Source organism: Sarcophilus harrisii, chromosome 1 (assembly GCF_902635505.1).
Source record: "Sarcophilus harrisii chromosome 1, mSarHar1.11, whole genome shotgun sequence".
NCBI classification, from domain to species: domain Eukaryota; kingdom Metazoa; phylum Chordata; class Mammalia; order Dasyuromorphia; family Dasyuridae; genus Sarcophilus; species Sarcophilus harrisii.
Window position 1 is genome coordinate 360592125 of NC_045426.1, and position 144179 is coordinate 360736303.

Consider the following 144179-nt stretch of genomic DNA (forward strand, 5'->3'; position numbering starts at 1 on the left):
ATCATATAGTATTGTTGTTGAAGTATGTAATGATCTCCTGGCCCTGCTCATTTCACTCAGCATCAGTTCGTGTAAGTCTCTCCAGGCCTTTCTGAAATCATTCTGTTGGTCATTTCTTACAGAACAGTAATATTCCATAATATTCATATACCACAATTTATTCAGCCATTCTCCAACTGATGGACATCCATTCAGTTTCCAGTTTCTAGCCACTACAAAAAGGGCTGCCACAAACATTCGTGCACATCCAGGTCTCTTTCCCTTCTTTATTATCTCTTTGGGATATAAGCCCAGTAGTAACACTGTTGGATCAAAGGGTATGCACAGTTTGATAACTTTTTGAGCATAGTTCCAAACTACTGTCCAGAATGGTTGGATTCGTTCACAGCTCCACCAACAATGCATCAATGTCCCAGTTTTCCCGCATCCCCTCCAACAATCATCATTATTTTTTCCTGTCATTTTAGCCAATCTGACAGGTGTGTAGTGGTATCTTAGAGTTGTCTTAATTTGCATTTCTCCATCAGAAATAATAGTAAAGTAATCATAGGATCATGTGAACACAGAACCAAAATTAAAAGAGATCTATGAGACTATCTAGTTCATTCTCCACATTTTCCAGATAAGGAAGCTGAGATCCAAGGAGAAGGTCATCCATAACCTTAAAAAGAATAGTTTGACAGTTTGGACATGTATACTTATTTTGTATTTAATTTATACTGTAATATATTTAACATGTGTTGGTCATCCTGCCATCTAGGGAAGGGGGTGGGGAGAAGGAGGGGAAAATTGGAACAAAAGGTTGGCAATTGTCAATGTTGTAAAATTACCCATGCATATAACTTGTAAATAAAAAGCTATTAAAAATTTTAAAAAAAAGAATAGTTTGAGTAGGGCTATAGAGTCAGAAACCAGATTACAAAGGGTGGAGAAGTGAGTAGGAAGCAAAAAAGTGAAAGCATCAAACAAATGGTTTTAGGAATTTGGCAGTAAAAGGGAAAAGAAATATAGAACTATAGTTTGAGAGGATGGCAGTATCACATGATTGTTTTCTGAGAATGTTTCTGTGAAGCAAAAAAAGAACCATTCAGGTAAGGGGGGAGGAGGGTAGAGAGTCAATCAAGAAGAAAAAACATTTTTACCACATGTCAGTGAAGGACCAATTGAGATAAAAGAATGTGAATTTTAAGTGAATCTAGTTGGCATGATAGTATCATTCATTGCCTATAACAGCCAGAGTTCAGCAATTGGGGATTTTAATTCAAGAAAGCAGATTTGGGGGATGGGGGAAGAAGACCCAGAGCCGAGTATTGGTGGGGCAGAAATTGTCAGGATAAGGGGCAAAGGGAAAAAAGAATAAAAGACAATGAAAAATTAAACTATAGGATCAAGGTTGTAAATAGAGAAAAATGGAACTAAAGTAGGAATGGTAGCCTGGAAGAACTGGGAAGAATGGAGGGACTGAAGACTAAAAGCAGGTTTAAATGGAATGAGGAAGAGGCAAATTTGTATTTTTATCTTGCAGGCTCTGGGGAATTAGTAAAAGCTTTTTATGAAAGGAGTGGCATTAGGAAATGATTTCAGCCATTATGTGAAGGATGGATTGAAAGAGGTGAGACTGAAAGAAGGGATATGTTAGGCAGCTAATATAATAGTCCAGGTGAGAGGTGGTGAGGGAGATTGAATTTGTATCAGTGAGATAATGGGAGATTGCAGAAAAAAAATAAGCAAGACTTAGCAACTGATTGATCCTAAGGTATCAAGGAATAGGAAATGAAAGATGACTCTGATATCTCACCCTTTACAATATTACCTTCTAGAATGACATGCATTATTCAGTCTTTTCAAGAAAGAGAATTCACACACTACCTCCCAAGACATCCCAATCTAGGTATGAACAGCTCTAATTAATAGAAAAGGAGAAGGAAATGGCAAACCACTCTAACATCTTTGCCAAAAAAATCCAAAATAGGACCCAAAAAGTTGAACACAAATGAAAAATGGTTGAACAACAACAAAAATTGATAGAAAACTTTACGTTATATTATGCTTTTAAAAAAAAGTACCTGACCTAGTTCAGTCCTCTGAAACAACACAGTCTGGCTCCAGAGGGCAAAAATAGAACAGATGAAAATTACTGCTGGGGTTGGGACAGACTTGCCTAAGATGTCTCTCTACATGAAACATGGTATCTTTCCCTGGAAGTGTTCTTGGACAGCTTGGATGCTCCTGTCAAGGATATTGTAGAAAGGATTCCTGCCCTTCAGGAAAGGCTGAATTGAGTGTCTCATGAGATTCTTTCCAATCCCTAAATCTGAAAAAAGGGTGTCAGAAGACAGCTAGTTCAACCTCTATTAGGTGATAGATCCATTATAGATCCTATGAGAGGCAACTTGGGATTCTGGCTTAAAAATTATAGAAGCTGTCAACAACAATACTATATGATGACCAGTTCTGATGGACCTGGCCATCCTCAGCAATGAGATCAACCAAATCATTTCCAATGCGGCAGTAATGAACTGAACCAGCTACGCCCAGAGAAAGAACTCTGGGAGATGACTAAGAACCATTACATAGAATTCCCAATCCCCATATTTTTGCCCACCTGCATTTTGGATTTCCTTCACAAGCTAATTGTACAATACTTCAGAGTCTGATTCTTTTTGTACAGCAAAATAACGGTTTGGTCATGTATACTTATTATGTATCTAATTTATATTTTAATATATTTAACATCTACTGGTCATCCTGCCATCTGGGGGAGGGAGTGGGAAGTAAGAGGTGAAAAACTGGAACAAGAGGTTTGGCAATTGTTAATGCTGGAAAGTTACCCATACATATAACCTGTAAATAAAAGGCTATTAAAAAAAAAAAAAAAAAAAAAAACTAACTGGACCTCAGGAAAAGAGACAAGACTTTGGAAAGAGACAATAAAGGATTTGGACTTTAAAAAAAAAAAATTATAGAAGCTGGATTCAAATTGACTCTGCTACTTTCTACCTGTAAGATCTTTGGCAATTTATTAGTTAAGTTGATTACACAATTGCAGATATGGATGTCCTATAGATAGGACATCCTGGAATCAGGGGGTTAGATTAGCTTACTCTGAGACCCAATCAGCTCTAGATCTGTTTTTAGAAGGTTGTAAAGGAACCACAAGCAACATTCAGTTGAGCCTCTCACCAGCATCCTTGATATCCTGAACTATTCCAAAGAAATTTTAACTCTATATGAGAAAATGCTTTTTATACATTAGATTTTATGCAGTAGATGCAAAGATGCAAGATTTATGCAATTAGATGGATAGGCATACTTTGAGTGAGTTTCCTGTCATGGAAGGCATTCAAACAAAGAAGCCATGTTATGTCTTCTTCAAAATAAAAAGTTGAGACTAGATGGCCCTTTCTTTCTTTCTGCAGCTGGAAGGAAAAATCAGAAGTATTCTAGTCTGGTTCTTTCATTTTACAGAAAAGGAAACAGGTCCCAGAGAAATGACCAATTTATTCAAGGTCACACAGGTGATAATAAATGGAAGAGCCAGGATTTAAACCTAGTCTTTTAATTTCAAATACAGTCGATCAACATTTTAATTTTTTTTGAAGGGCAACCAGAGTTGCCCAGAGTCTCACAGCTAGTAAGTGTCTGGGGTCATATTTGAACTCTGGTCTTCCTGCTTCCAGGGCTGGTGTTCAAATGAGTACACCATCTAGCTCCTCCCCTCACCCCAATCAACATTTATCAATTGCCTGCCTTCAAGGAGCTTATGAATCAACGGGAAACTATATACAAACAAATATATACAGTATGTTACCCTACACTACTTGAGAGGAACGAGCTCTGGGATTTGCCCAATGCACAGAGCAAATTCATGGTCTGGGTAGCAGGTGAGTGTAATAATAATGGCTAACACTGATATGAAACACTTATCTACACCATTTAATTTGAGTCTCACAACAGCCCTATGAAGTAGGTAGTAAGGAATTATCTCCATTTTACAGATGAGGATACTGAAACATGGTGAATTCAATTAATTTCAAAAGTCATACTAAAGAGGGCACAGCTTTGAAGTTCAACCATACTGATAATAAATTGCAGAGTCAAGAATTAAACTCGGTCTTTTGACTCTTGCTGGGGCAGAAGCTTCCGCTGAGGGCTTGGAGGTAAAGGACAGGCTGGGGATGAAGATAGGAAAACCAGTCAGAGCAGACTTCTCTTTGCAGAGATAGAAGAGACGTTGACATTGGCAGATAGAAACTGGCAGAGACACAGCCAAGAAGCCGAACTGAAACCAGAGAACTAACTGGAGGGGCGGGGGAAGGCAGTGCCCCGGCCAAGGTTAGAGGCAACAGCTGGGATTTCTCCCAGAAGGAGAAGGCAGTTTTGGACTCTTTCTACGAAGTACACCTTTCCATGGGGGCGTGGCTTAGGACTTTCTGGGTATTCCTGCCCCGGCAAGGACTGGAGACAGTTTGTATCCAAACTGTATCTTCTTATACACGAAAAGACAAAAGGCAGTCCCTGCATACCATGCAAATAAATATATACAACGCAAAGTAGGTACAGGATAAATAGGAAATGGCTTAAAAAGGAAAAAGATGAATTAAGAGAGATTAGGAAAGGCTTTCTGTAAAAGGTAGGATTTTAGTTGAGACTTAAAAGAAAGCCAGAAAGGTCAATAGTTGTGTGAGAAATAACTCCATTGGATTTGGGAGGGGTGAAGTTAAAAGTCTTTAATTTTTAATTACAAAACTGCAGGTGTGGGTTTATAGAATAGGACCTCCTGGAATCAATTTTTGTCCTCCTTTTTTATAACTAAAATGCAAGTCTCTCCCTTGATGCACCATAAACTGAGTACCAGAGGTCAGAACTTATCAGGAATGTATAACCTACCCTGCCCCCTCCCACTATGAGTGTGAATCTCTACCTCTGATTACATCATTACTCCTTCCCTGGCATTCATCTTATTTGGAAGTAGTTCAGTTCTTCTCCTAATTCCCCACAGGCTGAGTACTATTTTATCTGAAGAGTCTAATTCCCCCATGTGAGTCACCTCTGATCGTGTCATTACATTACTCACACACACACACACATACATACACAGTGGTTCTTCCAAATCTCCCATCCCTGATTACATTTTCCCCTTTCTTTTAGTTTTATTTCCTTATTCGGCATCCTAGCTTCCCATTTCTTAGGCTTCAATTTTCTAATTTAAATTTCATTTCTCTAATTCAATTTTTATAAGGTGTGAAAACTGCCCAGTTCTCACAGTTAGAACCAAGGAGGGAAAGGATTCCAGGCATAGGGGCGCGAGAGAAACAACTAGAGAGAATGCTTGGAATCAAGAAATGGAGAATCTCATTTGTTGAACTGCCAAAAGGCCACTGGATCACAGATTATCAAAGGGTAAAGTATAAGAAGATTGGAATCCACAGGCTAGCTAATGAAAGGCTTTGAATTCCAAATAGAGCATTTGGTATTTGCTCCTAGAGAGTATAGGGAGCCACAGGAGTTTAAGGGGTGTGTGTGTGAGAGAGAGACAGAGACAGAGACAGAGAGACAGAGACATAGAGGCAGAGAGACAGACAGACAGATAGAGAGAGACAAAGAGGCACAGAGAAAGAGAGAGTGAAAGACATGGGGGGAGGGCGAATGATGACGACTATGATATAATAAATAAATAAATAAATAATGGTAACTTTTCTGTACCTATTTATTTGCTAGATAAATAACTCCCCCTTTAGACTGTACTCCTCAAGGGCAGGGCCCAGGCATTTTCTATTCTTTGTATCCCCAGGTTAGGGTTGTGCTTACTAAATGCTTATTGAATAATTGACTAAGGCAATCCTTACCTTCAAGGAGTTTACCTTGGAACTGGAGAAAGAACTTGTCAGAAACAGGAGCACAATAAATACAGGGCACATTTCTAGGCTTTAAAAAATGCTTTCTTTTTTATAAAATAGATATGTTAAGTGTGGAGAGAACAATTCTTAGTTTAAAAAACAAAGTGTATGTGATGAAATCACAATGATTTTCTTTGCCAAAAGGTACCTTTATTCCTGAGAAAAGGTCACAAACAAAATCCAAAGATGATTTCACAACATGCTTTTAGGGGAAAACTACTTTTAAAGCTCAGAAGGAGGAAAGGGAAATAAAAGTGGAATCTTGGGAGGGACAAGGATGTGTATTGAAATATTGGGGCTATCTTAATGATGCTAACAAGACAGTCTGGGAAAGCCTGGGTTCCCATCATAGTTCTCTTAAAAATGGTAACAAGGCAGTCTGGAAGAATTAGCTTCTCTTTTGTGTGTAATTATAGTTGATGGAGTTCACATTGTGACTGCCTTAACTATGGCAATAAGATGGTCTGGGAAAGCTGACCCTTTTGTGGGTCAGCTTGATGGGTTTCTTTTAGCATTTCCTGCTGTGGGAAAAGAATAAGCTGTGAATCTTCACCCCCAATCACATCATTATTTTTCTTGGCATTCACCTTATTAGGAAATAATTCAGTTCTTTCCCTAATTCCCTATTGACTGAGTACTATCTTATCTGAAAATTCTAATTCTCCCACATGAGTCTATCACCTCCTCTGAATACTCTGCTGCCTACTCCCACCTCCATAGATAAGTGATTTTCCATCCCTAATTGCATCTTACAAATATCTCCTATTCTACTTCTCCACTTTTGATTACATCTTTTTATTTCCTTTTCAAATCTAAAACCCTTATCCTTAATTATATTCTTTTATTTCCATTTCTTGGGTTTCAGTTTTATTTTTCTAGTTTGTTTTATTTCTCTGTATTTCTCTAATTCAATTTTCATAACTCTATCCAATTCTCACAAATCATTCAATGCTGGTCATACTTTTTGTATCTAGAATTGGAATTTTAGGCTTTCTGACAAGTGCATCACTCTTTCCAATCTGTGTTAATGGCTTAATGTTTCCCATTTAGAAGCAGAGATAGTTTTTCTAAGAAAACTCCTTTGGGACTACTCTGAAGGACTGATGATGAAAAAATGCTATCCATACCCAAAGAAAGAACTGTTTATGTCTGAATACAGATTATAGCATACTTTATTTTTAATTTTATTTTTCTTGAAGGGCAGAGTCAAGATGGGAGAGTTGACAGCACATTGTCTGAGGTCTCCCTATCTTCCCTCCGAATCAATACTAGATCAAACATCTAAATGGATTTTGGAATTGTGTGGGATGGTTGCTAGACCTACATCTCCAGGTGCAAAGAGAAAGCATTTATTTAGTCCCTGCAGGGAGAGGTCCAAGCATACCCAGGAGCCATCCCAGCTCCCACCAAGTACTGGACCCAACCAGCAGGAAGTAGAACATCGGGTTAAATAGGAAAAGACGCAAGCCTTTTCACTGGATAGTGTCTGCTTCCTGTGGGTCACATCACTTCCTGTAACTTCATTGACTGGGTCTGATCTTTAGGCTTTGGGAATAGAGATCATGTGACTTGGGTCTACGGCTCAGGCTTCTTGAGAAAACTTCATCTAATCAGTCCTTTTAGAGTGACAGAATCTACAAATATTCAGAGTGTAATTATCTTCCAGCTTAAGATATCTTCGAAGGCCTTTAGGAGAGGTTTGTCTCAACTGGGCAGGAAGGAACTGGGCCCAGCACAGACAAAGAGGAAGGAGACCCAGTTCAGTTAGACCCAGCACAACTTCTTAAAAAATTGGATTGATGAAAAATGGAAAAAAAAAAATCCATTGAACAAAATAACTCCTTTAAAATTATGATGGGCCAAATGCAAAAGGCGGTTTAAAAAAAAAAAAGTTAACCAAAGAAAATAATTCACTAAAAATTAGAATTGGACAAATGGACGTGAATATCTCAATAAGACATCAAGAATCAGTCAAACAAAATCCAAAAAAATGAAAAAATAGAAGAAAAAATAAAATACCTCATTAGAAAAACAACTGACCTGGAAAACAAATTCAGGAGAGACAATTTATTGGACTCCTTGAAACCTATGATGAAAGAAGAGCCTAGACAACATGTTTCAATCAATCATGAAGGAAAACTTCCTTGATATCCTAGAACCAGAGGGTAAAATAGCTATTGAAAGAATCCACCAACACCTCCTAAAAGAGGCCCCAAAATGAAAACTCCAAAGAATATTGTAGCTAAATTCCAAAATCAAGGAGAAAACACTTCAAGCAGCCAGAAAGAAACAATTCAAATGTCAAGGAGCCACAGTCAGGATTTCCCAGGACCTAGCAGCTTCCACTTTAAAGGATCAGAAGGCCTGGAATATGATATTCCAGAAGGCAAAGGAGTTTGGACTACAAGTAAGAAGCAAGCAAAATCAAGAATTATCTTACAGGGAAAAAGAAACAAAATAGGGAATTTTTTATCATTTCTGATGAAAAGACCAGAGCTGAACAGAAAATTTGATCTTTAAATACAAAATTAAAAAGAAGCATAAAAAGGTTAACATGGAAGGGGGGAAAAAGGGACCATGTCTTTTAAAGATTATAATGTTTACATCTCTACATGGGAAGATGATATTTGTATAACTGTTGGTACTGTATCTTTGTGGGGGCAGTTAGAAGGGGTTTACATAAACAGAGGGTGTAGGTATAAGTTAAGACATCAGAAGTAGACAAAGGATTGTACCAGGAGAAGAGGAAATGGGAAGAAAATGGGGTAAATTACATCACATGAAGAGGCACAAAAGATCTATTGGAGTAGAAGAAAGAAGAGAGAGGGGGTGAGCATGTTTGACCCTTATTGTATTTGCTTATAGAGGGAATATTATACATACTTAATTTGGTATAGAAATTTGTCTCACCATATAGGGAAATAAAAGTGGAAAGGAAAGGGGGAGGCTAATCGAAGGGAAGGCAGAAGTAGAAGGGAAAAAGGATAAGAAAGGATGGGGCTGAAAAAGGCAGGGCAGATTGAGGGAATGGTGGTCAGAAGCAAAACACTAATGAGGATGGATAGGGTAAAAGGAGAGAGAAAAGTATAATCTGGGGAAAATAAGATGGCAGGAAATATAAAATTAGTCATCTTAACCATGAATGTGAATGGGACGAACTCTACCATAAAACAGAATTGGATAGCAGAATGTATTAAAAGCCTGAATCCTACAATATATTGACCAATACATGTTAAATATGTTAAAGTATAAATTAAATACAAAATAAGTATACATGTCCAAACTGTTATTTTGCTGTACAAAAAGAATCAGACTCTGAAATATTGTACAATTAGCCTGTAAAGAAATCAAAGATGCAGGTGGGCAAAAATATAGGGATTGGGAATTCTATGTAATGGTTCTTAGTCATCTCCCAGAATTCTTTCACTGGGTTTAGCTGGTTCAGTTCATTACTGCTCCATTGGAAGTGATTTGGTTCATCTCATTGCTGAAGATGGCCAGGTCCATCAGAATTGATCATCATATAGTATTGTTGTTGAAGTATATAATGATCTCCTGGCCCTGCTCGTTTCACTCAGCATCAGTTCGTGTAAGTCTCTCCAGGCCTTTCTGAAATCATTCTGTTGGTCATTTCTTACAGAACAATAATATTCCATAATATTCGTATACTACAATTTATTCAGCCATTCTCCAATTGATGGGCATCTACTCAGTTTCCAGTATACTACAAGATAATGATACATTTTGGAGGGGATATGGGAAAAATGAAACACTACTATGTTGTTGGTAGAGTTGTGAAATGATCCAACCATTCTGGAGTGAAATTTGGAACTATGCCCAAAAGGCTATCAAACTGTGCACACTCTTTAATCCAACAATGTCTTTACTGGGTCTGTATTTCAAAGCGATCATAAAAGAGGGAAACAGATACACTTGTGCAAAGATGTTTGTAGCAGCTTTTTTGTAGTGGCAAGCAACTGGAAATTGAATGGATGCCACTCAATAGGAGAAAAGCTGAATAAGTTATGGTATATGAATATAATGGAATATTATTGTTCTTTAAGAAATGATGAGAAGGCTGATTTCAAAAAAGCTGGAAAGACTTACATGAACTGATGCTGAGTGAAGTAAGCAGGACCAGGAGAATATTGTACCTAGTAACAACAAGATTATGTGATGATCAATTGTGATGGATTTGGCTCTTTTCACCAATGAGATGATTCAAGGCAATTCCAATTGATATGGGATGGAAAGTGCTATCTGCATCTAAAGGGAACTTTGGAGATTAATATGAATCAAAACATAGTATTTTCACCTTTTTGTTGTTGTTTGCTTGTGTTTTTTTTTTTCTTTTCTCTTTTTTTTCCCTTTTGATATGATTTTTCTTGCATGGCATAATGAATATGAAAATATCCTTAGAAGAATTGCATATGTTTAACCTATATCAGATTGCTTGCTGTTTTGAGGGAGGAGGAAGGAGAGAAAAGAAAAAATTGGAATTTTTGCAAAGGTAAATGTTGAAAACTATCTTTACATGTATTTGAGAAAATAAAAAACTATTGAAAAAAATTATTTTTCTTTAAAAAAATTTGGGGTGGGAAGTTGTTTTCTTTTGCAACATGGTTTTTATGGAAATGTTTTGCAAAACTTCTTATGTGTCTTCTCAATATGGGGAGAGATTGGAGGAGGATGGGAGAGAATCTGGAACTCAAAGTTTTAAAATAAATATAAAAAATTTGTTTTGCATGTAACTAGAAAAATAATATGTTATGTAAATATGTTATTTATGTGTATACATATATATAAGTACTCACACATATACACAAAGAAAATACATGACTTATGTCACATTTTTCTTCTAAGAGTATTTTCAGTTTAAAAGAGAATTCCTAAATGCTATAACATTCTCCCCCCAAAAAGTAACTTTGGCAGAAAGAATTTCAGCAAGGGAGATAATTTTTTTCTTTTTTTGGAGAAGGAAGAAGGTAAAACAACCCAAATTACACACCTGTTGTTGCTGTTCAGTTGTGTCTAACTCTTTGTGACCTTACTTATTTTCTTAGCAGAGATACTAGAGCTGTTCAGCATTTTCTTTTCCTGATGAGGAAACCGAGGCAAACAGGATTAAATGGCTTGCCCAGAGTCACACAACTAGTAAGTGTCTGAGGTCACATTTGAACTCAGGAAGATGAGACTTGCTGACTCCAGGCCTAGCACTCTGTGCTCTATGGCTCCACCTAGTTGCCCATAAACCTTGACAAAAGGCCTATTCTATTATGCATAAGGCTAGAGCTGCAGAACATTAAAATAAAATAAAATGATAAAATGGGTGAATAAAATGGGATGATAGAAGTAGCAATACATGGGGAGTCAGGAGATAAGGCTCGTGTGGTTTCATTCCAGTGATTCCCCTTCCCAGGTCCTCAGTTTCTTCATCTGTAAAACAAGGATGCTGAATTTGATAACCTTTCACCTTAGCCTGCTGGCGCATACTGGAATTTGATCAGCCTCTGAATATGTGTGTGAGAGGGGAGAGAGAGATAAGATTAGAATCACTGAACTTGAGGGCTGGAAGGAACTCAGCTATCATCTAGTCCAACCCTCTTTTTTAAAAACAATATTTTATTTTTTCCAAAAACATGTAAAGATAGTTTTCAACATTAATTTTTAAAGCTTTTTATTTTCAAAACATATGCATAGTTTTCAACATTCACCACTGCAAAATCTTGTGTTCCAAATTGTTTTCTCCATCCCTTTCTCCTTCCCCCTCCCCTAGATAGCAAGCAATCTAATATATCAACATTCATTTTTTTATTGAAAATTTTTATTTTCAAAACATATGCAAGAATAATTTTTCAACACTGACCCTTGAAAAACCTTGTGTTCTAATTTCCTCCCCTCTCCCCCTACTCCCTTCCCTAGATGGTATGTAATCCAATATACAACATTAATTTTTGTAAAATCTTGTGCTCAGAATTTTTCTTTCTCACATTCTTACCTACCTCTACTCTCCCCAAGACAGCAAGCAATGTGATATAGGCTAGAAAGGGAGGGAGAGAAAGAAAAAAAATACAGACAGATAGATTGATTAATTGATTCCAGGCATGGGGGACAATCAGGGACAATGCCCAGAGTCCAGAGGTGAAGTATCTTGTTCCTGGAAGAGCAGGGAAGAGTACATGTCAAGAGATGAGATGTCAGAAGGCTGAAAAGAAAGGAGGGAGTAGGTTTGGGGGGCTTTAAATGCCAAACAGAGAATTTTGTATTTGCTCTTAGAGACAATAGGAGTTCCTTGAATAGGGGGTGACATGGGCAGACCTGCACTTTAGGAAAAACCACTTTAGTGGCTGAATATAGGATGGATTGGGATGGAGTAAGACTTGAGACAAGCCAATCGTTCAGGAAGGTATTATAATAGTCAAAGCATGAGATGATGAGGGCCTTCACCAGCCACCAGGTGACAATGTCAGAGGAAAGAAGAAGAGCATATTTGAGATATGTTACAAAGGTAACAACTTGGCAACAACTTGGATCTGAGAGAATGAGAGATTGCAAGGAATCCAGGCTGACTCCTAGATTATGAATCTGAGGGACCAGGAGGATGGTATTGTCCTCTATGGTAATAGGAAATGTAAGAGGCCGAGAAGGTTTAGGGGGAAAGATAATGAATTTCATTTTAGACATATTGAATTTAAAATATCTAGTAGACATAAAAATACACAATCAAATTTTGACACACATGATAAATGTCTACTTAATGTTTCCTTAATCATTTAAAAATCATTGGTCAGCAGCAGAATGAATACAGAGAGGTTTGGAGAGACTTACATGAATTGATGCTGAGTGAAATGAGCAGGACCAGGAGATCATTATATACTTCAACAACAATACTGTATGATGATGTATTCTGATGGAAGTGGATTTCTTCGGCAATGAGAAGATCCAATTCAGTTCCAATTGATCAATGAAGCAGCTACACCCAAAGAAAGAACACTGGGAAATGAATGTAAACTGTTTGCATTTTTGTTTTTCTTCCAGGGTTAGTTTTGCCTTCTGAACCCAATTCTTCCTGTGCAACAAGAGAACTGTTTGGTTCTGCACACATATATTTATCTAGGATATACTGTGAAATATTTAGCATGTATAGGACTGCTTGCTATATGGGGGAGGGGGTGGAGGGAAGGAGGGGAAAAGTCGGAACAGAAGTGAGTGCAAGGGATAATGTTGTAAAAAATTACCCTGGCATGGGTTGTCAATAAAAAGTTATAATTATGAAAAAAAATCATTGGTCAGTCAATTAAATATATTTCTATATATACTCTGTGTGTGTGTGTGTGTGTGTGTGTGTGTGTTAGAAATCTCTAACAAGCTAGATAGTGCATTGGGCATGGAATCAGAAAGATTCATCTTTCTGATTTCAAATCTGACCTCACACACTAGCTGTGTGACCCTGGGCAAATCATTTGACTCTGATTGCCTCCCCCCAACAACAACAACAAAAAAATTCCCACTATTTCATAAGTAATCCCAGTCCACAGTCAACCTGGATAAGCCTCTACAATTTGAAAGACTACCCTTGAAAACTAAATCTGGTTCCAGTATTCTTCTTTAGGAAAGTTTCCCAGTAGTATGTTCAATAGTCAATTTTGCAAATCATTGTCCAACCCCCTACCAGTACAATACTCTGTATTTGTAGAATAGAAAACAATAAAAGCAATCAATCAAGGTTCTATAGCAATGTGTATGATGATCCAATCAATGCACAATCCTTCTCTGTGCTAGTCACAAATGGGTACAATGTTCTATACCTCCCAAGATGGCAGAAGAGGAAGAAGCTTCCTGGGGAAAATTTAGAGAGGTAAACTGTAATTCAAGGATGTGGGCAAAGAACATTTGTTCACCTACATTCTTGCAGCATATTCTCAGGGCAGCCTGTATGGAGATCTCCAGTGGCCCCTGGGGGATTTATTTACCTCAGTTTCAGCCGTGGGCTGTCACCTCCTGCTTGACAGGCAGTGTATCTCCTGGGTTCCCAGCAGTCTCCAGAACCCAAATATACTGACTGTAGAGGGAACATGGAAAGATCCTGATGCCATGCCCATAACATCAGATACTTCAGTTCACTCTCTGCCTGCTACAATTTAAGAATACACCAGGATTCCCCTATGTCTTATTATTGAGAGACAACATAGTAGAGAGGGGAAAATATGAATTCTGAGTCAGGGGACCTGGATTCTGCCACTTACTACTAAACATGTCACTTTACCACTTGGGGTCTCGGCTTGCTCATCTGTTAAATGAGGGGTCTTCCATCTCCAAAGCTATGATCCCATGATCTCATTCACTGGTGTCAGGGATTCTTAATTTGGAGCCTGTAAATGGGTTGGTTATAATGAAAGAACCACCTCATGGTGTCATTGCCAGGGACAGGACATTGGGCAGAATGGAGCAGAGACGCAGCTTTCCATCTGTCCTCATGCTCAGGCACTGTGAATACCAGCTCCTGGGCACTTTGCAGGGAGGGAGTGCCAGGGAAGTGATACAGGAGAGGATGCCAGGTCCCCTGTGAGACTGGACTTGGCTTGTTGCCTTGGCAAAAAGCAGTTGAGGAGTGCCCAGGAGGTGCTAAAAGGCCTGGAATGAGGCTCAAGACTGGAAAACAGCCATGGGGCCAAGTCAAAATGGCTCATTAAACTGGAATCCAACATCAGCTTGCAAACACATCAAGTCAAGACAGTGTCTAGGTACTGGGACAAGAGTACCCATCAAGCCAGGAAGCTCAAGGCTTTCACATTGTAAAGGGGGCCAAATTTCTCATCATTAGCTCCCACAGAGTCAATGTAAGGAAGGGTCTGGGGCACACTCTGTACTTCCACCCCCAACATTTCTAACCAGGTATAATGAGATTAAAAGGAACACTTAAGGGTCTTTCAGAGAAAAGCAGTCCTGTGTGTGTGTGTGTGTGTGTGTGTGTGTGTGTGTGTCTGTGTCTGTGTGTTGTGAAGGAGGAAGCAAGGACAGGTGCTACCATAGTTGAGGGATTATTATATGCACAAGAAATTCACATTATTTTTTTCTATCACCAGTTAGTGCACTTCCTTCTCACCTGCAGCCTGCCACCATGAACCTTTGTCCAATTAGTATACTTACTACTAGGTGAAGGGGTCTCAGAAAACACAGGGCTAGGCTGAACACTCTGTTGAAATGGTTCTGGACCCCCAAGGCCCTTTCCAACAATCTCTTCTACATTTTTAATAGTCCTACAATGTAAACTCAGATCTTCCCCACTGATGGATTCTGCCAATTTCATAATGCCCAAGGAGTAAGGATTACAGTGATTACAGACTGTGACTGGTCTCTTCCTGATTTCTCAAATAAGATATGACTCAGAGTCATCATTATGAACATCTATTATTGTATTTGGCTGAAATACAGGGCTACCCATAGAGCCTATTGAATGAATGAACAGAAAAAAAAAGCACTTATTAAATGCCTGCTATGCACCAAACACTATTGCTAGAGCTAGGGATACAAATTCAAACAGAAAGAAGTTCCTGTCGTCGTCATCTTCTTCTCCTTCTTCTTCTCCTTCTTCTTCTCCTTCTTCTTCTCCTTCTTCTTCTCCTTCTTCTTCTTCTTCTTCTTCTTCTTCTTCTTCTTCTTCTTCTTCTTCTTCTTCTTCTTCTTCTTCTTCTTCTTCTTCTTCTTCTTCTTCTTCTTCTTCTTCTTCTTCTTCTTCTTCTTCTTCTTCATTGAAATCCTTTCTTCTACATTGCTTAGATTTGCCCATCTCTTGGAGAGAGCCATTGGCACCCATAGAGAGAAGTTTGATTGTGGATCACAACATAGTATTTTCACTTTTTTGTTATTGTTTGCTTGCATTTTGTTTTCTTTCTCATTTTTTTTTTCCTTTTTGATCTGATTTTTCTTATGCAACATGATAATTGTGGACATATATGTGGAAGAGTTGCACAAAGTTATCACTTGCTATTTAAGGAAGTAAGTGGGAAAGGGAGGGAGAAAAAATTTGGAATACAGGCTTTTGCAAGGGTGAATATTGAAAACTATGCGTATGTTTTGAAAATAAAAAGCTTTAAAAAGAAAAAAGATTTGCCCATTTCTGCCCTTTCACCCTTCCCACTTCAGATTCATTCTTTAATAAGAAAATTTTTTTAAAAAGGAAAAAATAAGCAAAACTGATAGATACATTGAAAAAATATGATATACAATATTCCACATCCAAGGACCCAGACATCGATACAAAGGACTAGGTAGGAGGCAAAGGGACATAGGTGGCTTCTCTTATCTCTTCTTTGGGACCAAGCTTGTTCTTTTTAATTTCACAGACTTCACTTTTGATTGTCTTATAGTAATTATTTTATTTACATTGTTGTCATCCCCCTTTATTTCACTTTCAGTTCATTTACAACTTTCCATTCTTCTCAGTATTCATTACACTCATTGTTTCTTAGTCCATTATATTCAAGTACCCTATCTATAGGTATTTATGTTGTTTCTCATTCTTGGCTACTGCCAGAACAATGCTGCTTTCTGGTTTTTCTGGTTTTCTGGTATATATAGAATCTTGCTTTTTATCAACAATTTCCTCCTAGGGTATAAACCTAGAAATGAAAACTCTGATCAAAGGGTGTGGCCATTTGATATCTTTATTTACATAATTCCAAATTACTTTCCAGAATAGTTTTACTAGTTTATAGTTCTGTCAACAGATAATTGGTGTCTATCTTTCGAAAATAGCACAAAAACTGACAATTCTCACACACATACACCCCTCTCTCTGTTTCTCTATGTCTCTGTGTCTGTGTCTCTGTGTGTTTGTCTCTCTCATCTTTGCAAATTTCCTGAGTGTGGGCTGAAATCTCAGGTTGTTTTGATTTGCATTTCTCTAAATATTAGTGTTTTAGAGCCTTCTTTCATATGAGGTTTAAACCCCTCTTACAATTATTCTTTTGAGAGCTATTTGTTCATGTCTTTTGACTCATTATCTTTCCCCTTAAATCACCCCCTTCCCACTAAGGGACAATACCATCCTCCCAGTCCATCAGGCAAAATAAAGAGTTATCCTGGTCTCCTCACTATTTTTCATCACCCTTATCTCATATCGAAGCTGTTGCCAACACCTGTGGATTTCATCTTTTCAATATCTTTCCAATATGTCCCATTCTCTCCTCCCATAAGCCACTATTCTAGTGAAGGGTCCTATTACTTCATGCAGTGATTATTCAAATAGTCTGTTGGTATTTTTCTTTTTCTTTTTTTTAACTGAAGCTTTTTATTTTCAAAATATATACATAGATAATTTTCAACATTCATCCCTATAAAACCCTGTATTCTATTTTCCCCTCCTTTGCCCCTCTCTCCCTTCCTCCCTCCCCCAAGTCAGAAAGCGATCCAATATGTATTAAACATGTATTCCATGTTTATCTATATCTGTATAGATATGGAAATATCTATACATATTTCCATAATTATCTTGCTGCAAAGAAAAATCAGATCAAAATGGAAAAAATGAGAAAGAAAAAATGCAAGCAAACAACAACAAAGAGTAAGAATGTTATGTTGTGATCCACACTCAGTTCCCACAGTCCTCTCTTTGGGTATAGATGGCTCTCTTCACAAGATCATTAGGTGGCCTGAATACTCTCATTGTTGGAAAGCCACGACCATCAGAATTGATCATCTTGCTATTGCCATGTACAATAATCTGGTTCTGCTCATTTCTAAAGAGATTTTTCTAAATTGCAGATCTGACCATGTCACCCTCTAATCTGTAAACTCCAAAGATTCCCTACAGCTTCACAGGGGTCCTCAAACTACGGTGGCGGGTGCACCAGATGCAGCAGCTGAGGACGTTTATCCCCCTCACCCAGGGCTATGAAGTTTCTTTATTTAAAGGCCCACAAAACAAAGGTTTTGGTTTTACTATAGTCTGGCCCTCCAACAGTCTGACAGTGAACTGGCCCCCTATTTAAAAAGTTTGAGGACCCCTGTTCTAGGAGGAAGCCAAAAATCCTGTTTTGCATTTAAAGCCCTAATAATTCATCCTTTCCTACCTTTCCAGTCTTCTTACATCTTACTCTCTGGCATATGCTCTTTAATCCACTGTCACTGTCCTCCTGGCTGCTCCATGTAAAAAAAGTTTCATCTCTTCATTCAAAGGCATTTTCTCTGGCTGTCCCTCCATTCCTGGAATAGTCTCTCTCCTTATCTCTGCCTACTGGCATTCCTAAATTCCTATAAGTTCCAACCAAAATCCCATCTTCTACAGGAAGCCTTTCCCAACTTCTCTTAATTCTAGTGTCTTCTCTTTATTATTTCCTATTTTCCTGTAGAAATTTTATAAATATCCTGTAGCTTTTCCTGTACATTGTATATAATTGTTTATATGTTGTCTTCCCCATTAGCTTGGGAGCTCCTTGAGAACAGGAACTGCTTCCTCTTGTAGTCTCTAATTTTATGTCATGCTAACACTTAGTAGGCACTTAATAAATGTTTAGAGATTGATGAATTTTGACCACATCTTTTTGGGAGAATCTCTTTTGACTGTATTTATGTTTAATAGCTTGTATATCAAATTCTTATTAACAAGATTTGATACAAAGAATTTTTTCCCATTTGACTGCTTTCCTTCTTTTCTATATATATTAATATATCTAAGATGTTGATCCAAAACTTTTCACTTTCATGTAATCAGAATTATTTATTTTATCATTGGTTTAGCTAAGAATAACACATTCTTACCCATAGTTGTGAAAGGTATATTATCTACTTCTCTTCTAATTATTTTATGGCATGATCTTTAATATTCAGATCACTTGTACAATTAGAAATTGTTTTCATATACAGTATAATTTGTTGGTTTAAGCTTAATTTTTATTATTCTTTTTTCCAAATTTTCTAGAAAGTATTATCAATAAGGACCTTTTTCCCCTGGGCAGTTTATGTTCCTAATCTTTTCTAACATTGGGTTATTGAGTTCTGATTCTCCCTTGAGTTGTCTGTTTCTTTGATCTACTTTTCTGTTTTTTAACTAGTAGCAAAAAGTTTGTATGATTGCTCTTTTATAATGTAATTTGATATCTGGAAGTACTATTTCCCTTTAATTCCTACCTTTTTTCCCCCCTTGCTATTCTATATATCTTTGGTTCCTTCAAATGAATTTGGTTATTATTCCTTTAAGCTATGTGAAAGATCCCTTTGGTAGTTTTATTATCATAGCATTAAAATGTAAATTGACTTTAGTAGTATTGTCATTTTCTTATATTGGCATAGTTCAGCCATAAACTTTGAATATTCCTCCAGATATTTAAGATGTTCGTTATTTTTAGGAGTGTTTTATAAATGAATCTGTATAAGTATTAAGGATGCTTTGGTAAGCTGACTCTCAGATAGTTTATGCATTTTGAAAAAGATTTCTCAATTATTTGTCCTCCTCTCCCATCATCAATTTTTTATTCTAAAGGAATATAATCCAAGTCCCAAAGACCATTGATTTAAGACTCTTTCCTCATTAGTAGGTATCAATGTCCTGTACTTGTATAAAGGATGGGTCAGAATTAGTGAGAGTGAGATAGAAAACTATTCATTATCTTACAAGTCTATTCAGTTTATTGGGGGGGGAGTTTTTTGGGGGGAGTTCAATCATTTTAAGTACTTGAGGATTCCAGTTTTGATGAAGACAATGGAAGATGCCCAAAACCCACTTTATATTGCTGAGGGAAAAGATTCTGGGAAGAAGCCAACATAAAAATAACTAGCAGTCCTCCATCATGTCTCTGTCCCTAGCTTGCTCTGTCCCAGAGAACTTAGAACTGAGACTCTTTCTTGGTTAAACTGTGTTACTTTGATCTCAATAGGAGAGTTCCTCTACACTGTATTGTATAACATATATTCTCATATGAATACTTTCTATGATTTCTGTTTTGTTATCAACTTGGATATTTTTTTTAAAAAAACTTGTTATGTATGCTTATTGTGGAATTGGGGCGTCTGGTGGGAAGGAAATCAGTCTTGGATATAAAGCTAGGTGCACTTCTCCCCAAATTAATTAAATAGTAACTGGAAATTAGCTGAAGGGGTTGTTGATCGCTAGACTAATAATACTGAAGGGAACAAATCAATATAATTCTAGTTTGATACCTCCTCTTCTAAAGAGAACTACTGGACTCAATGTCCTGCTTCCTATTCTGGCAGAAAATGGAATCTCCCTTGGAGAAAAGAAGGAGCGAGGGTAGAAAAAGCTAGAAATATCTATTCTACCTCTCTTCAAAATGTACAACAATATTCTATTGCCACAAGAAGTAATGCCTTCCTTACATAAAAATGTGATTAGTTTTTAGGGGCTTATATTCTAATGAGTGTGAGGAGTGTGTGAAGAAGCAACATACAATGGGGATAAGGTGAGTAGAGGTATTGGGATTGATAGGCTACTTTCAGAAATTATACCAGAACTGATGTGATCATATTTACATAACTGAAAGCTTAGACAACTGGTTATCTTTAAACAAAAATTAGAGTAAATGGGCTCTGCATGAGGACCTGAGCAACTCTCCTAAAGTAAAATTTGTCATCTAATTTAGCTGCTCATAGATCCCTTTTGAATCTTTTTTAGGCCCATACCATATTGTAGAAAGTTGAGATTATAGGATATCTCTTCTAGTTAAGTGAGTGGCACCCTTTCCCCAGTTTAAATTTCTCTGATTCCTGCACTGGTAAAAGATATTGGGATTCCTGGCGCACTCCTTAGTTCTAGAGGACAAATGACCTTTCATATCTTCTGTATGATTCTTTTTTGTCTTTTAAAGCCCATTGCAACCTGCCTCCAACCTTCCAGACTCATTATATATTAATCTCTTTCTTATATTTTGCAGCCTGGCCAGAATAGTCTTCCCTAAAACTCACACAATATTTCATTTCCTCTCTCTAAACCTTTGCACTTCTGGACTCTATGCCTGGAATGCACTCCCTCCTCAACCCTGACCTTTGGAATCCTCCTCTTTTTTCATGAACTTCTACATAAACCCTTCCCAAAACTTCTATTTAACTGCTAGTGCCCCCTCAAACTTTCTTTTATTTATCTATTGTATATTTATTCTCTTTATAGTTATTGTCCATATAAATGCATATACATTTATATATGTGATTGTTGTCTACCCCAATAGAATATGCATAATAATTGTTTCTTCCTTTTTTTTTTTTTAAATCTTTGTGCCCTCAGGACCTAATACAGTGCCAGTCTATAAGTGTTTAATAAATGTTTGCTAATTGATTCTTTTTCACATCTCTCCATAAATGTTCCATAAAAAATTGAACCAAGTCTGGAAATTTTATTCTGACTCATTTAATATTTTTATAGGTCTCAACATAACCCTGGGATTTTTGCTCTACTGCTCCCGCTCTTTCCAGATAATCAGCCCATCTCCCTTTCTGGTCATGAGTATCTTTGATAACGTTGTTTTGTGTTATTTTTCAAATAAATTTCTTGAAATAACAAGCCACAAGCCCTTACATCCATTCTAGGTCTTTCCATTGCCCTTAGGACACCCTAAAGTTTTCTCACAGTCATTCTGAGGTCTGTAGTCTCACTCACTTCCCATTTTTGCAGTCTCATCATTTCTCTACTCACATCTCTTAACAATGCCCCCTCCTCTCCACTCATACAATCATCCTCCTCCTTCAAGGCCCTCATGGCCTCTCATCTGGACTACTACAATAGCCAATCTCCTTAACCTCAATCTCTCTGCATGCCTAGGTCAGTCCTTCATCCAGTAGCCAAAGTGCTTTTCCTCTCCCATTAGAATGAGTTCCTGGAGGACAGGAAATAGAGTTGGGTTTTTTGTTTGGGGTTTTTTTTTGCCTTTTGTATTTCCATTGCTTAGCATAAAGCCTGGCACACTGTGGGTGAGCAGTTAATAAATGGTGGTCTCCTGATTGTCAACCAACCAGTATCCCAAGAGCCTGTTTTAAGTCAATATTCTCAAATGTTTACAAATAATTTTTTTAAACAACTGTTCCCCCAGGAAAACCACAGGTCTCTACTTTCAGAAACCTCAGGGTGTAGTCTACCACTTCATTTTACAGAGTAGGAAATAGAAGCCTAAACAAGTTAAGTAACTTGGCCAGGAATAACCAAGTTATTAACTGGCAGAATCCTAATCTGAACCCAGATCTGCTGACTCCAAATTCCATGATCTTTCCATTCAAGACCTATTATTAATATTCCAGCTTAAATTTCTCTGACTCCTGCCTTCTTCTCTCCTAGACTGGTGAAAGGTAAGGGGATTCCTGGCCCCCCTCCCTAGTTCTGGAGGGCAGCAGCTTTCCCAGACGTGGCTCTGATGGGGCCAGGGTGCTCCGTGCACTGGCAGGCTTAAGACAAGACCAAGAGAAAGGGACTTAGACCCCTGGAGTCCTGGGGTAGATCGTCTTTGCTTTCAGAGGCAGGGCGCTCATGTAGCCAAAGCAGAGCAGGCTCCAGTCCCCAAAGAGAGAATCGCCCCCAAATCTGAGCGACAAGATCAAAAAGCATTTCCCTGAGAAATTGAAGTTGGTAAGAAATTACGCAAAACGCGTGAGAGCCGTCTCTTGCTGAAGTCAAGCGAGCTCCCAAAAGTGGAAGGACTTTGGGAGGCCCGGGGCAGGGGCCAGCGGTTAGGACCGCTCTGGTGTGGGGGCTCCCCAGAGGCCCCGGAATCCCAAGGTTCCCTCACTCAGGGCGGCGCCCACCTAGCCATTAGCAGGTACCTCTCTTCTTAGAAGTCCCCGGAGGGCTTCTGCTCCGACAGGGGACGCCTGGTCCTGGATAAGGTCACAAGTCCCGGTCCCAGCGGTTATTTCCCACCTCTCTCCCGAACCCCCCCTCAGTGCGGCCGGCACACAGACACTCCCTACCCTTCCCACCAGCTGTCAGTGTCGGGTGACAACATTTCCCTGGAGCCCACAGGGCGTCTAGATACTTGATCCCCGCGCGTCGGTGCCAGCCTGGTCCGGTGCTCCCAATCCGACTGATTAGGGCTATTTTTCCTGCGATCACCTTTGGGGCCCTTTGATTTTTCCCCTCTTGCCCCGCTCAGTGATCTGCTCAGCAGGTGCTTCCTTGTCTCCTTTTTATTTTAGATTGATGGATGTTCTGAGTTTCTACAGCCCGATCAGTTCCTAGGAGACCTCCAAACAAAACTTGCCAGCGGAGTGCGTTCCCAGGAACGTTAACAGAAGGGGGGATGCGCCTCCTAATGGTAGTAGCGCTGTGCTAACCCTCATTGTCTCAGGGTTTTATTTCTTCTCCCCATTGGCTTCGTACTTACTAGCTGTGTGACCTTGGTCATTTCACCTCTGTTTGTCCCCCTTTCTTTGACTGTAAAATGAGTCTAATAAAAGCGTCTACCTCCCAGGGTTATTTTGAGCATCAAAATGAAAGCATAATCCAATGAGATAATAGCCGGTACTTGGCACATAATAAATGCTACAAAATACTAGTTCTCCTCCTCCTCCTCGTGTTTCTCTGAATTCTTCGGGTTCCCCATCCGAGGTATGTATCTAATTATTTCCATGTTGTTTCCTCCATTAGAATAAGAACCCCTTAAGGGCACATGAGTCCCCAGGTCAGCACAGTGCCTGTTACATTGTTGTTCAGTTGTGTATGACTCCTCATGATCCTGCGGACCATACTTTCCATGGATTTTTCTTGGCAAAGATGCTGAAGTGGTTTGTGATTTTCTTCTTCAATGGATGGAGGCAAACAGATAGCAAGTGGTTTGCCCAAAGTCACAAAGATAATAAGTGTCTGATGTTGGATTCAGGTCTTCCTGACTTCAGGCTTAGCACTCTCCACTGAGACATCTAGCTTCCATCCTGGGAAACAGTAAGTGCTTAATATGTGCTTTTTAATTGATTGATTGCTCACTTCCAGCTGGGGATAATTGTGGAGTTTTTGATGGAAGAAGTCACATTTTAGCTGGGTCTTAAAGGACAAACAATATTTTTGGAGGGGAGGAGGAATCAAGTGATGACATCTTAAGTATTTGGAGCAAGAAAGGGAAGGGAGAAATTTTTAAATGTTATTAAAGATCCTTGGGTGACTTATTAAAGATCCCTGAAATAATTTTTTTTTAAAGGCTAGAAAACTAGAGTAGTGCCAAATTGCAAAGGGCTAAGGAGTCTGCCATTGATTGGATCTGATTCCTCATGATTCTTTTATTGTGGCTTATCAGGGCTTCAGCCTGCCTTACCCAGAGCCTGCCCCTCAGGAAGCTTACAATCGAAAATAAGCAATGGATTCAGGAAGATAGACAGACTGGTGAACTGATGAGCTCAACCCTTCTGGAAAACAACTGGAATTACATGAGAAAAGTCATTTAGCCCTCAGACCTAGCAGTCCTAATACTAAGAACATGCCCAACAGAGTTTAAAAAAAAAAAAAAAGAAGAAAGAAAGAAAGAAAAGAAAAGAAAGAAGTGTATATAACATTCATAGCATAATATTCCCAGCATCTAGAAATACCTTACTCATAGTGGGCACCAAAATGTTGTTGATAGCACTTTTCAGCAGCAAAACAACAAACTTTGATAGCTGTCCATTCACTGGTGAATAGCTTAAAAAAAAAATGTGGTATATGAATGAAATAGAATATCATTATGTAATAATAAATAATGGGGAAGACTTGCATGAAGTGATGTGGAGTGAAGTAAGCACAACTAGGAGAAAATATACACAATTTCTACAAAAATATAAAGGCAAAAAAAATTCTAAAAGACAACTGAAGCCAGAACAATTGTAATGGCCAATCTGGATCCTGGAAATCATCCCTCCTCTGGTTAAAGAATTGGGCAAATAAAGGGGCAGAATGTTTCATGAGATATCTGATAAGATATGGTTTATTTGTTGGTTGGTTTGGCCTTAAACTGCTTTTGTTATAAGTAAAGGCTAAATTGGAGAGATTGAAATTGTTGGGAAAGGATTGTAGTCTAAAAACCAAAGGGCACCGACAGCATTTGTATTGCTTGCCTTCTTAATGAGGGAGGAAAAGAGGGAAGAAGGGAAAGAAAGGGAAGAAGGGAATTTCGAATCATATGGCCCATTGAAGATATTTCTGGTCCTTCCATTCTACTATTTATTTTATTTTATTTTATTTTTTTGGTGACCTAAGGTATGTAGTGAATTCCTGAAGCATGATTTTAGTTGAAGGATTTTCTTCTCTCTTTCAATCACACCTCAAGCTTCTGTCGACTCATCCAGGGAGTAACCTTGCTCACTGACCCTGCCTGCCGGTTACATAATTGAGGAGCAGGGGTGCTGAGAATATGCAGATCTTGAAGCATTTTTCATTGTTTGTAGTTTTAGTAAAAAACTTACCTATGGATTTTTCACTAAAGGTGAAAAAGTAAATTATTCACCTTATTAGTTCAAATGTACCTTCTATTTACTGTGCATGCCCTTTGATCTAGCTATACCGCTTCTAGATCTGTATCTCAAAGAGATCATTATAAAGGGAAAGGGACAGTTATATACAAAAAATATTTATAGCAGCTCTTTTTGTGATGGCAAAAATTGGAAACTGATGGGATTTCCATCAGTTGGGGAATGGGTGAACAAATTGTATATGAATGGAATGGAATGCTATTAAGCTATAAAGATGAACAGGTAGATTTCAGAAAAACCTGAAAAGACTTACATGAACTGACTGAAGTAAGAAGTTTCATGACTGAAGTGAGTAGAACCAGAACATTATACACAGTACCAGCAACATTGTGGGATCAACTGTGATAGACTTAAATATCCTCAGCAATACAATGATCTAAGACAATTTCAAAAAACTCCTGATGGAAAATGCTTTCTACATCCAGAAAAAAAAAAAAAACAAAAAAAACAAAAAACTATAGTGCCTGAATGCAAATCAAAGCATATTAATCTCATCTTTTTTCTTTGTTTTTTGTTTTTCATGACTTTTGCCTTTTGCTCTATTTCTTCTTTCACAACATGAATAATGTGGACATATGTTTAACATGATTGTATATGTATGACATATCAGATTCCTTACTAAAGCAGGATGTGAAGGAGAAAGGGAGAAAAATTTAAAATCAAAATCTTATTAAAAATGATGTTGAAAACTATCTTTACATGTAATTGAAAAATAAAAAAACAGTTTACTAAAATAAAATCTCATGGTTCCCTGGACACTCATAATTATGGTATTGTGGAAAGAGATACTTCCAAGGAAAATGGCTTCTTGTTGTGGCATTGCGAATACAGAATTGTCATTTGACAATGACAAATTATTTCAGTTCTCTCCAGGTCCTGTTTTCTTTTTTATTATATAAGGGAGTTAGTTGAACTAGATAATGTCCCAAGTACTTCAGGGTCTAAATTCTGTGATTTCCTATTGATTCTGCATATATTCTTTTTGGTGAGAGGACATATTCAAGGCTCCCAAAATCCTGAAGAATGAATTATTTTCCTACTTAAAATCCATAGAGGTGAGACCTGTTCAGGACATAAGAGTCACTAGCTTCTCATTTTAGTGTCTCTACTGAGTGGAGTAGGAAGGGCCCTTCTATCCAGACTGATGCCCACTGATCCTCGAATTTATTTTTCTCAATCTCCTTATCCCTCCCTAAGTACAACCTTCTATCCTTTCTTTTTTCCCTCCTTCCCTTTCTTTCCTCATTTCCTTCTTATCCTTCCTTCACATCTCCAGATCCATAACCTTCCTCATCCTCTCTTTGTCCAGGAATATCCTGTCTCCCTCAACTATCTAAGAATTCCAGAGTCATCAGAGGGCTGGAGCTTCAAAGACTGGTCACTGCTGATGACACCATATCTCTTTTCACCTGAGACATTTCATTAAGATTTGCTTGCCAATCGGAGAGAAACCTGAATTGGGAACAAGGATATAAGCAAGACCATCCTGGTTTCCAAAAGAATACAGACTATAATTGTGTCCACCTTCAAAAGACTTATAGTCATTATACTTCATGTCTACACAAAGGTAAGATTTACTCCCAAACTTTGGAGTTTTCCAACTTATTCTAATTACAATACCTAAAATCATTAAAAAAAAAAAAAACTTACAAAATCCATTTCTCCATTAGACAAAGTATTTACAAGGTGTTTTTTTTAAGTTTGCTCCTTAGTTTGTGAAGTTGTCCCATTTTTGTCCTAAATTTGTCAGTTTCAAACTAAAAGGAAGTACCCCTTCTAGTAAGCTAACATGAATTGTGAATTATGCTTACCCTTCTACCCCAACCATCACCCCCCCCCCCCCCCCCCCTTTAAAGCCTTCTCCAATTTTATAGACTTTCATACTATTGCAATAGTGTTCTAGCCTTTATGGATTGGAGGATCAACATCATTTTAGCCTGAATTCAGGACTCAGACTGAAATTCCTGTGAGTCCCATAAGCAAAGGGACCACCCCAAACCCAAGAAACACACAGAGACAGACACCATCAAGCACTCTGACTACCCCAAGCATAACTGTCTCCTGCCTCTTACAGGGCAAAGGAGCCACCTGAAGCTGAGTTCAGCCCTCATGGATTCTTTTGGAACCCAAGGAAAACAAGAAGAAGGGAAGGGGAAGGGAAATTCCAGGACAATGTGTTTATTTTAGGCCCCCTAACTGTGTTCCACTTAGCTCTGCTGCCTGACTTCCTAGAGGCTCATCCATAAACTATTAAGATCTAGAAAGTTGATGGACACAGTTGCCATCTTCAGTCATTAACCTACACATATCCATGTCCCTGTGCAAGAGTTTGTCTCATTTTATTATAAAGTGAATTCCCAGCTGGCTGCAAGGGAGGACCACTGAATGGGAACCTTTTCAGTGAAAACCGAAACCTTTACAAGGTTCCATGTATCATTGAAAGTGTTCAGTGAAATTCTCTTGGGTTTATATACGTCTTTTTCCTCTTTATTGAAGTCAAATCAAGTCAACAAAAATTTTTTAAGGCTTACTATGTGCTATGTCCGATTAAAAACATCAATAATCCTTGCCTGCTAGGAGCTTACATTCTAATGGGGAAAAAATAACACATAAAGAAGCCAAAAAAGAGAGAAGGCAAAGGTACCCCTGTTGGGGAATGAAAAAAGTCTGGACTGTAGGAACAGACTTGGAGAAGAATGAATACATGGCTTCCCTGGGCATTCTCATTTAAATAGTCAAAGAAAACAGAGGAATAAAGATCTCCTCTCTGGACTCTGGGAAAGTCCAGAGGAAGGAGTTTCAGGACCATTGGCTTTTGGGATCATTTTAATAGCTCCAAGTTTCCCATCATCCCCATATTAAATATAATAATTGAATATTACCTTGGAGCACAGGCAACCTCTGCTGCCAACCAAAAACAAGAAACATTTCCTAGTGTTTAAAAAAAAATCAAATTAAACTTGGCCTTGAAGACCTTCCAACCTGTTTTCCCCACTTTAGCTCAGGACCCTTTTCTCCCCACTCCCAACATATTATTTATTTTTGCATTTATACAGGATGACTTGCCATCCCCTGCAAACACATCCTGTACATTACTGCCTCCTAGACTTTGCTCCAAAACTGTTTTTTCTGCCTGGAATAATTTCTCCCTATCCCATCTACTTGTCAAAACCCTATTCATCTTTCAAGGTTCCCCATAAAAGCCAACTTTTCCCAAAGCCTTTCCTGATCACTATCCTAGATCTCCCTGCGACCTCTGCAAATTTATGATATATTGTCTCTTTCTAGGGCATGTATCACAGAATGCTCTACTACTGCCCTTATTTTGCTCATATTCCCCCATTTGACAGAAATGTTTTCCTTCCTCTCCAGGTTTTGCCTCGACTCTCCACACTTTCTCCATCATGCTAAGACATTCTTTTCACTCAGGAAGTTTACTCTAATTGTGGCCTTCTCCCAAGCCCTTGTGCCCCCTTCCTCTGGTTGATCTGTACCTCCCAGAATCTCCATTTTGAGGAAAGTGCCTGAACCAGCCCCCCCCTTTTTTTTAAGCTTTTTATTTTCAAAACATGCACAGATAATTTTTCAACAATAACCCTTGCATAGCCTTGTGATTCATATTTTCCCCTCCTTCCCCCCACACCTCCCCTAGATGGCAAGCAATCCAATATATGTTATACATGTTAAAATATATGTTAAATCCAATATGTGTAAACATATTTATGCAATTCTCTTGTTGCACAAGAAAAATCAAATCAAAAAGGAAAGAAAATGAATAAGAAAACAAAATGCAAGAGAACAACAACAAAAAGAATGAAAATGCTATGTTGTGATCCATGCTCAGTTCCCACAATCTTCTCTCTGCATGTAGATGGCTCTTTTCATCACAAGATCATCAAAACTGGCCTCAATCATCTTGTTAGAAAGAGTCACGACCATCAGTATTGATGATGCCATATATAATGATCTCCTGGTTCTGCTCACTTCACTCAGCATCAGTTCATGTAAGTCTCTCCAGGTCTCTCTAAAATCATCCTGTTGGTCATTTTTTACAGAACAATAATATTCTATAACATTCATATGCCACAATTTATTCAGCCATTCTCCAACTGATGGGCATCCACTCAGTTTCCAGTTTCTGGCCACTACAAAAAGGGTTGCCACAAACATTTTTACACACACAGGTCCCTTTCCCTCTTTTAGGATCTCTTTGGGATATAAGCCCAGTAGAAACACTGCTGGATCAAAGGGTATGCACAGTTTGATAATACTTTAGGTATAATTCCAGATTGCTCTCCAGAATAGCTGGATGCATTCACAGTTCCACCAACAATGTATCAGTGTCCCTGTTTTCCCACATCCCCTCCAACATTTGTCATTATCTTTCCCTGTCATCTTAGCCAACCTGACAGGTGTGTAGTGGTATCTCAGAAGTGTCTTAATTTGCATTTCTTTGATTAATAGTGATGACAAGCACTTTCTCATATGATTAGAAATGGTTTTCATTTCTTCATCTGAAAATTGTCTATTCATGTCCTCTGACCATTTATCACTTGGAGAATGTGAGCCAGCCTTTTTTGCCCCACACTTTTTTCAGCTTCCTATTGCATGTTGTCTTCCCCCATTAAACTGGTTCCTTGTGAGCAGGAACTACATTTCTTTTCTGCTTGTGTTTGTATTCTCAGTGCTTATTATAGAGCCTGGCACTTAATAAGTGCTTAATAAATAGTTGTTGACTTGACTTAACCTTGATTCCACAATGGCAGGGACAATTTCTTTTTACTCTTTATGGTTGGAGGGCATGATACAGGGTCATATTGGTAGCCCGATAATTTTTTTCCCAGAATTTAATTTCATAGCCAGTCCTAACCCTCAAGGAGTTACATTCTAATTGAGCAAACAAGATATACACATGGCTATGAAACAATTATGTGACCAGACCATATATAATCAAATGTTGCTTAGCATGATACAGAACCAGAATCTTGAAATAGTCTTAAAAGTGGAGACCCCGGGCCTTTTGTTGCAAAGACAATTAAGGTTAAATTTGCAAAACAAGACACATTTTTGGACAAGGTCAGTATGGGGATTTGTTTTGCTTGTCCATGCATACTCATTCCAAGAGTGGTTTTATTTTTTTTTTTTCCCAATAAGAGCAGAGTGGGGGTAGGGTAGTGGAAGAGAGAGAGAAAAATGTTTGCTAATTAAAAAAAAAAAACTTTTAAAAGACAGTTTAGAGGGAAAGAAGCCATCTGTAAGAAGGAAAGAAAACAAGTCACCCTCTCAAATCCTCTCAAGTTAGCAAGTCTCAGAGGAACTATTGAATGTCCCTTCCCTGGCTTAATGACTCTCTCTCTGCCCAATAGTTGACAAGCTGGGTGAACAGTTAAAAGCCTCACTGACACATTTGCCCTTTGTTTCAGAATCAAAGCTGACGTGGAATTGTAGTAAATTGTTGTCAGCTTCTGGGGGAAAGCTTGACTTAACCACTGAACAGCAAGGTTGTGACTTGGGAAATACAGTGAGGGTATGCATTTCCATTATTCAGGGTCAGTCACTGGGCAGAAAATCACTCTCCGGGTGTGTCCAATCATGGCAATTAGCCTGGCATGGAACCAGCACAGGGTGGGGAGGGTAAGTGGCTCCCTGAGAGGCAAGGAAGTCATGTACATGAAATGAGATGTAATGGAGACCCAGGAATACCCCAGGTAGTGCCTTTTCATGCAGAAGAGACTTAGGAGCTTGTGTTCCCCAGGGTCAAAATGAGGTGGAATAAAAGCACTTTGGAGAGATGATAGGTCAGTCATTCCTGTGCAGCCTGTAACGGGCTCTGCTGGCTAACTCCACGGTGAAGAGGGGCTTCTTTGGCTGGCTGCAGGAGCATTTAAAAAGATTTATCAATTTCTTCTACTTTCTCTTGTCCTCATTTGTTCCAAAAACAGCATTTATCCTTCCCTCATGGCATCCAGTAAACAACAAATAAACAAGAAAACACAGAAAGGCTACAGGGCTTGCTCCCCTCGGAGGCTGTGGGCCTCAGGCCTTGACCCCTGTGTTTGTGCTTCTCCTGTTCAGATGGAGGGAAAAGACTGAGGAACCTTTTTAGTTCCAAAAGATCCAGAGAACACCCCAGCATCCAGCACTCCAGAGTGAGGGGGGCCCTTTCATGCCCTGGCATTCCAGGTGAATCAGCCTAGCACCAATGCCCCAGGGAGCAAGGAGTGACCATCAGGACCTCTTCTGCCCATCGGTGGTTAAGCAGAGATGTCACCTTTGAACACGAGCTTGAAGGAACCAGTTTTTGTGGATCCTGAACTGAAACATAAGCCTTCTCCCCAGAGACTGAAGTGGATTAAAGGGAGTCCCTCCTTCCCTCCCTCCCCAAAGTTTTGGAGAAAAGGTATGTTCTTGCTGTTTCTGAAATAAATATCCTTTTGTAAAAGCCATTTGATGTTAGATAGTTAAATAGAAACTGGAGGCTAGTTACTGATGGCTAATAATGGGGAGAACACAGCTAATGGAGGCTCACAATAATATCATTAGAGAAAAGAAAATCCCACAAATCATGCATGGAACCCTGAGGGGCAGATGTAGGAGCTGGACTCTGACAGAGAGACACACAACCTATTCTCCTCAGAGGGAACACAAATTCACAATTTGAGGATCTAAAGTTTTCTCTTTTAATGAGTATTTATTGAATCCTTGCCATGTGCCTAGCACTAGACTAGGTGACCAGGGGAGACAAATGGTGTCCGCTTCCTAGGATTTTATGCTCCAATTCTAACACCCATGAAAATGTGCTGCTCAAATCCTGAAAGTGAAATATTAACCTAGGTTTAAAACTAAACTAGGAAGTAGAGAATGTGGGTGCTCTATGAATTTAGAGACATAAAGACAGAGAGACAGAGAAAAAGGAAGAGAGAGAGAGAGTTGAGAGGTCCGTGGACTAAAAGAGCAGGAGAGACTACATTCAAGACTAAGGACCAAACTGGGCTTAAAGAAGCACAGCATTAATATTTCCATATCAGTGGAACATTATAAAAATACACGAAGAAAAAAAGGAAGTTCAGAAAGGGACACAAGCAAGGCAGAGTTGGAACGACAGTGATGAAATTAATATAGACTTAAAACAAGCTGCACTTAACAGATTCTTTTATGCTTTTTTGTATAAGGAAATGTTCGTGATTATTAATACTATCAAGTTCATAACAATAAAAAAAGAAAAATAATTTTTAATTGCTCTGATTGTATTTCCCGGTAGAATTAAGCTCCTTGAAGGCAAGAGATTTTGCCTTAGTTTCTTCATCTGTAAATGAGAAGTTGTACTAGGTAATGCCTGCAGACCCTTACCCCCTTCTAAATCCTATGGTTCACTAGCCTCACTTTACAGAATTTGAGGCTCAGAAAGGTTGTGACTGACCCAAGATCACAGGGCTAATGAGTGTTGGAGCTGAGGACCAGATCCTCAGGATCTCTGAGAATCTCACAGAGCCATTTGCAGTAGATTTTTTAGGTAATATAAAGTTAATTCGGTTCTTGAGTAAGGGAATGAAATAGTGAAATCGGATGAAGATGGAATAGACTGTTCCAAAAACATTTATTAAACACCTGCTGTGTGCTAGGCTCCATACTGGGCACTGAGGATATGAAAGTGAAATAGCTTTTACAAGGAGCTTATGGATAAACTTGGATTTAATGATGGCCAAAGAGGAGCCCAATTTTACTTATTAGTGAATTTCATCAGTTAGGAAGTGTCCAGGATGTGGAGTAATACTGTTCTTCTTAGCTTCCAGCACCCCAAAACCCCTTGTCATCCCAGAGAAGCTGGAGTCCCCAGGGGCAAGGCTGTGGGGCAGGAGATGGGGGAGCAGGGAAGGAGGGGGACTAGCTTCAGATCCTTTAGTTCCTCTCGTCCTCTTCGTTATCTTCCTCCCCCCCAACTCCCATCCCATCCAAAAGACAAGGTTAGTGACTATAGCAAGAGTGGGGAGGTAGGCAAATAAACCAAAGAAAAACCCTTCGTTGGGAGACAAGGACAAGGTATTTGTGCATCCAAAGCATAGGATTTAGTGGGAAAGAGACAGACTCAGGATTCTCTGAGGATAAAACTGGGTCAGGATAGACAGATGACCTAGATATTAATCCTCCTTCTGTTCTTGTCTGCATGACCTTGGGTAAGTCACTTTAATGAAATCCCACTTTCCACAGGAAGCCTTTCCCCATGGTGCCTTCCCTTTGTTGTATTCCCATTGGTCCTATATGTGGCTCATTTGTAGGTGGTTATTTGCAAGTTGTCTCCTCCTTCAGTCTGTGAACTCCTCAAGGACAGTGACTGTCTTTTATCCTTCTCTGTATCTCCAGCACTTAGCACTTAAGACAGTAGCTACTTTAATTAATGTTTATTGATTGACTAGATCCCTCTGGACCTCAGAGTTCCTAATTTGTAAAATGAAAAGGTTAGCCTGTTCTAGCATTTCCAACGGCCCTTCCTGTTCTAAACCTATGATCTCACAATCCCATCATCAGCATAAGTCAGGCATCCAAGAGCAAAGCACTTGAACACTTTCTGCCTCAATATTCCCAACTGTAAAATGGGGGTGATACTTGCAGTAGAACTGCTTCACGATGCTGGGAGGCCTTAAATGAGATAAAATACGTACTTTACAAAACCTTGTAGTGTTAAAGAAATAGTAGCTACCATTATTATTGCTATCCAGTGTTCAATAGGAGGTCACGGACTGCACAAACATATTCACACTACGAAAGGCCTGGCTAGGACCTGTTTAGTCCAAAGAAGAAGAGGCAGAAGATAGTTTTGGTCACAGAGTTTAGCCAGAGGAGTTTTAGGTCTAGGGCTAACCTTTGAAGTTGATGCTAGGTCTTCAGGGAGGGGAAAGAGCAATGGAACACAGATCTCTTGACTATTTATTATATTTTTATTAACATCTTTTTAATATCACCTTCTTCTTCCTATAAAGAAAAAAGATTTAAGAAAAAGATCAAAAGCGAGAAGGAAAAAAGCAGTTAGGCAAAACAGACCTAACACATTTGCTGAGGCCAGAAGTATATTTAATGATTCACCCCATAGTCCTCCATCTCTGCAAGGAAAGGGAAGGGGACTAAGTTTTCCTGCTCCCTTATCAAGTATCCCTTTTAGCACATCTGCCCCCCTTTCCTATAATCACAGGATCTAGTCCAATTCCTTCATCTTACAGAGGCAACTGAGGCCCATAGAGATCAAGTGAACATAGGGAGTAAATAGCAGGGCTAGGACAACATGGTACACAGTCTCTGTCCTCAAACAAGAGCTTAATCCTGATCTTCTTTCCCAAATGTTATAGATTTAAAAGCAGGATTAAATTTTTACTTCTAGTTTCCTGATCACAAAAAGAATATGCGATTTAATAAAGCAAAAGGCTGCCTCTGAGATTTAAAGGCTTCTCCCTTTGGTCAAGCGTGCTGCCTAGACCTTCAACATCCATCTACTTAGGGAAATAATGAGAGCATGAATAAAACAGACTCGATTACAAGATATTCAAGAAAGATTCTACTGTATCTCTCAGCAAAAAAAAAAAAAAAAATCCAACTATATAAAATCACAGATAGCAAGAAAGGTACAACTGAAAGACTTTTTAGATTCATTGCTCAAAAGGCCAAAATAATAGAGATGATTTTCAACATTTTAGGTACAGGCCTTTAACATTTACTTCTTATGACCCAAGGCCCAACCACCAATTTAGCCTTCTGACCAAACTCTTACCCTTATCAGGCTTCTTTCAGTAAGTGTTACTCATCCCTCCAGGTTCCATATTATGGAGCAGTTATAAGAACCCAGAATCTAGAAGTTTAGATGTTACCTAAACTTTATTCTTGCTCAACTCAAATTCTCTCTCTCTCTCTCTCTCTCTCTTTTTATTTAATAGCCTTTTATTTACAGGATATATGTATGGGTAACTTTACAGCATTGACAATTGCTAAACCTCTTGTTCCAATTTTTCCCCTCCTTCCCCCTACCCCCTCCCCCAGATGGCAGGATAACCAGTAGATGTTAAATATATTAAAATATAAATTTTAACTCAAATTCTCAAGTTTCTCTTGTCCAATGTAAGCTGTATCAAGCACTTTAAAATGTCTCATTTGATCCTCGCAATAACTCTGTAAGGTAAATGCTATTATTATCCCCATCTTACAACTGGGGAAACAAAGGTAAAGAGAGATTGAATGTGTTGCCAAGGGTCACATAGCTAGTGTTAGGTATTCTTGACCCTAGGCCCAGAGCTTTATCCACTAGGTGCCTCTATTACCTCATATAAGATTATGAGTTTTACTTCTGCTTTTTTTTAGTTCACCTGAAGCATAATAAAATATGTTCAACTCATATTTTAATTGTGTGAATCATTTTTCAAATACATTTCATATATTGGATTCTGCTATTCTCTTCCATTTTACAGGTGAGCTCATCCATATACTCTTCCACTTAAGAGTGGGTTCATCCATTTCATGTCCCCAGTTATGATTGTGTATACCCCTCCCTGCTATCATCTAGAACTTTTCTCTTTTTGCTGCCTTCCCTCTGTTTACAAAAAAGGTAGTAAAAGACTTTTGATCCATTATTGATCCATAAATCAAAACAATGTTTCTGCTCTAATGCTCCTCTTTCTCCCTTGCCTGGCTCCCAATCACAGATTTTGTTTTTCTTTGCTTTTAATTCCCCCTTCCTGTTCAACTCTCTAACATTAGCCTTTGTTTGCTTATAGTTAATCCCTCACTTTTAAACCTGTCTTCCCCATCTCATTCTCTGCCTATTTCCCAGTTGAACTGAATATATTTCAATACTAGATGTGATTTCAACCCTTCTTTGATTCAGATAAAAATGATTCATGTGATGAATATTCCCCTATCCCTTCTTCTAGGTTTGCATAGTCTCCACCTCATTTTGTGAGAATACATTCCCTCTCCTTTCTCTTACCTCTTTTTTCTTTCGTTCTAAAAATTATAGATTTAAACAGGCCAAGACTGTTTATTTCATTTATGAAGAAACTGAGGCAGAGGGTCACATAGCCATTGTCGGAGGAAGGTCCTGAACCAAGTGTCCTGACTCAAAAATTAGCTCAAAATCTACTCCATCAAGCTGTATTTCAAAACACAGCAAAAACGTTACTACCAGCAGCATTACATCCTGTCTCTCTGAACTCACTCTTTGACCCCTGAATATATAAAGGTTCTGAGAGGATATTTATTCTTCCCATTTTAAAATATAAGCACTTCATCACTGTGCAGCCCCTTCCCTTCTAAAATGCTCAAATGCATTTATTCTAAATACCCAAATTTATTTTTGTTTTCTTCTGAATCCTGTAATTGCATTTCAAAGATTCTATTAGATTGCAATCTCTTCTTCGGAAATGTTTACACGTTTTCCATTTTTCCCCCCTGTAGAATTATACTTACTTTTTCTAGATAAGTTATATTTGATTTGTAAGCCTTTATATTTTGTCTTTGGGAATGTTATTCCAGTATCTCCTCCTTCAAATTGGTAGCTGCTAAGTCTTGCATCATATTAACTGGTTTTTTACTGTTTTAATTTTTTCCCTCCATCCTGGGAATATTATTTTCTTTAACCTGAAAGTTCCTGACTTTGGTTATGATGTTACTAGGAATTTTAATTTTAGGATTTCTTTCAGGATGATCACTTTGCCATCTAGTTCTCAGGGATCTGGGCAGTTTTCACTTATGATTTCCTAAAATAAGGTATATAGAATTTTTTTGGTTATGACTTTCAGGTAAACATTATTCTTCGACTGTTTTCTAAGTCAGTTTTTTTTTCAGATTATTTTTATGCCTTTTCATATTGATCTTGTTTTAATATTTCTTAACTCATAAAACCATTGCTTACATTTGGTCTATTCTAATTTTCAGGATGTCTATTTCTTCATTTAGAACTATTCTAATATTTAAAAAAATCTTTTGACCTTTATCTTTCAGATACTCTTGTGGTCATGTGTTCAGGTCATTTTTTCCTTTGACATTCTAATTGGATTTGTGGAGTTGTTTTGGCTTTTTCCCTTGGACTTTTCTCAATCTATATTGCCTTGAGCATTTTGTTTTCTCTTATCTTCAGACTATTTCCTGAGTTAGATGCTGGTCTTTCCTAAATCTTTGAATCGTTTGGGCTGGCTCACCTAAATGGCCCTGACCTCTGAAGGAATTCTTGGCTTTTGACAGTTTCCTGATAGTTTAGGGTAAGTTATGGTTTCAGCCTTTTTCTCTATAACTCCCTTGTACAAAACCTGTCATCCAGAATTGGCCCCAGCCCTTTCTATGATCTTGATAAGCTCCAAACAGATGTTACCAATTACATTGATAACAGGGTTCCTGAAAACAATCAACCAAAAACACTGAAGTGCTTTACTTCCCAGGTACTGACAGTTCCCTTCTCCAGGTGTGGCTGGGACACGGACTTTGAAATGGCCCCGTTTCCTGCTACCCCTTGGGCAGGATGCTTTGGCACTGATCTAATCTCGTGTCTAATGGTAGGACTGAGCTGCTTTGTGTTCTCTGCCTGTCATCCATCTTGACTTGTCTCTGCTCAGATCCTCTCCAGGTTTTCTTGCTCAGTTGTGGATTCAATGGGGATTATAATTGCTTCTTTGCCTTCCTTTCTTTGTTCCTTCTGGTGCATTTTCAGAATTTTATTGGTCTCTGTGGGGGATGAGAGAGAAGGATCTGAGCTCCTCTAGTCATCTTAGAAACTGCCCTCAGCATATCTAGCTGGATTTCACTAATATTAAAAGTGTCAAAGCATAATGAATTTTAATTTAATTTGTTAAAAATACTTGTTACTGATCTATTGGGGAATCATAAAATCGACAAAAGACAGTATGTAGTACCTTCAAAAAAAGGATTTAGGATTGCTTATTTCCTTCAGATGATGGAAAAATCACAGTATAAAAATTTAAAGATCCAGTGGGAGCCTTTTCTTGGTGTTATTTCTTATAAGTACATGTACCCATTCCCTGAACTGTTAGGCATGTAGTTGAAGAACTAAAGACAGATATTGCAAATCCTTTTCTTTCCATTAGACATGAACTCCAGGGTGAGGACTGTCTTTGGCCTGTCTGTATTCCCAGCACCTAACATGGTGCCTCACATATACAGGCACTTAATGCTTATTGAATGCCAGGTGAAGAAATGGCAAGGCTAATAACATCCGAATGCTACTGCAAGAACCAAGCAGCGGGGGAAGAATGGGGACTTTAGCTAATGAGCCTAAGCCCCACCACAGGGAAACTGAGGGCCAAAGAGAGAAAACCATTTGCCCTCGTCTCACAGTTACTGACGGAACCCATCCCCGAACTTGTATTTACTGACTCCTCTCCACCTCCATTCCCAATTGACACTAAATCCCAAAACCAGATCTGAATGAAGGAGAGCGGCTTCCTTAAGTCAACAGTTTAACGTGCCAGAATTTCATCAGCTGGTCTTACATCTCAACACAGGAACTCAGTCTGCCTTGGCACATCCTAATATCTCCCTCCAATAACACATTATCATTGGTCTTTTCCTGGAAGGGCCAATGTCAATGTTTGGGGGAGGGAGGAAGGGGGAGGAAAGACGGGTTTTGCACACACTGGAAAGGGACAAACCTCTGCTTCTTAGACGCTGAGCTGAGGATGAGGCTTGATGTCTCAGACACCAATACCTACATACCCTGCCCCCTCCCATTTAAAACCATAGTGGTTTCTCTGGCTGGTTAGTGCTCATTTTTTCATGTCTTTAGCAGGTTTAGCAGCATCACCTTGACATAGAAGGAGCAGGTTCTTCAAAACACTTTTCTGTATTTCAGTGGATTAGTGATTTCACTAATATGGTCACTCCCTTCCTATAGTTCAGATTATAAGATCTTCTTTTATCTTATGCAATTCTTATCCATATTTTCAGGTAAGTCCTATAAGGGGATCTACCCAACATGCTGAAATCCTTCCCCTAGATCCTGACATCATTGGAGCATTCAGATGATCCATCAGATGAACAGCCATCCTTTTGCAGTCATACTTGTCCCCAATAACACTGTCCTTTTTCCTGCATTGTCTTCCCTGTCAATGTAACTGCATGTCACTCATGCCTATCAAGACCCTCTCAATTTAGATTTTTGGAAACTGGCATTTCATAATTCCGAGTCACAAAACGTCACTGGAAGAATACTGATGCAAAAAAAAAAAAAAAAAAAAAAAAAGTCGTTTCAGGAAGATCATTAAAACCAAGGCACAATTTCTCAAATCCAATTAGTACCTACGATGTCCAAGGCTCAGTGGTAGGCACAAGGGATATAAAGACATGGTATTCTCTCTCTCTCTCTCTCCCCCTTCCTCCTGCAAAACATCACACTGACAAAAAAAAACTTAACATACAATACCATTGCATTTCTCAAGAAATCACTGCATGACAAGCTAGGTGATACAGAGAGAATTGACAGCTAGGCTTAGAGGGCCCCAGACACACACTAGTTGTGGGACACTGAGCCCCTGCAGCTGTTAACATGTGTGCCTCAGTTTCCACAACTGTCAAGTGGGGATAATAATAGCAGCTACCTCCTATGGTTCTTCTGAGGATTAAATAAGGTAATATTTGTATAAAGTGCTTTGAATAATAGCTAGCACAAAATTATAAATGCCTGTTTCCTTCCTTCCTACTTAGAACACAAGTGAGAACCTGCAAGAATAACAAAATGGACCCAATATCACAAATTCTATGCACTTTGTTTAAAAAAAAATCTTTCAAGGCATTCAAGCCTATTTACTCTGTATGTTGCATGCAGGCAGGTTTTTTTTTTTTTTTGTGATTTCTGAGTCCACAGCAAATCTGGAACTAGAAACATACTGAAAGCCAGAGAGAAAAATTACAAAACAGACTTAAGATCTCAAAATCCTACCATATTTTGGTATAGGAAGAAACAGCTTCACCTACCCATGACAATACCATTCTATTGCAGCCCTATGTAATAATTCATATTTATAATATTGAACCAGAGCCATTAAAAAAAGATTAAATTATGTTTTACACTTTACATTTAGTGAGCCAAGAAATGTTTAACATATTTCCATTTTCCTTGGCTAAAAAATATTTTTAAATGTAGTGTTTATAAAAAAAAGTCGTAGAATCTTCCATTAAATCGTCTGAGTCTAATACCTCATCATGGAATGGAGTTAACCCTGAATTCTTTAGGGCTATGTCAACAGAGCACAAGCTCTGGCAGGATGGCTTTACCTCGGGACCTAATGTTCCAACTGAAAAACACAGAACTGAAATTCAGGGGTCTTAGCACCACTTGGTTTTCTACCAGGTCATGAATTTTTTCATCGACAAAAATTCATCACTAAAGCACTGAAGGGTTACAAACTGCTTAAGGGCAAGTATGCCCTTAAGGACACTGATGAAAACAGATCTTTAAATATTGACTTATGAATACACCAGCAACAAATTTGTAGATCAGTGATTACTGTTAAATGACACAATCTGTGGCTATAGTTGATTTTTTTTTGTTTTTTGTTTTTTTTATCAATACCATTTTGGAAAAATTATATAACTTGTCAGGAAACAATGAATAAAGACAGAAGAAAATAGCCTACTCACTATAATTTTTCAAACTACAATTTAAGAAGTTATAGGCTATATGTAGCAAGTTCAAAATCTTTAGCAAAAGGAGAAGAAAAAAGAAAAATACTGGTTTTCTCAGCCCTGTGTATTATCCAGTATATTTTAGACCACCCAAAAAAGTTCCTTAACCACAAAAGGAGCTGTAATTGATGTTTCTTTTTATTACTTCCGATATAATTTGCTGCAATTCAGTAAATTCATTATTATCCAAACTCCCTGTGGTATTTAAGAAAAAAAAAAAGCTGGAAATAAATCTATCACCTGAAGTTGACAAACATTTAGCAGGTAAACGGATAAGTTAATTTTGGCCCCTGGGGAAAGGGTACAATTGGGTTAGCTAAGCTCAGCAAGTATTTATTAAATACCTACCCATGTGCTGGGGATATGCTAAGCACTGGGGATAATGATAAAGGAAAAAACAGTCCCTGCTTTTAAGGAGTCTATAGTCTATCAATGAACGAATGAGAAGTTCCAATGATCATCAATGATAAGTTCCCCATAACAGGGACATTACAAGTCTGGAAGACTTGTTCTACCTCCACTATCTACCCCATTTCTCAAAATAATTATGAAGGCCCACGAAGTACAAAATAAGGCAATGGATATAACAGCCACACAAAAAGGCCTTAAGCAAGACTATCTATTTCCCAAAACTATTTGAAAAATCATTTTTTCTATATTCTTAAAACTACAGTAGGAGGGGATCTAGAGTCTTTATTTTGATAGATTAATAATAGGCACTAAATTCTTCTTAGGCATAAAGTAGAACCTAAAAGTAGTCCCCTCCTTTATAAAAAAGGATTTGAAAGCACTCAGAGACAGAATCTCAATGCTGCATGAGTTTTGTTTTGTTTTTTTAAAAATACTTTGTACACAGAAGGTGCTTATTATTATCATGCTGTATGTCTATTACACTTTTTAAGTTACATAGCTCACAGGCTTACGTTAAAATTCACAAGATTACTAATATGTTGTTTAATAAGGAGATTAAATGAACAAGAAGTTCAGAGAAGAGAAATATGGCTAAAGTAAGAGATGTTGACATTTAAAGAGGTTTCTACAGACTGTGATACTCTATACCATTCTTGATTTGTAAGACAATATCAAACAATCTGTTTATAGCCTTCTTGTTTGTTAAGTTTATAGGGGCTGCTTAAACAAAAAAGTAAAACAAAAGGACCTAATGAAATCTGTGAGTGATACTATATTTTATTTCACATTATTTATCTTGTAGACAACCAGGCCTATTCCTGCTACTGCAAAAAGTTCACAGAAGATCTTGAACTTCTACACAATAGACATAATGAACAGTGAAGAAGTCTTGTATAAAGTATTAACAACCACGGTTGCTTGTTTACTACTGTATTTTTGCCTGTCATTTAGTAGAAAAATGATTTACCATTGAATTAATGGACTTGAGTGCAAAAAAAATTTTTTTTAAAGCAAACCTAGATTCCAATTTTGTATACTGAGATTTTCAGAGTTTTATTTATACTACTAGCTAGATAAAAAGCATACATATTGTGTCTGTTGTACAGTCAATACAATTGCAACTTTTTCTACTTAAATTCTCTATACAAATTCATTGCCAATTGATATGGTCATTGATGGCATAGGGCTTAGAATAACCAAAAGGTATAAAAAACAAGTTTGCAGTCTTGCCCCAAGATACAAAAACTGAATTTCAAACAATGTCATAACATACATGATTTAAACTGTATACGAAAAATCACACATCAAATCAAGTACAAAAATAGTTAAACTACCCATTATGAACAATTGTAATGTTTCCATTATTCTGCACAGTATTTAACACAGATTTTAGCAGTTTCCAAAATACTAGTTATTCATTATTTAGTTTAAGCATCATCAGCTTTGCAGAACAGTGTGACATTTAAGTGGAGTGATAATACTCCTTTTAGTGTTTTAAAAATACAAAAGTTTTCCCTATGAATTAATGAAGGAAAGCAATTCCTGTCCCAGGCTTTTTAGTAACCAGACCCAATGCCCAGAAATTTAAAAAGAACATAGCTACTATCTTCAAAAGGGCAGAGAAATACCTCTTGTTAATCACAGTTATCAGACAAAGAGCAAAATGTAATTTAAAACAAGTTTTTGTTTAGCAATAAGGAATTTTCAAATATGTACATACATATTTGCCTTGGCAAATGTAAAATTGAAGCTGCAATCTAAAATGTGAATTAAAATTTTGTCTTCACTTGTTCAAGTTTCCAAGAAATTATTTTGGGAAGAGGTTACTGTGAAATTTTTGTGACCAAACTTCCTTAAATGCAGAGTCAAGTTGCTCTTAATATTATCAACTCACCCACATGGCACAGTATATTTGATTAAGATATATGCTTAACAGTAACCACTCACATACAGAATGAAATAGAGGTGAATTACCTTTAAAAACTTTCTCTGCATTTAAACATTAGCAATGATGAATTTATTCTGTAGAATAACATCTATAGATTATGTATATAGGTTTTGCACACAAAAGGCTCTAAGTATGTGCTAAAGGTTACATTTTCCAGCACTGGAATGATTCCTTCATATATAGCTAGTGAGGACTTCATCTGGATATGTTTTTCCCCTAACTTCAAGCTCCAAGTCATATCTCATACCTGAACAAGTTTCTAAATGAGGGAAATTTTAAAAATCCAGTTTCTGTCTGCTAGGAGCAAGGCAGCAAACATATTTTCCAACCTTTTATGAAAAGATTAAGCAGAACAAAAGTAAAATATATCTTCAGGTTATAAACAAGAGTATTTTACAGTCCACCATGCTGACACTTGGCCACAGCACAAAGATCTCAATCTAATGGCTGTGGGTCTGCAATAGGCATGGTATGAAGTACTTCATCTAGGAGTTGGAGGGCACGGTGTAAATGAATCTCAATCCAGCAAGGTGTTTCTTTGATGCTCTGCCTTGGATAGTCAGGGCCCCAGCCTTTTACAAAGCTCATCCTGAGTATGCATAAGCGGCGCAGGTCATCCACGCCAATCCCAGCAGCTGCCGACAGACCTGACAGGAGAGAATGCAATGTGTCAGATAGACAGGTTGATTTCCCCCCTCCTCCCCACATTCCAAGTTAAGTAAAATGACCAGTTTTTCTTCAGTATCTGCTCAGCATACAATCTCTTTGCCAAAGTGCCAAAAAACAACTGGAGACTTTCACTTGACAAAAAGGGTCTGAAAACACTTTGGGCTGAGGTGGCTTGATGCTCACAAGTGCTTCTAGTATCTACCTATATAAAATATCAAATGACCACAATCTAGAAACACTCCCCCTAGCTTTGTCTTTAGAAGTGGAGGTAAAAGTGGAGACAACTCAAGTTTAGGCCACAGTAGTAAGTACACAAATAATGGACTGGTTACAAGAACCTTAGTGTCTACATCTATCATTAACACAGCCTAGTTGGAAATAAAATATAGGGAGTAAAGAGATTGTTTCTATTTCTGGTTCTACTAGGATTTCTTTGACCCGAGATAAAATTCTCTGTGCCTCAATTTCCCAGTAAATAAAGTGGACAAAGTGTTACTATGTTATTTAATGGGGGTGTTGGAATGAGAATGAGGATGTTGGTAACACTTCTGAGATCTCTGGTGAAAATATTTTATGTCATCAACAATTACATTGATGGTTTTGATGCCTAAGGAATTAAAAAAGCCAAACTGTCATAATTCAAAATTAAACGCTAGCTAGCACTAAATTCTAAACTGAAACTACAATGGAGATTATTTTACATCTCATTTTCAAGTCAGAACATATATAGTCAATCAGAACCCATCAATATAACAATGAAACTAATGGGAAGAATTTGCATGTACTGTAGAGAAACCTGCAGGGCCACTGCAGTTTTCTTAGCCAGTGTGATTTGCTTACCACACTGAAGAGGTTAAGAACAGGGGTTGAATGAATCACTAGTTATGCCTTCAGACGTGGAAGATGGTGCCACGTGTTTCCATCATAAAAGTCTATAGTCAGCAGTTTAACTCTGCAGTAAAAAATTCCCCATCAGTGTGAAACCTGGCACACAGTTCAATTTTACCCTAAAATTAAAAAAAAGTTCTACACGTTATCAAATACCACCCTCACTCAGTTTTATCTCCATGCTTAGAATAACTTAACAATGAAAAAACTCTAAGAGGTGCCTGATTCTGAAATCAGGTTTCACTTTCCTGCTAAAATTAAAAAAAAAAAAAATTGCAGCCCACCCTGATAGAGCCTCTGGCCTGGTTTAATAGGAAGGAGGGAGCACAAAAGGGTCAATGTGATAGTGCAGTAATTTTTATCATTTTGACCCCACTCTCCTCTTGAAATTAAGAAAAAATCAGTTACCATATAAGAAATTTGTAAACAAATTCATGTTACTTTCCTTAAGTATTATAATCCCAATAAGAAAGGTACTCATCACTTAAAGTAGTTTACAAGGACAGAATGCTAAGCATTAGCCTTTTTTTTTTTTTTTTTTTTTTTAAAGGGCAAATCAAAAGGCCACTTACTGATGGCAGGGGCTATTCCACCTACTGATCCTGGTCCGGGGATATTTCCTGCTACTGCTGCGGCTTGAGCAGCTGCTGCAGCTTGTGCAGTGGCAGCTTGTTGTTGCATCTGACGATGGCACTGACGTAAATCAAATACCTTTTGAAAAAAGTACAAATTTTGTATTATTGAAAATAGCAAGAAAAGGTATTTTAAATCAAAGCTAGTACATCTTTACACCATCTTAAATTTATAGCCCTAATTGTTTGGAACATAATATGTAAAGAATATATTTGGTCTTTTATCTTGAAAAACTGGTATAAATTTACTTAGGAGAGGTGGTGGCCCATAATTCTTGTGTGTATGTTCCCACCTTTAAGTTAAGCTCTAATCTCTGGATATATATTTTTATACTAAGAAGAATAGAGGGAGAAGGGAAAGGTATTCTCTCCCCTTTTGTTCTTCATTTCTCTTGGCAGCATTAAAAAACATACTCAAGAAAACCAATAAAAATGGGTTAAAGATAAAACCAGTTCAAGTAAGTCATAACAAAGAAACTAAAGGAGAAACCACAATGGGTCATTTTTCCAGCCTAAGATCATAAAGGCAGGTGGCCAGAGGAAAAATTGTAGAATAGGCCTGTAACTCTGTCACTCAAACCTAGGATATAAGATTGGAGTATATTTTTTAAATCCCCCAAATAGTTATTATATAGTTCCAGGGACATCCAAAACACAGACTAAGAAGAAGAAGAAGAAAAAAAAAAAAAAAACAAAAAACAAAAAAAAAAAAACAAAAACCCAGCACGGCCAAAAGGGAAATGCAAAATCCTAGAAGTGAATCATGTTTTTTTGGATTTTTTTATTTTTAAAGACATAAATATAATAGGTGTGCTAGAATAAATAGTAGAAAAGAAATTAAAACAATGGAGTAAAGGCTCACAAGACTTAAGGAGACTTGTACTAACAAGAAGCAGCATGTGCCAGGCAAACCAAACTAGTACCAGCACCCTGACCACCATCTCCCCTCAGATAAACACAACCCAAGACCCTGAACCCAAGAGCTCTGAGAACAGCAATGCTTCCAGCTCATTGGCCTCCACCATCTCCCTAGGAAGTAATCCCCATGGAACTGCCTGGCAATTGCTCCTGCATAGGCTGTAGCTACTGAAATCATAAAGTAAATTCTTGCCACCAAAGTTCTTGGTAGTATCAAATAATTGAACATCAGTAACTAATATGATTTTATCAGTCTAAATGATTTGAAAGATGATGATGAGTTGCCATCTGTTTTGCTGCCATATGCTGATGACCATGGGATTTTTCTATCCGACTTGCAAATGAAACCAAACACTCATGTGCTGTCTCTCCCATCAGCATGTGAGCCCTTTAAGACCAGGGGACTATCGTAATTTTTTTTATTTGTACCTCCACTGCTTAGTACAGTGTTTTGTACATACTTTTTGATTTATATTTTGTTCATTCATTTAATCAAGAAGTATAAAATCTTACCTAAGTAAACAGATGCTTTGAAATTTAGAACAAACCAAATAGAACACAAAGGCTCAAAAGGAAATATTAAAATAAAAAGTTTGAAAAAAGAAGGAATAACAAGACATTTCATTAAAAATAACTGGCCTATGGAGAGACTTACACGAACTGATGCTGAGTGAAATGAGCAGGACCAGGAGATCATTATATACTTCAACAACAATACTAGATGATGACCAGTTCTGGTGGATCAGGCCATCCCCAGCAACGAGATCAACCAAATCATTTCTAATGGAGCAGTAATGAACTGAACTAGCTATACCCAGAAAAAGAACTCTGGGAGATGACTAAAAACCATTACATTGAATTCCCAATCCCTATATTTATGCACACCTGCATTTTTGACTTCCTTCACAAGCTAATTGTACAATAATTCAGAGTCTGATTCTTTCTGTACAGCAAAATAATGTTTTGGTCATGTATACTTATTGTGTATCTAAGTTATATTTTAATATATTTAACATCTACTGGTCATCCTGCCATTTAGGGGAGGGGGTGGGGGGGAGAGGTGAAAAATTGGAACAAGAGGTTTGGCAATTGTTAATGCTGTAAAGTTACCCATGTATATATCCTGTAAATAAAAGGCTATTAAATAAAAAAAATAATAATAATAATTGGCCTAGAAACCAGATCAAGAAGAGGGTGTTAAAAAGCACTTGATTTATTCAAGTTACACACCTGAGTTAAAGCCATGACTAAAAAAGCAAAACAAACAGAAAAAGAATATTTCAAGAAATTATGGACAAAACTGATGTAAAGTGACTATATTCCCGTCAGGAAGAAGCCCAACCAGCTATTATCAAATATAATCAAATTCCAAGACTATCCTATTTTGTATAGCGTTATTGCTGAAATGGAACTCTTGTCTATCCCTCAAACCTTGGTGCATCTTTAAACAACTTCTGAGATAACTTTAGACAGGTCTAGGACCTGGTCTGCTAGATTCACTCAATATGGCTCCTTGATTCCCCTATCTTTGAGCTCCCTAGGACTTCTTTGACCCTCCCTCTGAGTTCCTGCCTTTACATCTCTGGTCTCCCTGACAAACTCCCAAGGCTATATTTTCTCTATACAGTGTCTTCTTATGATGAAGACCTTTGCTAAATTCTTTCTAGGACTAAGCCTACTATGAGGTTACTCTCTCTCTCTCCTTTCTTATAATACCTTCCTTTAATGGCATCTTTATCCTTACTCTAGCTAACTTTGGTTAAGTCTACTAAACTCCTCTATGGATCTAACTTGCCAGTCAATGGCCTACACAAGCCTCATGGCAATATTTCTTTAATGGATTCTTTCAAATTCCTTTCCTTTGTAACTCTATTGCTTTCCCAACTCTATTTCATATTTGCCATTTCTGGTGCCTATTTCATCTCTTATTTTGTCTGTAAATTCTTCTCCTAAATAAACCTTTCTTTTTGGCAAAGAAAATGGCCTTTGTGAATTTTTCACATGTTTATTTTGAACTAGATAAGGCGATCTCAATCTCATCAAAATTATCCAGACTTATTAGAAACAAGAGGATAAAGTAAAACTAGAAAGAATTCAACAATCAAAACAGAAATCAAACATTATTCTCAAATCTGATGATAAAGAATGCTACCTACATGTTGACAGAAAGAAGGTAGAGAAAATATGCAGAATAAGACACATTTCTGGATATAGGCAATAATGGATTTTTTTTACTTGATTCTGTATATTTGTTACAAGGATTTTTTTTTTCTTTTTTTCTCCTTGCCATGGGGAAAGAAAATAAATGTTTGATAAAATTATAGAAATTGGAAAAAAATTTTAATCCACTGATAACTTTCTAAAAAACAAAAACAAACACACCAAAAAAAATCCAAAATAAAAACTCCTAGGAATATTAGAGCTAAAATCTAGAGCTTCTAGGTCTAAGAAAATATACTACAATATACTACATTCAAAAAGATCAATAAGTCAAATTAACAAGCATTTATCAAACACTTCCTATGAACTTGGCACTAAGAAAGCACTGGGAATACAAATACAAGCAAAAAGCCAGTCCCAGAGCTTTTTCATTAGAACGCAAAAAAGACAAAACATAAAAGGAAGTTAAAGAGGAAGAGGACAGAAGGTTCAAAGAGTCAGGAATAAAGCCTAAAAAGGAATTAAGAAATAAATATATCTTGTTGGGAGCAATCAGAAGAAAGCACAACAGGGGTGAGAGATCTTTCAGACAGGCAGTTGGGAGAAAGAAATAAGGATCAAAACCCAATGAGGAATGTGAATATTCTGATATACAATCAGAAGAGTATATAAAACACTTGAGAACCGAAGTAGCAAGATACATATAGGAACTATATGAGTACAAATACCAAGCACCATTTACAAAACTATAGATCAGAATGATTGGAGAAATATTAACTGCTTGTTTATTGACCAAAGAAGGGTGAAGAGAAATTTACACAGTGCCTGCTACTTCTAAGAACTATTCTAAGTGCTCTCCGGATTTTATTTCATTTAGTTAATAGACCATGTAAATATAATTTTAAAAAATCAAAATTATATAAATTAATTTACTTATCCAGCACCATGCCAAAACATAGGATTACTTTACAGAACTAGGAAAAAATAATAATGAAATTCATCTGAACAAAAGGGTCAAGAATCTCTAAAGAAATAATGGGAAAAATTGGGATAGAAGTAACCCTGGATGTACCAGATTTCAAACTATATTACAAAGCAGTAATCACTAAATAATTTGAAACTGCTTAAAATATAAAGAGGATCATCAAAAAAATAGATTAAATATATAACATATCAAAACAAACAAGCCAGATAAAATTCAGACCCCAACTACTATTCCACCAAACTCACTATTCCACCAAAATTGCTGGAATGGCTAGACAGAAGTCTTGTAGAAATCAGGTTCAGACTAACTTCTATCACCATACACAAACATAAGCACCCACATGACCTGAATACAAAAGGTAATAAATATCATAACCAATTTAGAGGTACAGAGAAGAAATTATCTGAGATCTATGGATAGAGGACTAGTTTATGACCAAACAAGGGACAGAAAGAATCAAAGGAGTTAAAATGCATGTTTTGGATTACATAAAATTTTAAAATTTCTACACAAAGTCAATTCATCTAAGAGTAGAAGGCAAATAATTAACTGATAAAAAATATTTTTGTAACAAATTTATCTGCTCAGTGTGTCATTTCTAAGATATAAGGAACTGATTCAAATGTTTAAGAGCCATTTCCCAAATGATAAGATCAAAGAATAGGCACAGGCAATTTTCAAGGGAAGAAATCAATAACTACATGAAAAAATGTCCCAAATTATTAAAATTCTAGAAATGCAAATTAAAGAAATTCTCAAATCCCACCTCATGTTCATCAGATCAGCAAAGTCAACAACCCCTAAAAAAAAGAAAATGGAATGTTGCAGGTATTAAGGAAAATAGACACAATGATACACTGCTAGAGCTGTGAATTTGATAAAGCCATTCTGGAATGTCATTTGGAACTATCTGAAGAAAGTTTGCTAAACTGTGCTTAATTGACCTAATGATGCCATGCATTTACTCTAAAAACATTTTTTAAAAGAGGAAAAAGATATAGTATAAAAATATAACAGCTATTTTACAGTACCAAAGACCAAAAAGTTAAGGGAATAGGGACACTTACCAAATGCCGAAAGAATTATGCCATAAGACTATAATGGAATATTGTATCATGAGAAATCACAAAAGGGGTGGTTATCAATGAAACCTAAGAACACTTGTCTGAAATTATGCAGAATTGAAGTGAGCAAAACTAGGAGAATAATGTATACAATAACAATAATAAATACCTCCCCAATTGATAATTGGTCAAAGAATATGAATAGACAATTTTCAGATGAAATTAAAGCCATCTACGTCATATAAAAAATATTCTAAATCCCCACTGATCAGAGAAATGCAAATTAAAACAACTCTGAGGTACCACCTCCCCTATTTTAGATTGGCTAGATGATAGGAAAAATAATGACAAATGTTGGGAGGAAATGTGGGAAAACAGGAACACTAATGCATTGTTGGTGGAGTTGTGAACTGATCAAACCATTTTAGAGAGCAATTTGGAACTATGCCCAAAGGGATATCAAACTGTGACCTTTGATCCATCCAGCAGTGTTTCTACTGGGCTTGTATCCCAAAAGGATCTCAAAGGAGAGAAAAGGATACACATGTGTGGTGAATTAGAAAATGAGTAGATGCCTGTCAACAAAGGAACAGCTGAATAAGTTATGGTATGTGAAAGTAATGGATTATTATTGTTCTATTAAAAAATGATAAACCAGCTGATTTTAGAAAGGCCTGGAAAGATTTATATGAATTGATGCTGAACAAAAAAAAGCAGAAGTGGGAATATATTGTACAAAGCAAGATTGTGCAAAACTCAATTATGATAAGACTTGGTTTTTCTCAGTGGTTCAGTGACCCAAGGCAATCTCAATAAACTTTGGATAGAAAATGCCACCCACAGCTAGAGAGAGAATTATGGAGGCTGAATGTAAATCAACAAATGCTATGTTTACTTTTTTTTTTCTTTTTCCTCTTGGTTTTCCCTTTTTGTTTTGTTTTTTCTACTTCAACATGATTCATAAGTAAATAAATTAAATATGAATGTACATGTATAATAAAAATGGCTTTTTTTACATATAACTAGAAAAAAAATTAACAAAACAAACAAACCTAACACTACTGAAAGGCTAAGAATTTTGATCAAAATGCTGATCAACCATGATTCCAGAAGAATGATGATGAAGCAAGCCACCTACCTCCTGAACAAGATGATGGATTCACTGGCAGAATAAGACATACTTTGGAGATGGCCAATGCAGTAATTTGTTTGGTCAATTATGCATTTTTTTTTTTTTTTTGACAAACATTCTAACAGTCGGGGAGAGTGGGTAAGGAGAGGAAGAGAAAAGTGATTTACAGTTAACTAAGACCAAAATAACATCTGATTTTTAAATCCCCCCCAAAAAAGTTATTTTGGTGTTTCTCCCCCACTCCCACAATAAGGAATGATTTATGGTGAGCCTTCAAAATTGTCCTGCCTAGACTCCTTTATAATAAATAACATACATTTACTAGGTATAAGGTTATAGATTAGACTAGGAGTCATGGAACAAGGCAAAAGTCATAGGTCCACTGAACACTTAATTCCATTACTTACCTACTTACTAATAAATCACCAACTAATGTTCATTAAAAATTCTCAACTCAGGGGCAGCTAGTTGGTGCAGTGGGTAGAGCACCAGCCCTGAAATCAGGAGGACCTGAGTTCAAAAATCAGATCTCAGACACTTAACACTTCCCTAGCTATGTGATGTAATGACCCCGTTAGCACCCAGGGTACTTTTCAATCACCCGGAGTCAGGATTAGCAAAAGTCCCTGATCTTTATTCTTTGTGGAAGTGAACAGGAATATGAATATGAGAGCAATTGCGACACGAATTGGGCCAGCAGTCTGGCTCTCTCACTCCACCCCCTAAAATCTCCACCCAATCTCTTATACTGTTGTATAAACTTGCACAGAGAGTGGTCGGGGCCATTCTTTCTCCAAGCATATATTAATAGAGTATTGTCCAATTGGTAATTAGCCTTAAGTGCTCCAGCCTCAGTGCATCTGCTCAGCTTCAGCCCATTACAATGTGACCCTGGGCAAGTGACTGAACCCCAATTGCCTCAGCAAAAAAAAAAAAAAAAATCCCAACTCAACAGGATAAACTTCCTTCTCCTTACCCCAATACATACCCACAGTAACATCATTTTGATATGCTAGATCATAATTAAAAGGGAAGTGGCAGAGGCAGAAATTAACCTTGAAAACAAAAGATAGCATATTTTTTCCAGACTTATATTGAGTTAAGAACCGAAGTGTTAAAATATAAATAGAAACTTCTTCATTCTATATCCATAATGGATATGTACTTAGTTTGGATTTTTTTTTGTTGTTGTTTGTTTTTTGGTATGTTCTTAGTTGACTAACTTCAGTTACAGTATCACATATACAAAACCCATCCACTTCATAGTTGCTACATTATTAGGAATGAACCAAAGTAAACTAAATAAAATCTCCCTTCCCCACCTGAGTTTCCAATTCAAGTCATTCATATATATACAAAAAATAGTCTTCATCTTCCCAAATGTGCAAAATCACAAATCCTCCCACTGTGTAACATCTCTCTTCAAGACATGCCTTTTTCTAGAAAACGTTCATTGATAAACCAGTGAAATAAAAGACACAAACTTTTATTATATATTCATATGTTAGGTTGCTATATAATGTTCACTCTAATTCCATTTTTGTCTGCTTCATAATGAGGTTGAATTCATGTTCATTATAATTTCATTTAATTTCAAATACATAGTTAGTTGGCAGACCCTCTGCAGTGATAGAATGAAGCATCCAAGACATTAAGTGACACCTGCTAATGTACCTGTCAACGGCCTTAATAACATTAGCTTCTTGTTTTTCAAACAAGAATTTACAAAATGAAAAGCAGCAAAACTTAGTAAATTCCAAAAACTAAAAGAACCTGATCTAAAACCTTTGGTAGAGACAATAAAAATAACATAGGTGACTTTATCAGGTTGCTTGGTTTCACAAGTTGTAAACAATTTTAGTGTTTTAGCCTAAATCTACCATGATATCAATAATGTACAAAGTAATTACAATGATAAAAGTTGGTGACTGAAGTACTGATAATCAAATGCAAGAATATCAGTAATGCTTTTTCTCCGACAAAATTATTTCTGAAGTTAAAGACATCAAATCCAAAAGCCTGACAATTCTTCCCAACTACATTGATGGGGAAAAAGTTGCTCTCTTCTGTCAAATTTTAATTCATCCATTATATCATAATGGATTCCATCTGCAAATATTACAACATATTATTAAAGACATCATTAAAATGCTACATCCCATTACTGACAATTTTTAGTTATAATTTAGAATAACTAATAAGTAATAAATAGATTTTGCCCTGGGACCAAAAATACTTCTGAATAGTTTTGAGTTAATAGGCAAACTCCATTTGAACTTCCTTTGTTTGGAAAGTTTCTAGCTAGCTCTGAGATATAGATAAAAGTAATCATCTCTGTCACAATTAAGTGCTTCATAAATATCACCAATGACTAATATTGGTTGATTTCTCCCCAGTGTTGTTTGAATTTAAGTATTTCCTTACAAAAACAATCTAGTGATAAACTTTTATACCAATGCTTTCATAAATCACAATGTAAACATTAAGGCATTAAAAACCTGAACTCTAAATTTAAAAAATGAATTTGAAATTAAAAAATTTTTACTGGGAAGTGTAAAGGCACTCTATTGAAAATATGAACATATGATCCAAATGCCTACTATGCCCAAGACACTGGGACAGTAGATATGGAAATTCAATACTAAAAAGATGACGACCCCTTGTCCTTAAGGAAGTTATATTCTGCTCATATAGACAAGTAATATACATAAACAAGTACAATACAAGGAAAGGTGTGATGCCAGAAAAAGAAGAATTCAAAGTATTTTAGGATAGGAAAAAAAGAACACTTTCTTTTGAGAAAGAGAGGTTGGAGAAAGTGTGGGAGAGTCAAAGCCAAATCATTACAAAGTGGTATTCTGTTGCCTGTTTTGCAACACTAATTTCTTTTTTTCTTTTTAAATTTAATAAGCATTTATTAAGTGCTTTTTATGCCATATTTAGTCATTGGGCTAAACTCCAAGAATACAAATGCAATCTAAAAGTGCCTGCCCTCAAGGAGCTTACATATTGAGGGAAGGCAATGCAAAAAGCAAAGGTGAAAAAGAAGATGAGGGAAAGATGAAAGGTATCATCAAGCACAGCTACATGATAGGGAAAATCCAGTCAGGATCACAACCTAGAGAAGAATGAAAATATGGTGAGTTGGGTGTCCTGTGAAACAGGTTCTAGGAGGAATCAGCCAATGCGAAGGAGCAGTAGGCCATATTCTAGTCCCATGTTCAACTTTTCCAAAGGCCTCAAATAATGCACTGATAATTCTATTTCTGCAGAATTCCAGTAACCAGTCTTAATTAGCAGTCGTGTTAGATTGCTAGTGCTTATTAAATATACATTTCCATCCTCCTTCCTCCCAATTCCAGCTATATGATTTCCTGCAGATGTTCCAGCTTGGTATATCTAGTCATTATGCTATGGAGAAGTATAAGTGTCTCGCACCTAGTACTCTTTCACTATTGACATTCAGCACTAAAGTGGTTTGATGAAATCCAAAGGAATACAGAGAATTTCAGTCAGCTCTCAGGATGAATTTTCAGACAGTAAAGACTGGTCTGTTTTCAAATGATTTACAAAAGAAGTTCTGAGGTCATAATTTATGTTAGGTAGCAATGGAATGGTGGCTAGAATATTACAACTAGGAAGCAAGCAAGCATTAGCCCTCCAATTTAGTTGAGGTACAGGTTGATTTGGCATTAAAGAAAATGTCCCAAATGATTCTTCTCTTTTATAATCCTGTTTCAGAATTCCATGATAAAGTCCTCAAAATGGGTCTCCCCTGGTAAGAGATTTATATAGATGCATCTCTCTCTCTTTTTTAAAAAAATTATAGCTTTTTATTGACAAAATACATGCATGGCATGGTATGGCACTGACCAGTTCAAAAACTTCTGTTCCAACTTTTCCCCTCCTTCCTTCCATCCCCTCCCCTAGATGGCAGGCAGTCACATACATGTTAAATATGTTAAAGTATATGTTAAATACAATATGTGTATAAATATTTATACAACTGTCTTGCTACACAAGAAAAACCAGATTTAGAAAGAAGGTAAAAATAACCTGGGAAAAAAAACAAAAATGTAAGCAAACAATAACAGAAAGAGTGTAAATGCTATGTTTGTAACACTAATTTCAAGTCTGATATTCTTTTTACCACATTATATTACTTCCCAAAAAAGTTCCCAAATATCCAGAGAATTAGTTATGAAAAGAAAGGAATTTGAGGGTAGAAAGAAAATTATGACTTCCTGGTGGTAGATTCTAGTTAGTATGATATGCAGTCTTAATTCACTATTGAAGGGATTATACATAATACTTGCTGATTTATTTGGTCTAAAAGATTAAATAACAACATTGGTACTAATAATTTTAAATGAATCAAAGGAGAGGGATCAAGAAAAGACCTGTGATTTCACCACTATAGAGAAATTTCCATCTAAGTTACCAATCAATGCACATTATCATGTACCTTGGAATCTACAGTCTACAGTCTTAGAGTTTCTACAGAACCAAGTGGTTAGGTAACCTGCTCATGATCACAGTCAATGTGTTAAAAGCAGCATTTGAACCCAGGTCTTCCTGGCCTCAAAGCCACCTCACTATCCATTACATTAAACTTCCTCTTTGTGAAACAAATAAGGATTTGTTTATTTAAATTATTTGGAAATATGGATGCCCCTTCCTCTCCCTCCCTCCCTCCCCCCCCCCCTCTCTCTCACACCTTACACACACACCTTAGGTTCTACTGTCCAAAGATTTATTAATAAATAAAATGCAACTGCTTAGATTTTGTGTACATCCAAGATACTTTTTTATTCTTGACTAATAAGTTGAAGAATGGACTGACATATTTGCATAAGTATATGAACTTTTTTCTTGTCAATTAAAAAAAATGGAATAGTGCTCCTCTTTTTGCACTGTGCATTTAAAATGAAATACTTGCTAAAATTTGTTCACTGCTTACAAAAAAAAAGCTTGGGATCACTGTAAAAGTGGTCAATCACAGTGCTGATGGATGTCTTTGTCTTTAGATAAAGTGCCACACTCTGGGTATTCAAGTATGATACTTTTGCTCAAACATTAAACAAAGCTTTCACTTTTATGGCAATTCAAAAGTGTAGTTTATACCAACAATTAAATCTTAATATAAAAAATTTTGTTACTGCAGAAATGATCTTAAATAAATCCAAAATTTTAATGACAGTAAGTTATAAGCAGACCCCTAAGAATGTGGCTTGTAAGGACCACCATTTCTACACTAGATATGTTTGACTCAGTTAATATGGTACCTTAAGTAACTTCTCAGAAACTAAAGAAACCTCCTCAGACACTATTAATCAGCATCCAGTAAAACCTCACTAAATTCATAAAAATAGTCACAATTTGCTAAAAAAAAACAAAAACAAAAACAAAAAAATCCCCACAAATTATTAAATTACCATTCTTTTTATGTGAAATGGATATTATTAAATGTGAATGAGATTCATATATACAAAAGTTAGTGAAAACAAGGAAATTCACAATAGGCCTAAATTACACAATAATGAATCAAATATAAAATTCCTTTAACATACAAAAACAGCTAGATCAGATGCTGAAGACATATTGAAAGATTTTTAATTTTTTTCAGTCCTTAGTTTGAAATATAATTTTAGAGTGCATTCCCATCACTTATAAGATACTAAAAATTTGTGGGGAATAAATTTTTAACTTTTTTTATTCAATGAGAACCAATCTCATAGAACTGTATTTTTACAAACTCCAAATGAATATAACTGGAATTTGTAAGGATCCACTGCATTTAAATATTTTTATAACTAATAAGTTTCATGTTACTCTAAAGTATAAATTTTATAAACGTATCAACTACCAAGAGCCTGCTAACTGAAGAAAAAAAAAAATCACTAAACAATTAGCTCACAATTGCTTCTACAAAAAACACTACATTCTCAGAATATTGAGCATTACTTTTCTAATAAATCCACACTTACTATAAATAAGCACAAAAACCAATTCATTTTCCATGTAACCCAAATTCTTGTAAGTGGTAACAATTTTAAAATTGGGCACAAATTTTAAAATACTAACCTTTATATATGCACTTGGATAAATTTTATGAACAGCATCTCCTGGTGCTCGTCCAGCCTCTCGATCTAAGTAGTAACTCTGCACAAACACTGCATGATCACTGAGGCACCTAACCCAAACATCACCTTCACCTTTACATTCCAATTGCACACCTTTGCCTATGTGTAACCTTAAAAGAGAGAAAAGAAAATTAAAATTTAATGTTCTTGCACATTTTACCAAAATTTGTTAACACATTTAATTAATGATTCTTTTATCCCTGAGAGAAATTATTTCTCATATTAATAACCAATTATTAAGCTTAAGATTTTTTTCTTTTCTTTTCTCATACAGAAATTAAACCCCAACAATATTAATGCAGCTAGCCTTTGAAGGCCATTACTAACTTTGCTCTTTAATTTTCCCTATCTAGGCCATCTTACTTACATGGAAATGTTAACCCCACTAAACTAGAAAAACCTTACAAAAATAATCTAAGCTAAGTGAATTCCAGCCCATTGTGAATTCCAGACTTGAGGGGGTACAGTTAGGCTGGGGGGCAGATTTTGCAAAGTTAGAGAATACATTCCAAATATTCATATGGACTCTTTGTGCCCAATCAATGGGAGAGCATTCTGAACTACTTTTGGTTTGATCAGTCACTAATCAGACACACTGTAACTTAACTCTAACATAGTGATGCCATTTGGTCCTCTTCCAGAATGAAAGATGAAAACCACCACAACACCACCACCCAGATTGGGGGTGGTCTAAGAATAAAGAGCAATATAATCAAAGTAGGTTTGCTTCTCATTATAATATCCATTCTCTTACTGTTAATCAATAAGAATTGTTTCCTCCTTTGCCCCTATTGGGAAAGCTCACTCTTTCAAGAGGCCTTTAAAGAGGTCTTCCCTTTACAGAGAAGGCCAAATTGACCATCTTTCTATTAATTATTTACTAATATAATTAACAAAATGATTAATTACTCAGAAATTGTCTTTTGAACTTTTTATACATCACACCCCATCTCTTAACCTAATAAATTAAACTATAGAATCACTAATTATTTAGCTACTTAATGACAGAACTAAAATTGAAAAAAAAAAATTTACATTACTCCCCTCACTACATAAAAGCCTATGTAATCTATATAAGACCATATGCATTAGAAAAAACATGACCAATTCTTACTTTGCCCACATTCACATTTGTTTTTGTCATGTTACCTTGCTCTCTCAATAGCTTCAGTTCTGTGCACGTTGGAGAGCTGACCCAAGCAAAAGCGGTCTCCTCCAGATGGGTCCACATATCCATCAACAGTAACTATTGGGCAGCTTGAAGGAACTTTAAATGTCTCTCCTACCTGAACATCCATTTCAAAGTAAGCAATTGAACACCAATATTCAGGAGCTATAGGGAAAAGCAAATGGAGCTTGAACACAAGAGATACTAGAATGACTTCCACATCCACAAAGTAATTATGCCTAAAACTCTTCCTTAGAGCTTCTGGACTACCATAAAATTCATTCAAAGGAAGGAATATTAAAAGTACACAAATAACATTTTTACCTCTTGAGATTATAAAAAAAAATTTAATTTTCATGCAAGCATAGTTTTGTAAAATTATTGAGCATCCACTGTGTATAGAGCACCACATGTGCTGTTCTAATAAAGACTGCTCCTTAGAAGATTGTCCATTAATGGGTTGGAGTCAAAGTTTTTCCATATAGGTAACTTTCTTAGAGATTATATTCCATTGGCTCATTCTTGAAGAAACCAAGATCACCTTCCTACAACAATGAGGAATCTGAATAGGACTCTGTTGCAGGCTAACACCAATGGAGTCACAACATATAAATTCCAAGTATCCAGGATTGAAAAATTGGCATTTAAAAAATAATTTGTCAATAGGCAATAGAGATGGGAGATTCTGAAGGTGACTTTGATGTTAAATAGACAATGGCTAAATGTGATCATGCCTTTATTGAGGTTTGCTAGTTAACCTCAATTAACTGAGAAATCTGTTAACTGCTAAAAGACACAGGAATGACTGAATGATAGGAGGAAAAAGCTTTATAAGAGGTTTAATCAAACTCCTCATCAATTGATAGTCAACATCTAAGATCAGCAGTCTCAAGCATTACTTCAACAATTTTGGCACAATATCACTGAGTCCACTTCATCATAATTATTAGGAAATCTTTCATTATACTGAGCTGAAATCTACCTTTCTGTTAACATGGAATCCGCCTGCTTAGTTATCATCTCTGGATTCAAACAGAGCAAAAACTAATTCTTCTATCCAATAGATACCATACCTCCTATAACTAATGGAGTAATAATAAAGGAAATGTGACATAGAGAAACTAGGTCACTTCCTTAAGATCACATAGACAACAAGAAACATTGTTAGGATCCAAATTCAGGTTCTCTAATTACACATTTCATTACTCCATTAGTCATAATTAATTTCCATTAATCTATTCATTTCATAGAGCTCCACACAGTTTGCCAGGATTTGTAGTTTAAGTGATAACACAATTCAATTCAATTCAAATGTCTACCATGTAGAAAGTACTGAAAATACAAGGGCAAAAACAAAACAGTATCTGCCCTCAATGAGTTTATTATATTCACAAGGGAAAATACAACCTGAAAAAATTTAATAAATAAAGTATATAAAATAATACAAAACAATTTCAAAAGTTTTTTACAACTTTAGGACAATCAACATAAGTAAGAAAAAGTAAGAAGTGGCACCTCAGGTAAAAGTTGAAAGAAGCTAAGAACTTTAAAAGGAAGAAGGGAAAGGAATACATTCTAGAACAATCCGCTCAGAAGCTATTTGAGTTGAGTCTTAAAAATGGTCAGAGAAAGCAATTAAGAAAAAGGTGAAGGGGCATAGTATCCCAGAGATGGATACAATCAGCGATAAAGAGAAATGGGAATATCATGGGCAAAGAACAAAACGAGGGTTTGCTAGTTTAGGGCTTCTTAAACTTTTTCCATTCAAAACTCCTTTTTGCCTGAGAAATTTTTATGTTTCCCCAGGCACACAGGTATATAAAATAGGTATACAAATCAAACATTTTTGTTTAAGAAGATTTGTGCTATATCTTAATGGAGAGAGAGAGAGAACATACCCTTTTATGTGTGTGTGAATATGCACTGTCTACCCTAGAACTAAGAAATGGGAGAGGAAATCCCAGAACTACAAATTATCACTTTGATGTTCCAAAGAGTAAGAATTCTGGAAAAGAAAGGACTAAAAAGTTATTATTGTCCAGAATTGTTGGTTGCCTCACTCTAGTCCTAAAAAAGAGCTAACTGTTAAGCAGCCACACTCCCAGCACTTCACTGAGTGATAACTCCAGCAAATGCAGATAATAGGGGGAAAGGGGAGAATAGTCAAGGTGGGAAATTTTTACTAGTCTCTCTGACAGAGAAGGTGAAGATATATGCAAATAAAAGCAAAACTATGCGTTAAGAGACTACAAGCTAAAATTCCAGAAGACAATAATTATGCAACTGATAAAGAAATGTAGAGCTCTCAGCATAAGAAAAACCTGGGAAAACAAATAGCTTATAACAGAAGATGGAAAATTTCACTCAGGAAGTAGGTAGCCTATAAAACAGAATAGAGAAAAGAAAACTAAATATTTTAATAAAAAAATTTAAAACAAAGTCAAAAACAAACAATTAAAATAAATGCGTTAGCTATCAAAAACTTTCCTGAGAAATAAAATTAGGAAAGAATTTTAAAACCACCAACTTCCTTAAGGATTGTGACAAAAGAAAAAAACTGGAACTACAAAGCAAATCCACTTGAAGGAAACACCAAATTTAATAAAATCAAAAATGTTACTGTCAAACTCCAGAACTTCCAAGTCTGTGGGGAAAAAATATAAGCAACCACAAAGACCAAGTAACCAGGAACTATAGTAAAAGATAACACAAAACTATATAGCAAATATAAGATGCAGCAAATATATGAGAATATAAGCACTAATTATACTAAACCTAACACAAGACTATATAGCAAATATAAAGCTTGGAATTAGATACAGCTAAATGGAAAAGAAAAAACCTAAAACTAAGACTAACTCATCCTATTATAATCAAGAAAAAATAGATTTCTCCAAGAGAATGATAATTTTGAAGCACTCCTGTCAAAAGTTAGGAATAATTTGTGAATGAAGAAAGTATAGGAAGAACCTGGAATTGAGCAGCAAGACAGAGCAGCAATACCTTTAATAAGGTATAAGAATTGAGAAAGGCATCATCAATAAAAGTAAAATGAATCAATAAACATTTATTAAGTGCATACTACATGCCAAGCACTTGAGCATTAGGGATACCCAAAAAAAAAAAAAAAAAAGCAAAAGACAGTTCTTGTTTTCAAGGAACTCATAATCACATAGAGGAGACAACATGCAAATCAATATATACAAATAAACTGTATTAAAGATTAATAGAAAATAATTGATAGGAGGAAGGCACTAGAAATAAGAGGGGTTGGGAAAGGCTTCCTGTAAAAGATGGGATTTCAGCTGAGACTTAAAGGTAGCCAGAAACTCAATAAGCAGAGTTAAGGAGGTAAAGTATTATTGCAGATATGCAGAACAGCCAGCAAAAATACTCAGAGCCTAAGGATGGAATGTCTTGTTAATGGAACAGCCTGATGTTCACTGGCTCAAAGAGTATGTAGAGGGAAATAAGGTAGGGGGAAAAAAAACTGGAAAGGATAAAGGATTTAGGTTATGAAGGGATTTGAATATTAAAGAGAGTATTCTGTGTTTGATCCTAGAAGCTATAGAAGCTACTGGAGCTTATGAAGTAGGGGGAATGACATGATCAGATCTGCAGTTTTAAAAAAATTATTTTAGTGGCTGAATGGAAAAGAGGGAACAGAGGCATACAGACTCATCAACAGGCTATTGCAATAATCCCTCATAAGATAACAAGGGCTAGAGTAGTGACAGTGTCAGAGGTGAAAAGGGGAGCAGATCTGAAAGCTGTTGGAAAGATGAACCTGAGAGACTTAGAAATAGATTGGATATGGGGGTGGGGAAAGAAAAGGAAGAGAATGAGGGACAGCATTGAGTCAAGGATAACTTCCAAGTTGTAAGTCTGTGACAGTAGGATGACAATATTGCCCTTTACAGTAAGAGTGAAAAGGAGGTAAGTGGGTAGATGAGTAAAGGTTTAGGTAAAAGATAAGTTCCGTTTGAACATGTTTAGTTTAAGACATCTCCTAGATATCCATTTTGAGATATTCTAAAGTTTGTTAGAGATGCAAGATTAAAAGTCAGCAGAGACTTTAGGCACAAAAAAGATAGATTTAAGAATCATCAGCATAAGGATGGTAATCAAATTCATGGAAGCTGATAAGATTACCAAGTGAAGTAATATAGAGGGAGAAGTTTTCTCTATGTACAGTATAGCATCCTGAGGGAAATCTATGGTTAAAAGGTATGATGATCTGGAGGAGCAAAGCCAACCAAGAAACAGCAATCAGAGAGGAAGGAGACTAAACCAGAAAGAATGGTGTTCCAAAACCTACAGAGTAGAGAGTATCAAAAGCAGAGAGAGAGCTCAGCAGTATCAAAGGCTGCAGTGAGATCATGGAGAATAAGAACTGAGAAAAGGCCACTAGATTTGGCAACTAAGAGATTACAGATAATTTTGGAAAGAGAAGTTTCAGTGAAATGATAAAGTTATAAGTCAGACTATCTGGATTTGAGAATAGAGTGAGAGGAGAGAAAGTAGAGACACCTACTATAGATAGGTTTTCTTGAGATGCTTAGCTACAAAGGAGAGAAGAAATATGAGGCAACAGCAAGACTAGAAGGATCAAATGAAGGTTTTTTTTTAAATAATGGAAGAGACATAGGCATGTTTGTGGGCAGAAGAGAATGTTACAAAACGAAAAAGCAAAGTCAAGAATCAATGATAAAAAAAAAAGGGAAAAGAGAATTGAAATTACATGGTTCAGACTACAGATTATTAGTACCAAGTTCATTTTCTTTCTTCCCTCATATTTGTTTTAGTGAGAGAAGTCATAAGATATGCTTTTCTTATAACATAGATCTAGAGCAGTAAAGTACCTCAAAAGTCAATTCGCCTAATTCCCTCATTCTACAGACAAGGACACTAAAGCCCAGAAAGGTTAAATATCTTCCAAAAGATTTGACATGGAAATTGAGGAGAGATGGGAGTTAGGAATCATGGATTAGATCATAAGTCTGGGTGACTGTGAGACTGGTGGTGGGCTCAAAAGTAAAAGGAAATTATGTAGTTTCAGAAAGAAATATAATGGGTTTGACTTTGATATGCTGAGTTTGACATGCCTATAAGACATCTAGTTCAAGAGAAAGGATAGAGTTGGATAAACACATCTGAAAATAATGAGCACAGAGTTAATTCTTAAAGAGGAATTAAAGAAGAGGGCCTAGGACAGAGCTTTAAGGTACACCGATGGTTAGTTGTCATAACATATTAGAAGAACCATCAAAGGATACAGAAAAGGGACAGTCAAAGGTGGAAGGAGAATCAAGAAAGAGCAATCTGCAAAAACCTAGAGAAACACAAGAAGAAGAGGGTGATCAGTAGTGTGAAAGGCTGCAGAGGTCAAAAAGATAAGAATTGAGAAAAAGCTATTAGCAACTGTTGGTAGTTTCTTCTTTGTATTATGAAGCTAACCTGGAGGGGAAAAAAAAATAGACCCAAACAATAAAAACTATAAATGTAAAATAGATGAAATTTGATCATGGAACAGGAGAATGGCAGAATGGATCAGAAAGAAAATACAAAATGTTTAAAAATGATTGTATATGTATAACCTATAGCAGACTGCTTGTTGTTTTGGGGATGAGGGAGGTAAAGAAGAAATGGAGAAAAAAATTGAAACTCAAAATCTTACAAAAATGAATGCTGAAAATTATCTTTATGTGTAATTGGAAAAATAAAATACTATTCATAAAGAAAATACAATACAATATTGTTTATAAAAAAACTTAAAATAAATATTAACAAAATTAAAATAAGCTGTTATAATAGTCCCTATAGCCCCGCATGTGCAAAAATGTTTGTGGCAGCCCTTTTTGTAGTGGCAAGAAACTGGAAACTGAGTGGGATGCCCATCAGGTGGAGAATGGCTGAATAAGTTATGGCATATGAATATTTTGGGATATTATTGTTCTATAAGAAACGATCAGCAGGATGGTTTCAGAGAGGCATTGGAAAGACTTACATGAACTGATACTAAGCGAAATGAGCAGAACCAGGACATCATTGTACATAGCAACAAGATTATGTGATGATCAATTCTGATGGACATGGCTCTCTTCAACAGTGAGATGATTGAGGCCAGTTCCAATGATCTTGTGATGAAGAGTCATCTACATCCAGAGAGAGGACTGTAGGAACTGAGTATGGATCACAGCATAGCATTTTCACTCTTTTTGTTGTTTGCTTGCATTTTGTTTTCTTTCTTACCTTTTTTTCCCCCCTTTTTGATCTGATTTTTCTTGTGCAGCAAGCTAACTGTATAAATGTGTATATGTATACTGGATTTAACATATTTTTAATATGTTTGACATAACTGGATTACTTGCCATCTAGGGGAGGGGATGGGGAGAAGGGTGGGGGAAATTTGGAACACAACAAGGTTATACAAAGATTGAAATTATTGTTGAAAAATTATCCATGTATATATTTTGAAAACAAAAATCATTAATTAAAAAAATTTAAAAATATATAATAGTTCCTGTAACATCTCTGTTAATATAAAAAAGCAGGAATAGGAACCATGATTTCAAAAAACCATGACTTGAAAAAAAATGTTCAGGGAAATTATATAATGTTTAAAGGGAACAAAGACAATGAAACAATATCAATAGTAAATACATAACCACTGAATGCAATAATACCTATACAATTAAAGGAAACACTACCCCCCATTTCTGGTGATCTCAATGTGCTAGTTTCAGATCTGGAGAAATCTAAAATAAAAATTAACAAGAAGAATGCTTAAGACCTAAATAAATTTTCAGAGAAATAAAATATGACAAACCTGTCATGATTACTCAATGGGAATTTAAAGAATATGCACATTTTTAAGCCTTTCATAGCACATTTCCAAAATCTGACCATATGTCACATTCACAATAGATGAAGAAAAAACAAAGTATAAGCCCATAACAAAATGGATGTTGACAAAAATGTAAAGTTCTAAAATTGACAAAAAATAGAAAATAAAAACAACCTAATATCAGAAAAATAGGTGAACAAGTCACAAATGAATTCCCATAGGAAAATAACTTACTTGCAAGTGAATTTTATCAATCATTAAAAGAACAAATAGTTCCTTTATTACATATTGTTTGCAAAACTAGAGATGGAAGGTTCCTTATTAAACATACCTTAGACAGATATGGTTAGTAGATATTGCTACTCAGACTATGAAAAGGAAAAATAAATCACCCCCAAACTATAAGCCAACATAAAAAAGAACACTAATGTAAAAATACTTTATAAATTATTAGCACAGACATTGTAGGAACATATTTAAAAGTTTAATCACTATGACCAGCTTGGATTTACTCCAGGAATTCAAGGATGATTTGATATTGGGAAAATTATACATTATTGCCCTAAGGATTAAGAGGTCAACAGATAAGACCAAGTGAATTTCAACTGCAGAAAAGGGAACTATTAACAGTCATATGAAAGAATGCTCCAAATTACTAAAATTATAGAAATAAAAATAAAAACTTTGGGATGTCACCTATACCCATAAATGCAAACCATTCTGAAAGAAAATAAAATATTATCACTAAAATATTGTTGATGGAATGGTCCAATCATTCTAAAAAACAATTTGATAGGTAGTCAAAATGGCAGAATAACAGGAAATAGTACAGTGTAACTCTTGTACTCCAACACTCTTAAAGTTCTAGAAAATACATCAGATAAAATTCTGATGGGGAAATTCGAGGGGAAAAAAAAAATCAGTTCTCCCTCACACACTCCCACTACCCCTCAAGCACAGGTGAGCTTAGGGAGACTAACAGAGGCATATGCACTAGGGATGGGGTCTGTTCAAGAACATGCCATATAGTCAGGGACTGAAAGAGGAATGAGACTAAGAATCCAGGGCAGGAAGAGATAGATCTCAGAGGATCCTAAACTAACAGAACAGGTACCATCTGGCAGCTAGTTTTGATATTCACTACAACAAGGTCACAGATCAAGGTAGACTGAGGACTTGCATCTGAGGTAGTAGATAAGAGTGATTCTAGTTGTGGGCCTTAAAATTATATATTTGAACAAAGAACAAGTTCAGAAGCAAATGATAATTGTTTGGATCTGATGCCATGAGTACAGTTCTTAGCTCTAGTCTCTATCTCAGGATTTAGCTTGCAAGGGAATAAATAAAACAGGAATCCCAGATGAAAGGAGAATCCACAGTTCAGATATGAAGCTGCAGAGCCTCTCAACATGTTAAAAACAGTCAAGTTCTGGAGCAATCTCCTAAAACTTTCAAAACTTTCAAGCATGATGACCCCAAACCTGAGTAAGGAAGAAGGGAAGGGAGAAGAATTTGCCCTGTATCATATCACTTTTAGAATACGGAAAGCTTACAGGTAACAGTCAAACAAAAACTCAGCCAAGACATTCCCCACAGAATGGATCAGTGCACAGGCTCAGCCTAACACAAATTCTAATGTCAAGAAGTTGGAAACACAAGCAAAAAACAAAAACAAAAACAAAAACCACCACAAAACTACTATAGCAATAGGGAAACAAAAGACATAAATCCAGAAGAGAATGACTTGGGAAAAAATTACAAGCAAAGACTCAAAAGAAAAATCCAGCAATGACACTAATTTAATCAGAATTCTAAAATAAATAAATAAATAAATAAAAGTTTTTAAAAATCATTTTAAAAGCCAAATGAGCATGATAAAGGAAAGAATGAGAAAAGCAGCAGCATTAATGGAAGAAAAATATGAAATGCCTGTTAACAACTTGAAACAGAGATGAAAAACTTTACCAAAGAAAACTCCCTGAAAATTAGAATGGTTCATATAGAAGTTAATGAATCCATGAGACAATAAGAAACATTTTTAAAAATTCAAAAGACTTAGGGAGGGGAAAGAAGAAAATGCCAGATACATCAAAGGAAGGAAAAAAAAAGGGAGGAGGTCTGGAAAATAACCTGTTAAAAATTCATCAGACTACATACATCCCATGACCAAATTAAGAGTGCAGATATCATTTAAAAATTTAAAAAAAAAAAAAAAAAGAGCCCAGATTTCTTTAAAGCAAAGGGCAAAGGAAAAATGGGAAAAAAAATTATCAATCATTTCATAAAACAAATTCCAAAACAAACACTTCCAGGAATATTACAGCAAAAATCTAGTTTTTCCAGATGAAAATAAGAATTCATGTACCAAGGAGCCACAGTCAGTATCACACAAGATTTAGCTAGCATCACTATATAAAAGCAAAAAGCTTGATATACTATATTCTGGAAAGTAAAGGATATGAACTTACAGCTAAGAATAGTATGCTAAACAAAAATGAATATAATCCTATAGTAGAAAAATGACCTCTAAGTATTCCTGATGAAAAAATTAGAGCTGTATAAAAATGATATGTAAACACGAGTCAAGAATAGCATAAAAAGGTAATCAATCATGAGGAAGCAATGATAAAAGAGTAAATAAAGCTAAGTTGCTTACTCTTATATGGATATATATATATATATCTCCCCTCAGAATTCTATCATCATGGCAGGAAAGTATTTGGGGGAGGAGAAAGAAGAGGGATTAGACAGTCTAATTAGACATAAGACCTGAAAGTGATTTGTTATGTTTAGTTGATCTTAAAGGAAGAATGAAAAAGATGGGAAGTGTGGGAAAAGAGGAAGAATGAGAAAAATTATATAAACAGGGTATACAAGTAAAAGTCTATTCAACAAGGAAGTAGAGTGAGGAGTGGGTCTGAACCTGAATCAGTCAAGGAGTTATACATATACATATACACATACATATACACACAGTTAGATTCAGAAATAAATTTCACCCATCAGGAAAATAGGATGAAAATGAGTTAAGAGAAAGAAGTGTGCGGGAGAAGTAAGAGGCCAAGATAGATTAAGGGAAAGATTAGTCAGGTACAAAATATACATTTAAAGAGAGGGTAGGAAACAAAGAGAAATAAAGTATAAGAGAAGTATGGAAATATGAGTTCATTAAGCACCTACTATATGCCTGGCACTGTATCAAGTACTTTACAAATATACCATTTGTTCCTCTCTGACTTAGGTGTTATTATTATTCCTATTTTACAGTTGAAGAAACTAAGGCAGAGAGCTACTAAATGCTTGAAGATGGATTTGAACTTGGGTCTTTTTGACTGTAGGTCTAGCACACAATTAACACAAAAACACAATTAACAATTATAATTGTGAATATGAATGGGATGAACTCACACTCAAAATGCAAGAAGACAACAAAATGGATTAGAAACTAGAATTCAGCAATACGCTATTTTTAGGAATGATACTTGAAGCAGAAAGATACATAGACTTAAAATAAAAATCTGGAACAGAACTTATACTTCAGTTCAAGTAAAAAGGGCAGGGGAAGCAATCATGATCTCCATCAAAGCAAGAGAAAAATTTACTAAAATAGAAACTTTACCAAACTCCCTGAAAATTAGAATGGCCCATATAGAAGGTAATGAATCCATGAGACAATAAGAAACATTTTTTAAAATTCAAAAGACTTGGGGAAGGGAAAGAAGAAAATGCCAGGTACATCATAGTCAAGAAAAAAAAAGGGAGGAGGCTTGGAAAATAATCTGTTAAAATTCATCAGACTACATATATCCCATGACCAAATGGGTCATGAAAAACTACATTTTTCTGCCAAATACCATAAGCAATGAAATAATATCAATGTAAAATATATGCACAGAATGGCAAAGCATCTAAATTCTTAAAGGAAAACTTGAATGATTTACAGGAAAAAACAGTAAAATCTCTAATGAGATTTAGTTTCTTCTTAGATCCGATTAAATCTAATCCCAAAATAAAAAAACAAATCAAAAACAAAACTGAAGAACCTAAACAGAATACATATTTCTCAGCTATGCAAGATACCTTTATAAAAACTGATCATGTAATAGCACATAAAAGCCTCACACAACAAATGCAAAAAATATATATATATATAACCGTAACATGTAATAAAATTATATTCAATAACAGATTTTTTTGAATTGAAACAAAGATTAAAAATTAACATAAAATAAAATAACCCTAATGAATGAGATCAAAGAACAAATAATAGAAACAAAAGTTTTGAACACAGTTAAAAAACAAGTCTTTACACAAATAATGACAGATTTAGATAACTGGAGAAATACAAATTACTCATGGGCAGGCCAAGACAATTAGAAAAAATTAACAATACTACCTTAATTAACTTACTTATTCAGATCTATATCAAATAAACTACCAAATGATTCTTTATAAAACTAGAGGGAAAAAATGACAAAATTCATCTGGAGAAACTAGGCAAGAATGAAGAGAGGGGGGGCAAAGTCATTTATATAACCAGAAACTATGCTAACTATTTTCTAAGTATTATCTTCATTTGATTCTCATAACATTGAGACATAGCTATTATATCCATTTTACAACTGAGGAAACTGAGACAAACAGAAGTGCAGTGACCTTTCCAGTCACACAGCTGGCAAGGATCTGAGGTATTATTAACTCCAAACTCAGCATTCTATCCATTGTGCCACCTAACTACCTCTATTACTTCTCTTAATGAAATGACATAATGAAAATAATATCAAGTAAATTAAAGGAAAAAAAAGGAAGATAGCCTAGCAGTATTGAATTTTAATTTATTCTATAAAATCATAACCATCAAATCAATTTGGGTAAGAAACAGAGTAGTTGACATGACATGCAGAAAACAAACAAGGAATTCCCATCTATTGGGGGATGGATGAACAAGTTGTGATATATGACTGGATGGAATACTATTATATTGTTAAGAAGCAATGAAGTTGATTTTACAAATAAAAAAAAAAAAAAAACAACAATCAGAACCAAGAAAATGTATAAAATAACAATACTGTTCAAAAAATAAAGGTGAATAGCTAAGTTATTCTGAGTATACTATAAATATTTAAATATTTAAAAATTATAAATATTTAAATATTTTAAATCAACTACAAAGAATTTATGAAGGAAGATGATAATCATCTCCAGAGAAGGAATAATGGTTTTACACATACACATGTGTATACACACATGTGCGTGCCTGCATTTGTGTCTAAGGAGAGGGGGGAGGAAGAATGATGACTTCCTCTAGTGAAGCTAGTAGGAAGGGAGAGAGTCAGTTCAGAAATTAAAACGTAAGCAAAAAATTTTTAATTTAATTTAAAATAAAATAAAATGTAGCCTGCAACATTTCTAAGTGAGCTCAAACCAAAGTATGAACAATTGAAAAATGGGAGAGAAATGAAATGAAGGCAATTAGTGGAGGTGGCATTTATAGTCATATGAAAAAAAATGCTCTAAATAACTATTGATCAAAGAAATTCAAATTAAAACAACTCTGAGGTACTACTACACACCTCTCAGATTGGCTAAGATGACAGAAAAATATAATGATAAATGTTGGAGGGGATGTAGGAAAACTGGGTCTCTAATACATTGCTGGTGGTTGTGAACTGATCCAAACATTCTGGAATGCATTTTGGAACTATGTCCAAAGGCTTTCACACTGTATATATCCTTTGATCAGCAGTGTCTCTACTGGGCACGTATCCCAAAGAGATAATAAAAAAGGGAAAAGGACCCACATGTGGAAAAATGTTTGTAGCAGTCCTTTTTGTAGTGACAAGAAACTGAAAACTGAGTGGATGCCTATCAGTTGGGGAAGGGCTAAAATAAATTGTGATATATGAATGTTTTGGAATAATATTCTTCTATAAAAAATGATCAGCAGGATGATTTCAGAGAGAACTGGAGAGACTTATATGAACTGATGCTAAGTGAAATGAGCAGAACCACAAGATCATTGTATGGCAACTACAAGATTATACGATGATCAATTCTGATGGACTTGGCTCTTTTCAATAGTGAGGTGATTCAGACCAGTTCCAATAGACTTGTGATGGAGCGAACCATCTGCAACAATCTAGAAAGAGGACTATGGGACCTAGATGTGGATCACAACATAGTATGTTCATTTTTGCTGTTGTGGTTTGCTTGCATTTTGTTTTCTTTCTCATTTTTTTTCCTTTTTGATCTGATTTTTCTTGTACAGCACAATAAATGTGGAAATATATATATACAAGAACTGTACATATTTAACATATTCTGGATTACTTGGTAGGGAAAGGGGTGGCAGGAAGAGAGGGAGAAAAATTTGAAACAGTTTTGCAAGGGTAAACGTATATATATTTTGATTACAAAAAGCTATTATTTAAAAAAAAAAAAAGTTCCTAAATAGAAGTTCCCTTACAAAAGAAATAAAAAAAAAAAAATCACAAGTTCAGCCCAAACCAACAAATAAACAACAAATAGTCAAAATCCAATTATGGAAATGAAAGTAACTTTATGGAAGGTCAAGTTGATCCTGTGTCACTACCACCAACCCAGCTGCTTAAGAGAAAAAGCAAATCTTCACAGAAATCATATGCTTTATCTTAAGTTAGATCACTCAGATAGACAATTTAAGATGTTCACCATGACTCTTTTCAACAATGAGATGATTCAGGGCATTTCCCATGATCTTGTGATGAAGAGAGCCATCTCCACTCAGAGAAAGAATTGTGGCAACTGAGCATGGATCACAACATAGCATTTTCACTCTTTTTGTTGTTTGCTTGAATTTTATTTTCTTTCTAATTTTTTTTGGAACTAATTTTTCTTATGCAGCAAGATAACTGTATAAATATGTATACATATATTGTATTTAACATATACTTTAACATATTTAACATGTATTGGACTACCTGCCATCTAAGGGAGAGGGTGCAGAGAAGAGGAGGAAAACTGAAACATAAGGTTTTGCAAGAGTCAATTTTGAAAAATTATTCATGCATATGTTTTGAAAATAAAAAGCTTTAATAATAAAAAAAAATGTAAGATGTCCACAAGTTGGCTGCCTCGGGGAGCTATCAGTTTATCTAAAGTGAAGATCTTGACACAGAGACTGAGTTAGGGATGTCACAGTACAATAATTCCAGTTCAGAATTTGCACCACTCAGAACATTTACTTACATTTACACCTCTTCAAAAGGAAACATTTTCATTTTAATTAGAAACAATATCTATCTAGCAATACTGATTCAGTGTATGGGCAAAACAAAGCATTTCCACTCTTTCTGTTATTATTTGCTTGCATTTTTGTTTTCCTTCTCAGGTTTTTTTTACCTTCTTTCTAGATCCGATTTTTCTTATGCAGCAAGATAACTGTCTAAATATGTATACATATATTTTATTTAATACATACTTTCACATATTTAACATGTATTGGTCTACCTGCCATCTGGGGAGAGGGTGGGGGGAAGGAGGGGAAAAGTTGGAACAGAAGGTTTTACAAGGGTCAGTGCTGAAAAATTACCCATGTATATGTTTTATAAATAGCTATAATTTAAAAAAAAAAAAAAAAGCAGTACTACTGTGAACTTCATCCATACCTAACTTGTCATATATTTACTCATCACAATTACTTTGCAGAAACCACTTATACTCTTTTGAATTAAAAGATGAGTCTAAAATGCACCAGTCACCTTGCATATAGCAACAATTTATGTTAACTAAGAAACTATTCCTTTACCAGAAAGTAAAAAAAAAAAATCATTAACAAAAGATAAATATTAAGTAAAATTTCTTATTTATCTCTGAGTTTAGTCACAGATTGATTGTGTAATATATCTGCATCTTTTAAAAGCCATAAAAATAATTAAACATATTTAAAAATATACTTACCAGGATGATTAGAAATGGGAGGTTGGAATGCAATCTCATTGTGAACTGGCCCTGGAGAAACAATAACAAAATCCCCATACCATTAATTTTCCCTATGATCTAAAATTGTGAATAATCCTTCCTTGTGTATAACTCATAGACCCAGTGCATCATCCAAGAAATGAATTTGTTTCATTATTGAATAAATATTTTAAGAGATTTAAATTTTGTTCTTTATATTTTCACAAAGAATGATTCAAATAATATAAATCAGTTCTAAATATAAATTCACTGCCATTTAAAGATCAACTGCCAAAGCTTTTAAATATTCACATTCTTGTAACATTAATCCTAACTACCCCTTGAGGTCTCACTGATATTTGGTTGAGGGCTTTGCTAGAAATGTGCTTCTTAATCAAATCTATGTTCAAGAATATATCTTGGCAGTCCACATCTGAAGTGTTCATTCTATGTTGATGACTAGTGAGGCAAGCACAGCAGCTTAGTTCCTTGTACTCCAGGATCTTACAATCTAGTTGTTAATGTGTAACATATAATATATGAAAAAGACAAAGACCAATAACAAAACAATAAAATGAATGGAAATTAATATAGTGTAAATAACATTATGTGTTGATACAGGACATGAATTTAGAACTAGTAAAAATAAGTAATGCTTGCAAAGAAATGTCAAAAAGTAATTATAACAAAATTATAAGCGTTTTAGTCATTAAAAAAAAAAATCCCATGACTGAGCAATTAAAGTTAAGAAAATATCCTGTATCAAAACAAACAAAATTTCCAAACCAGCTTACAGTAATGTCCAGGATGGGGTGGCATAGGCGGATGATGCTGAAGATGACCATTTTGGTGGTGAGGTATATTAGGCGTATATGCTGCAGTTCTACTTCCAGTCCAGGTGGTAGTACTGTCTAAAAATTAAGATCCAGAGGGATTAATTTAGAAAACTACCTATTTTCTGAAGAATATGAAAGTTTTTAAAAATAGTAACAATGTACATACTATGATGATAAGTAGCTGGCTGAGCAGTAAATCCATTCTGCTGCTGTCCTGGTTGAGGTCCTGAAGCTATCTGCAAAAGTCCTTCACTATGGCTGCCTGTCAATATACTGGTAGGCTGACCTAGGGAAACAACAATTTTTATTTTTACAAGACAAAAATTATTTGTCACTGATTTTCTAGACTGTATAAAAAGATGTATTTTTAACACTATAACTTCAGAACAAAAAGTTCTACTGATAATCATCACTATAAAAACAGGGAAAGAAAACCCTTAGCAATCAACTGCTGTTTTGACTATTTAATAAAGAACAAAAATCTGAAATAATCCATAAGTAAAACATTCCTTGTGTCTGAAGTAGGATAAAAGAGAGTTTTACATTATATAACAATTTAAGGTGGCCTATTTATTCAGACTGCTTAAAAAAAAAAAAAAAAAGCTATTGCTATACAGTCCAAATGCCATAAAAATCCTCCCAGTCCCTCTTTTATCCACCATACCTGATCCATTCTGATAACCCCTCTAGAAGCTCGCCAGCTTGCTCCTTGCTCCACACCTGGCCATCTGTTCCAGTTTCCTCAGGACTCTTCTGAATAGAACTCCAAAGTCCCAGGATCAAGGAAACTATGTACTGAGTTGCCAATTTTCCACTTTGAAAAACTGACAAATTAACTCTTCTAAAATTCTGATTTTGCTTTGTTTCAGAGTGGTTGGGTAAACTATGAAAGAATATTAGGAGGATTAAATATACTGCTGGTACTGGATTAATGGTTATGGCATAATTTGGTGTTAGCACTAAAGTTGCAGAATTAAAAATTACAGGTAAGTAGAAGAAGTTGAGCTATAGGAAAGGAGCTAAGCTTTTGGAATCAGTGGACTTAGAGCTACTAAGACCTATATAGCAAGGTTTTGGTGAGAGATAAAGAGAACTATTTCTAATGAGAGATAAGAAAAGGTAGAGAGAAAAAAGATCAAGATTATGAATCATAGCTTACTCTCCTACCAAGGACCTACTAATAGCAGCTGTTGTTTAACTACACTACTAAACTTGACTATACCAGACTATTTTAAGTACTGATATGTGCATTTAAAATTGAGAAAAAGAACCACCTTTTTTTTTCCATTTCCTTCTTTTTCAGGAATTTTACTGTTTCTGGGTTTAAAGCAGTCCAATAAAAAGATAACCGTATCCTTCCAAATCCATTTCCTGAAAATCAGTCATTTTCAGCACAGATTTTTTTCCATCCTAAGCATCCTCATCCTAATGATGGTAATTGTAATGCTGAAGAACTACCAAGGATTTCCCTTTCCCTGCCACCAAAAGAATGCCAATGGTAACTGTTTTCTCTCAAAAGAGGGAAAGAATATTACCCCCAAAAGAAATACTCTCCCCAGCAAAATAAAACTTATTAACTTAAGGATCTGCTTATTACATTGAAATTTACTACCTAGTTTATTAAAAGGTATAAATAAAGATTGTCTTTGAAACATACATATATATTATTCCAACTTTTGGGGGACATTTAAAAAAGGATATTAAAATTTCAATCCAGAAAAAAAAATCTATTCTTCCTATGTGACTAGTACTTTAATTCTTTTAACTTCTTACCTTGTAATATTTTCTATTCAACTAAATCAGAGTTCTGTGAAGTTGGAGAGAATGAAAGGCCCCCTTGTTCAAAGTGTCAAAAATGCAGGCTTCTTCATAATGCCACAAATCACAGTCCCTCAATCCCAAGTGATTAAATTCACAAGGTAAAAAGAGGAAAATATTCTTTGTATAAAATGAAATTATATCAGTACCTCTCTTTTAAATAAACATTTTAACAGTCTGAACAAAAAATAAAAATCAGTAAGAAATTTTTATACCCAACTGGGCAAAAAAGCTACTTTGTTCCCTCCCAAAGCTCAATTCTTCAACTACTCCTAATGGAAAGAAAGTACATTAACATAATGACATTAACTGAAGTTGATATTTAGAGAGAATAACTAAAAAATTTATTTTCAGATTATTAGTAAAAATTTCTCTACTGCTTGTGGTCTGGGATGTTTTATTTTAACACTATTTTTAAGCATATGAAAGAGATAATTAGCCTCATGGTCCTTTCCCCCCCCCCCCTTATTTATCTACAAGTTTCATAAAAATGCCTTTTGTTTTAAGATTCACATGAGCATCTTCTTTATCCCTTATTTGCTATATTTCCTATAATTTTTCCATAATATATTCACCAATTTAAGAATGAAGCAAGTGGTTTGAGGGGAAAAAAACCCATTTTAAAAATGTGATCAAAAGTAACTATTTCTCACAAAATGAATTGTTTTAGTCTTTAAGCAGAACCAAGTTACTCCACATCTGAGGTTTTTATGTTCCAATAATTATAATTATAATAAGGCAAACTTCAAAGACCTCCTTGAAAGCAGAAAACTGTTTTTTGTTTTTCTTGTATTCCAAGTTCTTAGCAAAGTGCCTAGTACATCATACGTTAATAAATGCTAGTTGACTGACAATAATTAAGGATGAATAAATTCAACTTGGGGATTTTCTGAATTTATGAGATTTTTTGAATTAGGTAAGTCAGATGTACAAGTGGAGGCAGAATATTACATGATGTACACTGTTTTTAAAAAAGTTTAGTGCTACTATTCTTTCAATACATAGCAATCCCTCTATACCAGCAAATTGGTAGGCTTGCTAAAGAAGGGAACAAATTCAATGTTATGTAAAAACTCACAAGTGCAATATTTTTAATTACAAAAATCAAATTTTAAAAAAATTTTTATGAGCAATGAAAGAATCACTCTCCTGACCAGATAATGGCCTTTAACGAAGGGATAGATACTATATTTAGATGAGGTACTTTTTCCCTTGATTCTCTGCCTGCCTGGTAGCAAAACATTGTGGGCATACAATCAATAATGATACTAACTAAATTCAGAGCAGCAATAATAACTTAATTTAAATTGCTATAGCCATTTCACCATCATTTATCATTTCCTATTCTTAAAATAGGATTAGTGTAAGCACAGAATTATATGTAGAGAGACGTTTGCTTTACATTCAATTTCATCAGAAAAAGAGGAGGTACTTATATTTTAATAATCTGTCAAAATCATCTAGTTTTTTCTCAAGTGTGTTTTTTGAGGACAGATTCCAGTTAATATACGTTACTGAATATTCATGATTTTTCCCAAATAATAAGCAAATTAGATCACTGAATTAGTTCAATGTTAATATTTCTATAATATAAATAACATCAAAACAGTTAACAGCTTTGAACAATAAAAAAATTCTTTAAAAGAATGTTTAAAATCTTGAGACTTCTTAATACCTTGCCTACAACATTATTTATTATATTAACAGCGTCATTAACACAAAGCTATAATTCAAATAGAGTCTTACTAATATTTATAAATACCTTTGGATATATTATACATTTTACTTTATTTTCCAGGATCAATCCATAGACTAATGAACACGTTAGATGGGCAAGTGCTTACTAAGGATACCATGGCAATTCTTTCATTTTAATTTCTTAGATTTCATATGGAAAAATCTGATTACATAAAAGTAGTGTAATTTAGGTGATTTTTACTTTCTAATTCCACATTTTGTATATCACTCACTTGTGGAAGCCACAGGAATGTTGGGAAAGTTAGTGGTGCTGGTAGTATTAGACTCAGATGGAGCTAACATGGCTGGGTTGGTGTATGTCTCTGAAGATGCACGGTTACTTGGTGGATGCTGTATGGTCTGAATTGAATGTCCTTCAGTGGACAATGATGGCTGTCCCTCAAAGTCATGAACATACTCGTCCTTCACCAACATACTTGATGGAGCTGTATTAAAAGTTAAACAAATTCAAAATCTATCAAAACAGCATAATAAGCATTAAAAAAAAAAAACTATTAAGTTCCTTTGGTGAAAATCCTTATCCCAATTGGGAACCATCTTAAACTCAGGAAAAATTACTTATTTACTTATTATTTTGGATATGGAAAGGCAGGCATCAAGTATTATCAATATATAAACTATTTCCCCGATCTGTGGGATATCCTAAAGCTTCTTACTGCCTCAAAGATAAGCACTGTAAGCTGTGATTTTAGCACTAAAATTATAAATAATATTAAAACAATTTTTATGTTCCAGAGCAACAAAAGAAAGCTAGAATTTAACTACTTCCACCATAAGAATAATAAGCTTAATTGTTATAATGGCACAAATCAAAGTTTGAGAAAACATTTTTTCTTCGTCTAACTGGTAAGTCCAATTTTTCAAGCACATTCAGAAAGAGAAATGCATAGTTTTAGCACTTCATTTTATTATTTGCTAGAGAACACAGGTAATGTTAATACCTAATATCTCTTATGTTAAATAAAATTCCAGATGAATAACTTTTTAAATTTTTAAACCTAAAGAACTTCAGATTATCACTACTGCAGAGATGTGCTGGTGCCAGGTCAACCATGGAGCCAAATGTTAAATTTTCAAATGTGAGCATTTATAAACCAGGGCTTGGTTTATTGTTCTGTTGATTGTCTAGACTTAAAAAGTGATAAACAATGTGTCAATAATGCAGACTAAAGTTAAACATGATACTTGGCAGAAGCAAAATTATTAAACATTGACTAATACACTGTCTGGGGAATCATATAATCCCCATATAATAGAGAGGTCAAACTATTATTTCTTCCTAAAAGTTAGATAGATATGATAAACTTATGTATGGTATTATGAACAATACAATAAAAAACAGCTCCCTGGATGAATGTTCTTTTTTTTTTTTTTTTTAATGGAGCTAAAAGGGCTACCTAGTTTTTGGTTCTTTAGATTACATTTCCCATATACATTCAGACTTAAAAGTTTTTCTTTCAAAATAATAAAATATAAAATATTTGCCCTATTTTTCCTCTCAGAGTCATTATTTCCCTATCAAGAATTTTCTCCACACTAAAATCCAAGAAAGGAAGGAATGACAATCTGTATAGGGGAGAAGATTGCAAAGGAAATTAAGGATACTTTGAGGGGTGGCAGATCTGGATGTGTTACTACTATAGAAAACAAGTGCACTCATAGTTGCACTGTCATAATTTTCTAAGAGGAACACGAATAGCATAGTATCACAGATCTGTAATGTTTTCACCAGATTTCCCCTTTGATAATTATAAATATCACTTAAGTATATTAGAACATATAAGCACTAATGATTCAGCTAGACAGTACTACTGAGCAAGTCATCCAGTGAAATCTCAGTGGAGAAGGTAAATGGAATTGTTTTTAGACTTCTTTGTTGAAGTCAGGAAGATTTGTATGTTCTATGAGGAAGAGTCCCAGAAGGCAACATTTAGAGGACCAACACTAGAGGGAGGCAAAGTACAGTGTTATCAAGAATAATTTGTGAAATGCCCCCAAACTTCTTGCTCCACAAACTAAAATTAAAATTTGAAGAGGGATGTTTATGTCCTTCTACCTATCATCCTACACCATGATGGTGGGTAGGAGAATAGATTTGAAAAATCTAAAGCATACAATTTCAAAGTTATTAAAGGACTACACTGCATCTGCAATGGATGACATGGAAAACAGCGGTCACCTGGTGAGTAAAAAAATCCTTACAGAAGATGAAAGGACTTAAAAAAAAATACACAAATATAAAATTCCTAGAGAGGCAGACCAGTATAAATGAAGGTTGGAATTAGCAAGACCTAGCTTATAGTTTTACCTTTGACACATACAACTATGTCCATGCAACTATGGACAAATCACTTAAATTCAATGTCTCCAGGTAACTCATAAATTCCAGATGAATTGCTCCCCTGAACAGGTAGAGGAAGTTTCCACACTGGGAGTTCCCTGTACCAGAAAAATCAAAGGTACAGATCCTTCCTCCCAAAAGATAAGTAATCATTTATATAATATATTAAGTATTTTAAAGTACATTTTCCCCTTCCATAACAGTCCTATGAGGTAAATTAATCATCATTATTATAACATTTGATAATGAGGAAGTGGAGGCTCAGAGAAGAAAAGCAATACACTGCTACTAAATGGCAGGCAGGACTTTAAACTACATCTGATTCCAACTCTAGATCTCTCCTATTTCAAAAGAGATAACAATGAGCCACTATCAGGACAGCATACAGTTCTGAATTACCCATACCTGCCCAATCTTCCGTCAAATAACAGAATATTTTTGTAACATGAAATGAATGAAAAAAAAATTTATTTACAATATGTTGAGAATTATACTAAACGATATGAATGCTTCTCAGGGAAGAAGTTTAATCCTCAAGGATAAAAAAGTTTATTTGTGCAAATTTACCTGGTCCACGTGACCATAACATCATTAGGAACAGGCACAAAAGCAACCAATCCTCAGTTCTTAAAGCAAAACTCACTTGCCAATCATTTAATGACTAAGTGATTCATTCTAGAGCCCTAGGGAAAAAATGACCCATCTGTGTTTCAATTTTCCTACCTATAAGTAGAGGTAGATGTGCTGATAAAGGTTTTACAAAGAAAAATGTGCCCAGGATATATTTTTAAGTTTAATCAGCATTATTATTATTTTCCTTAAATCTAGACACCCAACAAAACAATAAATCAAGCCCTGGTTTATAGAATTTGTGGATTTCACAAATGTAAATACTCACACTAAAAATTTATCTATAGTCAAATTAGGAAGGGGAATATAGAAAGCAGAGATAATGATTAAAAACAGATTACCTACCAGAACTTTGCAATGTCAATCCTGAGAGATCTTAATTTGAAAAGAGGAGAGGACAATAGAGAGGGGAAAAAAGGGGAAAAATATATTATCACCATGAAACAAGACAATAAATTTAAAAACCCACAATCATGTATTACAAAATTGACCAAACATATATTCAACTATATTATAAAACAATCTTATTTTGAAAAGTTTTTAAAATATTAAATACATGGATTTATTTGAAGGAACTAAATATTATATAAGAACAATTTTTTTTTTTGGATTCACAATTGGGATAAACAAAGTTATCCCATGCTCTCAAATCTTTCGATAAATAATTCCATTAGTAAAGGATCGGTCTACCTACCAATGCCAGGCGATACAACTCTTTCATAATGATATGGATTCACACAGACACTATCACATTTTAGATCAAAAGCGTACTGACAGTATTTCACATGTTTAAGTTCATTTTTGTGAAGATCAGGCCACCTCCAGAGACGAGCATATATCACATGAGGGAAACCTTTCCGACCAGCCACCTAAGGAAATTTTAAAATAAGAGAGTTTATAAATGTATACTATAAATATAAACTGTATGAAACCATCTAAAATACTAAACTATAAATTCAAGAAGATAATAGATTCCATAATGCTCCTAGAGAAATTTTAGGTTTAAAAGACTGATTGTGATAGTCTACCTCTAAAATTTGAATGGTAAACAACTCACTGAATGGTTACAAGAGATCATGCAATAAGAAAATCTAATTTTATTATCTCGTTAAATAAATTATTTACAAAATATATTTAAGACCATGGAATAAACTCAATATTAAACTCCTTAGCTTGTAAGTTAGAGAAAAGTTTTCTAATTTTCAATATAATTCAAGTGCTAGATGCATGTCATACTTTAAATAACACTCTAAGATAAAAAGATAAAAAAAAAACAACTTGATTTTTTTGTGTGTAAGTCAAAATTCGGTTTAATTTATAGTATTAAAGTATCTTTTTGAATATATTCTTATAACTTTTAGTCTTTCAGTAGAATAGTATTTGAAGTGGAAGAACTAAACAATTTATTCTGCATTCACAAATACATCTCAGAAAGAAATAACAAGAATAGAAAATCAATCATCCTAAAAAACAAGAGTAAGATTGTTGTATTAAACTAACCTGAAGCCTGCCATCCAATGTCCTCTGTATCGTGACACATTTGCTGGGATGGGCGCCATTTGTAGTTATAGCTGTTATTAAAGAATCCAATTCATCCTTCTTCTCCTTCAGCTTCTTTACCAAACTTTCAATTGCTCTTTTTGCAAATGTTTCACTTTCTCCACCTTGTCTATGGCACATCAAACTATGAACAATGCTCAGACAGGCATCATTACTTGTGGGTGTGTTAGTAATAGACATATTGTCCATTTGTTACCGTTTATTTCTTGAATCAATTAAGTCCAAAATTTCTAGAGCAATTCTGATAGTGTTCAAGCAGCAAGGAACAATTCCTAATGCTGCCCACAGGCAAAACAGTTATAGACATGTGGTATACAGGATAACCTAGGAAAAATATGAGAACAAAAAAGATTAGGAAAGCTATTTTTTCTTTGATTTTAACCAAGTATACCGTAGTACTGAGGAAGCACAAAAATTGTTCTCATGAAGTTCAAGTTCAGTTCCCAATTCAGATTTATAAAACTCAGGACTTTTGTTTAGATACTTATAAATATTTAAGGTATTTTTTTTTAAATGTCAAGTCAGGAGCACTAGACTGAAATTCTAACATCCTGTGCTTTTAAGATAATATGTTTAAATATCAGAAAGACAAAAATTGTCAAGATATTACTACTACTTAAAAGTGTATTTATTGTAAAATTTATTTAATTAGTCTTTTGAAGGAGATGGGTAAACTGAAATTTACAAAAAATTAATAATAAACTATAATTCAAGAACAAAAATCAAATTCAATAATTATAACGTCATAAAAATGTTAATAAAAATTTGAAGAGTAGGATTCAACCACATTCTCAAATACTTCAACCACAATCGCTAGTCTAGTGAAGTAGAGACTCCATTACTGGCTTTATACCCCAAAGAAACCATTGGTAAGAAGACCCCATAATGCTCCAAAACATTGTTAATTTCATTTGTTATAATAGCTAAGAATTGGGGAGGGGGGGGCAGGGAAGAACAGATGCCCATAAATTGGAAAATGGCAAAACAAACTGAAGTACCTAAATATAATGGATTAAACTATGCTATAAAAATGATGTGTGAAAGACTTATATGAACTGATACAGTCAAGAAAGCAAAATCAAGAAAACATCTATAATAACTATAGCATAAATGGAAAGAACTAGCCACCAGAAAATTAAAAGTAAATGGAACAAAATTATAAAGATCCAGCAGGATTCAAATTAAGAGAGATGAGAGGATATCCCCAACCCATGCGTTATTGAAGATAGAAAAACATTACATATTTTTTCAGAATTTTTCAATGTATTGATTAGTTGTGCTGATTTTCTTCCTTTCTCAATAATACTATTTATTACAGGGGATAACTCCCTGGAAGGGAAAAATGGATGAATACTTGCAAAAATTATGATGATGTAAACTTATATTTAAAAAAAGAAAAAAAAGATAATCAACCATTTGGCACAAGTTGATCATTTATTTCTTCTTTGTTTAAATCAAAAGGGAAACCACCAGAAAATAAAATTAACTACTATCTCGTCCATAGTGCAAAGTGCTGCTTATCAGCTATTGATATAATAACCATTTCAAAAGGAAAAAGTCTCAAATTTTTCAAAATTTCACTTACAAAAAACAACAGTACATACTTTGACACTTGATATGATCAATGATTAATGCTTATACTAATAGGAACACAAACCCTCCAACCGGTATTAGTTACCACTGGAAATAATTATTGGCTCCTATGCTTTCCGTTTCTAAAAAGTAACAAGTTATTTTGCAACTCTCCATTTGTTTTCTTTCATTCTTACTATATGCCTTACAATGACTTAAGAATCTCTTTTACCCTACTCCATGTATTCATGCCATCACTTATAACATGAAGTCTGATGTCCATTCTGATCTGTCATGTATTTTATTACTGACCTGAATTATTTGCAATTTTATTTCTCCTGAGATTGTTATATCCTTTAACTTGAAGGTATACATCATCCAAAGAATAATACTGTCAAGAAATTGTTTTTCAAATTGCATGTAATACAATCGTTGTGCTTTGTTTTCAGTTTTCATTGCCAATCAGGCTGATCTCTTCTTAAGTAATTCTGGACGTAGATCATTACCACCCATGTCTAATTCCTTCTTTCAAATAGATAGATATATAGATACACACAGATTAACGTAAGGGGACACACATCTAGCACAAATCTACATTATAAATGCCATGTTGCGAGGCTCCAGGAAATTATTAAGATGCCATCTGTGAAGAATAAGAATTGAAAAATTACCACCATCCTTTGTTTGGAATTTGTATAAAACACCTTCCAAAAACATTAACCAAATACATATATGAATAATATATGAATGCCATTAACATTAACCAAAAACATATATTCATTCGGTGAACACATTTTCACCTTGTTTAATATTTTCTCCAAATGTCAATACTTAGTGGAATAAAGTACCAACTGTAGAAACATCCATTGTAGAGACTTACACAATTTTGGCACAGAAGACACCTTGTCTGAGGCAAAAGTCTTTAAAGCAACACTTCACTCAGAGCTAAATGCTTTCTCAAAATCAATAAAGAAACACAACAGAAACCATATCTATCAGTTATGTCATCATAAAGGTATGATTTGCTGAGAAATATCAATTGCAAAACTTTCCCAGTTTCTGTCTTATGTCTTTAGTGACAATGACTTCAATAGATGGATGATTCACTTAAGATTTTATAGAGATGATAAAGTAGTAATACAAATAGAAAGAAAAAATATGGACTTCTAGGGGCTAATATTGCTTCATAGTATTAAAAAAAAAAGTTTCTGGTAAAGAAACAGTCATGATCTTCTCCCTTCACCTTTCCTTATGATAGTTTTTAAAAACTTATCTCCACAGCATTCACTTGCCAACTTCACTTTCTTAAGAGCCATTTCTACTCCAGGTCATATAACCACCTCTATACCTCCAATGATGTGTCCAAATGTGGTGGTTTTATTATGATACTATTATTGTATTATAATTGTAATTCTGACAAAATATGTCACAAAAAATGTTGTCAGTTTGTTTCTATTACAGATGTTACCATAGGAATTTCAGCTATTATGGGATGATTAAGCTTAATTTCTTATGTCGTTATATGCCTGTTCATTTTCTAAATTGTTTTAATAATAATATCTAGCATTCATATAATGCCTTAAGATTTGCAAGGCATTTTACAAATTCTTGTTTTACCTTTATAATAAACCTGATAAGTAGATGTAATTATCTCCCCCTTCCCCCATTTTACAAGTGAAGAAACTGAGACAGACTTGCCTAGGGTCACACAGCTACGAAATGAGTGGGGCTGGATTTAATTTCAGGTCTTCCTAGCTCTAGGTCCAGCACTTTATCACCTGTACCACTCAGCTTCCTCTAACACAAAATCATACTTTTTTTAAACCGTTCTTTAATACAAAATACTCAAAAGTATCTAGTAGTCATATGTTCCAAAGCTTCTTAAACTGCGAGTCGTGACCCACTATGGGATCCAGTGAAATATTTGGCAACAGTAAAAGGTTTCTGAATGCTCTATATCCTGCAGTATCAAATATTCCACCAAGATAAAATTCTTTATATAAAAATAAATAAGCTCATCTATCTCATTAGCATGAAAATTGGCTTTCATCTTTAATAAATGGCAAAATTATATGTAGACCACAGAATTGGTTTAAAATATTTTTATGATTAATTATCAGTAAATATTTGATTTGTAGACATATTTTATATGCCTAAATACCCAAGGTTGCGAAAAAGTTTTCTCAGGCAAAAAGAGGTCATGAGTGGCATAAGTTTAATAGGTCCAACTAATTTTTATACCCTTTCATAGTATCTTGAAAAGAACTTTGTCCCAAAACTGTAAAAATATAAATAAATACAAACACTGGCCCTGAAAAAAGAATCAACCAAAGAGCATTAAGTGTCTACTATGTGGAGATTCAAAAAGAGTTTGAAAAAAGACTCAGTTCAAGGGACTTTTTAACATGTATTTCCCATCTCCTAAAAAATATTAAGCATAACCAACAGATATTGTGTACCTAACATATGTAACATTCTACATTAAAAAATTTCTACTATTCGAAAGAAAAAAAGTCATCCTGAATGCTATAATATCTGAAATTCCTATAGTACCATCTGTAATAGAATCAAACTTAATAGCATTTTTTTAGTGACCTATTCTGTCAATAACAATAGTAGAACCACCACATTTGGACAAACCATTTTAGGTATAGAGGTATAGAGGTATAGAAGGTCCAAGTAGAAGACACTGGAGTTTACTGAGAAGAGAGATGACATTGTCGTCCAGACTAATAATACTATAAAGAAAATCACTTTGACAACTGAGGGGTAAATGGATTGAAGTGGGTAAAGACTTGAGGAATAAAGACCAACAAGGTTACAGCAACAAATATGAGGATATATGTATCATCTTTTTTTCATGGCAAGGTAGAATAACTATGGAATGTTGCATCAGGTACAGTTATCTATTGGCTAGTCTTAATTCTTTTTCTCATTATTTTTTATTAATTTTTGAACTTTAATACAAAATGACAAAATTTCCATGTACACAGCACAACACAGAGGATTCAATACAAAACCATGACTTCCCATTTTATACTTTACTTAAAACAAACTATTTAATGAATAATATTTATCATTTTTAAAGCTATTGTATTTTTCTATGCTTTCTTCTTAGTTTTCTTTTGTTTTCAATGCAGTGTACTTTTTTCTCCCTTCCCCCACCCTGCCCTAGAGAAGACTGTCATTAGGTGAGAGAGAGGGAGAGAGAGAGGGGGAGAGGGAGGGAGGAAGGGAAGGAGGAAAGAAGAGGGAGAGGGAGAGAGAGAGGGGGAGAAGGAGAGGGAGAGAGATTGAGAGTGTGTGTGTATGTTGTAACCATACTATACCTACTTCTATTTGTCAGTTCTTTCACTGAATGTGGACAGCATCTTCCTTCATAAGTCCTTTGCAGTTGATTTGAATATTTATGATACTGAAAATGACTTAGTTGTTCAAAGTTGTTCTTATTGTTACTGTGTATGTAACATTCTCTTAGATTCTGATCATTTTGTTCTTCAATCTTTCAAGCAAGTCTTTTCTTATTTTTCTAAAATCAACAAGCTCATCATATCTTATATAGCACAGTAGTATTCCATCACAATCCTATGCTATACCTTGTTAAGCCATTCCCCAGCTGATGGGCATCTCCTTAATTCTCAGGTTTTAGCCATCACAAAGAGAGCTGTTATAAATATTTCAGAACAGAGTTCTTAAAACTTTTTCCACTCATAACCCCTTTTCGCCTGAATAATTTTTACCTAACCCTGGGTATGTAAATATATAAAATAAGTATACAAATTAAACATTTACTGATAATGAATCATAATTTCACAATCCCCATATTCAATTACAAGATCTCATATGGGGTCGTGAGTGGTTTAAAAAGCTTTGTTTTGGAACAGATAAATTATTTTCCCTTTTCTCTGATCACCCTAGAATGTTCTTCTAATTTTTTAATGTATCTTTTTATCGTTAGCTTATGACTTAGTTCTTTTTCTTAGGGGATAAGAAATACATGGAAATTATTCAGATAAAAATAAAAAGTATCAATAAAACAAAAGAAATTAAAATAAAAGGAATTTGTATTCTAAATAGTCATCCTTAGCTACCCACTAAGCAAGAATAACAAACATTTTTTAGCTAAGGCATTTTTTGAGAACTTTTAGCCTCACTCTGGCAATTACTGTGCATAAATTTCTCTTGGAAGGGGTAGAAGAGTAAATCTATTCAATTTTATCCATTCCTGATCTTTAAGCTTCAAAAGCTTGTTTAACCAGGTTTGTGCTGGAGTTCACAGTGACTTCTTTTATACTTTTTTCCCCCTAGTGCAACATTATTACTCTGACCTTTGCTATATGATTTGACTGTACCGACACAATGTGTTCCAAAATAATATCTACATCCACAGCTTGTTACTTCTTGCCTCTTAGTAGGATATAGTTGATGTCATTATTTTGTCAGATGCTCCACACTCAATTACTTTTACATCTTTTCTTAGAGAAAGCATAATACAAAAGTATAGTTTCAGAGCAATTAACAGGTCTTTGGCCACTCTTTTATCTCAACCTTAAACAGACAATCTTTTATAGAATTTTTGCTATCTTCCACTGCACTCACTTTCAAGCTGAAGTCTAAATATGTGTTGACTTAATTTGGAGAATACAAACAAGTTCTTCAGCTAAGTATTCTATTTTCATATACTTCTACATAATTTCTAACAAATATTGGCAGTTAAAACAATATGTTCTAAATAATGCTGGTTATGAGAACCTAGGCAAATAAGGTTAACTCCAGGTTAACTCCCTAAAACTAAGTGCTGAGTACAAATGTTTTCACTGGTTGAGTGAAATGTTCTTTCTGGGAGTTTAATCAATGAAATAACAGATCCAAACCAAAAAGAAAAAAAAACCAATAATATCTGGCTAGTACTGGTCTAATTATGATTATTTTAAGGATTGCAAGATGCGATGAAATGTCCCAAGAGATGTATCTTACCCTTTGGGAATATAATGAAACCACTTATGCCAATTACTTTGAAGAGAACTTCTAAGCTGTACTTCACCTGGCTATGGCTTATATGTCTTTTAATTTTATTTACAACAATAATGCTGATGATAAATATGGAAATATGTTTAGAAGAATTGCATGTTTAACCTGTATTGGATTACTTTCTATGTAGGAGAGGCAGGAGGAAGGGAAAGGGAGGAAAAATATGGAACATAAGATTTTTGCAAAGGTGAATGTTGAAAACTATCTTTGTATGTATTTTGAAAAATAAAAAGCTATTATAAAAAATTTTTTTTTGATTCTAAGCACTCTTCTCTGATTCTAAGCACAAAGGACACATTATTATTTTGGGGTTTGTTTTTTTTTGTTTTGTTTTTTTACTTTAATTTGTTTTTATTATAACTTTTTATTGACAGAACATGTGCTTAGGTAATTTTTTACAACATTATCCCTTGCACTCACTTCTGCTCCGAAATGAGCACCCTTCCTCCATCCCTTCCTTTAGATGGCAAGTAGTCTTATACATGTTAAACTTGTTATAGTATATCCTAGGTACAATATATGTGTGCAAAAACCTTTACATTGAATTCCCAATCCCTATATTTATGCCCACCTGCATTTTTGATTTCCTTCACAAGCTAATTGTACAATATTTCAGAGTCTGATTCTTTTTGTACAGCAAAATAACAGTTTGGTCATGTAAAAAAACAAAAAACAAACAAACAAAAAAAACAATATATGTGTGCAGAACCGAACAGTTCTCTTGTTGCACAGGGAGAATTGGATTCAGAAGGTAAAAATAACCTGGGAAGAAAAACAAAAATGCAAACAGTTTACACTCATTTCCCAGTGTTTCTTCTCTGGGTATAGCTGCTTCTGTCCATCATTGATCAATTGGAACTGAGTTACATCTTCTCTTTGTCAAAGATATCCACTTCCATCAGAATGCATCCTCATACAGTATCGTTGTTGAAGTATATAATGATCTCCTGGTTCTGCTCATTTCACTCAGCATCAGTTCATGTAAGTCTCTCCAAGTCTCTCTGCTGGTCATTTCTTACGGAACAATAATATTCCATAACATTCATATACCACAATTTATCCAACCATTCTCCAATTGATGGGCATTCATTCATTTTCCAGTTTCTAGCCATTAAAAAAGGGCTGCCACAAACATTTTGGCACATACAGGTCCCTTTCCCTCCTTTAAGATCTCTTTGGGATATAAGCCCAGCAGTACCACTGCTGGATCAAAGGATATGCACCAGTTTGATAAGTTTTAGGGCATAATTCCAGATTGCTCTCCAGAATGGTTGGATTCATTCACAACTCCACCAACAATGCATCAATGTCCCAGTTTTCCCACATCCCCTCCAACATTCATCATTATTTTTTCCTGTCATCTTAGCCAATCTGACAGGTGTGTAGTGGTATCTCAGAGTTGTCTTAATTTGCATTTCTCTGATCAAGAGATCATGAGTGGAAATAGTTTCAATTTCATCATCTGAAAATTGTCTGTTCATATCCTTTGACCATTTATCAATTGGAGAATGGCTTGATCTCTTATAAATTAGAGTCAATTCTCTATATATTTTGGAAATGAGGCCTTTATCAGAACCTTTAACTGTAAAAATGTTTTCCCAGTTTGTTGCTTCCCTTCTAATTTTGTTTGCATTAGTTTTGTTTGTACAAAGGCTTTTTAATTTGATGTAATCAAAATTTTCTATTTTATGATCAATAATGATCTCTAGTTCTTCTTTGGTCATAAATTTCTTCCTCCTCCACAAGTCTGAGAGGTAAACTATCTTATGTTCCTCTAATTTATTTATGATCTTGTTCTTTATGCCTAAATCATGGACCCATTTTGATCTTATCTTGGTATATGGCGTTAAGTGTGGGTCCATGCCTAATTTATGCCATACTAATTTCCAGTTTTCCCAGCAGTTTTTGTCAAATAATAAATTCTTATTCATTATTTATTCATTATAAAGTTGAGATCTTTGGGTTTGTCAAACACTAGATTGCTATAGTTATTGACTATTTTGTCTTGTGAACCTAACTAACCTATTCCACTGATCAACTAATCTATTTCTTAGCCAATACCAAATGGTTTTGGTGACTGCTGCTTTATAATATAGTTTTAGATCAGGTACAGCTAGGTCACCTTTATTTGATTTTTTTTTCCATTAATTCCCTTGAAATTCTCGAACTTTTGTTCTTCCTTATGAATTTTGTTGTTATTTTTTCTAGGTCATTAAAATAGTTTCTTGGGAGTCTAATTGTTGTGGCACTAAAAAAATAGATTAGTTTAGGGAGTACTGTCATCTTTATTATATTTGCTCGGCCTATCCAAGAGCACTTAATATTTTTCCAATTACTTAAATCTGACTTTGTGTGGAAAGTGTTTTGTAATTTTGCTCATATAATTCCTTTCCTTTGGTAGATAGATTTCCAAAAATCTTATGCTATCAACAGTTATTTTGAATGGAATTTCTCCTTGTATCTCTTGCTGTTGGATTTTGTTGGTGACGTATAAAAATGCAGAGGATTTATGGGGATTTATTTTTTTCTTGCAACTTTGCTAAAGTTATGAATGATTTCTAATAGCTGTTTAGTAGAAGCTCTGGGGTTCTAAGTATACCATCATATCATCTGCAAAGAGTGATAGTTTGGTTTCCTCATTGCCTATTCTTATTCCTTTAATCTCTTTCTCAGCTCTTATTGCCAAGGCTAGTGTTTCTAATACAATATTGAATAATAATGGTGATAGTGGGCAACCTTGTTTCACTCCTGATCTTACTGGGAAAGGTTCCAGTTTTCCCCCATTACATATAATGCTTACTGACCGTTTTAAATATATGCTCCTGACTATTTTAAGGAAAACTCCATTTATTCCTATACTCTCAAGTGTTGTTATTAGGAATGGATGTTGGATTTTATCAAATGCTTCTTCTGCATCTATTTCTATTGAGATGATCATATGGTTTTTCTTAATTTGGTTATTGATATAGTCAATTATGCTAATAGTTTTCCTAATATTGAACCAGCCCTGCATTCCTGGTATAAATCCTACTTGGTCATAATGTATTATCCTGGGCATGATTTTCTGTAATCTTTTTATTATATTTTATTTAAGATTTTAGTATTAATATTCATTAGGGACATTGGTCTATAATTTTCTTTCTCTGTTTTCAATCTGCCTGGTTTAAGTATCATTACCATGTCTGTGTCATAAAAGGAATTTCACAGGACTCCTTCAATCCCTATTTTTTTCAAATAGTTTATATAGCATTGGAGTTAATTGTTCTTTAAATGTCTGGTAGAATTCACATGTAAATCCATCTGGTCCTGGGGATTTTTTCTTAGGGAGTTGGTTAATAGCTTGTTCTATTTCTTTTTCTAAAATGGGACTGTTTAGACTATTTACTTCTTCCTCTGTTAATCTGGGCAAACTATATTTTTGAAGGTATTCTTCCATTTAAGTTATAAAATTTGTTGGCATAAAGTTGGGCAAATAAATCCTAATTATTGCTCTAATTTCCTCTTCACTAGTGGCAAGTTCTCCCTTTCCATTTTTAAGACTAACAATTTGATTTTCTTTTCCTTTTTTTAATCAGATTTACTAAGGGTTTGTCTATTATGTTAGTTTTTTCATAAAACTAACTCTTAGTTTTATTAATTAATTCAATAGTTGTTTTACTTTGAATTTTATTGATTTCTCCTTTTATTTTTAGAATTTCAAGTTTAGTGTTTGACTGGGGGGCTTTAATTTGTTCCTTTTCCAACATTTTTAATTGCAAGCCCAATTCATAAACCTTCTCTTTCTCTATTTTATGCAAGCAGGCTTCTAGAGTTATGAAATTTCCCCTTATTACCGCTTTGAATGCATCCCAACACATTTTGGTATGACGTTTCATTATTGTCATTTTCTTGGGTGAAGTTATTATGTCTATGATTTGCTGTTTCACCCAATCATTCTTTAGTATGAGGTTATTTAGTTTCCAATTATTTTTTGGTCTACTTTCCCCTGGCTTTTTGTTGAGTGTAATTTTTATCGCATCGTGGTCTGAAAAGGATGCATTTACTATTTCTGCCTTACTGCATTTGAATTTGAGGTTTTTATGTCCTAATATATGGTCTATTTCTGTATAGGTTCCATGAACTGCTGAGAAAAAAATGAACTCCTTTCTGTCTCCATTTAGTTTTCTCCAGAGATCTATCATATCTAACTTTTCTAGTATTCTATTTACCTCTTTGACTTCTTTCTTATTTATTTTGTGGTTTGATTTATCTAATTCTGAGAGTACAAGGTTGAGATCTCCCACTATTATAGTTTTGCTGTCTATTTCTTCTTGCAGCTCTCTTAATTTCTCTTTTAAGAATTTAAATGTTACACCACTTGGTGCATATGTGTTAATAATGATATTGCTTCATTATCTATGCTACCCTTTAGCAAGATGTAGTGCCCTTCCTTATCTCTTTTAATTAGATCAATTTTTGCTTTTGCTTGATCTGAGATGAGGATGGCTACCTTTTTTTTACTTCACCTGAAGCATAGTAGATTCTGCTCCAGCCTTTTACCTTTACTCTGTATGTATAGCCTTGCTTTAGGTGTGTTTCCTGTAAACAACATATTGTAGCATTCTGGCTTTTAATGAAGTCTGCTAACTGCTTCCTCTTTCTGGGGGAGTTTATCCCATTCACATTTATGGTTAAAATTACCAATTCTGTATTACTTGCCATCTTGTTAACCCCTACTTACGTTTTTCTCCTTTCCTTCCCCCTTATCTCCCTCCCCAGTATTAAACTTGTGAGCACCACTTGCTTCTCACAGCCCTCCCTTTTTAGTATCCCTCCCCCTATCTTACTCCTTTTCCTCATAATTTATCTATTTCCTTCTGCTTAGCTTACTCCTTCCCTTTTCACTTTTCCCCTCCCACTTTTCAATGAGGTGGGAGAAGTTTCACCATAACTCGAATATGTCTAATATTTTTCTCTTTAAGCCAATTCTGATGGCAGTAACATATACACTATGTTCATCCCCCTCCATTCTTTCTCTCAGATATAATAGGTTTCCTTTGCCTCTTCGTGAAATGTAGTACCCCCCGACTTTACCCTTTTCTGGGTACAATTTCCTTTCCATCTCTAGTTTCTAAAACAAAGTATACATGTGTTCTTTATATATCTTTATAAGCAGAAATATAGTCCCCAAGATTTCTTTTTACCTTTTTGGTTTTATCTTGAGTTCTATATTTGTAGATCAAACTTTTTGTTTAGTTCCAGGTTTTTTCATCAAAAATAGATGAAATTCACTTATTTCATTGAATGTCCATCTTCTTCCCTGGAAAAAGATGCTCATTTTGGCTGGGTAAGTTATTTTTGGCTGCATACCAAGTTCCTTAGCCTTTCAGAAAATCAGATTCCAGGCCCTTCGATCCTTTAGGAATGCAGCTAGATCCTGGATAATCCTTATTGTGGTTCTTCTATATTTGAAATGATTTTTTCTAGCAGCTTGCAGTATTTTTTCCTTTGTCTGATAGTTCTGGAATTGGGCCACTATAGTTATTGGTGTTTTGATTTTAGGATCCCTTTCTGTAAGTAATCGATGAATTTTTTCAATTTCTATTTTACCCTCTGTTTCTATAATTTCTGGGCAGTTCTCTGATAATTTCCTGGAAAATAGTGTCCAGATTCTTTTTTTCATCATATTTTTCCAGGAGTCCAATAATTCTCAGATTGTCTCTCCTAGATCTATTTTCCAGGTCTGTTGTTTTCCCAAGAAGGTATTTGACATTTTTTTCCATTGTTTCTTTTTTTTTTTTTTTTTTTTTTTTGGTTGTACTTGACTGATTCTTGTTGTCTCCTCGAGTCATTCAATTCCATTTGTTCGATTCTGATTTTCAGTGAAGTATTTTCTTCACTCACTTTTTTAATATCTTTTTCTAATTGTCCAATTGAGTTTTTAAGTATGTTGTTTTGTTCTATGGATTTTTTTTCCATTTCGCCAATTTTAGTTTTTAGGGAACTATTTTCTTTTTCCAACTCACTAATTCTGTTTTTCAAGGATTTGATTTCTTTATCCACTCTTATCTTTAAAATGAATGGGATGACTTATCCAGACTCTCTTATCAAGCTTCCCTTTCCTTTTCCCATTTTTCTTCTAGCTCTCTTGTGAGAGCCTTTTTAATTTCTTCTATGAGAGTCTTATGTGTTGAGGACCAGATCATATCCCACTTTGGGATTCATCTGGAGACAGTCTGTTTTTAGTCTCCTCAGGGTTTAAAGTCTGCTCCCTATCCATATAGAAGCTATCGATAGACTGCACTTTAATTTTTTGCTCATTTTGTCAAAGAAGAGTCAAAGAAAACAAACTAACAAAGAAAAACAAATGGTCTACTTTTGAGGGTAAGGGGGCTGGATGGTATTACCAAGCTTCCTCTACATACTGCAGGAGGCAGCAGTGAGGCACTAGCAGGACAGCAATGGCTGCGCTGCGTCTGTGCTCTGAGATTCTAAGCAAGTGCTGAGACACTGTGGGTAGGTGTGGCCAGGTCCCGAGAGACCCTAGCTTTTTGGTGTTATAGTCTTCACCCCCTGTGTTTTTAGCTTCTCTGCTTGTCTACTGGCTTGCTGCCAGGGCAAAGTAGCTAACACTGTGTTAAAGCTCTCTCCACAGAAATGGCTGAGATCACACCCCACCACCCCTCCAGTCTGCTCAGCTGTGAGCTCCCTGCCTTACTCTGCTGTGCTGCTGCTGCCTGCCTTCAGTTTGTATCCGATCTAACTGTCTCCACCCTTGAGCAAAAACAGACCTTTTCTGGTGAATTTCGAGGATATCTTCTCTTGGTAATTATTTGTGGGTTTCTTTTTTTTTCAGTCAAGCACTAATTCCAAGGTTTGTCATGAAATAAATTATTCTGAGAGAAAACACAGAGCTTAAGTAAGTCCTTTCTGCCATCTTGGCCAGAAGTCTCCACATTATTATTTTTTAAACAAAATATATGATTTTTTTTTTTACAGGTATGTAAACAGAGAAATCCTTACCCGAGGTACAAAGTAATATCCTTGATTTGTCTTTATTATTCTCATAATTCCTTGACTATGAAAACAATTTGTTAAAATTTTTAAAAATTTTGTAAAAAAATTGTTAAGATACAAATATGCAAAAAAAAATTGCAGATAAGTTTCCATTTTTCCTGTATTTTTTTTAAAATTCCAATAGTATCTTATTTTTCCAATTACAAGTAAAGATTATTTTCAACATTCATTTTTGTAAGATTTTGCGTTCCAAATTTTTTTTCTCCATTTGTCCCTTATGTCTCCCCTCTTCAAGACAGTAAAGTATCTGATAAAGGCTATACTTTTATAATCATTCTAGCCATACTTCTATATTAGTTATGTTATAAAAGAAAAATCAGAACAAAAGGCAAAAAAAGAGAAAGAAAAAGGAACAAAAAAAAAAATGTGAAAATAGTATGCTTCAATCCACATTCTGTCTCCCATATTTCTCTCTCTTGATGATGGCACAAAATATACAATATCAACTAATATTTTAAGAACTAGCTACCATATCTTTGGCACTACTCTGGATTTTATTCAGACCTAAGACAATCCTTGCTCTTAAAGGCCTAACATTTCTAGGAGAAAACAAGACCAACATATCACTTAATTTCCTCACCTGCAAAATAAAAGGTTTGGATTAATGACTTCTAAGATTCCAATTTTATGGCTTTTAAGTTTTCCAATTTTAACTTTATATGATTCTTTCTTCACTGAAAAACAATGTCAATAATAAGGAAGAATTATTAACTAACTTATGAATTATTTCTGTTTATCCCGCTATGAAATGTCCAAGAGCTTTTAGTCTTAAATATCCCTGAGAACATACCTATACTTTAGGTCTGAGTTTTATATGTCATACATTTTAAAGGCATTGATGAATAAGGGGTAGAATGCTTAATTTCATCTTTTATAATCACAGGTGGGAGAAAAATTCATAACCAAAGAATAGAGAAAAATTACAAAAGACAAAACAGAATTTTAATATAGTATGCAATTAAAATTTGGGAAAAATGTTTGCAAAAATAAATCTCTAATCAGTCACATATTTTAAAATCACTGACAAAATCTGAGAAGTCTAAAAATTGTGGTAATATTGTGGTAATTGTGGTAAATTATATGAAGTTTTCAAATGAAGAATTACAACCAACAAATGTAAAAGTGCTTCACATCACTAATAGTGTTCCTTCCTTTTTACAGTCAAACGCCTAGAAAAAGTCATCTTTACAAGTGGCACCCACTTTTTCTCAGACATTCTTCTCTTAAAACCATTGTAATCTGGCTTCCAAACTCAATACTGAAATGAAAAGAATGAATTCCAAATTGTCTATAATGTTTTAGTTGCCCAACACAATGGCCTTTTCCAAATTCTCATCACACTTGACTTTAAGGGTCATTATTCTTTTCTCTCATAGTTATATTCTATCTAGATTTATGTGACTGCTCTTGCTTGATTCTCCTATCTGAATGCTTGCTGTTACTCTCCTTTGCTAGACTGTCAAACAGTGTGCCCCTAATTGTGAATATATTTCTACATATTCTTTATTGCCTTTCTCTTCCCTTTCTATACTTTTCTTAAGGATTCAATTATTTCAATGGATTCAATTACCAATGCTGACTACTTCCCACAATTATTTATCAACCTTAGTTCAAGCATTAACTGCCTATTGAATGAACATTTAGGAACTAGATGTTTGACAGGTCTCTTATGTCCAAAACAAAATTATCTTTACCTTCAAAACCCAAAGCACTGTTGTAGGTACCACTATGTGAACAGCTCCCACATTGTTCACTTGTCTTTTCAGTCCCACAGTCGCTTTTTTTTTTTTTTTTTTTGGACTACTATTCCAAAAGGTGACTAATTGGTTTCCCCTCATCTTCCCCCTCTCCCATACATCCTTTACAAAACTAACAAAAATAATTTTCCTAAAAAGCAAGTGTGATCTGCTGAAAAATTTCCCAATAGCCCCCTATTACCTCTAATATGAACTACAAACTCTTGTTCTGCTTTTACAGCCCTTCATAATTTAGTTACAACCTATCTTATTCTATATTATTATCTTCTTCCCCTTCAAGAACCTTATGGTCCAGGGGCAGCTAGACGGTGCAAAGGATAGAGCATTGGCCCTGGAGTCAGGAGGACCTGAACTCAAGCATGTAATATATATTAGCTGTGTGACCCTAGGCAAGTCACTTAACCCCAATTGGCTCACCAAAAGAAAATTTTAAAAAAGAATTCTATGGCCTACATAAATTGACTTCTTTGTTCTTTCCAGGTCATATTTTTCTTCCATTTCTATACCTTTACACAGGCTATCCCCCCCATCCCTGGAATGCTAGTTTTCTGCAAAGCTCAGCTCAAGAGCTATCTCTTATATTAAGTCACTCCAAGGGGACTAATGTCTCTATCACTCCCTCAATCAAAAAACATTAAGAACCGACTATGTGCCATACACTGTGCTAAGCAGTTGAAGAATTACCTTATTTCCAAGGATATATTTTGGTTCTCTTAATAGAAAATAAATTCCTAGAGGGCAGAAAATGTTTCATTTTCATCTTGTATTCCCTAAGTTTAGAATAGTTTTTGGCACATAGCAGGTGCTTAACAAATACTGACAGAAATGCCAAATATTAAAACACGACAGAATTCAAGTCAAACACAAAAATGACAGTGTTGGTTCCATATGCCCCAGGTTAAAACGTAAATTTTTCTTTCTATTAAGAAGGGGTAAAAGTACAAATGACTTTTTTTGATAATGTTTTTGATTAAATATTTTAGGGAATGGTATTATTAACTGACTTTTAAAATTATTATATTATTATATGTGGTATATAATTATATATTGTAACTGATATTTATGTAGTTTTTTTTAATTTGCAAAGCAATTTACAGAAAATATATCATTTGCTTTTCACAATCCTCAGAGCAGATAATAACAACAGTATTTCTGTATCACTTTAAAATTTGCAAAGTGCTTTATATATATGTTAATTCACCTACAACAACCCTGAGAGAAAGATGCTAGTATTAGTCCCCATTTTATGGATGAGAAAACAGAGGCTTGAACACTTAAGTGACTTACTTGCCTAATATGTTGTCAGAAATAGGACTGAATCCAAGTCTAGCACTCTACTAGTCCACAGTGGGGAGAAAGAGCGTTCTTTATAATGGGATGTGCCAAATCAAAGTACATCTTTTTTATTAAAAAAAAAAAAAAAGTAAAGTGTATGATTATTTATTACACACTTACGTGTCGGGCAAGTTGCTAAACTCCATATATTCAAAGAATGCAAAAATAGTCTCTATCCTCAAAGAGCTTATAAGTAGAAAATGGGAGAAACAATATGAAAATAAACAGGCACCTTCAAGATACACAGAGAATAAATGAAAAATAACTTAAGAGGGGAAGATTCTACTAACTGAAGGGACCAAGAAAGGACTCCTGCAGAAGATGGCATTTAAGCTAAGTCATGAAGGAAGCCAAAGATTCTAAGAGATGAAGATAAGGAAAGAGAATATTTTAGACAAGGGGTATAAGCAGTATAAAGGCAGAGACAGGATATGGTGTGTCATGAATGAGTTATCAACAAGTAGGTCAGAAATGTAGATTGTAGAAAAGTAAAATGTTGGAAAGTTAAGAAGGAGCTATGGTTGTGAAGAGCTGTAAATGCCAAATGAAAGATTTTAATACTAGAGATCAGAAGGAGGAATTATTGAAATTTATTAAGGGGAAGTAAGGACAGGAATATATGGTCAAACCTACAATTTAGTAAAAATCACTTTTGGCAAATGTATGGAGGGTAGATAGGAGTTGGGAGAAACATGAGGCAGAGAATCCAATTAGAAAGATTTGCAATATCCAGACTGAAGGTGATAATGATCTCAACCAAAGTAGTGGCACTGTGACAGAAGGTACATTTTTGAAAGATGTTGTGAAGGTAGAAGAAACAACAAGTTCTAGAAATAGATTAGATAATTGAAGACTGGGCGAGGTGGTGCTCTCAACAGTAACTTTGAAGGAATAGATGAGTTCTGTTTCCAACATTTTGATTTTAAGAAGCCTCCTAGGATATCACAGCTCCAACTGTCGAGGAGAATTTGCTTAGGAAAAGAACTGTAATCAGGAGCAAAATTTATGGTCTGTCCTGTGTGGACATTAGCTACATGGAATTTAAACATTATCATTTAAAAACATCAAACAACAAACATTTATTAAACACTTATTATGTGCCATTGATTGATTTTTACTTTTTTTGGATAAGTTCTATTTCCCCAACTAATTAGAAATCCTTTAAGTTTTAGAGACCTGTCTAATATCCATTTTTGTATTCTTAGTGATTACATGAAATAGATATTTGTCATTTATACCCAAATATATATCACTTTAAATATACAACTTTAAACATTTTTATGGAAGTCATTGAAATGCATTATATATTTCTCCCTTTTCTTAAGTACTTGGGGTCAATAGTATGAACTACTGTACTATAACAGATCTTGAAGGTATAAATAGACCTTGAAGGTATAAATGCTGTTTTAGTTCCTGTGCCTAGTTTATATAGATTTTTCTCTTCCCTTGTAGCAGAAACTACACTTCTTACTGTCATTCCTTTGCCTTTAATAATCTACCACTTCTACAGTATTAAAACTGTGACTGAAATGAAAATATATCGCAAAACTTCAGAAAATTGCTAGATTTCTAATATTAAACATTATGTAATGAAACATTTCATTTCATAAATAATTCAGTTTATGTTTCAAAAGAGAGCTGAGATTTAAGGGGGAAAAGCACCACAGTGTTAAAGCAAAGGTTCATGTATTAAAAAAAAAAAGTTTCATGTTTTGACAGACATAATAAGATCATAGATTTAGAGCAGAAAAGGAGCTCCAGCTAATCAAAAATCATTATATTATAGATGAAGAAACTGGGTCCAGAGAGGTTAGGTGACTTTCCCAATGATAATCAGACAGATAGTGAGAAGAGATGGAAGTGCATCTGACAATTTAACTGGAGGAAATTTATTGTTCAGTAGTTTTTAGTCCTGTCCAACTCTTTATGACCCAATTTGAGGTTTTCCTGCCAAAGATACTAGAGTGGTTTGTCATCTCCTTCTCCAGTTCATTTTACAGATGAGAAATTGGGGCAAACATCGTTAGATGACTTATCCAGAGTCACACAGCTAGTATGTGTCTGATGCCAGATTTGAACTCAGGAAGATAAGTCTTCCTCACTCCAAATTTAGTACTCTTATCCACTGCTAGGTGTAGCTGCCTCCTTGCTGCTGCACCTCCCCCTTTCCCCACTCCCCCTCCAAAAAGTAATAACTAAAAATTCAGAGAATTAGTTGTTATGAGATTGAAAACAAAATTTTAAAATCTAAACTTCAAATATAATTTGAAATGAAGCTAACATGAAGAGTGTTTCTCTTTTTGGAATTCTATATTAAATTGAAAATAGTTTCTCGTGAGCATGGAAAATAATATCATAGTTAACACTTTGTATCTTTAGTACCTAACAAGTAGTGCTCTACATATATTAGTATATAATACACGTTGGGCAGAAAATATTACATGTTACATAGCTAAACACATCTGATTTCACTGGATAGCTTACTTATCACTTTTTCTATTCGGTTTAAATAACTAGCTACATCATTTCAATGCATTATGTCATTAAATTCTTTTATGAGGAAGAACTATAATAAATCTTAGTCCTATAAAACTGCTCTGATTAAATATGATATGAATGCACCTGTAGAATATTTGTTCTGATTCCCTGCAGATTTTACACTGTTAACTACAATTTCTTACATCCTCCAACCAGATGACTCAACATAATGTGTTGGATAAGCATCAGTAGCTACTAAATTTTTTCAGTATATGCCAGCTAGGTTCTAGAATCATATTAGTACCATAGTCACAGCAACTCACAAAAGAGGTAAAATATGTCAGTATTAAAATTTTATTTCATAACTCAATCCAAAAATTATTTGGATGTTTAAATTTTTTTTTTATTAAGGCTGTAACAAATTATCCTACAGAACTCTACAGAAAAAGCAATCTTTTTATTATAACAAACTAACAAAAAGAAAACCCTATTAAAAAGTCAGATACAGTTTCAAAACAATTGTGTATGGGGTTGGAAGAAGTATCATAACAAAACACACTTAGAGTTAGCAACTCTCAATACAACTTTAGTAAATAAAGGCTTTAAAGTCATGACATAATAGTAAAAAGGAGTTATTCTCTCACCTCACCAAAGCAATGAAAAATATAATATTTAGGCATCCTAAATATTAACAATTAATAATCAAAACCCAAAAGAGGAGGAGAAAAGAAGGAGAAAGATGATTTTAAAGAAAATTCAATGTGCCCTTAGATCACATCTAGAAAATCAGTGAATGATAACTGGCTTTAATTTTCTGTAGTAGATTACAAAAGAAGCCTGAAAGTCTGTTATACTCCTTTGATAATAACTGAGGCACATTTCAAAGGGATCTAGATGGAGACATATAAGACACACACACAAAAAAAAACATTTGTATACACACATACAAAGTCAGGTACCATTAAAGATTCTTACTGAATGATATCACAGTTACTTGAGAAACTTAACATGGTTCTCAAACACATCTCACACCTAGAGAGGATCTACAATTTGCGCTAGACACCTAAATGCTATCTTTTACACATAGTTATTAATCTCTAAAATTTATGACCCACATATAATTTTAAGCACTGTATTGCTTAGGTACCTTTTTAAAAATCATAGTTAATTGTAAGAACATCAAATTTCCCATTCTGATTCTCAATGTCCTTAAACTCAATATTCAGACTGGGATTGTTTCATTTTATTTTTATCCTTAACACCTAGTATGATGTCTGTACCTTAATAAATGCTTATTGATTGAATATGTTTTACAAGAAAGAAACAGTTGTAGCACAAATCACACAAAAGTTGCAATTTTTTTAAACCAGAAATGGAATTAAAAGGAATAATGATAACATTTGTTGAATATTTGTGTTGCAACACTATGCTGAGTTGTAACACAGAAAACTAAAATCAATTAGAAGACTTTATAACACAGTACAGGCTAACAACCACAAAACTACATAATTAGACCTTAAGTTTTCTGCTCTGCAGAAATGCATTTAAAATTTAAATAATGGGAAATTTTCTTTAGGCATTTTGAAGCTATAATATTGATAGAATTCTTAAAACAGATATGAAGGTCTTTGGACAATTATGCTAAAGATAGCTACAAGTGCTTATGAAATACATAAACATTTATTCATTTAATCAAACAGTGCAATACCAGGGATTCAAGACTTAAAGTTTCTTAGCTATAAGAATCTACTTTACCATGGTTTTACAAATTTCTACACCATACTAATACTGGAAATAAACTCATTTTAGGTATGATATCATATCTCATGACAATCAATTTGAAAGAACCTCGAGTTCTACTTTATAAATTTCCTATAATCAAAACTGCAGACTTCCTTCAGAAATGATAAAAGGAGTATATAAGTTTCACACTTACCAAATTATTGTTTAATACTACTTTTAACTGATAAAGAACTCCACAAGGCATGTTTGTAAGCTGCTTCTTTTTTTGATTAAAAAAAAAAAGATAGTATTCATTTGAATGCTTTAAGGATAAAAGTGGTCACTTAAAGTAACTTGAAAAAAGTGTTACTCGTCTTTGTCAAATACTATTTTTACTTCCTATCTCACAAGGTAGTTGTGAAGAAAATACTTTGTCAAAATAGGTTTAGATTTTACCATTTCTCTTGGTATGTTATTTAATCATTCTAAAAGTATTGTTTGCTACATGCAGAACACATTGGACATAGACAATTATTTTTTAAATTTAAAATTAAAAAGTTCATTAAACAGACAGGTTAAATTTTAAATTGCTTTAAACCACTACCAAAATATTGGGTTTTTTTCCTCCTTTTACTACATTTCCTATTTTTCCCCCTCCAAATTAAAAAAAAAAAAAAAAAACCATAAAAGGCCAATAAAAGTATTCTGCTGACTAGTCTCTGAGCCCAGCCAACAATTCATTAAATAGAAAAACTGAGAAGTAGCATCTAAAATGAAGAGATATGCTATGTGTTTACTCAAAAAGAAGCAAAAATTTAGCCAATACATAAATATTATTCATTTTCAAATTGTAAAACAATTAGGTATGAGATGTAGTTGACTGCCCCAGCAACTAGGTGTCCAATTAGAATAGTGTTTAATGACATCACTGTAACATTGGTTCAATCAGAAAGGGCAGTTTCCTAGCGGGAAAGCTGGAATGAGACTGGGGCAGGAGAGCTTAGTGACTTCCTATTTTATCTAGAAAGATATATTTTGAGGGCAAAAATCTATATCCTAAAGGCACAGGAATGGCTAGTTCTTTTATTAAACTAAAAATCTAATATACTGGGAAATTTATAATATTTCTAATTTTCTATATGTGATGTAAGAAACCTGTTTTTTACTATTTCACAAAGAAATGTTAGGGATGGATGATATTTAAATTGACAAATGTAGACAACATGTAATGATTTACTAATCCATATTCGGTCTTTCCACTTCAAGTGGAATAAATGAAAAAAAGTTCATGCTAAATTTAAATTTTAGTATTTCAATCAAGTAAAAAAAAAAAAACAAATATATAACATCAACATTTCTTGTAGACAACTAAAATACTATCTGTTAAAATAATTTTAGACCAGGATTGAACAAATATGCTAAGAAATTTTGCATTATACTTTGATATATAAATTAAATAATGCAAGGCCGATCTCTCCATAATGTAGATTCCTTTATGTTTCCTATTTTTAAAAAGCCTAGGCATTATCTAAAATCCTAAAATGACTTCTGGCTCATAAAAATACATAACTTAAAAAAAAAGCAATCATCATGCTAAGGCTCAAAGGTGCTAACCGGCACAAGTCAAAACGCGTTAACTAAATTAGCCTTAAGTTCACTCACAAGTCTTTCGAAATTATCTACTTAAAATTACTCACTTTTTCCCAAATAGGTATTTTTGTTTAAGCTTTGCTGCAAAAACTAAAGACAGAAATCACCTGCAATTTGTTGTTCAAATGTTGAAGCAATAAATTTGTTCATTGTTAAAGATTAAGATCCATCCACCTCCTCCCCATCCAAAAAAATAACCTAAATTTCCTGATTGAACTTTTAATCAAATCGTACACAGTACAGGAAGCCACCACCCCACACTAGACTCTCTACTAAACTTATAGCCTTCGATTATAATGAACCATGGATGTCTACAAATAAAAACTATCAAGAGTTAGTTGTCCGTTTCAGATTTTTCTTTACAGCTGCGAGAGATAAATAAAGGTTGTTTCCCCAAAGCATCGCCAACACAGTACTCGAAAGATAAATGAATAAAAAGTAAAAGTCCAAAAACTAGAAAAGGACAACTGCAAAGCGGCAGAGGAAAGTTAAGGGAGGAAAAAACCAGGACGTGAAACAAACTTAAAACTCTGCCGCAACTTCCAGTGGGAAATTAGGTTTCTCGTTTTCCAACCCAACATGCTTTGCACGGCCAAATAGTACAACTACCGAACAACAAAGAGTTGTAGGAGCCAGAGGGAGGAAGATGTTGGAGGGGGCGCTTCGTCGCCCAGCTTTTAGGCACTAAGCTCCGAAGGGAAAGGATAGGAAGTAGCCCAAGGCGAAAAGTGCCCAGAGGGGTCGGGGGGAAAGGGATGGGGCGGCCATCTGTTAGCTACAACCGAGCGACTCCGGCAGAGCAGCGGCGGCAAGTGGCCGGCCCTGCCCAGGGCAGTCCGGGATGTCCGGGACACCGCTGGGTGTAGCCCCGGCGGACGGGAGGGGGAACGCTCGCAGAGGCCGAGCCGGCTCCACCTGTGGCCTGGGGAGGAGGAGGCCCACGTGTGCTAGGATGGGATCCCCGGGGAGGGGTGAGCTCAGCCGGGAGGGGGTAGGGTGAGGACATGGCGCTGCTGTTACCTGGGTTCCGGCCGCCTCGGGCAGGAGGAGGCGGCGGCGGCGGCGGTCCTCTCCCGCCCCTGAGCCCGGGCGAAGGCTGGGCCGCCGCCGCGGCCTGGCACGGGGCGCGCGGCGGACTCCCTCCCGGCCGGGCCGCCGCCGCCGCGGCCCCCGGCCTCCCTGCCCCTCCGCGGGGCCGGGCAGCCCCCCTCCTCCTCACGGGCCGGGCCGGCTCGGGCTCCCGGGCGGCCAACCCGCGGCGGGGGCCTCTCCCAAGACAACACCGGGCTCCGCTCACCCGCCGAGGCGCCCACCCCTTCCCGCCCCCCGGGCGACGGCCGAGCGGAGTGCCGGGCGGCCGAGGCCTCGGGAGGAGAGCGAGCGGGAGCACGGACTCCGCCACCCGGGACGCTCCGTTAAGGCGACGACGACCGGGGCCGTGTTGTTGCTGCCAACTTGTCGAGGGGGGCACTGGGCATGCGCAAACGCAGACCACATCCGGGTAATTTTTTTTTTTTTAAACCAGAGCCTGTGTGGCTTTTTTTTTTCCCCCTTCTCCTTTCTCCTCTACTCGCTCCCTACCCCCACCCCCACTCTCGCCTCCCTCCCCTGAGTTCCCCCGCCACCAGGCCTCCTGTTTCTCCTCCCCCCGCTTGTCTCTCGGGGCGTTCGGAGCCCTCTGCAAAGCGCAGGCGCATGCTAGCCAGATTGTTCTCCGGACTCGAACGCCGCCCTGCACTCCGGGCCTGGAGTAGGGAGGACAAGTTTAATGAATGGAGGCGGAGGAGGGGCCGGAGCGAGGGAGACTCGCTGGGAGGTTGCTGGCGCTGCCCGGCCGAGACCCAAACAGCCTCGCGCTCCCCGCTTCGCTCCGGGAGGAGTCACTTCGTAGTTTCCACAGCGACCTCCCGGCTACTTTTTTTGCTTTTTCTCCAGTGATGGAGAGAAGGGAAGTCGTCAGACACTTTCTGCAGCTATGCCCCCGACGAATGAGCGTTCATGAAGACCTAGTTTGGGGCAAAGTTGGGATAAATAGCCCTTTATTCCTTTCCCACCCTCACCCCAACTTCCGAATTCATAGACTCATAAATGTCCAGTCAAAACTAGCTGAGTTCCAAGATTCTCCACTTCCCCACTGTGAGAAGCTGGGGTGCGGGGGAGTTAAGTGACAGCTCAGTGATGGGAAGTTCCTTAAGGCCAAATAATGTGAAGCCCCCCCCCCCCCCAAACACCCGTCTATATGGACATTTCTTGGCCTTACGGTGTGTATGACACATATATAATATATTACTATAAGCTTATATATGTTACAGCATATAGAGAGGTCTCTTCCTATACGGTGATCCATGTATCATACGTATATTGCAATCAGCGTCTATGAGCTTCCAGAATGCGTATGTATTTGTTGTACATGTGTGTCTATCATCGTGCACATATGTACCCCTCATTCCTTCCACAAATGATCACTACATGCCTGCTATGCGCTAGGCACCGAGTTGGAGATATAGAAACATAAAAATAAGAATGGAGTCAGCGGTGTCACAGAGATTTACCATTTACACAAATAAGTAGAAGATAATCCTTGTAGGTTCCTTAGTACCTAGTTCGGGGCTTTCCGCATATTTGAATCAAGAAAAAATGAGGAGGATCCCTCCCCACGTCCAAAACTTTGGACAGAATCTAACAGAAGAAAATCAGCTTAAAGCTAACATCTGACACTACGTATGAGACACTTAAATCACTGGCTCTCAAATTCTTTTTCATAAAATAAGGGGATTTGGATTGGACTGACTTCTAAGTTCCTTTTCAATTCAAGCACAGAATGTGTAAGGTATGAAAGATGGGTTCAAAAAGAATTTTTAGAGGGAACTTCCTTATCAATGACGTAACAGTTCTATTTGAGCTAATAAATTAATCTTGGAGAAAGTAAAAGCAAGTGTCTCATTTGAAATTGATCAGTGATAGAGCCAAAGTGTTGTCCTATTAGCCAAACACCTAAAACCCATCACGTTGATTTAGGAAGCAATAGACATGTTACAAAATAAGTGACTGAGCTTCAGAGGGTTCCTTAATTTTTTTTTTTTTAATTGAGCTTTTTCGGTCTTTTTCTAAAGAACATGTAGAAATTAGTGTTCATTCCCCACCAGTCATTCTACCCCCACTCCCCAAAAAAGTTTAAACTAGACTCTTTTCAGTTCAACTATCAAATATAAGATTTCCATTCAGATCCTTTTTAAGGTATTTAATGTAGTATCCCTGAGTCTCAGTTTCCCCATCTGTGGAATGGAGGATAATAACACCCATTTCCTAGGGTTGCTTAGAGGACCAAATTAGAGTATGTAAAGAGCTTTACAAAATTTAATGGGTTATATAAATATTAGCCTTTTTTTAAAGTGTCTATAAGATATGGAGAGTTTTTAAAATGTAAAAATAGGTTTCTACTCAGTTACTCTCTCAAAATCTGGGTGTATATATGTATATAACCTAGAAATGGAAACAATTGCTAAGTCCTTACTGTGTGTAAAATAAAAAATTTAGGTAAGATTTGATCTCTCCATATATATAGTCATAGAGATTTTAAATAGACTGAGCCCATGTGATAGTCCTTTAGTAGATAATAGGAAGCAAAAGAGGTTGTGTACATTGGAAAGTGAATAAAGCCAATGCAAATTTAGGAAGCAGAGAATTTTGAAAAATTATAGTTTAAAAAACTATACCTTTTATAGGGGGGGCTAGAATGGAGAATTAGGACAACTACTGTCTGATCCATGGTTCCTATGAAGCATTTTATAAATAACAAAGGGGAAAGGAAATATTCATGTAGTGCTTATTATGTGTCAGGCACTGTGCTAAGAACTTTTACAAATATCTTATTTGATCCTCCAAACAACCTTGGGAAGTAGAGTACTATTATTACCCCTATTTTATATTTGAGGAAACAGGCAAGCAAAGGTTAAATGACTTGCTCAGTTACATGGCTAATAAGTATCTGAAGCCCAGATTGTTAAATAATTACAGAATGAGAGTTTTAGACTTAGATATAAATTGTCTTTAATGATAATCTGATTTCTTATTTTGTTACTTTTACAAGTTACAAGTTAACAAATAGTTAACTAATATTTAATTAAAGGTCATACAACCAAAACCAGGATGAGTACTAAAATCCAAATCCCCAAGTCTCTCAGTTCAAGATTCCCTCTTATTGCATCTCTTATCTATTTATTCAATATTGGTAACTTATTAAGATAACAGCAATAGTTCAACCAAAAAAAAAATGCCAAGATAATTCCAAATAGGAAGATCTGTACTAAAGATGTGGAATGTAATATACATTGTACTATTTCCTTCCCTTTGCTTACTCTTTGTTTATTTGTTTCAAAGAAGACTTTATAATGGCTTAATAGGAGAAAAGAGGAATAACTGTGGTGTAAAATCAAAAGGCAGCAATAAAACTTAAAAAAAAAAAAAAAAAAAGGATTCTTGTTTGGGGTGATAATTCCAGAGAGATTGAGATAAGGATTTTAAAAAACACAAATGTTTCAACAAGTGACTAATTTTACATTTAGAGTATTTGATGTCTTCTCTTCTTTCTGATTAAATACTCACAATAAGAGAGAAATTAAGTAGTTAAATGGTATCCTGTCTTTACTCCTGAGAAGACTAGATCAGTTCTGATCCAAAGCTTGGGACTCAAAGTTCTGATGAGGCAAAGATAATTCTCAGTTGATTCATTTTAAGTTAGCACAGCCCTGGAATAATAACAGCAGAATTTATATGTAGCATTTAAAGGTTTGCAAGGTGCTTTACATATATTATCCTATTTAATCTTCAACCCAGATTTTGCCCAATGTAGTAGAACCAAGTCTGATGATAAGAAACCCAAGAAAATGCAAATCCTAGATAAATAATTGATATGACCCAATTTCTTAAGAAACCCCCAAATCAGTCCCTCCATGAGGAAAAGGATTTAAGTATATAGATCACTGTCTTCTTCAACATGCCTCAAATATAGCAAACATGTAAGAGATATTGTTGAATTGAATCAATAGACATATTAGAAATCATGAAAATTGAAGCTCATATTTATATAGCACTTTAAAGTTTACAAATGTTTTCCTTACAGCAAGCCGATGAAATAGGAAGTAAACTGAGTGTCTTACTTGATATCCTTTCCAGACAAATCAGAGAAATTTGTACCAAAATTCAAAAGCCCACAATTTCTGAGTGACTAATGTTACAAAAACATTCCAGTGGAGTGGTTAACAATGACTTTCAACAAATTTAATTTTTTTCAGAACATGCAGAAATGAGAGGAGGGAAAAAATATTTTGCTTCTCTCTTTTTCCCAGTAGGCTCCAAAGCAGCCTAAAGTAGACACCTTTCCATTGAATAAGTGCACTTTCTGAAAATCTTACTATCACAGACATAAAAAAGAACATTGAAGGTACTGTAGAGGATGGTTTTATTATTTAAAAAATCAAAGCAAAATAAATAGCCAGAAGTGGCATGTGTTGTTTCATCATCCCAGTGACAAAAATATCTCTTAAAGAATATTTGTGGTTGGGATTTTTGTTTTAGCATTCAATTTTGAGAGAGAAAAAGCCTTATAGCACTAAATTGTGTTTGTCTTTTTCAAAAGGCAGATGATCTTTATTTAATGTTGTACTTAGACCAAAAAAATCATAGTTATTATCTAGAAAGTTTGTGGGTCAATCAAGTATAACCTTTTAAATAATTAAATTGGAAGTAATAGGCTTGACATCAGGATTTCATAGACACACACACATACATACTATAACATTCCTTTATGTGGAGCCAATGTTTGAAAAATTATATTGTCTAAATATCTTGGAGAAGAAGGAAAAAAAAGTATACCTTACACAAAACAATCCCAAAAGAAGCATCTGATTTCCTTCCCTACTGCAAACACAATTTTTTTTTTAATTGCCATAAGAATTTAACTCTTAATCTATCTGTTTTTCACTCTCTTTTCCGCTATTCTCTGAGAATTTCTCTTCTTCCCTTTTCCCTTTCCTCATTCACTTTCCCTTGCCTGACATTTCTGACAAGCATCAACCAGCTGCTGTTTTTCCACTGTCAAAGAGCCCCCCTGAGAGCTTTCCGTCCCAGTACTTCCTTCATTCCTGTCAGGCTTCCTGAGCCCCTGTGAAATTAGTTAGAACCCTTTGATTCTACCACAGCATCATCAGCTCTTCTAACAGAGAAGAGAATGCACGGAAAAGAGTCCATAGAAGAAAATCACTCTTTAAGATCCTCTTTCCCATTCTCCTGGCAAAAACTGAGATTTTTCCCCTTTTGAGTTGTCAGCACCCAAATGCAGGCATTTTCAAACATGAAAAAGAGGTATGTCACATAGCCACCCACAGTGTCACTGCTCCCTGAGTTGCTGGTTGCTGAAGTTTTTCTAGAACCTGGTTCTCATGCTCACTAGGGTCTGACATGAAACTCACACAGATCTTGTTCAAGGAAGATGTGCTGGCTAGATACAAGTCACAAATTTTTCTTCTCTAGATGTGCATTGTGGGAGAGATCATGGGTACAGGACAACTTCTATTTACTTCAGTGGAGCCCAAAGAGTTCAGAAGTTCATCTAAAAACCCTCCAATCAAAAGCTGTCACAGCAGATCCTAAGTTAAAATGTGGATCCTGACTCCTGATTCCTCTGGAAGACCACTAAGGCCATACTCCATCTGGAAAAGAGTCTTGGAATCTAATGGGGAGCAAGAAAGGGGAAGAATGAGGGTTAGTAGAGTGATCCTTCCTTTTCTTTTAAAAAAAATATTTAAGTGTTTTATTAAAACCTTGACTTTGAATGTCAATATAGATTACAAAACTTAGTAATTTTCAATGCCACCTTAAAAAAAAAATGGCCCCTGCATTTTCAATAGACTTGAGAAGAAATGAACCATCCACCTCCAGAGAGAGAACTATGGAGACTGAATGTGGATCAAAGCAAAATATTTTCACCTTTTGTTTTTTATTTGCTTGGTTTTTTTTTCTTTCTCATGCTTTTTTCCTTTTTGATCTATTTTTTTTTGCATAACAAATATGGAAATATGTTTAGAATTGCATATTTTTAACCTATATCGATTGTCTTGTGGACAGGGGAGGGAAGAGGAGAACAATTTGGAACACAAAGTTTTGCAAAAGTTGAAAACTGTTTTTTTTATGTATTTGGAAAAATAAAATATTTTTAAAAGACAAAGAAAAAACTGTCCTTGAAGTTTTCAGTGAAAAAAGACCTTAAAGAATAACTTAAGGTCATAGGGTCATTATGGGATATGTACTTTGCAAACCTTAGCATAAATTGAGTTATTATGATGATCTTTCTCATAATAATAGCTCACATTTATATGGTATTATAAAATTTGGAAAGTACTTTATTTATAATCATATGTTCTTAACCTGAAGTTCTGTGAACTTTTTTCCTTACATTTTGATAACTTTTTCAATATAATTGGTTTGGTTTTTATATGTAATCCTACAGTATTTTACTTTATGTATTGAGAACCATTATTCTGAGAAAAGGTCCTTAGCTTAGTACAGACTGCCACAAGGATCCATGACACACTCAAAAAAGTTAAGAACCCCTGAACTACATTATCTCATTTGATTCTTACAACAATGGGCAGGTATTTGTTGTTGTTTAGTTATTTCATTGTGTCCAACTCTTTGTGACCCCATATTGGGATTTTTTTGGCAAAGATACTGGACTGGTTTGCTATTTCCTTCTCCAGATCATTGTACAAATGAGAAAACTGAAGCAGACAGGGTTAAGTGACTTGGCCAGGTTCACACAACTAATAAGTATCTGACACTGAATTTGAACTCAAGTTTTCCAGATTCCAAGTGCTAGGCAACAGCTCTTCTCCAAGGTTTCTATGGAGGCCTAATTACTGAATGATCTCCCCCTTTGCAGCACTTAAAAAAACTCTGTCCCACATATCAGAGCACTTCATCATAAACAGCACAATAGTGATTCCTATGTTCCTTCTAGTAACATCAGTATGGTGCAGTAGGGAAAGGGATGGGGGAAGGGGGATTGGTACCACAGGCCGTCACTTAAATCTAGCTATGTGACCTCGAGAACCCCTTAGGCTCCTCTCATATAACATGATGAATTGATGATCCTTAGATCACAAACTCCTTTAGTGCTGAGACTAGGTCTTATTGCAGCCCAACCCTCCCCATAGTCAATAAAGCACTGACTTAAGTCATAGGCTTGTAGACATCTTAACGAAGATTGTCTAGTTAAATTTCTTTTCTCCAGTTAAAACTTTTCCAAATGATTTCTTATGCTACTCAACATGGTTCGGTAACTTGCCCTTTAAAAAGTCTTTGCTAGGGGCCAAGTTCAATTAATTCCTTATAGGCCAAGTCAGACTTTTAAAGGTATCATAAAGAGATAATTCTAAAGGGCCTATAATGAAAAATGCTATCCACCTCCAGAGAAAGAACTGATGGGGTCTGAGTGTTGATCTACTGTGCCTTCAGCAGTTCCTAAATGAGATATTTACAAAACGTTTTTTACTTTGATTTGAGGTGGGTTTTTTACCACCTCGTTTACAACATGACTAATCTGGAAATATGTTTTGCATGACTGCACATGTATAATAACCTTTATCAAACTGCTTGCCTTCTCAATGTGGGGGTGGAGGTGGGAAAGAATTTGGAACTCAAAATTGTAAAACATGAAGATTAAACTTTGTTTTTACATCCAATTGGAAAAAATATTTTTGAAATGAAAATAAAAGGCATCATGGAGTGGTGAAAAGGGGACTAGCTTGGGAGTCAGATAACCTAAAACTGAATTCTGGCTACAGAGTTTTGAAATGAGTCCCTTAGTCTCTCTGGACCTCACGTTCTTTCTTTGTAAAACAAGGGGGCTCAACTAGATGATCTCTAAGATGATTTCTTCCAGATCTGGATCCATAATTTTATAAGTACTGTGTCCTTTTGGCTCTGTTCTTTCCTTTGGTCTTCATAGCAACTTTAAGAGGTAAATGCCATTGTAACTCTCACTTTACATTTGACATAAGTTAAGTGATTTGCTCAGATTGCAGAGCTAGTAGCTTGAACTGGATCTGAACTCAGGTTTTCTTGACTCTAGGTCTAGCATTCTAACCACTGCATCACTTTTCTGTACCTTTCTTTTTTCATCTATAAAAGGAGCTTGTAACTAGATTATTAGTACTAGGTGTGGATTTAGAGATATATTATATATGATATGCCTAAGATATCACATATAAAATATAGTAATTTAGAGCTGAAAAGGACTTTAGCAATCTCCTGGATCAATGCTTCTTCAAATGTGGTGTAAGGACTCCTAGAAACTCTCATGGTGTCCATGAGGTCAAAAAGTCAGCTATCTTCCTAATAAGACATTTACATTTCTAATATGGTAAATATTGATAGATATAACCCACATAAACAAATCTATTGAGGGAGAAGTGTCCTCAATAATTTTTAAGAGTGTAAAAGGATCCTGAAACCAAAAAAAGTTTGAGAACTACTGGCCTTGGTCATCTCTTATTTTACAGACAAGGAGACTAAGACCAAAGTGCTCATTCAGGTACTAAAGGACAAGGCCAATATTTTAAAATCCAGTCTACTCTTCCAAAATCTCTTTCTAATATATTTCTCACTATCCTTGTATGGTACTTTTTCATCTTTTCCTCTCTACACTCATAATTAATAATTATGTTAGAAGCATTATTAATAAAAGAAAATTTTGCTTACTTCACATGATAACTTGTTCAGTTGTTTTCAATTATATCTAACTCTTTATGACACCTTTTGGGCTTTCTTGGCAAAGATACTGGAGTGGTTTGTCATTTCCTTTTCCAGCTTATTTTATAGTTGAGGAAATTGAGGGCAAATAGGATGAAGTGATTTGTCCAGGGTCTGAGGATCTGAGGCCAAATTTAAACTCAGGATTTCCTGACCTGGTACACTATCCACTGAGCCATCTCACTGCCCAATAACTTAGTTTATATCAAAATGAAGAAAAATATCTAGTTGATTTGATCAGTGAGAGCCAATTTATATAATTTTCAGATAATTTTTTTGGGGGGAGGATGTAATCAACATGGTCATATTTCTGCTTTGAATAGGACTTTGAATAGTATCATATTCCTTTGTTTCTTCTTCATAAACTTTGAACTTCTTATATTTACTTCTTGTGCTCCTGCAATCTGATAATTTTCATTACATTTGATAAGTTTCATCACTGACGGGCAGAATATTAGAGTCAAGAAGTCAAGAAGACACTGGACTTGGAAGTCAGGAGAGACTGGATTTGAATTCCACTCCAGATATTTGCTAGCTATGTGACCATGGACAAGTTCACAACTTTTCCGATTCTCAATTAATTCATCTGTAATAACAACATATACCTCATTAGTCCATTAAGATAATTTATGTAAAGTGCTTCATAAATGTTAAAGCACCATGTAATCGTAAGGACAGCTAGGTGGTTACAATGGATAAAATTCTGAATCCAGAGTCTGAAAAGACCTCTCTGAATGCTACCCAAGATACTCCCTCTATCTGTGTGGCATTAGGTGTGATTGTTCAATGGTGTCCAATTCTTTGTGACCCTATTTGGGGTTTTCTTGGCAAAGATATTGGAGTGGTTTATCATTTTCTTCTCCGACTCATTTTACAGATAAGGAAACTGAGGCAAACAGGATTTGGTGACCTGCCAGCAAATCAATCATTAAGCATTCATTAAATACCTACTACATGAAAGGCACTGACTAAGTAAGCACCATGGATACAATAAAAGGTAGTTCCTGTTTCACAGGAACAGTTCACAGTCTAATAGAATAGAAAATCTTCAAACAAGTATGTAAATGCTAGATAAATGCAGAATAAAGTGAAGATAATCAACAGAAGTATGGGGTCATTCTTATAGGATGGATCAGGAAAGGCCTGCCTGTCTCAGTTTCCTCATCTATAAAATGGGAATGATATTAGCATCTATTTCTTTAGGTTGTTGTGAGAAACAAATGAGAAATTTGGTTGTTTTGATTTGTTTTTGAGGCAATCAGTATCAAACGACTTGTCCAGGTTCACACAGCTAATAAATATTTGAAACTATATTTGAACCCAGGTCCTCTTAACACCAGGACCAGTCCTCTATCTACTGTGTCCTCAGCAGTTCCTAAATGAGATGTTTACAAAATGTTTTACAAACCTTAGAGCTCAACAGAATTAGTAGCTTCATCATCATCATCATCATCATCATCATATAAGTGAATAACTCAGTGATTTCTAAACAATGTAACAAAATGGTATTAACTAAAAGTTGTCATCTCTGAGGTCTCCTCCAACTATAGTCCAATGCTTCCTGTCATCCTTCCACATTTGAACTTAGAAGTTGAATATCTCAAATAGGTGGTTTAAAATATTGGCTAATGGAAATAAATAATGCTGTACTCAAAAATAAAAACAAATTTGTAGTTTTCTGCTATGTGCAATTGCATGAACATTTTAAAATAGATGGACACTGCAACAATAATGTTATACATTCCTGCAAAACACACCTAAAAATGGTCTCCAGCAACCAACTTCTCTTCATTCCAGAGGATTACAGTTATTTAAAAAAATATTCAGATATGAGCCAGTCAGAAGTCTCTAGTCCCCCACCCCACCCCCATAACCATCTGTGAATAAATTTAGAGCAGATGGGGAAATTAAAGAGTAGGACAATGCTTACATCTGTTAACAAATTAATACAATGAAGTCAAATAAAATATACTAATTGCCATTGACAGAATACCTACAAAAGTACCAGATGAGGTAAAAAGCATCAGAAAACCAAGGAATTCCATTCTGTAGAACCTGATTACCTAAATTAGCCTGTCTCAACCTATTTTTAATTCCACTACTTCTTCTCAGTCAATTTTTTCCTATTTATCTTGTATATAGGTTGCTTTGTATATATTTGTTTACAGGTCAACTCCGCCATTAGGCAATAAGCTCCATATTGGCAAGAGTTGTATTTTGCCTCTTTTTGTATTCCCAGCATTTAACACAGTGTCTGTAACACAGTAGGCACTTAATAAATGTTTGTTGATTGATCAATTGATTGAAAAACATTATGCATGTGGAGAATAGCCATAGGACTCAGCTTAACATTGTTGTTATAATATGTACATGTTATAATAATGTATAACATTATTAACATCTCTCAGGTTCTTTTGGGTTTACATTTGGCACTTAGTAGGTGTTACTTTGCAAAGTGCATTATAAACATGAACATTCCAATGGATGGAAATATGAATTTTTTTTTTTTATTCAGGATCACATCTTTAGGTTTGAGAGACTGAGAACCACAAAATGGTTCAGTAGAAAGAGAGTTCTCGCTTTGAAGTTGTAATTCCTGGGTTCAAATCCTGCCTTGGATGTTTTTATATCTGTGGTCTCAGGCAAATATTTACCCTCTCTGGCTCTCAGTTTCTTCCTCTGTAAAACAGCAATGATGCCAGAGAGATTACTGTAGGGACTGAGTGTATATCACAGTGTAGTATTTTCACTTTTTTTGTTGTTTGCTTGCATTTTGTTTTCTTTCTCATTTTTCCTTTTGATTTGATTTTTCTTGTGCAGCATGATAATTGTGGGAAAATGTACAGAAGAATTGCACATGTTTAACATATATTAAATTACTTGTCATCTGGGAGAGGGGGTAGGAGGGAGAAAAAAAATTTAGAACAAGGTTTTGCAAAGGTGAATGTTGAAAACTATCTATGCATATGTTTTGAAAATAAAAAGCTTTTAAAAAATGACAATGATGAATCACAGGCCTTCCTAACCCTATATTGATGATTTTGTGGTCATATATTGTCTCCCCAAATAGATTCAAGTACTTTTAGAGCAGGAACTGTGTTTTTGTATCTAAGAAACCGACTGTAGTGCAAGACAGTGAAAAAGTACTAGAACAGGTAAATACTATATGAGAGGGAAAAGAAAAATCCAGCAATTCTTGACCATAGTAAATAGAATATTATGCTGAATGGTTTTTGAGATAATTTTTAGGAAGCGGCATTTTTAATGAAATATTTATACTAAGTTAAAAGATGACTGACCAATCCAGAGGGTCCCCTGCTGACAAATTGGCACTTTATGTCTGTAGTTTTGCAAATTAAAAAAAAAATATATATATATATATATATATATTTTTTACATTACATTTCCACTATTTTCTTAAAACTAGAAGTGTTCTAGAATCAATATCTCATCTGGGGAAATGGCCTTTCCTCAACAAATGAGGTAATAATAATAAAAAAAGGACTTAATATTTACCAAATGCTTAGCATTGTGCCATAGTGAGGGTCATAGAAATGTTTACTTCCTTCCCTTGCCTCTCCTCCCCATTACTACAATCCTAAGGAATATTGATGGAAAAGTGACTACAGGTAGCCTGATGCCTTGGATCTGCTGGATGTCCCCCATAACCCCTAGATAGTTAATTACTTTGATTACCTCCAGAAAAGTGGAGAAAACAGGCAGCAATTTCTGGAGACGTAAGAAAGGAAATCTGCTAACATGGGGACAGCATCCTATTAGCTTGCATCTTTGCCTTCTGAGACTGAAGGAAGGTCACCCAGGGCAGGACTGTTTGGGGTAAAATCAGAGATAACATAAAGAATGCTGCAGGGATTAGTTGCCCTCAGATTGGCTTGGAATGCTTAACTCCATAATCTTCAATGTAGCCTGCAGGTTCCATTGTTCCCAGGCTACTGGAGAGCCTTCTTGTAGCCTACAAAGCCAGTGTTCTCTCTGCTTTGCTGTGTCCTCCCCTTTGCAGTTCCCAATCTCCTGTTTCTTCCCTAAGACTGCCTCTTCTTCCATTTTGGGAGTCCTTGTGTCCAGGAGTTATGATGAATTTCTCCCTCTGATTCTCCTTACGGAGAGAGAGAAGGAAATCTTTTGATGGGGGCTGTGGGCTGGTTCAACATCAGGATAGCATCCTGCTTGGTACATGCACACCTGGCTAATGCAGCTTTAAGTGGCACCTCCAGGCCAGCTATCACTGCCCACCCAAGGGTTGGTAAGAAGGGTCTACTGATTGCCACTGGATCCTGTGTATCCTTGGCAAGCATCTCTTCCCATGGAAGTCACTTCCAGCACCTAGAAATTTGAACCCAAGCAGTGATCTGCTGGTGTCCTTCAGGCTTATACAGCTGTCGCTGATACTGGTAAAGCAAAAAGAGTGACCCCGGGTGAGGTAGGCACGGATCCATTTGGGTCCAGTTCTGGGAGGGTTTGTATTCAACACAGAACGGACAACACAAACGAGAATCAGACAATTTCCATTCCGGTAACAGCAAATTCGGTTACCTGGCTCTACCGCGCTGGCCAGGCTGCAGATACCAATGGCAGGGGGAAAATTTGTGGAGCTGGGACACTGAATCCTAAGCCATCTCCCCTTTTACTTGTATGGAAGAGAATTCAATCTCCATACCTGCCACGTCTGCCGAGTATATAATTAGAATGCTGACATCTGAGCAGCAGGGTATCTCAGCCAGCTTTATTCAGAGGAAAGTATTTTTAACGTTTGGACAAGCTTGGAGATATGTCTGAGACCCCTGATTTCCTTTTTTGTTATATGCCTTTTTACCCACCCCTACTCTCCATCACAATTTCTTAAATAAAAAGGAGAGCTCATCATCAGTTGGGCAGCTTGAGGTTACAATATTATGATAAAAGACTAGGGCTGGGAATCAACATTTTTCCTGAGTTCGAATCTGACCTCAGACACTGAAATATCTATGTGATCTGTGTGATCCTGGGCAGGTCACTGAACCCTATTTGCCTCAGTTTGCTCATCTATAAAATGAACTGGAGAAGGAAACAGTAAACTACTTTAGTACCTTTGTCAAGGAAACTCCAAATGGGTTCAAGAAAAGTTGAACAAGAATGAAATGTCTCAACATCAATTAGGCTGTCATAACCTTTTATAGAGGAAGGGGAAAATACATTATTTTGTCCTTTTAAAGAAAAATCTTATGTATGGTTTGGTTTTGTTTTTTTGGTGTGTGTGTGTTGGTCTTTCCTATTTCTTTACCTTTAAAATGAGGGTATTAAACTAAAAGGTCCTTTTCTATTATAAAAATCCCAAGATTCCTTTTTTCTCTCCACCACTACCCAAGGACACATAGCTAATGTGTGTCTGAGGCCCTATTTGAATTCAGGTCCTCCTGACTCCAGGGTTGCTGCTCTAGCTACTGCACCACCTAGCTGCCCCTACCTATTTTGTTTCATGAATACAGAATTTCATTTCTTGCCTCTGTGCCTTTGTTTTAACTGTCTCACATGTCTGGAATGAACTAATTAATCCCTACCTCTTGGAATACTTTTCTTCAATATTTAGCTCAGGAACCAGCTGATAAAGGAATCTTTTCCTTATCTCTCTGTCTGCTACTGCTTGTAGGCACCTCAAATTATCTTAGACTTATGTGCTTTGATGTCCTATCTCCCAGCAGAATGTGGCCTTTTGAGGGAAGGCATCATCCTCCCCCCAACCCATATCCCCAGCACCTAGCATAGCACCTTGCATGGGAATAGGCAATTTACTGCTGTTTGTTGAGTTTTACATATGAAATTAATTGCCCCAAATAATATGGGCAAGTAAAAAAATGCAAATAGTCTTGAAATTCAATGAATTTGTGGAAAAATAATCATAGATGATTGTTAGGAAGTCAGAAATGTTCTGGGAGCATTTCTGAGCAAGAGATTTTTTTTAAAAAAAATATATTAATTTAATATTTTTCCCCAATGACTTTTAAACCATTTTTTTTACATTTGTTTTTAAAACTTTTGAGTTTCACATTCTCTCCTTTATCCCCATTGCCAACTTCCATTAAGAAACCACATGTAGTTGGAGGGGATGTGGGAAAACAGGAACACTAATACATTGTTGGTGGAATTGTGAATACATCCAGCCATTCTGGAGAATGATTTGGAACAATGCCCAAAAAGTTATCAAAATGTACATACCCTTTGATCCAGCAGTGTTACTACTGGGCTTATATCCCAAAGAGATCTTAAAGAAGGAAAAGGGACTTATACGTGCAAGAATGTTTGTGGCAGCCCTCTTTGTAGTGGCCAGAAACTGGAAACTAAGTGGATGCCCATCAGTTGGAGAATGGCTGAATAAATTGTGGTATATGAATATTATAGAATATTACTGTTCTGTAAGAAATGACCAACAGGATGATTTCAGAAAGGCCTGGAGAGACTTACATGAACTGATGCTGAGTGAAATAAGCAGGACCAGGAGATTATTATATACTTTAACAACAATACTATATGATGATCAATTCTGATGGACGTGGTCCTCTTCAACAATGAGATGAACCAAATCAGTTCCAATGGAGCAGTAATGAACTGAACCAGCTACACCCAGGGAAAGAACTCTGGGAGATGACTATGAACCATTACACAGAATTCCCAATCCCTATATTTTTGCCCGCCTGCATTTTTGATTTCCTTCACAGGCTAATAGAACACCATTTCAAAGTCCGATTCTTTTTATGCAGCAAAATAACTGTTTGGACATGTATACTTATATTGTATTTAATTTATACTTTAACATATTTAACATGTATTGGTCAACCTGCCATCTGGGGGAGGGGATGGGGAAAGGAGGAGAAAAATTGGAACAAAAGGTTTGGCAATTGTCAGTGCTGTAAAATTACCCATGCACATAATTTGTAAATAAAAAGCTATAATAAAAAATAAATAAAAATAATAAAAAAGAAACTATATGTAAAGTTGTGCAAAAGATTTCCTCAAAAGTAAAATAAATTAATAAATATATTTTTTAAAAAGAAAGATACAGAGAGAGTATGCTTTAATCTGTATTCAGATACAATTAGTTCCTTCTCTGGGTAGGGATAGGATCTTTCATCATATGTTCTTCAGAATAGTCATGGATCATTGTGTCGCTGAGAATAACAAAGTCATTTACAGCTCATCATCCATGAATATTGCTATTACTTTATATACAGTGCATTTCACTTTGCTTAAGTTCATGGAGGACTTTCCAGGTTTTTTCTGAGAGCATCCTTGAGCAAGAGATTTTGGAAAGAAACTACTGGACTCACCCTTACCAGTGTTAAAGAGTAAGACTGGGACAACGAATGAACCTTTGGGTTTCTTATGGAGAATGAATATTATCACACATAATACTCAACATAAGCCGATTGTCTTGTGTCTATAAGGATACAGTTAATTTCAAGTGGAAAGACCTACAGATCATCCTGGGAATAACCACATCCTAGGAAACTCCACAGATAATTCTTTTCTCACAATCATAAGTACAGAACAATTCTACATGCATGGCCTCAGCAAGCCACAAATGAACTCTGGAATGCTCATAAACAGCGCCAGGCCATATGAGCAACAGCTTTAATAAAGTATGCTCTCATTAAAAGTAACTGTTTATTTAATAAACGTTATTCAGTTGTTTTTCAGTCATGTCCAACTTTTCATGACTTTATCTGAAGTTTTCTTGGCAAAGACACTGGAGTAGTTTGCCATGTCATTCTCCAGCTCATTGTATAGATAAGGAAACTGAAGCAAACAGGGTTAAGTGACTTGCTCAGGATCACAAAATTAAATGTCTGAGGCCATATCTCAACTCAGAAAGATGAAGCCTTCCTGATACCAGGCCAGATATTCTATCAACTATATCATCTAGCTATCCAACAATAACTGTTACAGTAGTTATTGTTTATCTTTTGTTCTAGAAAAGGGCCTTGACATCAGGGAGGTGATGCTCTGGCATGCAGGTGAATTGGATTTAAGTGAGGGAGGGCTGTGCAAGGTCCCCTGTCTCACTTTCCCCGCCAGAGCCATCTGGGTCCAGTGGCCAGACATAGATCAAGATGACTAGAGAAGACCCTGGATGAAATGCAACCAAAACAGCTAGATACAGAAGTGTGTTCTCCCGGCCAGTTCATTAACAGCTCCACTTCACTAGGCCTATATATTCAATAAATACTGTAGGTGATGAGTATAATTTGGAATATACTCTTCAAATCTATATTAGTTCTATATAGCCTAAGAGACTGAGAATATGGAATGGAATATGCCCAGGAAGAAACCCATTCTAGGGAAATCTTACCAGAACTATTGGCCCCCTGATCAAACTGGGGATCCCAGAACTAAAGGCACTCCCCAAGGAAGCCACAGGCCTGTGATGCTGTAAATGCTTTACACACTATAACATATGAAACAATTAACCTGTGCCAACTGGATTGGAATCGGCCTTTTACCTGGGGGTGGCCAGGGTCAGGGAGAGGAGTCAGGGAACAAATAGAAGTTTAATTAATTTCAGAGTGAGGGAAATGACTCTTGCAGGTGGAAGACCCCTGCTCCAAGAAGGTTAGTATGACTACTAAGGCTAGGGCCACTTATATACATGAAAGGCTCACAACACAATCATTCTTAGATTTTGAGATAGTTCTCATGGTTAGCATTTCTTGGGACAACACAGGTGTTCTTGGGTCCCGTGGGAAGTCACTGTCTCAAGTCATGGGGGTTGTGGCCCCCTGTAGAGCACAGAACCAGGGTAATGTGACGAGAACAGGAGTGCAGTACCTATCAGTGACAAGGAACAAGGATTGTGACCATACGATGGACGGCCCTGGGAAATAAGGCGAGTTAAATTCTTCAGTGAGCACCTGGTGCTGGTCCAAGCAATGCACTCTGACAGAGGTGAGATCATTCCAAGGTGCAAATAATTGTTATGCTGAACTCAGGGCACATCCTGCTTGCTGGGCAACAGGATATCTCCAAAATATTTTGACACCAGTATGAACTATCAATCTATAAATAAATTAATAAAAGATGACAAATTACTGGCAAAGGTGTGTGGAGGTGACTACAAATATTAAACAATGCAAATTCCAATATAATAGTAGGAAAGAGGACTCAATCAACAAACATTTATTAAGCAATTATGTTCTGGCTTGTCTCACAGACAATTTTTTTTAAATGCATAAAATACATTAAAAAATAAAACAATTCAAAATATTGAATTACAGTTATCAAAACACAAAATACATAAAAACAAGTTTACAGACCCCAGGTTAAGAACCCTGGTTGTAGGTTACAAAATCAAAAACTCACAGTCCTTACTCTCAAAGAGCTTAAAATCTATTTTGGAGAAACCACATGTATTTCCAATATACAAACAGCTGATTTTAAGAAGAAACAAGGAGCTGGGGTAGATAGTATCAGGAAAGTTTTTGTGTGGAAGGTGGCATTAAGAGCTCAATCTTAAAGGAAATTGGTATTTCTAAGAGACAGAGGGAAGGAAGGAGTGCATTCCAGGAAAGAAAGACACAGAGACAGCACTTCAAGGGTCACAGATGAGGTACAGCAGACATGAAGGAGAATAAAATGTAATAAGGTTGGAAAGATATGTTGGCGCCAAGTTATGACTGTCTTTCAATGCCCAACAGAGAAGAGTTTATATTTGAGCTTTAAGGCAAGCAGAAGTCTGGAATTAACTGAGGAGAGTACCATTGTCAGTAACTTGGATAACTGTGTGGAAGATGCATGTAGCCTGGTCATAGAAAGTTTCCCTGATACAAAAGAAAAAAAAAAATCCTGCCCTCACTAGAGATTTATTTGCAATTAGGAAAAAGAGAAAAAGCAGAAAGGAGATAGTAAAGACCAAGGAAGAAATTTTCAATTTCATAATTCTGCCTTGGTTCTTGCTGACAACTAATATATCACTTTCCAAGTTGGGAAAGCCTACAAGTGTCCTTAGGAGCCCGTGCTCTCTGATGGTCCATTCAGTTCTGCTGTCCACCCCTTTCACTTCCCCAAAAGGCCATAAATACAGAAGAGCCAGAGAAAAGTTGGTCATAACTCATGGGGAAGATCATATGGTTGCCTCCTTTTAAAAAATTTTTTATCTTTGAATTTCCCTTGGGACTCTCTAAAACCTATTCACCAGAATATTAGGGACTCCTGTATAAGATACATATTTAAATAAATATTTACAATTAATACACTAAAGAAATTTATAGGTCAATCTAAGTTACACATTAGCATGAAATTTCTTGTGGAACTTTTTTTTTTTGTTATTATATAATCTGCAGCAGAAAAGTAGTGTTCAAATTCCATATTTTTAAAAGGTCCACTAGATAATGCATTGCAAAAAGGAATACAGGGCCAAAAAAAAAAAAATGACTGAAAGGGAAGCAGATTTTTGTTGCCTCCTGATGCTATTAGATAACAAAACTGATACAATTTTAACACATTGATAAATCTAGTTTTAGGGAATGTACTTAAAAAGAGAGATGCGATTTCTTTCTTCTTTACTTTAAACATTACAATGACACAATATCTAGTTTCATTTCTGTTTTTTCTATTTACATTGTTGTAGTCACCATAAAGATCACGTGCCTGGTTCTGCTTTCTTTACTTTATGTCAATTCAGAGTAAGTCTTTGAAGACTTCCTTATATTTACTTTTTATTACATTGCAGAAATATTATATTATATTCCTATGACATAATTTGTATAATGATTTCCCAATGGAAATGCATCTACTTTATTTCTAGTTTCTTGCAACGAATACCACAAATGTTTTGATGCACACTGCAACCCATTTATTTCAAGTAATATTTGATTACATGAAGTATGCCAGTCCAAACAAAAAATTCGTATAGTCTCATACTTTATTTATTATAGAGATTGATCCAGATATTAATTTTAAAACATACAAGTTAGCAGTTTTGAGTATAGTCCAGATATGGATTTAAATTGTAACCAAGTTAAATGAGAGATGATTATCCCAACTTTGTGCTGAAAACATTTCAACTAAAATATAGCATTTTTGAATTTTTATAGTCAGCCTTAAATGCTTTTTAAATTTTTCCTTATATCTCCTCTCTTTTTCTGCTTAATCCATGGTTAGCAGAAAACAGAATTTTCCTATCTTTGCATGTATTTTGAAAATAAAAAGCTATTAATTTTTTTAAATTAATTGATGAAGAATGAAAGAAAAAGAAAACAGTTTGCATTTAGGAAATGACTGAAAAAACACAGCTGGTAAGGGGAAGTACTGGATCATATTCAAAGAAACAGTTATACTACATTAAGTATTTATCTCATCAGGTTATCATTTAATCAAACTGGGACTTTTAAGAAAGTTGCTGGTGTTAAGAGCCACTCTGAGCAATACCATTAAGGCCACACAGGTCAATTCAGCAATGCAGCCCCACCCATCCTGGGATTATTGGGCCCAAAATAATTTCAGACAGAAATCTGGAGAGTAGGCTCCGTTACAAATTGGCACACGAAAACATACTCAGGTAATGCTGATGGTTTTTTTCTTTGGAATGTCAATCACCATAAAATCCTCTGCTAGAGTCACTTCTTGGAAATCCAACACCGATTCTGCTTGCTTTTTTAATTCTCTAATATCATCTATTTCTCCCTCTTCAGACAAGAGAGGTGGTTTGTACCTCTGACTGAAGTGAGTTAGAACCAGTCTCTTGACTTTACATAACTTGGCAAATTCCGCCGCCATACGTGGGGTGCTATGACCATATTCTTTGGCTTTGTCCATGTGTGCATCATCTAGGGTGGCTTCATGAATCAAAAGATCTGCCTCAAAGCACAGTTTCAATCCTCCATCACCTACAACTCCAGAGCAATCGCCCAAAATGCATATTTTTCTTCCAGGAACAGGCTTTTCTAAGACATCCTGGGGAGAAACTTTAATTCCATTTTCCAAAACGACAGTAACTCCATTTTTCAGTTTCCCATAGGCAGGACCTGGCGGGACACCTAATGATGAAGGCAGATGTGATTAAATCACAGGAATGGTATTTACAACTTCTTAAGAATGTTCCGCTCTATCATCATCACAAATGTCAAAAAGAAAAAGCATTTAATTCTTCTCACAATTGTGTAATCATTAAAAAAAAAAAAAATACGATACACTAGGATTAACTCTATTCAAAATATAGCTCAATTCTCTTGTGTGACTGGTTTTCAGAACATAGGACAGGCTGTCTGGTTTGATTAAAGCACTGATTCTTCATCCCACAGTAAGTAATAGTCATCCAACAAACTGAACAGGTTGATGAATAATGGCAAAATTCAACATCCTTTTGTTGATATATAAAACCAAACATTACCATAAAGGTCACTGTTATACTAAATTGTTACATAAGGCAAAAGAGCATTCTTAATGTTTTTGCTGTGGAACTAACCCCTGATTCTGTAACTTCCATTTTACCTCGCATTATACTGTTTAGAAACTGCATAATGAAGTCAGATGAAGTGTGCCTGGAATAACTATAAACACATACAGTACAAATACTATTTAAAAGCCAGGAAGGTGAATCTGTGTAGTTTTTAGGTAGCTTTATCTAAACAAAAATTGGGATGCAGTTCTAATAATGCATTCCCATAATTATATAGTTCACTGCTCCAAAGGTACTCTTGACAAAAAAAAAAAAAAGTTCTATGCTCTACATCTACACTAACAACAGCCCTCCTCTCCCCACAGCTGCCATCCAATGTTCACACACTTTTGGCTTTTGCTCTGGTGAGTATTTTTGCCTTCTGGAATTAAGTTTTTAATCAATAAGCAAACTTCCAGTAAAGAATTTAAGAACATAAGATTTTGCTTGAATGCTTGGACAGCTGATAAGATAGTCTGGTTCACAGTTTAAACACTTATGGGCAACAAATTCACTTACCAAGGTCTTTTAGCTTCTGTGCATTGAGTCTCCCTGGACGTTCCTTTTCTGACACTGAAAAACCAAAGGATGGAATTCGATGGAAGAGGCGAAATGCTTTTACAAGAAACTGCTCATCATTGACCAGAACATAAGAGCCTTCAACTGAGTCCAGGAGGATCGTTCTCCCTTGTATCTCTTTGGGAGGGCTGTCAGCTCCATCTAGGTAAGAAAAGTCTTTTAATTCTCCAGCAGGGCACTGATCTTCTGTGGGCACCAACTCATGGACCACATAGGGGAAGGTCAATTCTGAGTGGGAGAGCTCCATACTCCTCCAGATGAAGTTCCGAAGACCCACAGGCCCATAGATTTCCATAGGTGTTTTGGAAGCAGTGGGACTGCTCTGGAGACTGATAGTACAAAGAAGTCCAGGAAGGCCAAAGAAGTGATCCCCATGAAGATGAGTTATGAAAATCTTTGTAATTCTCCCTTTTAAAATGAAACAGAAAAAAATAGGATTGTGATTTTATTTAGGAGGGATCAAAACAAAATGACTTGGAAGTTAAAAAGTATACAGAGCAGTAATGTATAATTAAGGGTTCTGTTTCCCATGATCTCATTCACTGAAGTTAACCAAGTGATTCAAGGATCTTTTTTGTGATAATTATAGCATACAGCACAGAATAGTGGAAGGGGTGCTTCTAGTCCAGAACATATGGGTCCAAGTTCTGTTGTGACACTTAACCAGCTCTCTGAAGTTGGGCATATTACTTAACCTTGGAGCTTCAGAAAGTTCTCTAATACCATCAGCAACAGACAGGTTTCAATTTGCCTTGGTGGAAGAAGCTGACATACCAATGAAATTTCAGACTACTATTTATTCTAATTTTCTTTTTTTCCACTACAAATCTTTTTTTAATTAAAATAATTTTAAATTGTCAAGCACTTATTCTTTTTCACTCCCATTTCCCTACCCACAGGGGGAAGCAGAGAAAGAGAAGGGATTTTTTTGCTCTAATTTTCAAAGTTCCATCATAGTTTGGATCTAAAAAACAAACAAACAAACAAACAACAACAAAAAAAAAAAACAAAACATGAAATCTATCTGTGACCTAATATGGTTTAAAAGTTTTTTCAGATGAATGCTCCAGATACAAGAGTTTAACATCCGACTCAGTTTGTTCTCTAGATGCATCTTTATGAAACTTCTCTATCACTAATAGCCAAACATTGGAAAGGGGTGGAAGGGGAATAGTCTAAAGAAGTAAGGTAAATTGGACCTTTTGACACAAATACTAAGTGATACTCCTCTCTGGGATGTCTACTTTCCCCTTCTGTTGCATAGGCATGTCTTAACATGATTTGATCCTTCTCAGAGGTGTACAAAACTTCTGAGGAGGTTGCTTAGACTTGGTTTAAACCTCACCTCATCAATGATATTATCAGACCCTTCTTTTTCTCCATTTTCCTCAATAATAACAACAACAAATGAACTTAGCGCCACTGCCTAGATATTAAAAACTAGAAAGCCTTTTTCTAAGTGAAAAATTATTTCTCACATTTTATCAAATAGTTTTACAGAAGACATAATATTTAATGGCAGACATAACAGAAAAAAGGTAAAGAAATAGAAGGAAATAGGCATGATAGATTGCAAAAAAAAAACACAGAACTTTCATTTGGAAAGACTAAATAAGTAAAAATTCAATTAACTTAAAATCATAAGAGGGATAGAAAAAACGAATCTGAACTTTGTCAAGAGAAGTAGAAGGAAATTGAAATTTAAAAGAGATAAATTTAAGACAAAAAAGTTTCTATGGTGAGTAGCAAATTTATGCAAATTGTTACTGAAAAAGATGGTACAAGATGAAACAGGTTGGGACAAACTAATGGGCAGTAGGTCCACAATGGCATATGAAGAGTGGTATGTTAGAATGCTGAGCGTTAAGTTTCTAATCATTCAGAAAGACCATGGAAAACAATGATACCTTTCCACAAAATACCCTTGGTGCTTTTGTCAACAAAAGTATGAGTCACAGGGTGGCCTTATGTTCCCACATAAGAAAGGTTTTTCTATTCTTCAGGTAGAATAAATCTTCTGGAGAACAGAAGCTATAAGAACATACTTCAAAACATTGCTGTACACAAATCTTGAATCCATAAGGCAAAATTCATTTCTTGCCAGAAAGGTATCATACTGTAGTGGGGAAAAGATCTGGATATGGAGTCAAAACTTGGCCTTAAACTCAGTAGGTTTCTGCTACTTACTACCTATAAAACTGTGGGCAAATTAATTAACCTCTCAATTTTTTTGGTTGTGAAATGGGGACTCTACTATTTATACAGAGGTTTTTTTGGGGAAAGTACTATGTAGGATATTAAAATATTTCAAGACAGATATGGTATAATGAAACTATTTCCTCAGCTGTACCATGGGGATAATATTTGTTTTATGTTTTACCTACCTCAAAGGCATGTGGTAAGGATCAAAGTAATTGATGGACCTAATTCTATGTATAAATTAGAAAAGTACTATGTAAATGTGAGCTGTTATTAGAAAATATCATTCAACCAAGATTCAGAAGGCTTAGGTGCTGGATATAAAATCCTAATAACTCAGAATTTGTGAAAAATATTTAATAACTCAATGTGTAATTAATAATTGGCAAGTCTGAGATTTATGACTTGAATTACCTGTTAAATGGGAAGAATAATCTGAGTATTTACCTAACTTAAAAGGATTCTTTGGCTACAGGAAATCTATATATTTTGAGTTTCTCTGAAAGAAGCATTATATCACATGTGCCCAACAGTCTTTGATCACAATCTCCTCCTTGCAGCCTCTAGGAATCTGTAAAACCGAATTTAAAAGCCTTTGATCCTCCCAGAAAGTTTGGAGGCAGTGAGTAGAGCTTTATTCAGGTATTCAAAAGACCCAAGAAGTAGCTCCAAATGTCTAAGAAATAAAGGGAAGGCAAGGCATAACTCAATACCAACAAAGTCTATGTTTCTTATAAAGGAATATGGATGATTGTGGGGCAAATGCCCAAAAGCTGATGTGTTATCACACTCCTATAACTTGGAGACTAGAGTTCCTTAGCAGCATTTTCTTTTCTTTTTTTTTTTAATTAAAGTTTTTTCTAAAAACAAACAAACAAACAAACAAAAAAAAAACACCTGGTGTCATTGACCATCTTCTCTCACTAGTCTATGGGAAAAGAAAGATAGAAAAGATAATATTCTGCATTTGAGAAGGGAGGGAGGCTGCAACTGAATACTTAGCCTATATGAGTATTTTTTATTTTAGATTATAAAAGATTTATTAAGTGCCCCCCCAATTTCATTAATTAAAGTTTTTTTTTTTATTTTCAAAACATATGTATGGATAATTTTTAACATTCATCCTTGCAAATCCTTGTGTTACAATTTTTTCCCTCCCTTCCTCCCACCGCCTCCTCTAGATGGTAAGTAATCCAGTATATATTAAACATATACAATTCTTCTATACATATTTCCACAAATATTATGCTGCACAAGAAAAATCAGATCAAAAAGGAAAAAAAAATGAGAAAGAAAACAAAATACAATTGCCAACATTTTCTTGGTGCAACACCATCACTTCCCTTTGTCCCCCAAAATATCTCAGCTGAGGCTCCTCCCCATAAATCTACAGTACAGCCAGACCAGCCACCTCTCCATAGCTCATACATAGTCCTTCATCTCTCCTCTTTTTCTCCTTGTAGTAGTCATCTTCCATCCCTGGAGTGCACTTCTTCTCTGGCTTTTCTTCAGGTTGCAGCTTAGACACCACCTGCATGAAGTCTTTCCCCACCTTATTCCCTCCACCTTTGCCATCCACGTTGTCTTTAACTACTTTACCTTTATTTCTATTTTCATTTTATGTATATATATATATATATATATATATATATATATATATATATATAAACTGTTATCTCTCTCATTAGGAAATAAGCTTACTTTAATTCAGGCATGTAAAGTACTTAAAGAGTAATGCTATCAGCCAAAAGACAAGTATTTACAGAATACTTATTACTTAGGGGCGCTCCACTTTGGTACTGAAAAGGCATAAGACTGGTTTCTGCTATAAAGAAGCTTATGATCTATTTGTGGAGACAGGATTCACATAGAGAGCAATGCATGGCAGCATGTAATTAAGAGTAACTTCTTTGCTTTAGAATGGAAGAGCTGTAGGAATTCAGAAGACAGGGAAATCAGAGAAAACTAAAACGAGCAGAGAATGCTTGTCCAGGTGAGTTGCTGGCACTCGACCTGGGCCTTGGAGGATGCAGATTTGTTTAGGCTGAATATAGAAGGCATTCCAGCCAGGGAGAACAATATGAGGAAAGGAGAAAATCAATCTGACAAAAATAGAAGGTGCCACACTTGGCAAGTCAGGCACAACACCCCCAGCTAGGTGTAGAATTCCTTCCACGATCTGGACTCTAACTGACCTTTCTAGCCTTCCTGGTCATTACTATTTTATATGCATCTCAACTGCAAACAAACCTGGCCTTTCCCCCACACCACCCCTTTGCTCATTAGTCAAAAGGCATTTTTCTGTTAAAATGAAACTATCTCATTTGAAAGGGACTTCTATTCCAACAGGAGTTGGCATATACATATATATGTACACACAGAATATAATGGAAATAAAAATAAAGGTAAAGTAGTTTAATACAAAATGGATGGCAAAGGTGGAGGGAATAAGGTGGGGAAAGGTTTCATGCAGGTGTTATCTGAGCTGCAACCTGAAGGAGAGCTAGAGAAGAAGTGCACTCCAGGGATGGAAGATGACTACTGCAAGGAGGAACAGAAGAGAGATGAAGGACTGTGTGTAAGCAATGGAGAGGTGGCTGGTCTGGCTGTACTATAGGGTATGAAAGGGTTAGAGAAGGAGCCTGGAAATGTCCCCTGGGGTCAGGCTGTGAAGGAATGAACAGAAGAATGTGCATTTTATCCTGCTGGGGACAAAAGGGGGCTGGGAGAATTGAACAGTAGCACACGTCTCCTGGTCTGTACTGGGCAGCCCCTTCTCTGTTCATCACATAGTGTCAGCGTAGCTGCCAGGGGCTACTGTTCCTGGCTGACACTCCCTTAAGCAGCCTTCTCTGGCCAAATTAACTGGCCTATTGCTGGGGGCAAATAACATTACCTACCCCTCTCTGTACAAACTACTTATCCCAAGGACTTGGTTCCTATCCCATCCCTGCTTCTAGGAATCCCTCGCTCCCCTCAAGGCTCAATAAGTGTCATTCCTTCAAGAGGCTTTTCCTAATGTCTCATTTGTAACTGTTCTCCCCTGCATTTATATATATGAAATTATATATTAGATTGTGAGTTCCTTGAAGATAGCGACTTTCTTTGGCCTCTTTTTGTATCTCCAGTGTTAAACACAGAACCTGGCACATAATAGATGTTTAATAAGAGCCTACTGAATAAAATGTGTCCCAAACAGAAAAACTCATTATATTCCCTCCCCACATCCAACCTCTCCTACCTCCAACCCTCCAGAGAGAGCAGAGCCCAACCCTAACAAAGTTAAAGTCAAAACACAGGCTGGAAAAATGAACAACAAACAACAACAACAAAACTTGACAATAATAAACTTCTCTGCTGACAAGGAAACTAAAGATACAAATTCAGAAGAAGGTAATACCTTGAAAACATCTACAAACAAGACCTCAAAGAAAACCACAAATTGAACATAAGCCCCAAAATAATTCTTACAAAAGCTTAAAAAAGCAATTTTTTTAAAAAACTAAAAAGGTTTTAAACTCAAATAAAAAGAGAGGAAAAAAGGGAATATGAAGGTAAGCAATGCAAGAATATTTTAAAGAGAATTAACAGTTTGGTAAAACAAGGTACAAAAAAATACCGAAGAAAATAACTTCTTAATAATTACAATTGGCCAAATGGTAAGAGATGTACAAATTCTTCCTGAAGAAAATAATTCCCTAAATATTAAAACTGGTCAAGCAGAAGCTAATGACTCCATGAGACATCAAGAAACAATAAAACAAAGTAAAAAGCTGAAAAAAGTAGAAGAAAATGTGGAATATTTCAGAGGAGAAAAAAAACTGACCTGGAAAAAAAGATTAGGAGACAATTTAGAAATTATTAGACAACTTGAAAGCCAGGATTTAAAAAAGAACCTAGATATCATATTTTAAGAATTTATAAATGAAAACTGTCTAGATATCTTAGAGCCAAGGCAAATTAGAAACTGAAAGAATTCACCAATCACCTCCTGAAAATAATCCCTAAATGAAAATTCCCAGGAATGTCAATTTCTAGAGCTCCTGGGTCAAAGAGAGAATACTGTAAGTATCCAGAAAGAAATTATCCAAATGAAGTAAGGCTCACACAAGATTTAACAGCTACCACCAAAAAGGATCAAAAGGACTTGGAATAAAATATTCCAGAAGGGAAAGAAGATAGGATATCAACCAAAAATAACTTATCCAGCAAAAGTAAGTATAATCCAAAGGGGAGAAATATTCATTTAATGACATAGAGCACTTTCAAACATTCCTAATGAAAATTGATTCCAGACTCAAACAGAAAAATCTGACATTTAAACACATGATTTAAGAAGAATATAAAAAGGTAATCGTGAAAGAGAAATCATAAAGGATTCAATAAGGTTAAGCTATTTATATTACTATAAGGGAGGAGGATACATGTAACTGAAGAACCTAACCATTATTAAGGCAGTTAGGAGTCTACTCAGAGAGCATAGATGTGAGTCTATTTTGTTGGGATAATCTCAAAAGAAGAATGGAAGAGGGAGAGAGCAGGATGCTCTAGAAGAAAAGAAGAAGGAAGAGAAAGATTAAGAAAAAGAATCTCACATAAAAGAAACATGCAAGGCAATACTTTTTTTTTTTATTTAATAGCCTTTTATTTACAGGATATATACATGGGTAACTTTACAGCATTAACAATTAAGGCAATACTTTTAAGGTGGAGATGAAAATGATGAGGCAAAGTGGGCAAGATCTGAACCTCTCTCATGAACTGGTTCAAAGAAGAGAAAATATCTATCTATCCATGTGTCTACACAGTTGTGGGTATAGAAGTTCATCTTACTCTATAGGGAAGTAGAAAGAGAAGGAATTAAGAGAAAGGAGGGAGAAATTAAGGAGGAGGATAAATTAAAGGAAGCAGCAGTCAGAAGCAAAAGTGCCTTTTGAAGTGAGGATATGTAAAAAGAGAAGGATAAATACAAGAGAAAAATATTCTTTTTCAGTTATCAATCATAACTGTGAATGGGAATGGGATGAACTTATCTATAAAATGTAAGGAGATAGCAGAGTGGATTAGAAACTAGAACCCAACAATATATTCCTTACAAGAGACATACTTGAAAGAGAATGCATAGTTAAAATAAAGAGCTAGAACAGAATTTATTAAGTTTTATCTGAAGCAAAAAAGTGAGAGATAGCAATCATCATTTCAGACAAACAAAAAGCAAAACCAGACATAATTAAATGAGAGAAAGTACATCTTGTTAAAAGAAATCTTAGACAATGAATTGGTATCAATACTAAATACATTTGCACCAAAATAACACAGCATCCAAATTATTGAAAGAAAAGTTAATTGATTTATAAGAGGAAATAGACAGTAAAACTATACTAGAGGGAGACTTCAATTTATCTCCTTGTAAATTAGATAAATCTAACCATTAAAAAAAAGAAAAAATTTAAAGAGATGAATAGAATTTTTAAAAGTTAGCTAAAATAAAGCTCTGGGGAATACTAAAAGGAAATGAAAATAATTATACTGTTTTTTGTCAGCTGTACATGACAACTTCAAAAAAAAATGACCCTTTACAAAGGCATAAAAACAAACAAATGCAGAAAAGTAGATATATTAAATGTACCCTTTTTGAATCATGATATAAGAAAAATTAAATTCAATAAAGGTTCTTGGAAACAGATTAAAAATTAGCTGGAAACTAAATAATCTAATCCTCAGAAATGAGATCAAAGAACAAATTAAAGAAATATTCATTAATGTTAATAAAGAGTATAATAACAATGAGATGGCATACCAAAATTTGTGGCGTGCAGCCAAAGCAGTACATAGGGGAAAATTTCTATGTCTAAATGCTTACATAAATAAGAGAGAGAGAGAATAGATCAATAAATCTGATAAGTAACTTATTCAAAAGAACATTAAAATACCCAATTAAACACCAAAATAGAATTACTAAAAATTAAAAGAGAGATTAGTAAAACTGAAAGTAAAAACAATAACACTGAATTGATAAATAAATCTAGAAGTTGGTTTTACGAAAAAAAAAAAAAAGATAAAATAGTGGCTAATTTGATTTTTTTAAAGGAAGAAAACGAAATTTCTTTACCAAAAATGAAAAAGGTAAATGCACAAGCAATGAACATGAAATTAAAGTAATTATTAGAAGCTATTTTGCCCAGTTATGTGCCAATAAAACGACAATTTAGGTGAAATGGATGAATATATTGTGGTTCATTTATTTCAATTTTGACAGACTCTTTGTGACCCCATTTAAAGTTTTCTTGGCAAAGATACTTCATTGGTTTGCCATTTCCTTATCCAGCTCATTTTACAGATGAGGAACTAAGGCAAAGAGAGTTAAAGTGATTTGCCTGGGGTGATACAGCTACTAAGTGCATCAGGCCAGATTTTAATTTGGGAAGATGAGTCTTCAGGTTCAGAACTCTATCCACTGCGCCACCTAGCTGCCCATAGATGAATATCTATAAAAATATAAATTGCCCATTTTCATAGAACTGAAATAGAATACTTTAGCCCTATCATTTAAAAAAAAGACATAAACAAGCTCTCTAAAGGGAAAAAAACCTTAAGGACTGGATGGATTTACAAGCAAATTCTACCAAACCTCTAAAGAACAATGAAATCCCAAATTATACAAACTGTTTGAAAAAGTAGGTAAAGAAGTCCTACCAGTTTGTTCTATGACACAAATAGCTTGATAACTAAACCAGAGAAAACAGCAAAAGAGAACTATAGAACAATTTCCCTAATGAATATTTATTCAAAAATCTAAATAAAATATTAGCAAGAAGATAACAGCAATATATCACAAAGACCTACACTATGACCAATTGAGATTTACATTAAGAATGCAAGGCTGTCTCAATATTAGGAAAACTATAAACATAACTAATCATATCAATAACAAAAACAAAAATATGATTATATCAATAGGAAAAAGCTTTTGACAAAATACAATATCTATTCCTATTAAGAATACTAGAAATCATAAAAGTAATGTAGCTTTTCTTTTTAAGAAAAATTTTAAAAGCTTTTTATTTTTCAAAATAGTGGACAATTCTTCAACATTAGCTCTTGCAATTAAGATAACTCTGAGATACTACTACACACTTCTCCCATTGGCTAAGATGACAGGAAAAGATAATGACAAATGTTGGAGGGGATGTGGGAAAACTGGGACACTGATACATTATTGGTGGAACTGTGAATGGAGAGCAATTCTGGAGAGCAATTTGGAACTATGCTCAAAAAGTTATCAAACTGTGTGTACCGTTTGATCCAGCAGTGTTTGTACTGGGATTATATCCCAAAGAGATCTTAAAGGAAGATAAAGGATTCACATGTGCAAAAATGTTTGCGTGGCAGCCCTTTTTGTAGTGGCAAGAAACTGGAAACTGAATGGATGCCCATCAGTTGGAGAATGGCTGAATAAATTATGGTACATAAATGTTATAGAATTATTGTTCTGTAAGAAACAACCAGCAGAATGATTTCAGAGAGGCCTGGAGAGACTTATATGCTCTGATGCTAAGTGAAATGAGCAGAACCAGGAGATCATTATACATAGCAAGAACAAAACTATATGATGATCAATTCTGATGGATGTGGCTCTCTTCAACAATGAGATGATTCAGACCAATTCCACTTGTTCATTGATGAAGAGAGCCATTTACACCCAGGAAGAGGAACTGAGTGTAAACCACAATATAGCATTCTCATTCTCTCTGTTATTATTTGCTTACATTTTTGTTTTCATTCTCAGGTTTTTTCTTTCTTTCTAGATCTGATTTTTCTTGTACAGCAAGATAACTGTTATATATGTATACATATATTGTATTTAACACATATTTCAACATATTTAACACGTATTGGACTACCTGCCATCTAGAGGAGGGAGTGGGGGGGAAGGAGGGAAAAACTGGCTATAATAATAAAAAATACATTAAAAAAAAAAAAAACATTAGCCCTTGCAAAACCCTATGTTCCAATTTCCTCCCCCTTCCCCTACGCCCTACCCTAGATGGCAAGTAGTCAATATATGTTAAACATGGTAGAAACATGTTAAATCCAATATACGTATATTTATACAATTGAGCTTTTCTTAAAATAAGCAGTATCTATCTAAAAATAAGCAGTATCTATCTAAAAATAAGAGTAATCATTTCCTGTAATAATGACAAACTAGAAGCCTTTCCAGTAAGATCAGAGGTGAAGCAAGGATGCCCTTTATCACCACTTTATTCAATATTGTTTTAGAAATGCTAGTTATAGCAATGAGACAAAAAAAAGAAAAAGAAAAAAAGAAATTGAAGGAAAAAACATAGGCAACAAGGAAACAAGATTATCACTTTCTGCAGAAGGTGAGGTCCTGTGTAACTAGGTGGGGTTAATCAGAGAAAGCCTCAAGTACTCATCACACTTAGAGAATTGAAGAGAAATGACTAAAAACTAAATGAAACAACTTTAGCAGTTACAGGATATAAAATAAACCCAGCCAAATCATCAGCATTTCTACATATTACCAATAAAACCTTGCAGGAAGATATGTAAAATAACTGTAGAGTACAAAATACTTGGGAGTTCACTTGCTAAGATGTTGTTGTCTGCTTGCAAGTAAATTTGACTGAAGTGAGAGAGGGCTGGGCAGGGCCAACTGCCTCCCTCTCTCCTCGGGACACATCACTAGATGTGGATCAAGACAAGTGGAGATGGCCCTGGGCCTTATTCTAAGATCTTTCCCAAGTCTGTCTGAGGCAGTGCCCATTCTGTGATTAAAGCTAGGTAAGAAATGAGACAAAGAATGACCTTTTTTACCCAGAGGGAAAAAAATCTGAGAAGGGAGGATCCTCAGGGTTTCTGGCCAAAACTGAAACAAGTGCTATTTATACTCATTCTGAGCCATCAAGACACACAGAACAATTATATGAACACAACTACAACACACTCCTCACACAAATAAAGATAGATCTAAATAACTGGAGTGTTATTAAATGCCTATGGGTAATCAGAGACAATAGCAATAATGACAATTCTACCCAAGTTAACTTATTAACTCAGTACAAAATCAATTAAATTACTATATAGAAATAGAAAAAATAAGAAGATTCATCAGAGGAACAAAAAGTTAAGAATTTCAAGGCAATCAATGAGAAAAAATGACATGGCAGCCTACCAGTACTAGATCTCAAACTATATTACAATTTGTTACTCTAAGAAATAGGTTGGTTGGATTCCAATAGACTTGTGTTGTAGAGAGCCATATGTATCCAGAGAGAGGTCTATGGGGACTGAATGTGGATATCAATATAGTATTTTCACCTTTTTCTTGTTGTTTGATTGCTTTCTATCTTTCTCATTTCTTTTTGATTCTTCTTTCTTTCTTTCTTTTTGAGCAGCATGATAATTGTGTAAATATGTATAGAAGAATTGTGCATGTTTAATATATACTGGATAACTTGCTATCTATGGGAGGCTATTATTTAAAAAAAAAAAAAGTTGGTTGATTAACATAATCAATTTGGTACATAATACAGAAGCGAATATGCACAGTAACCTAGAGTTTGAGATTTGTTAATGATTTACCAGCTAGAATTAATAAATTAATTATCCATAAACTGCCTCTTAGATTTTTCATTGATACATTAGAGAATGCAAATTAAATCAACTTTCAAGTACCACTTTACACCCTTCAAAATAGCTAAAATGACAGAAAAATAAACAAAAATGAAATAAAACTATCACTTTTTGCAGAAGATATGCTATTCCTAGGGAATCCCAGATGAAAGAAAAACAAAATGACAAATGTTGGAAGGGATGTGGGAAAATGGGGATAGGAAATACAGTTGGTGGGGCTAATCCTACTATTCTAGAGAACAATATAAAACTATGCCCAAAGGGCAATAAAATTATGTAAACCATTTGATGCAGCAATATTGCTACTAGGTCTCTACTTTATGGAGATCAAAGAAAAGAGAAGAGGACTTAATTGTACAAAAATATTTATAAAAGCAATTTTTGAGGTAGCAAAAAATTGGAAACTGAATGGCTAAACAAGTTGTAGTATACAATTGTGATGAACTAACTATTGTGTGGTAAGAAATGATGAAGGGAATGATTTTTTAAAAACCTGAGAAGACTTATATGAACTGATGCAAAGTAAGCAGTACAAGAACAATTAATTTACACAAAAATAAGCAATATTATAAGGAAAATCAACTGTGAAAAATGTAGGTACTCTGATCAATACAATAATCCATTGTCAAAGGACTCATCCTATAAAATGCTATCCAACTCTAGATACAGAACTGACATACTCAGAGTGTAGAACAAAGTATATATTTTTTTCTTTCTGTTTTTTGGAAGAACATAGCTAACTGTTTCATATTTCTTGCCTTTTCAATGGATGGGGGAAGACATGGAAGGAAGGGGTGAATGTAGAATTTAAAAAAAAATTTAATAATTCAACTCATCAAAATCCTATTTATTCTTTAAAGCTCAATACAAATCTCACTCTCCTTATGAAAGCTTCCCCAATTGCCTCAGATACAGGCATCTGTATGCCTCTCGATGTTTTTATCATTCTCATCACAATGATCAAAATCAGTATAGCATTTATTTCAGGAATTCCATGAGGTCAAGGATTTTCTTACACAGCTTTACATCCCCAAGCAACTGGGCAAAGTGTCTTACAGGGAATAAGCACTTCATAAACATCTGGTGAATGAGAAAGTAGTCTGAAGAGGCAACAGTCTGGGTTAAAGAACCTTGAAAAATAGACAAAATGATGGAATTTTAAAGAGATTCTCAACAATAAAAGAAGTATTTGAGATAAAATGACTGACCTGCTTTCAGTTGGCTTTTCATGAACTGCGTTTGTGTCCCTTCCCCACAGTCAAAGAGCCAGCAGGTACCTTCACACCGGAGAGCTACAGCAGAAGCTCCCCTGGTAGGTGATGGGTATGCAGAGCCCGTTCCCAGGAAGGTGACATCCATGGCCATCTTCCACCCTGGAACAACAAAAAAGAATCCTAAGATCTCTGTACATCCTAAATCACCAACCGGTAACCCTGGAGATGTTACTGCTAGAAAGTGAATGACATTCTGGGTATTAGTGTCCTCCATGAAGCAATTCAATATTGTAGTGTTACACACAAACACAGGGTAAACTTCTAAATCATTCAGGGCTCAAAAAGTTCTTTTTTTCTGTATATTTTCATTTCATTTGGTGTTTCCTAATTTCATACAAAAACATTTTTCTTTTTATTTATTATTATAGCTTTTTATTTACAAAACATATGCATGGGTAATTTTTCAACATTGGCCTTGCTAAATCTTCTGTTCCAACTTTTCCCCTCCTTCCCCCCATCCCCTCCCCTCCTAGATGGCAGATAGTGCAATACATGTTAAGGATGTTAAAGTATATGTTAAATTCAATATATGGATACATATTTATACAGTTATCTTGCTGCACAAGAAAAATCAGATCTAGAAAAAAAAGAAAAAAATCTGAGAAGGAAAACAAAAAGGCAAGCAAACAATAACAGAAAGAGTGGAAATGCTATGTTGTGATCCATACTCATTTCCCAGAGTTCTCTTTCTGGGTGTAGCTGACTTTCTTCATTACTGAACAACCGGAACTGGTTTGAATCATCTCCTTATTGAAGAGGGCCATGTCCACCAGAACTGATCATCATATAGTATTGTTGTTGAAGTGTATAACGATCTCTGGGTTCTGCTCTTTTCACTCAGCATCAGTTCATTTAGGACTCTCCAGACTTCTCTGTATTCATCCTGCTGGTCATTTCTTACAGAACAATAATATTCCATAACATTAATATACCACAATTTGTTCAGCCATTCTCCATTTGATGGGCATCCATTCAATTTCCAGTTTCTAGCCACTACAAACAGGGCTGCCACAAACATTTTTGTGCATGTGGGTCCTTTTCCTCCTTTAAGATCTCTTTGGGATATGAGCCCAGTAGAAACACTGCTGGATCAATGGGTATGCACAGTTTGATAATTTTTTGAGCACAGTTCCAAATCGCTCTCTAGAATGGTTGGATTTGTTCACAACTCCATCAACAATGTATCAATGTCCCAGTTTTCCCACATCCCCTCCAACATTCATCATTATCTTTTCCTGTCATCTTAGCCAATCTGACAGGTGTGTAGTGGTATCTCAGAGTTGTCTTAATTTGCATTACTCTGATCAATAATGATTTGGAGCACCTTTTCATATGAGTAGAAATAGTTTCAATTTCATCATCCAAAAATTGTCTGTTTATATCCTTTGACCATTTATCAATTGGAGAATGGCTTGATTTCTCATAAATTTGAGTCAGTTCTCTATACATGTTGGAAATGAGGCCTTTATCAGAACCTTTGACTGTAAAAAGGTTTTCCCAGTTTATTCATGCAAAAAGATTTTAACACTTCTTTGCTATTTAATTGTTTCATGAACATACAGCTTTGTTCCTCAACTAAACCTAAATCCCAAGGAACCACATATTTTTGTTTCTTTCAAATTCCTGTCACCTTTTAATACAGTACTAGCCCCATTTCAGGAACTAGTAGGAATTCAAATTTCTAATGAATAACAACTCACGTTTACAGAGCCCTTAAAATTTACAAAAATGCTTTTCTCAGGACAGACAGCTAATTAAAATTCCACTTGACAATGAGAAATTTGGAAGTCAGAATGGTAAATGGAGTGGTAACTGGTAATATATGCCAGGATTTGACTCCAGAGTCAGAGTCCAACCCTTAGGATCCTTGAGACCCTTTTAGGGATCTGCAAAACTAATTTCATAATAATGCTAAGGTGCTATTTGCTTCTTAAAATACTCCCCTTTTCAACTAGTTATCTGTGTGAGGCCAGGTTTTCTTCATATACTTCAGATTGAATACAGAAACAGGTATGAAAATCAGTTATATTCTATTAAGCCAGAACTAATGAGATTTGTTTGCAAAAAAAAATGTAAGATGTTCTTCCCACTGATTTTTTATTTTGGAAAATATCTTTTATAAAAATGTCATTTGCATTAATGTAATCAGCTTATTGTTATTTTTAACTGAATGAATACAAGTTTTTAAAAATATGAATTTTAATTTCTAATACAGTAAATATCAACAGATTGAACCACATAAACCAAAGCTCTTTGGGATCCTCAAAATGTTTTAAGATTGGAAAAGGATGCTGAGACCAAAAAGTTTAAGAATCACTGTACTATACCAAGTGGAGATAGTGAAAATAAACCATAACATACTGTATATAAATTGTATAAATTACGTTAAACTTGGTGTTCAATCATTTCAATTTCATCTGACTCTTCATGACCCCATCAGGATTTTGGTTTTTTTGTTTTGTTTTGGGGTTTTTTGGCAAAGACATGGAGTGATTTATCATTTCTTTCCCCAGCTTATTTTACAGATAAGGAAACTGAGGCAGACAGGGTAAAGTGACCTGCAAATACTAGATTTGAATTCAAGATGAATTTTCTTAACTACAGGCCCAGCACTCTGTACTATGGCATCACCTAACTGCCCAGTTAAAATATTAGTAAATAATAATAACCTAATTTAAGGTTAGACAGTTGGGTAGTGCAGTGCATAAAGTGCTGAACCTAGAATCTGAGTTCAAAATTTGACCTCCACAATTGTGTGACCCTGGGCAAAA

The 144179-nt window shown here is 35.4% G+C and overlaps 2 protein-coding genes across 3 annotated transcripts in view; both read right to left on the reverse strand.

Moving 5' to 3' along the window:
• Nucleotides 1-40954: 40954 nt before the first annotated feature.
• Nucleotides 40955-106563, reverse strand: SMAD4 (SMAD family member 4). 2 transcript variants are annotated; one of them, XR_004230854.1, is made up of 13 exons: nt 106480-106563; nt 82799-83182; nt 81993-82167; nt 81644-81673; nt 78540-78752; nt 74918-75037; nt 74710-74826; nt 73916-73966; nt 59112-59295; nt 57904-58072; nt 45501-45639; nt 44881-44992; nt 43933-44018 (listed from the first exon to the last, which is right to left on the reverse strand). XR_004230854.1 is itself a non-coding variant. In XM_031945949.1 (12 exons), exons 2-12 carry the CDS (start codon nt 83045-83047, stop codon nt 43807-43809), a joined length of 1659 nt encoding a protein of 552 aa, XP_031801809.1. In that variant the 5' UTR covers nt 83048-83182; nt 106480-106563; the 3' UTR covers nt 40955-43806. The 2 variants fall into 2 exon arrangements, 1 of the variants encoding a protein (XP_031801809.1); XM_031945949.1 differs by lacking the exon at nt 44881-44992 and having other exon boundaries at nt 40955-44018.
• A 19920-nt stretch (nt 106564-126483) lies between these two features.
• The window catches only part of ELAC1 (elaC ribonuclease Z 1), a 20841-nt gene continuing 3145 nt past the window's right edge, over nt 126484-144179 (reverse strand). The window contains exons 2-4 of the mRNA XM_003759550.3: nt 141343-141507; nt 128216-128683; nt 126484-127295 (exon numbers count right to left, since the gene is read on the reverse strand). Of these exons, the coding sequence (XP_003759598.1) occupies nt 126814-127295; nt 128216-128683; nt 141343-141499 (1107 nt within the window). The 5' untranslated portion in view covers nt 141500-141507 and the 3' untranslated portion in view covers nt 126484-126813. The remainder of the gene's footprint in view (nt 127296-128215; nt 128684-141342; nt 141508-144179) is intronic.

What these genes read in the sequence shown, in the direction of transcription:
- SMAD4 (XM_031945949.1), bottom strand. Translation starts at nt 83,047, where the DNA reads ATGGACAATATGTCTATTACTAACACACCCACAAGTAATGATGCCTGT. An exon ending in ATTGACATTGCAAAGTTCTG is followed by an intron (nt 78,753 to 81,643) that starts GTAGGTAATCTG and finishes CTTTTAATACAG; the next exon opens with CTCCATCAAGTATGTTGGTG. An exon ending in ACCCCATCCTGGACATTACT is followed by an intron (nt 73,967 to 74,709) that starts GTAAGCTGGTTT and finishes TTGTTTCTCCAG; the next exon opens with GGCCAGTTCACAATGAGATT.